Genomic DNA, 142,715 nt, shown 5'->3' on the forward strand with positions numbered 1-142,715 from the left:
TGTTTGAAATTAAAACTAAGATAAGTACAAATTTAATACTTCAAATATTTTGAAATACTTTAATTACTATAGAAAACAACTGTTTAAATTTTTATTTACCTTTTGAAAACATGATCTCTGAACTTTTTGTTAGATAAAAAAAAAGAAGATGTTTATTGACTAATATTAATTTTTTAAACTGCAACATTTTACTAACCCTAAAAGTTGTTCAATAAACAAATGCTTTAACCCCCCCCCCCCAACCAAAAAAAGGGCTGGAGTTTGTATTTTTTCTATATTTCATGCCAATATTTTCACTTTTAGTGAAAATTAATATTGACTACTAATAATTGGTATCGGTATCGGCCCTGAAAAACCCATATCAGTCTATCTCTACCAAAAGCTTTGCGGAATGTACGCAGGCACTCTGCATCACCTACGCATGGAAAGTGGTCAGTCGAGGCAAGCTCTCAGGTTGATATTACATGTATAACACCAGATAGTGAACAACAAGGGGGGATTTAACTCAAGACTGGCCAAGTCAAGTCACCGGACCGTAACCCAATAGAACCTGCATTTTACCACCTGAAGAGGAGACTGAAGGGAGAAACAAACAAGAACTGAAAGAGGCTGCAGTAAAGGTCTGTAAAGCATTTCAAATGAAGAATGCAGAACAGTCTGATAAAGTCACTGGGTGGCTGGCTTGATGCAGTTATTGCAAGTAGGGGTGAGGCCACCAAATATTAAGTGTAATTCACTTAATGATAATTAGATGAGGTCCGTCCAATACTTTTGCTCACATGAAAAGTGGGTGACTTCAAACAAAAGTGACCTGTCCTGAATCCTGAGTTGTTTTATACATCCAGCTAAATACATTAAAATAAAATTTGGTATTCTGAAATTTGGTCTGAAATTAATATTTTCATGGCGGCACGGTGGCTGACTGGTTAGCACGTCTGCCTCCCAGTGCTGAGGGCATGAGATTGAGTCCGGGCTTTGGCCTTCCTGGGTGGAGTTTGCATGTTCTCCCCGTGCTTGCGTGGGTTTTCTCCAGGTGCTCCGGTTTCCTCCCACATTCCAAAGACATGCATGGCAGGCTAATTGAACACTCCAAATTGTCCATAGGTGTGATTGTGAGTGTGTATGGTTGTTCGTCTCTGTGTGCCCTGCGATTGGCTGGCAACCAATTCAGGGTGTACCCTGCCTACCGCCTGCATCCAGCTGGGATAGGCTCCAGCGCCCCCCGTGACCCTTGTGAGTACAAGCGGTTAAGAACATAGATGGATGGGATTCATCTTTTCATCTGAAACTAAAATGTCTTCAGTATACAACAATAACAAAAATAATTGTCCTTGGCGTTCCAATACTTTTAGAGGGGACTGCACTTTGAACTGTCCGCATAGCAGTGAAAGGAAATATCATGCTTTTTTAAAAATGGAACCCACAACAAAAAAAGCAGGGGGCCCCAAAATGTAACCTTGTGGAACACCATAGGACAGTGGGGAAGAGTGGGACCAGAGCTAACACAAAAGGTCCTGCCTGCCAAGTAGGATCTAAACCACTCTAGAGCACTATAACTAACGCCCACCTGGTGCTGCAAACAAGCCAACAGAATAAAATACATAGTCTCCAGTGTCATTAGCCAGTATGTTGTCATTAAAAATTCGTAACAGTGTTGACTGTGCTATGCTACATCTTGAAATCTGACTGGAAAACCTCCATAACGTTATGTTGATCCCAAAAAAACATTTCAACTCATCAACACCACTTTCAACTACTAGCAGCTCTGATGGGTTTTTAACCCTTTCGTGCAAATTATAATCACCTACATCTGGATTTTTTTCTCAACTCTTTAGGCATGAAAAATAATAATAAACACCTTAATTTTTTTTAACATACATTTTTCAAGGAGTTGGTGACTTGTCCACTAATGTGGATAACGTGCATTTGAGCAATTAATGAAATGTTTGTAAGGAAAGAATAAAAAAATAAAAAATCTAAACACTATAGAAAATGTCTGTTTGATTTTTAACATTGTGTTCACATATTTTTAACATATTTCAAAACTATTACATGTATTGCAAAAACATTTACCCAAAGAAAAATGAATTTTTTATGAAGTACAGATAGTAATTTTCTTTTTTCTGGCAACCATTCATCATCACTGCCGCTGACATCATCCCCACTTGAATCAGATGGTATATGGTCAACTATCCTGTAGGTTTTGCTAGCATGTTCTGCACCTGACCACTACAAAACATACGGACCAGGATCCTTCCTCTCATATGAGGAATAAAATCCATTAACTTTTGCTATAATAAACAAAATGATTGATGCTTAAAACAAAATAAATAAATAATAATACTGCAGATGAAGTATTTTCAAAAGCAACAAAGTTGCAGCAGAACTAAGTTGTAGTCACAATACAGCTAATGATGTAGTAATTTAGTGGACTCATGGACAATCGTCATTTCTTCAAATTACTAAATTAATACTTGGATATTTTTAACAATTATATTACTCCTTAGTTGTTGCTTGATGTCCCAATATATTTTTTTTACTTGCAAGGGCCTCCTGGAATAGACACTTATATTCCTAACTTGCACGTCACATCTGAACTTCAGTCGGCCATTTTGTTGTCTGTCTTTTTTTTTGCACTTAGAAACGTTGACCACTGGATGGCAGTGTATGTCAAAACTACAATAGTGTGGTTTGGTATGCAAATATAGGTTGATGAAAACAGATATTGTGGAAATGGTTTATCATTATTGAGTCAACATTAACCCTGAATTTGCTTATGGAAAGCCTTAAGGACAGTTTTATGTTTAAAATTGACACAAATCTTAACTGCCATGTTCTGTTCAGCACCAGTGATTTATACTCAAATAATCAATTGTCCGTCACCTCTACAGTGACCACTTCCTACCCAAAAGTGTAAGGTTGGTCTCCAATCTCTCAGCAGACTCAAAGAGCAGCTCTTCTCGGTTCTCAATGCTGCTCTCTGCCAGCAAATGTCTTTTCAGCCACACTTCATACTCCTCTTCCCCTAGTACCTGGTCCACAGAGGGTGTAAGAGTCCAAAAAAAATGGTTATGATGAACCACATAATTGTTTCCAAAATCCTAAAAAAAATCGCTAAATTAAACCAAGTGCGCATTACAAATAATTATAATACAGTGGATATAAAAAGTCTACACACACACACACACCTGTTACATTGTTATTTTTGTGATATAAAAAACCCACAACCATAATAATTTGTTCCCAAACATTTTCCACCATCAACAATCAATTATTACCTGTACAAATGTATTTGATTTTTTAAATCATTTTGAGAGGAGACGTAAAAATGAACAACAGAGATAATGTAATTGCAAAAATGTGCACACCCTCTTACAATGGGATGTGGCTATGTTCACAATTAATCATTCACATTTGAACTTTTCAACCTTATTAAAATATTTTCATAACTCTTCTGATGAAACATCAACTTAAAACTAGTTGAATTGTACCTTTGCCATGGCCTGAGGGTGTCTGTATCATTTTTACTGGCATTAAGCAACTTTAAGGAGGATGGTAGAAACACTGCCACACAAAAACAAATCTGCTGACTGCTTTATGGCATATGACACTTCCCCCTTTCCCCATTTGTTACAAAGACGGAAGTCAATTTGAATGTTGGCGCATGATTACTGCCTTCCTGGCAGAAGCTGCAAAACAACTGAAATTTTTTTTCTGAGGAGACCCGGATAAAAGGACAGTCAAGGATCAACATTGGCCTGGATTTAATTCGCTGACATGAGCTAAAAAAACGACACAATGCGCTTGTCCTCATAGGAAATGTGGTATTCCTTCAGACATAACAATACCACTTTTGTTCATATGGCACCGCCATAATCAACGTAAACTGAAAGTTCCTAAGTGTTGCTTTAAATGGGAATCAGATTTTCTGTCATTAATAATGAACACGTTCATTATTTAAGATTGTCGGCCCCCTGGACAAATACACTCAACACAGCTCACACATAAGGACAATCTTATAAGACATACAGTAAGATAGTCTGGTCTTTAACATCCTTATTTGGGAAAAGGCAAAATCATGGCAAAAACAGCCCGATTGTCTTCACGTAAGTGTGTACCCCGCCTTAAGCTCCGCAAGACCAGTATTTTGGATCTGTTGCTGCAGCTCATTTACAATTGACTGGGCATCAAATTATTTAATATCTGCAAATATTAGGAAATGTTGCTTCACTGTTCCCTCTGACACATACCTGACACAAACGGCTCTGTCTTTCCATCTCATGCCTCATCAGCTATGATTGCATATAATTTGGCCTAACAAAATGACACAAGTCACTTCCTGGGCACAGCAGTCAGTCATCAGTGGTTTATTATGACTGTTACTGTTGTTATCTTCAGTATTATTTTTACCATGGATGGAAAATAGATAATGTATGCAATATAAGAAAACATGGAGAAAAGGTAGGATTTAATAAGTTTTGTGACTTCTTCCCACTCCCTTTTGAAGATGGAAAATCAATGTTAGGGGCGCTTTGTCAAATTTTGCTTGTTTTGTAGTTATTTTTGGTTGTATTTTTATGATTGTTATTGTTAATTTTTCAAAATTATTTCATTCTTTTAACTCATTCACTTCCAGCCATTTTCACAAAAGCACTCCCAGCTGTTTTACTGGATTTTGACTGATTTTGCAAGGCCCACAAAATATTGCGTACTATTGCTATAAAAACATGGAAAGATTAGACTCTCTTCTTTCATCAGGAAAAAAAGTATACTATGCTGCCACCTGCTGGTCGTTTTTGTAATAACTACCATTTCTTTAATCGACCTCTTCAGGTCAGAGGCTGCATCAAAGCCTTTTGGATGATCTAGCATTAAAAAAAAACATAAATTTATAAATACATTTTTGGGACCATGCCAATATTTAAAATAGAACGTTTTATATGTTTTTGGGAGCAAATTAGTTAATGATAGAAATAAACTGAAACTCAATCTCATTCTGAGAGGTTGGTGAGGCATACTGAGAATTTGATGGAATGTTATGTTTTTGAAGAAAATTATCAAATTCCTATAAAATAATAATAATAATAATAATAATAATAAATCAGATTAATATGGTGCTTTTTTAGACACTCAAAGAGGCTTTACAATGGAATGGATACATTATTCATGCACTCACACTGTGGTGGCGGTGAACTACTTAAGTAGCCACAGCTGCCCTGGGGCAGGTTGACGGAAGCGTGGCTGCCAGTATGCGCCTCCGACCACCACCAAACATTCGCACCTTACAGACACCAGTGTGAGTAGCACTGGAGGCAATGTGTGTGTGAATTCCATTGCCCAAGTACACGACACATGACTTGGAGAGAGCGGGAATCGAACAGTAAACCTTCTGGTTATTTATTTTTTATTTAATTTTTTTTCCCTTTTTTTTCTAAAGAGCTCAGTATTGTTCATTCGGTAATGTCATCTTCATTGCTCTTTTTTATTTTTATTTTTGTTATTTTTTATTTTATTTTTTTTGTATGTGGGTGAGTATGTGTATGTGCGTGCGTGCGTGCGTGCGTGTATTTGTTAGCTCACCAAAAACCTATTAGAAAAAATCCCATACCGTTCACCTAAACCGAACACCGCCGTCAGGAGACCCGAGGGGACCAAAGAAAACAAAGGAAAGTGAAATCCAGCACCGACCAGACACCACCCACCGGGCCACCCACCAGAATTCTTCCCCAACCCCAGAAACATCTAAATTCCAACAAATCCAAAAAAATCAGGGAGACCTCAAGAGACCGAAGGAGAGACTGAGGAAAGGAAGGAAGGACAGATGAAGCCAAGTGAGAGTAAACCCAGGAGCAGGAGCGCCCCCCACCCCAACACGGCCCAACTTTTTGGAGCTTTTAGCCATGTTAAAATGCAAATTCCTCACAAAAACATCACCAAAGTGGTGTTTTCCTCCATTCGCCCCTATGAGAAATTCTAGGTCATTCTGCTCTCCAAGCACCAGTCCCTCTCAACCTAAGAAAACGAGCTGTTGGCACTTTTGGACGACATTAGGAGCGCATCCACCCCTGCACCACCTCTGCGGACTATAAGCACGCCCACTTTTTTTGAGACCTCCATGGGAGAGTGACAAAAGTAGCCTTTATCAGTAAACATTCTGTCCAAATGAATTCAAAGCAATCAATTATCCTTTCACATTTGCAATGCGAAAGTGCAATGACAATTGGCCCTCTTAAAATCCCAGAAAAGCTTCTGGCTGATACTTGTGTAAACTACAAGTAAAACTTTTGCGCTGCTAGAACTAACTGAATAAATGGTGTAGTGGTTAGTGTGTTCGCCCTGAAAACAGGTAGGTGGTTCACGACCCACTCTGGTGGTTTTTTTCCCTCTCTTCCCCTCCTCCATGAATTCTTGCAGCAAGGAGCTGTTTTGTTTCAAATGTTTATTGAACAATTGATGGCTTGCGTTGCGTGGTATTCAGAGGAGTTTTCAAACACAGACTCCAACAGGAGACTGCAGCCAGCTTGCCGGAGGCGCGGCAAGCACACGGGGAGAGGCGGGGTTTTACTGAACAGGGCGTTTTACTTCCGCATTAGAAAACTAACCAGCAAAACACCTAATATTTCATTAAAAATACATTGCGATGGTGTCAAAAGTAAGATTAAATCATTATATGTCTATAATTAACTGTGGAAGGGCTTAAAATACCGTGGTGTAATACCTTTAAAAACAATGCTTTCCCCAATGCCTATCTATGATGAGGTCTTTCAAAAGGTTGTTTTTTTCCCCCTCCAAATTCTTTGTCTTGCACAGTAAGTTTTTTTTTATTTAGAAATTTTAATAATTTCTAAGATTTAAATGTTTATTTCTGTTTTTAAGTGTCTTTAGTTATTTTCTTTTTTTGCTTTTAAATATCGTACTGTTAATCATCTAAAGCAGATTGTGTATGATACATGCCTATATAGCTGCCTTAAAGTAGTCTTAAATATCTTCACTTTGCTTTCATTATACTGTCCTTTTTTGTTGTTGTCAAGTAAGACCTAAATGATGATGCACCTTGATTGACATGTTTCATATTTATAATACAGTATTAAGTCCACATTGCTTTCTAGACTGCCTGCATCACGAACAGAGTTTTTCTTCTTCTTCTGTAAACTGAATTCCTTAAAGCCCTTATCCCACTGAGGGGTCAAACGTTTGCGAAGCTAGCGAATGTAGATTTTTTATTAGGGTTCGTCAGGATTAATTCAAGGTTGCAACGTTTGCTAAGAAAGTTGATTTTTCATGTTGCAGTCCCTTTAAAACTGTATAAAGAACGTTTAGCGAATGTTGTGACCCTGAACAAACCCTGACAACATATGAACATTTGCTACCTTCAATAACAATCGCAAATGTTGTTCACCCCTCAGTGGGATACGGGCATTAGACTCGCGTTTCCAGTAGCTGTTGCTCCCTTCTTGCTCTTTCTACCATCCTACAATTTGACATGGGTGGAGAATTAGTATTATTTGTCAATTAGAATTATTATCATCATCATCAAATGATGATAAGTAGTGATGCAACGAATATTCGGCCACCAAAAAATTTCGGACAAAAATGGCTGTTTTTGTCATTTTCGGCATTTGGCCGAAATAAAATTAAAGCCGAAAGAATATGGCCGAAATAGGATGTTGTAGTGACGCAAGCAAAAAAACGCTAGAAGCAAGAGTCTGTTTGAATTAAACAGCGAACGCGGGGGTTAGTGTCCGCTTCGCTTCTCGCTGGTTTTCACCGTGTGAGTTTGCACCGGTCGGTCGCAGCAGATCCAGGGATCATTGCGCACACCGGAGGAGAGGGGCGTCGCTTGGTGTACAACATTTAAGTGGGTCGAAATAAACAGAACTGCCTTGTACTGCAGTACAGGTGAGCTACTCTTTCTCCTGTAGCGCCTTCCTTTTTTCTTTTTTTTAAGAGCCCCTTGAACGCTTCCACTTTTTCACCGGCATCCCGGTGGGCATGCTAAATACTTAAGCTAATGCTAGCACTATTGCTACCAACAGTTTCAAACAGAAACATTTATCGCTATCTCCGGGTGGCGACAGAGCTGTACATGACGCTGTGTGACTTTGCAGTCCGTTCCCGAAGCCGATTAGCTGGTGCGAACAAATGTATTTATTTTTAAACGTTGGTGAATGTGTGAATTTTAAGTGTGCCGCACCTAGTGTCCTGTGCGAACTACATTGACTCTAAAGTGCAATCACACCGCCAGAAAATGCTCAACCCTCGTTTGGTGTTTAATGTACCATTAGCCAACATGTCTGCGGTGTGGGCACATTTCAATTTATATTGTGCTTTGTTAAAATGCCAGTGCTAAATAAATATTTTAGAATAATATTATAATTTTAATTAATTATAATAAACACATTGGTAGTAAAAATTGGCATAATTTTTTTCCCGCGTTTCGGTTTTCGGCTAAGCATTTTTCATTTTCGGTTTTCGGTTTCGGCCCAAAAAATTAAATTCGGTGCATCCCTAATGATAAGTAAATGAGCTTAACTCCAAGCATAAAGTTCACTTTAACTCTTTGACTGCCAAGCATTTTCAGAAAAGAGGATATGTGGGTGCCAACTGATTTAAGCATTTTGACTGATCTTTCAAGGTCCACAGAAAATTTTGTGTTTGGACTACACAGATACTACCAAATGAAAGATTGAACTCTCATCTTTCATCAGAAAAAAAAAGTTAGTTTCTACCTTATTCCGTTTTTCAGTAATCAACAATAGAAAATAGGTTAGTTTCATTCAAATGCTCTGTTTTGGACCAAAATACGGAGAAACAAGCTTTTTGTGAAACGATATTATTTCATGCACTCTAGTGAATTTGACACCTTTTTTTTTCTCCATAAATGATGCCACAAACACCCGAACAGTGCTTTACTTCTGTAAAACACTACCACCAACAATGAAAAAGTGTTTTTTGATAGCAAAATACGTTTATTTACATTCAACATTGTAACAATTTGACAAAATAATTTGGCAAACTATTTACAAATGTGTGCAACTGTGGTACTATTTACAATTGTGTGGATGTTTCAACTACACAGTTTTTCTTTTTGTGAGGTATATTGTGTAAAACTCCCCTGCGTGCGTGTGTGTTTGGCCATGTTGTCATCAAGTCTACTCTCAGGATCATGATACGGTGACCTGGTGTTACGTCTGGCTTCCTCATGTCCTTCAGTTCCTATACCGGGTGGTAAGAGATGTTCTGATCCATCTTATCCACTCCATTCATGGTGGCATCGTAGTCCAGAACCAGTGTCTTCTCTGTGATCAGACTGTACCCACTCCTCCGATGAATATGCATTGGACTCGGGGTACTCTTCATCGTCCGAATGAACGTCCGCCTGTACAGAAGTGCTCGGTTGTGCACCACGTTTTCCGCCGTTAGCATCGCTAGCCGGTGAGGCTTTACGACGTGATCGAAGCCGCCGCGTCAACGCTTCCAACTTCAGTGTCAACGCTTCCAACTTCGGCGTCAACCTCGGAGTCACCATCATCATCATCATCAATGTGCTCTTTAGCATTGGTCGATGCTTTTCGTTTTTTTGAGAAAAATGCTCAAGCGTGAGCTGCTTGCAACCGGTCGGCATTTTCGCTTCCTCAGCCATTCGCCCAACACTCTCGCTCCACCTCACGTCTTCTACTGACTCCTACCCGATCTTGTCCAAAGAGAGTCATCGCTGCCATCTAGTGCCCAAAAATAGTCATTATACTAACTCGATCTGCTTGATACTTTCAGCACATCTTGCCAAGGCTTTCCTCCACCCGTTTAAAAAAACAAAACAAAAAAAACCCATAGTGAACGTCTTTTAACGTCTTTGGCGGCACTCATTTGGATTTTACTAAACGTTATTAAACGTTTTTGGCGGTCAAAGAGTTAAAATCCGCTTCATCTTTATGTAAACAGCCATGAGCTTTACATGCATTGCAGTTTAATTGACAAGTAATAGCATGGGACTTTCCGCTATGTTAGCAGGGCCGTGGCCACAACTAACTAATTGTTAGTACCAGCAGTGATGGTGGCTTACTTTTTTCTTCAAAAACGTCCTTATATTCATCAATCTTTTCCCCACCCATGTCTGCTTAGCAAGATAACGCATCAAATGTACAGTACAGTAGACGCTAATAGCAGCAGATAGGAACAAGCACACAACCAGGAAAACATGGAATACATATAATAAAGACTGGAATTATACGAAACAAAAATATAAACGCAACACTATTGTTTTTGATGAACTCAAAGATCTAAAACTTCTTTCACATACACAATATCACCATTTCTCCAAGAATATTGTTCACAAACCAGTATAAATCTGTGATCGTGAGCACTTCTCCTTTGCCGAGAATCCATCCCACCTCACAGCTGTGCCATATCAAGATGCTGATTAGTGCACAGGTGTGCCTTAGACTGCCCACGATAAAAGGACACTCTAAAAGGTGCAGTTTTGTTTTATTGGGTCTGGGGGACTCAAAAAACCAATCAGCATTGACTGGTTTTCTGAGTCCCCAGACCCCCACGCCCAATAAAACAAAACTGCACCGGTTACTCGAAACAACTTTACCAATTCACGTAGAATTGAGATGTTCGCACTGACATAAAAAAGTCAGATACAGGTTGCATTTGGGCAAAAAAAATGATTTGGGTCGCATTTGCCAGCAGTGTAAACGTATAAGTTAATTTGGCCAAGTGCAAACTCAATGTCGCTAACGGGAGTAAATTAATTGATAGTAATTGTTTGCCACGTTTGTTGCCACGGTTCCCCCGGAACGCCTGCCCCCGCTGCTGAAAGAAATCCTAGTGGAAACACTGCCTGAAGATTGACTGGCCCCGATTTCCGATCATGTGATCAGATTGGGACATCAATAAGTCCCTCTGATTAACCCCGGATATACAGTATTGCAGATGTCCTAGTAGGCTTTTCCGTACGTTCTTTTTGCTAGAAAGCCAGCATTTTGGAACTGTTCATGATTCCTTTCACCTTGTTTAAGGCCCTAGTTCCATCTGAAGGAAAACGGCCCCAAAGCATGATGCTGCCACAACATCATGGTTCACTGTAGGTATGGCTGATGTGTCGTATTTGGGCCAAATATAGCTTTTGTAATTATGATCAAAAAGCATACTACAGCAACATCCGGTGAAATTCATTCGTTGGAGCAGGCATGTATAGACCTTTTATATCCACTATTTAATCACAGCTTGTTCCAGAGATGCTAAATACAGTTAAATTCATTACTTAAGAGAGAACATTAAATACATTTTCATCTGGAAAAAAGAGCCAAGATTTAAGAAGCGTAGTTACCTTTTTAGCAATGCAAAGAGTACGGAGGCCTTCTCTAGCATAGTTGTCTAAATGCTTCTGGGTTTTCTCCCTGATGCGATTGTAGGTCTTCTGAGTTTCTTCTGCCCCTAAACATGACCCATTAAACAGTACACAAAATCTCTGCTAATCATCAAACTGACTGTTTCTGTCTACACTTCATATTGTTACCTTTAGGTGTCTCCACTAGATCCATGATGACCGAATCTGCGCCCTTGGTTAAGACCATCACTTGTCCTGTGAGAGGGTGGCGGACCACCACAGACATCCTTTTCCTGTTGGAGTCAAAGGGCAGGATATGGAGCAGCTGGACGACCAGGGCACTAATTCCAGGCAGGTCTACAAGGAAGCTATTTGCAGATCGTCCCCGCAGGGTGCAGTGATACACTCGAGCTGCATGGACCAGAGCAGCCTCGTCTGGACTCACTGCCTCATATTGTAGTTCATCATCTGTGTCATTCTCAACAACGCCTCTGTTTGTCATGTCCTCTGCATTGTCACTGGCCCCATCCGAGTATGAATTCCCATTACCCAAAATGTCAACAGTTTTTATACAGCTGCCTCTGCTCCGAGTAGGTGAATGGGTGGAGAAGGCTGAGAACAACGGGGAACTGAAGCGCTGGAATATCTGTTTGATATCATCCAGAGACTTACGAGGTGTTTGTGCCGCAGCCACCTGTGGTAGGGAAGGAGTGGTAGACACCATAAGAGGAAAAACCAAGCTGAAGACCGAAGCAATTTACAAATGAACAAAAATATAAAACGCAACACTTTTGTGTTTGCTCCTATTTTTCGTGAGCTGGACACAAAGGTCTAAAACTTTTTCTACATACACAAAAGGCCATTTTCCTTCAATATATTGTTAGAATATATGTATATAAGTTATCCCATATTTATTCTTATAGTATTGCAAGTCATTTATTCAGCAGTATAACCTTGTTTGAATCCTACTTCTGCAACTACAGAATAGTAACTGTGCCCTTATCAAAAGATAAGGACTGAAACATTTTGTTGTTGGAGCACCAAAGAAAAATACGTCTGTATTATTATCTGCGCAATGACTTATATCCGCGATGGTTTTAATGTTGCAGCTGTGTAACGCCCTCCCCTTTAGAGCAGCAACAGCTGTGTAACTAGGGAACGCCCTGTAAAAAAATAAAAAGAGGCCTCGGGAGAGTGTGCCTCAGCGGTTCGGAAATTGTAATCTGTGCACATCTCTGTCCGTTCTCCTCGCTAGCAAAAATAATCTAAGTCTCTTGTCTTACTTCCTTGTCTGTTGTTTATTAAATGTTCTAGGTAAACTGAACCTAACATGTATTCTCACCAGCGCAGTTCTAGAAAACCTTCAAAAAAAAGGCTCCCTGACCCAATTGGCTGTTCACTCTAACAAAGTGACAGCCGAAACTGTCAGCAAGGTAAGAAAAAAAAAATAAACTCCAAACTCTGACTCACCACATGTTGAGGCTGCATGGGTGATGAAACCATCACACTGTTGCAAATAGCCAATGCCAGGAAAAAGTCTGTAATGTAGGCGAGTTCCAAACTGGATGTCGCTTCAAAAGTGGCATTGCCAGAAGGCGGCATCGGAGAGCAAACTCTGCTCAACTTCTTCACTAGCTCAGGGTCTGGTATCACCTCCTTTGCCTGAATAAAAAGGTGCAGGACAAGGTTATTTGTTTACAATCTTTAAGAACCTTGAGGGAAAGTTCTAGCTCAGGTATGACAAACTGCGGTTCTGCAGGTTTAGAGGTTTCCCTACTCGAAACTGCAGCTGATTCCAATTAACAGGATCGTTATCAGGCTTATGCACAGCTGGCTGATGAGCTGATTATGAATTAGCTGTGTTGAAGAATGGAAGTATACTAGACCGGAAGGACTACGACCTTTGAGGAGCGGATCTCGCCATCCCTGTTCTAGCTTCTCATTTTGCTAAAAGAAGCTCACTCCAGGTACAGGAAGTAAAAATTCTGAAACATATTGGTTCTAGCCACAGGTGGTTCTACTCAACAGGTGGAGACGAACTTGTTTACCTGACAGATGAGTAGGACCTGTGGCTAAAGCTAATCAGTGGCAAGGTTTTGACTTTCTGGACCTGGATTTCCCAACCCTGATTATAAAGTTCTAGAATTCTAAATATCATTGATTAAGTGTTTAAATCTTCAATTAAGGTGCATCCCTTTGAGTGTTTTCAAACAAAAGAGTGCAAAGTGAATTATGAGTAATAGACGTTCTGGACTGACAGAAGGTAATACAGTATATAGACATGTTAGAAATATGATTCATTGAAAGTCGGGCCAAGAAACAGACTTATAATGGGTCCTACAAAGAGGAAGAGGCTTTTCCATTATACTGCAAGTATACAGTATTATAGAGCTAAATCTAATGAACGGGCAAGAGAAAAAAAAAATCTGGAAAAAGGGGGGAAAAAATCATGATAGCAGCCAGGTAATTATCATGTTTGATGGAGCATGAAAGTGGACTACTGCGCAGTGTATTTTTCAGGCTGTCTGTAACTAACCATTCGGCTGCAAAAGGCACTGGTCCCAGGAAGGAAGTGATTCGACAGTTGCTCGTCTTCTTCAGACCTAGCAGTGAGTGTGTGAAGGGATACTGAACTGCAGTTACAGCTGAAGGGACGGCAGCTCAGAGATTTACCAGTACGTCTGCAAGCAGATTTTAGAGTTCCAGAGCAACCAGCAGTTTTATTCTTCTCTGCCTCATACATTTCCAGTCTACGACCTGACAAACATCACACAAAAATAGAATTTCAACAAGTGAGCAAAATAATTTTTTGTGAGATGTTTCATGCAGTTGGAAGATGGACAAATTAAGTCAAATTGTCATAACTTGCATCTAGTAAAAACAATCATTGACATTATTATTCATCTAGCCATCCATCCACATCTTCTACTTATTGGGGGTCAGGTCACAGGGCAGCAGCTTTAGTAGGGAAGCCCAGACTTTTCTCTTGCCAGCCAATTCGTCGAGCTCTTCCAGGAGAATCCCGACGTGTTCCCAGGCTAACTGGAATACATAGTCTCTCCAGCAGGTCCTGGGTCGTCCCCGGGGTCTCTTCCCAGTAGCATGTGCCAGCAACAACTCACCAGGGTGGAGTCCAGAAGGCATCCTGACAAAAGTTGCCTAAGCCCCCTCATCTGACTCCTTTAAACGCAGAGGAGCAATGGCTTTACTCTGAATCCCCCCTTCCAAGAATGACCAAGATTCTCACCCTATGTTTGGGTCTACCAGGTCGGAACGGCATCTTCCCCCACCATCAAAACCAACACACCACCATCTGGTGATGGGTTGACAGCTCTACCCCTTTTCTTTACCCGGGAGTCCAAGACATGCAACCGCAAATTCCTCCCAATCACGCCCTTCCAGGTTGCAACGTCCATCACTAGAACGATGCAGTCTCCACTAGAATGCTCTCCACCCTCTCCAAGGAATCCAAGGAAGGATGGGTAATCTGAACTGCTATATAACAGACAGAATCCCCCCCCCCCCCCCCCCCCCCCATCAAAGGCAGGAGGCGGCTACCCTCTTATCCACCAGGGTAAACCCCAACGTACAGGCACCACGCCGGGGGGCATTAAATATGCCCACAATTACTCGGTGCTTCTCACCACGGGCAATTCCAGACCCCTCAACCCTCTGTGTGTATATGACACATGTACTTCTTCTTCCCTGCCAGAGATGTTACATTGCACGTCCTTTGAGACAGCTTCTGTAGCAGTGGATCAGACCGCCATTGACCACCACCTAGCGCTGTTATGTTTTGCGGGTGTGGTTGAGGTAGGTGGACCCAGATGCAGGGAAGCAGAGTCAGCAGGCAAAGGTGAAGTCCAAACGAATATTTAATAAAACAAAAGCAAGGAAGCAAACAAGGTACTGACTGGGAAACAAAACAACAAAGTCCAAAAACGGCAAGCAAGGCAAAACGTGGGGAGAACTACAGAGCAAAAACACGGAAGCATGACGGTAGGAAACAATAACAAACATCAATGGATCGACGCAGACAGAGGGAAAACACAAGACTAAATACACAAACTAATAGACATAACAAGACACACCTAAGCAAGACACAAGTGGCTAAGGTCACTGATTGGTTGACACACGAGGAAGGGCAGGCAAACACAGGTGGACATGATATTGCTTGAGGAGACAAGGGAGACACAAGAAAAACAAAACACAGATCATAGCTAACTAAAGTAACTTGGGGACAAAAGTCAAACAACCCAAACTAAACCCAACCCATGACAGAAAAACACCAACACTAACCCTAACCCAACCAAAAACCACGACAAGCACACTTTGCATTGACCACCTTACGCTGCTGGTGAGTCCACGGGAAATTATCTTTAGGTTGGACAGTTAATGAGGTATACGGTTTCAAGGTTAAGAGAAAAGCCAGCACTAATACTCGTAATTCCTACTATGCTAGCTTTCTGTTTGCAGATATTGATAGTACTGACCTGTTGGGTGCTGCACACACCTCTCATCGCATTGTTTCAATTGTTAAAGGTTAAAGTACCATTGACTGTCAGCAACACCGAGTGGAATGAAATTTGTACTCCGCATTTGACCCATCCCCTGACAGAGCGGTGAGCAGCAGTGGTGCCTCGCTCGGAAATCATCTGGTGATCTAACACCTAATTCTAACCCTGAATGCTGAGTGTCAAGCAGGAGTCAGTCCTTCTTACTACAGCTTATCTGTGGAATTTTGCTTATCTGGAGGGTATGCTGTGAAGAAAAAAACTTGACATGCTAGAAATTTGGAATCAGCATGCCAATTTTAGGTTTAATCAGCATTAAAATTAAACTCAAAGATTTTCCTCCCAAATAGTTTCCTAGTGTTATCCAGTGTTGTCGGTTATTTTGATTGTGATCATCATCATTATCATTATTATTATTAGCATTGTCTCCTTCAAATGCAACAAAATTATATAGAATAATATACATTTATTTTTTTCTTCTTCAAAGGATTCCACCTACAAAAAAATAACACAAAAGAAGTAGAAAAAAAACTAGGGGTGTAAAATTGCCTACTACCTGGCGATTCGATTCGTATCATGATTCATAGGTCACAATTCGATTCGATACCAATTAATCCCGATAAGAATCCATAAATTAATTATTGCATTTTTTTTAAACTCACATTTAGAAAATACAAATCAGTAAACTTGTACATGTACGCTGTAAGATTTGTACGAAAATATATTTATTTATCTGAAAATTCAGGCTTATAAGTGAGCCACTGCATTTAACAGGTTGCAGTCTGTTTCATGTTTGAACAGCACTGAAATCAAATATTAAGGTTTAATGTTCCATTAATATAACATTCTTCCATGCTAAATGTGTAAATCATAACCCTAAGTAAGACGTTTTGTTGAATATTTCCATAAAAAATTGATGTTTAAAAATCGATTCGGCCGCATATTGAATCGATTCAAGAATTGCGTGCTGTAATATATATATATAGCCGAATCTATTTTTTCGAACACCCCTAAAAAACAAAAAACAAAATATGTCATGAGATTAAAACAGAGCAGCGATTGTGCACTTTAGATTGTTTGCAAATTGGGGAGCACCACCCTTCGTTACTGAAATATAATTTTTGAAGGAGAATTTACCATTTTCCTCATGAGGATATTCAATCCCATATATACTGCAACGGCGAAACACCATGTTGTTTTCTGTTAGGGTTCCTGTCTTATCAGAGAACAAATACTGGATCTGACCCAGGTTCTCAGTGATGTTAAGAGCACGGCATTGGATCCTGCAGTCCGCGTGCTCATTGTAGAGGTCAAGATCGTTTTGAATAAAATAGATCTGACCCAGCTTCACAATCTCAATAGACACATACAGGGAGATGGGAATCAGCACCTGTCAATAATTATAGCATTGTTTAGCGGCATGATACACATCACATAAAGGGGAAAAAGTTAAGGGGAAAAAAGTCAGAGCCTGTTAATTTTGATTAACTCATTCACTACCAGCCATTTTTTCTGAAGCAACTACCTTCACTCCCGGCTGTTTTACTGGATTTTGAAAGATTTTGCAAGGTCTACATAATATTCTGTTCTATTGCTATAAAAACATCGAACTTGCCAAAAGAAAGATTAGTCTCTTCTTTCATCAGGAAAAAAAAGTTTATTTGTATCGGTTTCCGTTTTGCAGCAATTAACATTACAAAATAGTTACGTTTCATCATTATTCACAAACCTGTTGAAAACACTTTCAAAAAGAGCTTGTTTGCAACATGGCCCTGGCTGATCTCTTATACTCTACTGCCACCTGCTGGCCGTTTTTTGTAATACTACCATTGCTTAAAGCGACCTCTTCATATCAAAGCCTTCTGTATGCTCTAGCATTAAAAAATATATACAAAAAAATGTATAAATACATTTTTGGGAGTGAAGGACAATGTATTAAAAAACATATTTTTAAACGTTTTGGGGTTTGAATGAGTTAAGCACAAAGTAGGCGCAGAGGGGGAAAAAAACATTTGACCAACTTACTTGCAGCACAATTATCATGGTCCAAAAAACATAAAAGCCAGCCAGGGCAGGAGGTATCTCTTCATCAACCAAAAAGAATGCATTTTTTAACCGTTTTAGCCAGAGTCCATGCCCTGAAAACACATAACAACCATAGCAAACAAATCCCTGGCACAATCTCATTTTAAATACTGTTTAGAATGTAGTGTTATGTTTACAAATACTTTTTTCCATGAAGACACTGACTGACACCGATTGTCGTAGACAACTTGTCTGACTGTCAACAATGTACTAGTGTTGTTTATTTTACTCAACATTTATAAATTTAGTCTCAGTTTTAGTTCAGTTTCCATCACACTTGTTAGTTTTTATCTTTATCATAGTTAGTCAACCTCATCCCGTTTTTATTTAGTCCATTTTTAGTCGACTATAAATCTAGCATTTTAGCCCAAGAAAACATAATTTTATTACTGTTAACGTTTTAGTCAGGACAATCATTTAGCCCCCTTTTTTAATTTATTTTTTATTTTAAATCTAAAACTATTTCACATTGAAAAAAATTCTCATATTTTTGATGAAAAACAGCAAACACAATCACAGTATATCAACAAGTGGCTCGCTACTATGGCTTCATGCTATGAGCTAGTAAATTAGTCAGCATAAGTTAGCGGTCGGATTAACATATAACTATAATTTACTTTTTTTTTTTTCACTTTTCACCGTGAATCCACCTCCTGTCTGTCCCATGTGTTTATGCATATTGCACTAGCTAGATTTGAAAGGGATTGTGTTATTGTCACATGAGACAAGATTTTACAAAATCATATCATTTTCGTCTCGTTTTTGTTCATGAACTAAAATGTCCATAGATTTTAGTCCAGTTTTTATTAAGTGAAGTACATTTTTGTCTTGTCTTCATTAGTCATCCCAGTTATTGTTTATTAATGAGGGTTTTAGTCTCGTCTCGTATTAGTCCAGTGAAAAATGTGTGTTGACGAAATTATTTTTGTTTAGTTTTCATTGATGAAATTAACACTACAATGTAAAAAAAAAAAAGCAATCTTGTTTTTTTATATCTCATTTTGAGTACACACCTATAGCAGTGGTGAGACACATGATGATCAGCAAGAGCACACACAACAGTATATCAGTGTTTAGGTGATTTTCCAGTTTGCTACGTTTACACCTCGGCCCGCTGTTGTTCATCATGGCTTTGGTCTCTTGTCCTGAGTCACACAATAGCAAAGCATATTTGGTTACAAAGAGAAAAGCCTAAACCCTAAACGTTACCAAACAAGTTGTCACTAAAAATAAGTTAGTCCTGAAATTGATTACATTATGTCCATTTCATAACACTTTAACTGCAACCAAATATTAATAACCTGCTGTCGTCTTACCAGCATAGACCACAATTCCAACGACAGTCTCCGTGTTACGAATAGTGCAACTTCTCAGCAGGAGGTTGTTATTGTCAAGTCCAGCACGTGCCCCGCTAGAGTGTTCCCTGAATTAAAAAAAATAAAATAAACATACTAGTTTTATGCAAAAAACAAAACAAAAAAAAACATCAAAGTCAGCCATTAATGGTCTCTTTGCACAGCTCGACTACTTCCTGAACTTAATACCATGAGTGGGCAAATTGATTAATCCAGGTGTGTCTGGCCATTGTCGTCGTAGTTACTGAGGTCAGGCAAACCTGGATTAATCAGCTTGTCCACTCATGAAAGACTGGAAATGAAGGTGTGGTATTGAGTTAAGGAAGTGGTGGATTTGTGCAAAGAGTCCATATAGACCTCATTATGGTACTTACATAAAACCGCGAAACGTGCCAAGGTCGTTGTTGGGATTCTCACACTCAATACGACTGTGGAAGCTCTCAGGGTTAAACTCCACTCCCTTAGGGAGAAAACCCATAAAAAAGGTTATCCGAAAGTAATACACCATTGATTAAAACTAACTAGCTATTCTGTTAAATGTTTAATTTCAACTCTTGCCTGAAAAAAATAGTGAATGTATGTAATGATGGCAAATGAAACTGATACCTCGAAGCTTTCCTTTAGTCTTAAATTGTTGTACAGCATAACGAAAAACAATTCTTCTTGATTTGATTTAAGGAATCTATTTTTGATAGTATTGTCCTGTTTAAAGTCATTTTAATGCCAAATTTATTGTCATGGTCACTTTTTGCTTGAAAAAGTCCCCAGCTTTCTGAAATGAAATAATACAATTCAGGCCTCTAAACCCTTTACCCTTAAGCAATAATTTTCAACATGTTACCATCATTCTAGTGTGACAAATATTATTTTGCAAAATCCTTTATCATGCATTGGCTATTTCTGATATCATGTCACAAAAGGTGCAGACATTTTTTCAGGGTTCTATAAAATGCTCCAGATGAATGTAGGCCTATTCAATCAGTTTACCCAAGCTTTGCCATCGGATTCAGCTGGTTTTAGTAAAATGTTGTACAGTCCACTGCAAAATGTAAAAAATTCTTCTTCTTTTTTTTTTAAACCAACAACAATGTGCTTTGTCCTGGTTTCACACATTAACCACTGAGCCACTGAGGCACCTTTGGATGTTTCAAGTTTCCCAAGACAAGAAGAATCATATACAAGGTAAGTGTACAGTGATTTTACATATATTCACCATGTTGATTACCGATCTTGCAAGCTAGCTATGCAAATTCCTCTTAATTTGTCCATTGAAATAAAATCAGCAGATTGAACAAACAATATTGGATAACTAAAGAAGTTGTGTCACGTATAGTTTTTTATTTGGTTTGGTGAACCAACTCATTACAGCTGTTTTAAATAATCTAATAATTGGTATTAACACATGAACACTTAATTTAAAGTGATGGAAGCAATCCCTTCAAAACTCCACGGAATCCAGATGCCAGTGGGTGGGTGGGGTTGGGAATGGAATGACAGAACCAAAGTCTGGGTGCCATATTGGGCAGTCCTGGAATATGTCCGCAAGGGATGCTCATTCCCCCTCAACTGTGGCTGTGTGGTTGCAACTGTAAGTGCCACCGAGCTGGATTTCGCTGTGTCACATTGTGCAAGTATGAGGGAGACTGTACTAATAATAAAGGAAAGTGAAATAATTTCAATAAAGACTCCAAGAGGCAAGGGTCTAGAGTAGGGGTCGGCAATCTTAAACACTCAGAGCCATTTGGACTGTCTAACACGGAATAAAAAATTTCACTGGGACCACAAAACCTTTTTGGTATTAAAAAGCGACGATATCGTTGTTGTGGGAATGCTGAAATTCTCGCCTTCTTGGGAATATGTCGTCTGATTTGACATAGAGTATTCGCACAATTTAATGTTAAATATGAACTTTTCCCCATTCATTTTCAATGGGACTGACATTGAACTTTAGTACCACTTTCTACGCCCACTTCCATACATACAATTGCCAGGTGTCTGATACTGCTCGGTGGCGCAATTGGTAAAGTGCATTGTCCAGTAACTAGGAGGTTGCAGGTTCAAATGCCACCTCCGACTGTGCATTGCAAATATATCCATGGTCATTATGCTAAGTGGTATATGTGTATTCCAACTGACTAATAGATTATAAATTTCACTGAAATTATTAAATGCATGTTAGCTTTCAGCATCAGATGACACTTTTCAAAAATATAAGTCAAGTTAGCTCAGTGCTTACAGCAATTGCCTCCCACCACGGAGAACCTGGGTTCAAACCCCACTTGGGCCACATTAGTACAATCGATGGTTCGATACCAATGGACTATCATATCAGGATTTTTTTTTATTTTAAGCACGAACATCTTTACCAGATAAAAAATGCACGAAGCGCGTCTTGCTGTTCAACATTCAACAAGAAAACGGTGAGTAATTCTGCGAGAACAGAATTAATTGCAGCGTCGAATCGCCTATGTTAGTGTAAGATTTATTTTCACCTTGAAATATATATTTGTGGTGATCTATTTTGTTTCTGATTTGGGGGGACGGAACTATTGTAAATTAACGCAATTGGCGGAAGGATACATGGAAAGGAGGGGGGAGCGATTGAGACCGTTTTTGTGTTGTCGTTAAAGTTGCCCTGGAGCTATTCCCTCTCTGAATACTGTTATCTTTCCCATGACCTTTGTTTGGAGTGATCCACGATACACTCTCGTCTTCCCGAACATCTAGTGTTACATTAGGTTTGTTCGTTTCCAGCGGCATCGGTGCTTCCTGGTTTTTGTCACGTAAACAATGAGAAGAGATTGATAGAAATAGTGTTGAAAATTGATATTTATTTATTTCCTAACCTAAACCCTTTTTTTCCCTTTTTTTTTTTACTATGGTCTGGGACTAGATGTTTTCTGTTGGAGCGGGATGGGATGGAAAAATTCACTCCCGTTTCACCCTCTAGTATGCATGTTAAATGCCAATGTGCAGGGAACACAGCTTATATATTTAATTAGAAACAAATACTTTAATTATCACTTTACAGTTATATTTGTTTCATGTACAGTATGTTCGATTATGTACAGCACTAAATTGTTACATCTGTAGTTCTTGTAAAAGTGTTCTACAAATAAAGTTAAATTGAGTTAAAGAGGAATGGATACGAAAATGCTTGGAAATGTGATTCCACCTGTTGTTTTTTTGTCTGTGTGTTAGTTTTTTTTATATACTTAGTTTGTGACAATATTCTTATTAGTGTGTAAAAAATAAAACATCAAATTTAAGATGAAAAAGTGAAATTAAATTGAGTATTCTACAATTGACTTAATCTGATGATTACAAAAAAAAAGTCTGGCATAAGATTACTATCCATTGTAAAGTTTTTATTAGATTTACATTATGGGATTCAAATTTCTTTTTCTTTTTAATTAATTATTAAAATTATTTTTAATGGAACGATATACAATGTAAAAGCAACCAAAAGAGTGTTGGCGCCAATGAAATGAGAAAGTCCTTTTACCTGAACCTGCAGTGGAAGGCCTGCCACAATCTGTCTCTGTTTCAGGTTAGTCTCTCCATCCAGGTTGGCGGTCTCAATGTAACATATGCCATGAGGATCAGAGGAATACAGGAATAAAATGTCAGCTGGGATGACGTCATTGCGAGATAGGCGAACAAAGTCTCCAACTTGAACATCTTTCCAGCATATAACAATGTAGGCTTTCTTCTTGCTGAAGAAAAATAAACAGAGAATAAAGATGCCGTCTGTGTATGTCGACTCAAAAAACGTACACGTACATACAATGTACACAACCATCAAAAGAGAACACCACACATGGATATTAAGAGGTTAATCATTAAACTATCTTCCAACACCATTTAACCCCTTCACACCCGCATTTTTTCTGCTGGGCAATTTATTTATTTATTTATTTTACTGATTTTGACTCTTTTCTCCTACATAAGAACAACTTGGATTTTTTAGGGGGGTGTTATCTCATGTTTTTATTTGTTATAGTGGACGCCAGGATAGTATAGCTGTAACGGGTTGTAAACTTACCAAGCTTATATGTAACATTTTAACTCATTAGTATAAGTACGTTTTTTAATACTTTGTCCTTTCACTCCCAAAAATGTATTTATTATGCTAGCGCATAAAGAAGGCTTTGATGCAGCTTTTGACATGAGTTCGCTTAAAGCAATGGTAGTATTTACAAAAAATGGCCGGCAGGTGGCAGCAGAGTACAAGAGATAAACCAGGGCCATGTTGCAACAAGCTCTTTTTCCCAGTGTTTTCAACAGATTTGTGAATAATAATGAAACTTAGCTACATTCTAATGCTAATAGCTGCAAAATGGAAACCGATACAAATATACTTTTTTCCCAGATGAGAGAAGAGACTCTAATCTTTCTTTTGGCAGGTTCCATATTTTTATAGCAATATAACCGAATATTATGTACACCTTGCAAAATCCAGTAAACCAGCCGGGAGCGAAGGAGTTAACACAGTCAGGCCTGTAATTATTTTTTTGTCAAGGCTATCAGGAAAATCTAAATGCATTTATATGCTTACCATAGTAGTTGTGTTAAACAGCAGTATTTAAATCAATTATAGGAGGAAAGGGAACATTTTCCAAGACCTAATGATCAATATATAGCATAGATGACAGACAAGATTCCTGTACACAATCCATAGTTCAATTTCAGCTCTACTTTTAGGGTTGGATCCTAGTTTTACTTGATCTGATATCAAAATAAAGCACTGTTGTCTTCATTTATTGTTAAGAGTTAGTTTATGAAAAAGAGTATGTTTATGTGGAAGTAAAGTACATGCTATTAACTGTTAAATTATACATACATTTCCATAGAAATTAACAATGGCATAAAAAAACCAACCTGCTGTAAATATGGCAGACAGTTTTGTTAACCAAATTATCTGATCTAAACCTGCGGTAGTCCTCCCAGATATCTTTGATGGCTGTCACAGAGAGAACCAGAAGGATCGGGACGACGGCAATTTCTGGCTGGAAAGCTTCCACTACTGGTACAAAATTGAGAACGGCCAAGAAGATGAAGTAGACATTGGCAAAGCGATGGAGCTGCTCAAAAAGATTCTTGGGCAAGAAAGACAGGAGGGAATATTTTGTAGTCTGGATCTTGTTGTTTTTGTACAACTTCAATAGTTGAGAAAATCTGTCATCCTCCATGATAGAAGAAACGACTATCCTCTTCTTCTGCATAGGTCCCTTTACAGCCCTAATATGAGAGGAAAGCTCCAAGCTATACATGAGTCTATTGCGGTCTACCGGTGGATTGAGAGCAGTTAAAAAATCTCTCTCTTTAGAAGCTGAGGTTTTCTTGAGGCGAGTTTAATTTAAAAAGAAAAAAAACATTATTTATTGTGCAATAAATAAACATTCTGAACCATCCAGGTGGAGATACGAAGTGAATGAGCAAAATCTTTGCCACACCTTTAAAAAGGTACACACTCTGCAAACAAATCCAAGGTTCATGTTTTATAACTCACATGAAGACAGACTGCTTAATCATTACGATTAAAAGGAGGATTAGAAATTCTATGCAATTTCTGCCCCATCCTTTCGTCAAGCCTGTACCACTGTTAAAATCACCCATAACATGATAGTTCATTTGAGGATGTTTTGTGGATGTGCTGCTTTACACTAGTTTCAACAAATCCTGTGTTTACATTGTGGACTACCCAGTTCCACTTCCTTTTAAGATACCTTCAACAATCATTTACGTTACAGTTGATTGACGATGTAAAGATTTTAAAGCAACATCGCAAAAACTTTGCATTTATTAAAAGCTAAAGAACACTTCTAAACCAGGGATGCCAGTAATTATGGTGTGCAGCGTATGTCGGCGGGAAATGCTCCAACCGGCAGTTTGTCAAGCCCGCTTACCAAAGTCGCACAACAACATTTACAGATTTTGGAACTCAATTTACACAAATATTTTAATGTGCACTCCTTGCTTGGAAAGCCTGTACTGGGGGAATTCCAGTTGCAACGCAGCAGGCACGATCGTCCACGTCAAAATTTAGCAGTAATAAATGTAATATTTGTGGAGACTGGGGTCAAGTTGTATTTTACAATTTTAAAAATATGCAGAATTTCACAAGTTACTTTATGTTAAAGATTAGATAGAAAAATGCACTGAGGTGTCACCCATGTCTTACAAATGTAATAATGCCATCTAGTGGCAGGAAAATGACATCAACACAAATCAATTCACTCGTTGTTTACAGTACAGTACATCTTTTTAACTAAATTTCATGAATTATGAAATTACTGTATCACTGACTAAAAGACGCAGCCATAATTCTATAAGTTAATTTTTTTTCCCACGTTTGTTAACAAGAGTATGAAAACTTAGAAAAATATATTTTATTGTACATTTAGAACAGATATAAAATATGCGATTAATCGTGAGTTAACTATTGAAGTCTTGCGATTAATTTTAAACACAATTTAAAAGTTGTAAGTTGTTTGTTCTGCTATTGACAGAAAACAGAAATGTGTATCTGTTTTTATAGATCTGACCAAAGCATTTGATTCTGTAGATCATCAGATATTGAAGCAGCGGTTAAAGGGTATTGGACTTTCAGAGCAAGCAGTTGGTTGGATTTCTAACTATCTTACTGAAAGAACTCAAAGTATTAAATGTGATGACCAATGTTCTGATGTTCTGCCAGTTACTTGAGGTGTACCACACAGATCTATTCTAGGCCTGCTCCTGTTTACAATTTATATAAATGATGTGGGGCAGAATCTGAGCATGACATGAATGACATGATTGTCTATTCTTTCGCAGCTACACTCACTGAAACCATTAACAATTTACAAAATGCATTCACGACTGCTTGTTGTAGTTTTTCTGACTTGAATCTTTCCTTAAATACCAGCAAAACAAAAGTAATGGTGTTTTCTAATAGTAAAGACAAGCAGAAGAATGTTTCCCCTATTGTTGCTCCTGATGGCTCAGTGATTGAGGTCGTTATTGCTTATAAATACTTGGGCATCTTAATTGATGCATCATTGTCTTTTAAGCCTCACATTGATTCTCTTGTAAAAAAACAAAACAAAACTGCGCCTTAAGTTAAGTTTCTATTTTAGAAATAAGTTGTGTTTTTCTTTCCATGCAAGGAAGATACTTGTGGCTGCAACCTTTCTTCCTCTGCTTGATTATGGAGACCTTTTATACTCACATGCCCCAGCCAAATCTCTACATATGTTGGACTCTGTTTTTCATGCCTCCTTGCGCTTCATAACAAACAACGGTCCGCGAACTCATCACTGTATTTCAATTGGATTTTACTGGTTAAATAATGGTTCAATAAAAAAATAAAATAAAGAAAAATTTCAATCGCATGACATCCTTAATACATACGCACATACTTTTCATGGAAATTGAATGCCTAAGAATCACTTACCCACAATACACTTCTACTGCACTGTTGTTAATCTTTTTGTCAAAGTGATAGCGTCTGTAGTCTTCCAAAGCATCTTTAACAGCGATGACAGCGAGTACCACCAGCAAAGGAATCATTGTAATTTCTTTCTGAAAGGCTTCAACCACAGGCACCCAGTTCAGTAAAATCAGGAACAGGAAGTAGAGGTTGGCGACCCTGCATGCAAGAATGGTAAAAGCAAAATTAAATCAAGTCAATTGATAAAAAACAAACAATAAAACTTGTCATCATGACATTTACATCGTACAAACAAAGTTGCTTTAGTTCAAGAATAACTTTTATAAAAGGTCTAACTATCCTTGAGAGATCCTTTTTAGCACTCGCAAATTTGTATATTATTTTTTATACGTTTTCAATCATTTATTTTTTCTTTTGTATTTTTTTTTTCCAGGATTTCGTTTTCCACATTCACCCATTACCATTTTTTTGTATTAAAAAACAAAACAAAATCTATATTGAATGATTATCAGTGTTTTCTGAAGATTTTTCATGGTTTATAAAAACAAAAAAACAATTGTTTTCCATTTGCCAGCGGAATAATCAAGGGGTCACTCAGAGTTCCACCAGTTGCCTATCCCAAGCTTCAATGGTGGCATTTTTTTTGTTAACAGGTAGCTAACAAAGGATTGACTTGATTATTTAATTTCTAACTTGATTGGTGAGCAGGTACTCGAAAAAGCAGTTTCTAGATTATTTCCCCTTTGAGTTTTCTTGGTACCGTGTTTTCATTCCATTCACCAGTTTATTCAAGGCCTTGCATTAGCAAAAATATCATTATTTTATCCGTACTTATTAATGTGAACAACCTCCTTAATTGTCCTGCAAAAAGGCTCACCTGGAAGAGTAACTCTCAAACCTGTCTGCGATTGACATAATGTCAGGAATCGAAATAAACAGGAGTAATATATGCTGAAAATTCCCCAAGAAAAGCTACAATTTAAATGTTTAACTTGAATCCTACATGCATAATAATTTGGAACAATATATCTTGTGATTTTCCATAGGAAAACGATTTCTATTTTTAATCTGCGGCAAGCAATAAATAATTCGAAAGGAATGGGAGTCATTCTTGAAAGGTAGAAAGTTGAAATTTTGATACATGTAAATACTAAACAAATTTGTTACACATTCATGTAAAATCTGACCTGTGAAACTGCTGAAACAGGTTCATAGGGAGGAAGGTCAACAAACTGTACTTGGTAGTGTGGATAATGTTGCCCTTGTAACCTTGGGCAACATTTCTGAATTCCTGCTGGTGGACTCCTTGCCCAACAATTATTGTTCTTCTCTTTGCTCTACATTTCTGTGGGAAGATGTGAGAATCCTCTGAACATTTGGTGGGTAGGTCTCCTCGGTTCCGATCTCGAACTAACAGCCGCCGACATTGGTATCGCATCCATTCGTGCCCTTCCATTTACGCAGTTTGGCAGCCAGGCCTTGATCTTGACTGCCTTGTGTTCCTCTGTAATCTACTTAAGATTTCCATTAGGTCTTCATCCTGCAAAAAAAAAAAAAGTTTTTATGTTCCCAATTACTTTATTAAATGTTGAATTAGTACACTCCACCAAAACTATTGTATTACCTGTGTAAGCCAATCGGTAGTATTTGTGGGAATGCTAAATAGCATTCCCACATATGTTGTTTCTAAACGTGCTTTATTATTCAGGGCACTTATTCCACTCACTTTTTTGCCATGCAATAACTCCCAGATAATACTTCCGTTTTACACCGTTCAAATTTCAACTTGCTTCAAAAATTCATGCCATCCTGGGACTATATCGTCTGATTCCACATTACTTACAGTATTCACACAATTTAACGTTAAATAGCAACTTTCCCCCCATTCATTTTCAATGGGACTGACATTGAACTTCCCACGCCCACTTCCATACATACAACTTATCATCATTACCTCAATAACAACATTATTGTTATAATAAAGCATTCCACATGCATTAAAATATTAGCATTCAGCTATTAGCTTTTCCACGCATTTCTCATATTTACATGGGTTGTCTTTGTGAGATACCTGGTAATCAAATGGGTATATGCCACCCAGGAGGCGGGACTTCCGACTTCCTGGTTTTCACACATCAGCTTTGTTTCCATTTCGTGTTCGTGCCAGTTCTTGCGCTTCTGCCTTTGTGCCCCTCAGTTGCACGTTCCCGTCGACAAGTGCGAGTGAGTAGTTTGTCTGTCTCAGTTGTCCGAAGCATTTCAGAGAGTTGAGATGCCCGGCGGGAGTGCGTGGTTGGGGGGCGCAGGGAGGGGGTTCGAGTGTTAGAACGCAGCCATCAGTGGCCAGAAACGACGCTGATGTGTGAAACCCGGAAGTTGGAAGTCCGTAGCATATACCCCATTGGTTGGATGATCTGAAACAGTGGGATAAATATGCAAAACTAAATCAGAAATCACAAAGGAGGCCAAATACTTTTTCAGTGTGCTGTATACTATATGGAGCTTTAAAGCTCTGACATCATGAAAACTGCAATCATTTGACCTGCCTTGCACTTGGGCAGCATTCTTGGTCCCGTGTTTTTCCCCCACTGTATATGCTTCCTTTAGGCAACATAAGGAGTCAAGATTGTTATGTTTCAGTTCTGTCTTGGTTTGGGTTTACCTTGGGTTTTGTGCTCTTGTTGTCAGTTTTTTGTTGTGTTCCTTGTAGGGGTGTGAATTACCTAGTACCTGGCGATTGGATTCGTATCACGATTCATAGGTCAAGATTCGATTCGATACCGATTAATCCCAATACGAATCTATAAATTGATTATTGTGATTTATTGTGATTTTTTTAAACTCAAATTTGGAAAATACTAATCAGTAAACATGTACACTGTAAGATTTGTATGAAAATTTATTTATTTATCTGAAAATTCAGGCATTTAACTCTTTTACTGCCAAAAACGTTAAATAACGTTTAGTAAAATCCTACGGAGGGGCGCCAAAGACGTTAAAAGACGTTCACTATGTTTTTTTGGGTTTTTTTTGGAAACGGGTGGAGGAAAGCCTTGGCCAGCAGTGCTGAAAGTATCAAGCAGATCTAGTTAGTATAATGACTAGTTTTGGCCCCTAGATGGCAGCGATGACTCTTTGGACAAGATTGGGTGGGCGTCAGTAGAAGACGTGAGGCGGAGCTAGAGTGTTGAGGGGACAATGGCTGATGAAGCAACAATGGCGACCGGTTGCAAGCAGCTCACGCTTGAGCATTTTTCATTCATCGACTAATGCTAAACAGCGCATTGATGACGACAATGATGATGATGGTGACTCCGAGCTTGACGCCAAAGTTGGAAGCGTTGACGCGGCGGCTATGATCACGTCGTAAAGCCTCACCGGCTAGCGATGCTAACGGCGGAAAACGAGCACTTCTGCACAAGCGGACGTTCAATCGGACGATGAAGAGTAGTCGAAAAGCATCGACTAATACTAAAGAGCACATTGATGTCGACGATGATGATGATGGTGGTGACTGGCGAGGTTGACGCCGAAGTTGGAAGCGTTGACGCGGCGGCTATGATCACGTCATAAAACCTCACCGGCTAGCGATGCCAACGGCAGAAAACGCGGAGCACAACCGAGCACAGGCGGACGTTCAATCGGACGATGAAGAGTACCCCGAGTCCAATGCATATTCATCGGTGGAGCGGGTACAGTCTGATCACGGAGAAGACACTGGTTCTGGACTACGATGCCACCATGAATGGAGTAGATAAGATGGATCAGAACATCTACCACCCGGTATAGGAACTTAAGGACATGAGGAAGCCAGACGTAAGACCACCGTAACGTAACCGTATCATGATCCTGATAGTAGACTTGATGGCAACATGGCCAAACACACACTGCAGTATATACTTGCTATTCCCCGGAAAAAAACGGCCGGCAAGAAAGTGTAGCGTCTGCACGCGAAGGGGCAATCACAGTGAAACTAATCTGTTGTGCAAATCCTGTTTAGTGTCCTTGCACGCAGGGGAGTGTTACACAAAAAGAAAAACTGTAGTTGAAACATCCACATAATTATAAATAGTACTACAGTTGCACACATTTGTAAATAGTTTGCCAAATTGTTGTGTCAAATTGTTACACTGTTGAATGTAAATAAACTTATTTTGCTAACAAAAACACTTTTACATTGTTGGTGGTAGTGTTTTACATAAGTAAAGCACTGTTTAGATGTTTGTGGCATTATTCATGGGGGAAAAAAAGGTGTCAAATTCACTCGAGTGCATGAAATAATATCGTTTCACTAAAAGCTTGATTTCTCCGTATTTTGGTCCAAAACAAGAGCTTTTGGGTGAAACTAAACATTTTCTATTGTTGATTACTGAAAAACGGAATAAGGTAGAAACAAACTTTTTTTTTCTGATGAAAGATGAGAGTTCAATCTTTCATTTGGTAGTATGTGTTTCCATAGTCCAAAAACAAAATTTTCTGTGGACCTTGAAAGATCAGTCAAAATGCTTAAATCGGCTGGCACCCACAGCATCCCTTTTCTGAAAACGTCTGGCAGTCAAAGAGTTAATGTGTGAATCCTAACCCTAAGTAAGACGTTTTTTTGAATATTCCCATAAAAACTTGATTTTTAAAAATCGATTCGGCCGCACATCGAATCGATTCAAGAACTGCGCGCTGTAATATTGGCGGATCTATTTTTTTTAACACCCCTAGTTCATTGTGTCTCCCCTTGTCTTGTCATGTCTAACTACGTCCACCTGTGTGTGTCTTCCCTTCCTCTGTGTGTCAACCAATCAATGCCCTCTGCCACTTGTGTCTCGACCAGGTGTCCCTTGATGTGTAATTAGTGTTTTTTGTTGAATCTATGGCCCCGTCCACACGAAAGCCAGTTTCAATGTATCCTCACAAGTTTCTTACCGTTTAGGCCGTTCGACCACACGATGACGCGGTTTCGGAGCTTGAAACCGATCACTTTTGAAACCGGGCTCCAGAGTAGAAAGATTTCAAAACGTATATGCGTCTGTCTGGACACCATTGTCGCAGATTGATGACGTATGCGCCAATTCTCGCGTGACTGCGCGCAAACAAAACAGTGGCAGATAGCCGTGTCATAGTCGTTTTGCGCAGCCTCCTTAGCTTGCTTATGCCTTTACAGCAAAATATTTTGCTTCTTAATTCCCCGTTCAACAAGCGGTGTTGTACTTTAATCACTCGCCATTGTCACTTCTCCTATGTTTGTCTTTTTCATGTTGTTTTGATACATGCAAAGCCATGTTTGTTCTGTCGATTGCAATAAAGTTTTTTAAAAAAGTGTTTGTCTTCTTCGCTGATTCTTCTACGAATCTACGCTTTCCGTTAACTCCCTGTGGCTGCGCTCCAGACTTGGCATATACATTTAGCAGTTAAACGTCCTCAGCATCTTCTTTTAGACACACACAAGTCTTGAAATGCTTCTGTGTGTACGAGATTTGTTTGAGGAACGAAGCCGGCTTTGCTTCCGTCTGGACGGGGCCTATGTCAGTCCTTTAAACCCCAAGTGACAAACCTAGGTGTGATTTTAGACTCCGATCTTAAAAATGCATTGTGCAGTTCAAAAAGGTAATATTTGAGCTTTTTCTACATCATGCATCCTCCAACAATGTCCAGATGAGTACAAAGAGCTTGCTGTTGGGTACATATGCACAAACAACAGTCAGGACCCGTCCCCCCACCCGAAGGCGGAGGGAGGCTACCCTCTCGTCTATCGGGGTGAACACAAATGTACAGGTGCTAAGCCTAGGAGCAATAACTATGCTCACACCTGCTCTGCGCCTCTCACCGTGGGCAACACAAGAGTTTAAGAGAGTGAAACCCCTCTCGAGAGGACTGGTACCAGAGCCCAAGCTGTGTGTGGAGGTGAGTCTGACTATGTTTAGTCTGAAATTCTCTGCCTCACACACTAGCTCGGGCTCCTTCCCCGCCAGAGAGGTGACATTCCATGTCCCAAGAGCCATTTTATGTAGCCGGGGATCGGTCCGCCAAGGCCTGGGTTGCCGCCCAGCTCACTTTGCACCCGACCCCTTTGGCGAGCACATGGGAGGGGGAACTACTTTGCCTCTTCCGGCTGGGCCCCATGTGCAGGCCCGGCCACCAGGCGTTCGCCAAAGAGCCCCACCCTGAGGCCTGGCTCCAGATGGGGGGCCCGTTACCCACGTCCGGGCAAAGGAAACTTTTTTCCAATGATTGTGTTCATCATAAGGAGTCGTGTGAAGCAACATTTCCTAGCTTGTGATTGCCTCTACAGCACGCTATCACATGACGTGTATTTGGCTAGATTAGAACAACCCGAAAATATGAGGGCAATGCGCACCGCCATTACAGAGGATAATTTGAACTTGATAAGAACAACGCTGTAGACTGCCAGTCAACAATATGAAAGAAGGTTCAATCATGTCAGCGAGGAGTGAACCAGCAACATGAGGGAGTGACACTTAACTCTCTCAACTCCACGCAAGGCAAGTCAGAGTCAACTAGCTGATGTATACCCATTTTTGCTCCATTACCTAATATCTTTCAAATTAACGTAGGAGGAAACATTCAGTTAAAATATATTTTACTTCTACGTGTCAAGTACATTTCTGAGCCTTTACTCCCCCCCCCCCCTTTTTTTTTTTTTACACAAGAAATTGGATTTTACTCAAGTAGAAAATGTCAGTATTTTTCCCATCTCTGGTCCAAAGGAAATTTTTCCCAGAATCTTAGTGGCTTTCCCAGAAACTTAGTAGCTTGTTGATATAGATTTAGGCAAATTTCAGTAACTTGAGCCATGCTCATACTATGCACATACAATAGCATACTAGATGACCATTATCAACAGTACCTTCACCTGTGTGTCCAAAGCTGGAAAGTGCTGTGGACTGTATAAGAGGGTAATTACATATGTTGGAATCTCACGAAGTATTGTCAAACAACACAGATATTTGACAAATTCTGAATAGTTTGCTAAAAGTCGTTTTATTGTCGTGTAATAGGAAGACTGCAAATCTTCTTGATTACCTAAATTCAAATTTGAACGTTAGTTAATTTGCATTTACACTATCGACAACTAAGGTTAATCATCTCCAATCCACTACCTATCCCTCACCCCCAAGGAGCGGTTTCCTCCCATATCGACTTACCCTGATTTTAGTGTAAATGATGAAATGGGGTTTGAGTTAAAAGTCCGCTCGTCCGTCCACTTGTTTGCTATCCACAGAACGTTTCTCCCAAACCGAGCAGTAGCCAGTCAGTAACTAGGTCTGTACACACCGGCGGCAATGTATTGTGTCGCAGCCATTCTTATGTACCCTTTCCGCTTCCTCCTGAGGGGGGTGTCACAACATTGGAAATATTATCTTTTAATTTTGTATGATCTTTTGTAGTAGTCTTTGGGGTTTTAAAATGTACTTTCCTGTTAATGATATATGATGTGTGCATGATCACGGCTTACATCGCGTTAACAAAATATTTTTGTGAAACAAACGAGTACTTGATTATGTTAATCCTCTATTCTACGCAATGTGTTTCAATGCCGCATGACGCAATCACGTGACTATCACCGTGCGTCAGCTGACTAGAAAGCGGAAGTTGAAAAAGTATGGTGGCCCAACTAAATAGCTTGCCTGTTACGGAGTGTCTTAAAGTAAGTGCAAATTAGCGTAGTTTTTTTGTGGACAGCGAAACGTTAAACGACAGTGCCCGGTGAATGCTGTCTGTGCGATTAATCCGCTTTAATATGACGTTTGGTCCTCATCGTCGAAATGCGTTTCAAACAAAACGATAGTGATAAAGTTACAAAGAAAATAATTAGGATAAGCGAATGGAGAGTTTTATAAAGCTTATACACGACAGCGCATTAAGCTTTTATTAGGCTGTTTGTGTTTTGTCGGCAGTATTGCGAGTAACGAATTACGAAACTAACACTTTACAGAAACATTAAACGTTTTTCAGCAACTAAGTAATGCAACATATTGCATAAAACTACGGTGCGGTATAAACACATTTCATTACAGTACGTCCTGTCAGCTCGCCTCTAAATATTATGCACCCTGGCAATTCATCACACTCTCATGCTTTAGGTCACACGGGATGCATTACAGCCAGTCATTTAGAAACTATTTCCAGCCTCAATGAAGAAATGTCCTACCTGTCTCTTCCTCTTGACTGGGTTTCGCTTCTTGTAGGCCGGCAGAAAAGGCCTTGACAGCCCTGACTGCATGCCATTTGTGGAAATAGAGCTGTCAAAAGTTCTAGTTTTGTGTAATCTGTCCTAAGAACATTCTCTGCGCAATTTTAGATTTAGAGCTTGTCAATATGCATTTGGACAAATTACAGTTCCACCAACTTTCTAAAAAAGCACAGTATTTTGGGGTTAAACCGTTATTTGTCAATAGGTCAACATTGGAAAGTTTTGTTTTTTTTCCCCCACCTCAAAGAATGAAAATTGATGTATTGGACAAGCCGTAGCTGCTGTTTCACACTTTAAATCATGCCAGAGTTTCACTGTTTGTCTGCAGCTGTGTCACAGAGTAGTGGATGGACTCTGTGGCCGAGAACCTCCTCACAGAGGGGACTACAATGCCACCTGGAGCCTGGAGGAGTGGCTGGAGATGATCAACTCTTTGGCAGCAGTCTTCCGGCTGTCGGTAGGGAACAACAGCTCTGATGAGGAGGTAAGAGTGCATTAAGGGACAATGGGGGTGAGAAGCTTACTTTATTCTCAGGACAAATTTCCATTGTTTCCTGCTGATTATGTATGTTCAGGTGCTGGTTAGCCTGTCAGAGTTGAGTAGCAGCCACTCAGGGGCTGTTCTCAATGTGCTAAAAGCCCGACAGGAAGAGATTTGCCATGCTCTGCTGGTCACAACCAACTCAATCTCCTCTGCTATATTACAGGATTTCGACTGGCATCTTAAGGTGAATTGATGCTTTGCTTCGTTCGACATGTCTTTGAGTCCTGTAGCTTTTAGCACAGATATAGGTTGTTGGCTTTACTAAGAAATGCACTCGAATATCGTCTGTTACACAGTGTTGATCAACTTCCAATTTATGATTTTTAAATAGTGAAAATCACGGGAAATAAATATATTTCCAGCATCAAGGCTGGTTTACAGTACATATTTTAAATTTTACATTTTTTTATTGAATTGTTATGAAATTACTAAAAAAAATGCAACAATATCTAAATTAGTGGGAAAAAAATAAATTTTATTGTAAATTTAGCGCGTGTGTGGTCTTGTTTTTATTACAGAGTGGGGCCAACATTCCGGGATTTCACCGAGTTGTGGGGCCCACCCGTCCATGTGGGGCCATTTTGCTCAGCCCCACAAGTTTAGACCTCTTTTTGTGGGTCAAGACTTGGTTTTAGAGTTTAGGTTTGAATTGGGTTATGATTGAGGTTAGGCTAAGGAATGGGGATAAGCAATCTTTTTTTGATGGTTAGGGGGATGGGCTAGAAAATGCATTATGTCAATGAAATGGCCCCATAAAGATAGTAAAACAAACTTATTTTCTCTCTTTTTAGATTTAATATGACAAAGACATTAATCACGACGTGCTTGAAAATGTATTTCCAAAGATCCGCCATGTTGTCATTTCAATTGCTTTGATGCACAATCTCATCCAAAAGAGATACAATGCTGCCATCTGTTGGCCATAGTTAGTGCCCCCCTCCCACCACCACCACCACCACCTCATTCATGAAAGTAGAGCTGCACTAGATGTTTCGCTCCCCGTTGCAAAAAAAGAAAACTAAAGAAAAAAAAATGTAGTTGATGTCAATTAACGATGTAGGCGGTCCACGTTCGAATTTCCGAATACGTTAATCAAATCGGCAGGAAAAGAGTGAATTAGTCTGCTCATGTGCATTCTGGCCTAACTTTATCGGTCTTTTGCAAAGTAAAAGACTTATCATCAGCAAGTGTCATTATTTCTGTAACACGTGCTGCCTTTGTCAAAATTCAAATGAAACATTTTAATCTAGATTAATTCCAGAATAAGAGTGAGATTAATCTAGATTTTTTTTTTTAAATAGTAATCTATGGGGAGCACAAATTTTTTTTGACACATGTGAGGACCCTTTTGCCAGAGCCGGTCAGATATTACTCCAGTCCTAATTGCTTTACACTGGCTCCCAGTCAGATGTCAAACAGATTTGAAAATTGAATGGTTTGGGTCCTGAATACATTAAATAAATGCTGATTGAACATAAACCCAGTAGAGATTTAGATCTGATGATCAATACTGGTTTTTAGCATAGTCGTGTGTGTCTAACTGTCATCATCTTGAATCAGATGCATGATTTTATTTGCTTCTGTATATACCCTGCCCCCAGCTGGCCCTGTCCAGTGACAAGATCTCAGCTCTTCAGACTCCTCTGTTAAGTCTTTGTCTGGATTTAAGGGAGAATGGCGCCCACAAGCCTGTTACCATGGAGATGAACAGAGAAGAGCTAAATACACTCATCACTTCACTAGAGGCAGCTAACAAGGTAAACATTCCACACTGTCGTCCTTCCCTAGTTGTGGCCCCCACAACAGATGAAACTCCTGTTCAGAGCCCCCCATCACACATCTAATTTTCTCAAGTTTAAGATGAAATAGTACATCTTTTATCCTCTGCGCTACTGTAGTAGGAGATGCATCTTTCCACTTCAAAAGAATTAAGCGGCGACCTAGCAACGTTGAGAAGGGGGATAACTCTTTAATGAGTGGATTTTGATGCTTAACTCATATTCCACAAACACAATATTAATCAGAATACAGTATTTTCACGACCATAAGGTATTACAAAGCGCAGACTCAGTTATGGGTGCTATTTCTGTGTTTAACACACACATAAGGCGCACCGTAGTATTGGGCGCAGGTACTGTTAAACATATGCTATCTTAAAACACATGGTAGGATGCTTTTATGCTAAAACATACGCTAGCATGCATGCTAGCGCAAGTGTATGTTTTTAAAAAGACAGCGGAACAAAACTAAGGTTGGTTGTACTTTGAAGTATTTAACAATGTAAACAGTGAGTTCGGTTGTACTTGAAGTATTTAACAATGTACTCACGTTGTTTTTGATCAATCCTAATTAGGGATAGAGCGAATATCGGCCCGGCCGATTATCGGCGCCGATTTTCAGCATTTTGACAAATATCGGCATCGGCCATTTTGAATAATCATATGACCGATAATAGATCTTTTTTTTTTTTAAGTGTCAACTTCAGGGAGCTAATTTAAATTTAAATTTTTATGGTGAACCCTAACCGTGGCAACTCTCTGCACCTTCTGCTTTTGTTTGAAATTAAAACTAAGATAAGTAAAACATTTATACTTCAGATATTTTGGTATACTTTATTTACTATAGAAAACAATTGTTGAAGTTTTTATTTAACTTTTGAAAACATGATCCCGGAACTTATTGTTAGATTTTTAAAACATAGATGTTTGATTTAAAAAAATAAAATAATTTAAACTCCAACATTTTACTAACCCTAAAAGTTGTTCAATAAACAAATGCTTTAAAATTCCAGAAAAAAACTAAGAGCTGGAGTTTGTATTTTTTCAAATTTTGATGCCAATATTTTCCCTTTTTGTCAAAATGAATATTGGCTCCAAATGTCGGTTATCTGCAACCTTGACTACTAATAATTGATATCGGTATCGGCCCTGAAAACCCCATATCGGTGTATCTCTAATCCTAATCCAAAAATCCCTCAATCCTCATCTTCTGTATCCGAAACGAACAACTGGGTATTTTTTCAAATTTTGATGACAATATTTTCCCTTTTTGTCAAAATGAATATTGGCTCCAAATTTCGGTTATCTGCAACCTTGACTACTAATAATTGGTATCGGTATCGGCCCTGAAAACCACATATCGGTGTATCTCTAATCCTAATCCAAAAATCCCTCAAAGTCCTCATCTTCTGTATCCGAAATGAACAACTGGGCAAATTCTCCATCAAACACGGCATTCTCCGACTCATTGTCAGAGTCAGTCTCGTTGTTGTGCGGCTCCTCGGAAATGATGCCGGCTTTCGTGAAAGCTCGTACAATAGTGCAAGCAGACACGTTCGCCCAAGCATTAACAATCCATTGACAAATTGTGGCGTAACTCGTACGGCGCTGCCTCCCATTCTTAGTAAAGCTGTGTTCGCCATCTGTCATCCAGCGCTCCCACGCCACTCGCAACTGGACTTTGAACGCCCTGTTTACACCGATGTCCAGCGGTTGGAGTTCCTTAGTCAAGCGGAATGATAGCAAGCTCCGCGTTCATTTGCCGCACTTGGCTTGTCTTCTTGACTTGGCAAACCTAGTTTTCCTGCTTACTCCACCTGCGAACCATGGATTTGTTGAACTTGAATTATCTTGCGGCTGCTTGATTTCTGTGTTCTTCCGCGTAACTGACAGCTTGCAGCTTGAACTGTGCTTCGTAAGCGTGTCTCTTCGTAGGTGCCATTTCGGGGGTCTTTAATAACCAAACCGCTGTTATTATGCCCAATGTACATACCGGCACTATATACCGTACCTACTGGGAGTGTGTCTTGAGCGTCCGCATGCTTTCTGTTGACTCTTTCACGTTCTCATCATGCCTGTCCTCAGCCAGGTCCGAATTTCATGTTCAGTATATAAGCAATGTGTTGATGGGAAATCCTCCCACAAGCAGAGCGCGTACCGAAGTCGCACGACAACATTTACAGATTTTGGACCTCAGTCACGGTGACTTTAAAGTGTGCCTTATAAAATACACTACTGTTTTGACTAGTAAAGCTGCATAGAACATATGTGACCCGCTTCGGCAAAATGGTCCGCATGTCGGGGAGATTAGTAAATTGCGTAAATCATAAAAATAGAGCATTTGGACAAAATGTCGATTTTGAGATTTCTAAAAAAAATTGCCTCCTTGAGGTCTCCATTTTCATTTCCCGACAGCACAAATTATAAAATTGTAGTAGAAGAGTATTAAAATACGCAATTATTAGGACAAGTGCATCATTGGCCAACACGTTTTTTAGCCGACTTTAGCTAGCAACACGTCCTCGGAAACCTGCCTCAAATAACCATGGGTTCCTCGCCTTGAACGTCACTTAATAAGTGATTGATATAAATGGACATAGCAACCAAAAGTCAAAATATAACATAATGTGACCATTCGGCACGAAAGTAAACAGAAGACGCATGACATAACACGGCATCCTACCTTGTTGTATAGTAGACGCAAATGCCGTTTGGCACAACAGCGTCATCGGTAAACATCGCGGCGAAGGTTTGTAATATCACCACAAATGTTTATTTTATGCTCTTTTAAGTGGGATGCAATTAAAATCAAATATAAGCTATAAAATATAGACTTTGAAGATGAAAAATGCCAAAGCGAGTCTCCCCACCTCAAAATGTACGCAGCGCATTTTTGGAGTGACTTGTAAATCCAGTATGTATCATGTTGTGCTCTGTTGAACCATCAAAACATTTTCATTTTCTTTATGTGGCCAAATGCATTTGAGACATAACATTCATAAACTTACTTATCACAGGCCACACCAAATGCCAAATCATCTTGGTCATTATTATTAAATCAAATTTCCCACTGCGGTAATATGACCTAATTTAAACAAGAAAATACCACAAGGAGCAACAATAAATATCTAAACTTTGGCTGATGACTCAATGGATGAATTGTAAGCTTAATGTGATCTTCAAAGTTGAGGCTGATTTCATCTGTTGACAGGTCAAACTTTCTAAATTTTAAAGGGTTCAAATCTCGGATAATGGCCGTACCTGCGATTGGAATTGACTTTCCATGTGAGGACACTTTTGCCGGTCACATATTATTGTAAAGAAAACTTTTGGGTAGGCTTCCCCTTTGAGGGTGTTTTTGGAGAAATCTCAAAATGGAAACCCTATCTAATTTATATACCTTTGCAAGATGGCCTCATCTCCTCATCTTGCCAGAGCAAGTCACAAATGTGTTTAAAAATATATATATATATATATATATATTTGCTAATATGAGAAATTGGGAATCTTCGTGTGCGCAGCCGCAAGTGTGTGGGGATTGACTGTATGGGAAGAAAAGGCCTGATTCTACTCTGAAGATATCAAATTCCATTGTTTTTTCCCCTCTTTACGTGCCGCATATCTGAATTGCACCACTGATCAATTGAGAACTGAACTTCTTTTTTTTCTTCTCATTCATACAGGTGCTGCTGCAATTAAAATGATGAAACAATTTGTTTTCTTCACACCTCCAAAGTAGAGGCAGTAAAGAGATGCTCTGGCACACCCATCAGTGGGGTGAACATGTAATGCACTTTTTCACATTATCAGAAAAAGTTCTTCCCTTTTTGTCCAGGTATCTTAGGAAGCTGGCTGCCATTCCATCTGACGTAGTGTGAGTGAGATGTAACCCATAATAGTACCTGCAGAATTAATTCTGAAGTCTACAAAAACATTTTGTCTGGCAATTTACAGAGAAATGCATTTAAACTTATTGGGAGAAGCGTCATCAATCAACAAGACAGTAGCCCAAAACACGCTGCGGGGGTGGGTGTCAGGCTTGAAAGTAAATATTATGCCACCAAATGTTATTCACTTTCAATTCATTTAGTAAAGTCAGTTCCAATACACTTGAATTGTGGGTGGGTTTAAACAGGTACTTTTTTGTTTGTTTTAAATATAACACATCCACATGTCAATACCATGAAATAAAAGTTGTAATTCTGAAATTTTGTTTTTTATTAATTTTTTCATCTGAAACACAAATGTCTTCATTATACAACAGAAGTAAAGAAATTGACCTTGCTGTTCCAATACATGAAATTAAACGATATTTTTGTCATGTACAAAAATATTGCCACAATTATCCGAACACCACACAAAATTTGTATAACTCTTCAGTCACAACATACACACGTATATTAAAAACATGCACATACTTGTAAAAATGAAGTGTGTGTGTGTGGGGGGGTTTGTGTGTGTATATATATATATATATATATATATATAAAATAGCATTTCAATGCGTTATTTTTTTTCTTTTTCTTTTTTTTTTTTATCATAAAAAAATCCCCCAAAGTAGATGTGAAAAACTGATAAGTCACTAAAGAAAGTGTTTGGATGAAGTTCTCATTGCAAAAGGATGTAGGCAAAGTCTGATTAAGTGAGAGGTTCACATACTTTTGCACCCATGAAATCTGAGTTTTTCTTAAATCAACAACTTTTTCTCAATAACGAATGACAATATTATCATTGTTTTTGTTCAAGTCCATTATTTTCAATGTCAGCATTGTAGATTGGGGTACGACCAAACATTTAATAAGGTTATTTTAATATTTTATACAAAAAATCTGACCATGCCTGCAGAGTACCTGGCGATTCGATTCGTATCACGATTCATAGGTCACGATTCGATTCAATATAGGATTAATCCCGATGCGAATCAATAAATTGATTATTGCGATTATTTATTTATTTTACTAAAATTTAGAAAATACTAATCAGTAAACTTGTACATGTACACTGTAAGATTTGTATGAAAATGTATTTATCAGAAAATTCAGGCTTATAGCTGAGCCACTGCATTTAACAAACAGGTTGCAGTCTGTTTTATGTTTGAACAGCACTGAAATAAAATATTAAGGCTTAATGTTCCATTAATATAACATTCTTCCATGCTTAATGTGTGAATCCTAACCATAAGACGTTTTGTTGAATATTCCCATAAAAAATTTATCCGGCCGCATATCAAATCGATTCGACAATTGCGCGCTGTAATATCGCGCTATATTGCCGAATAATTTTTTTCTAACACCCCTGATATATATATATATTTCTATTTATTTTTATTCGGTTTTGTGCTCACGGTTTTCGGTTCAGTTTGGAATGCAGTTTTGGAAAAAATAACTACGTCTTGGAGTAAAAAGTGATAGTGTATATTATTCACAGCTAATTATTATTATTGCATTATCATTTAAATTATTATTATTGTATTTCTGCCAGTGGCATGTAACATATAGTTTAATAGAGCATCCTGGCCTAGTAGGCTGCTCTGCTTGGGAGGGATAGGGCGTGGTACGTGAAGCTCGGGGCTGACCATGGGGCCATCAGCCAGAGGGGCGAACCCCACGGGCGTCCGTGACATGGTCTCGTGTGGGATAACGAGGCCTGTAACACCCCATAGGCCAAAAGGAATGCCCAGTACGTGACAGAGGGGCAGCCGGAAGCGCGGCTCCCCCCACCCAAGTTTGACGGAGCATAGGGTCTGGTAAGGCTAGCAAACTTACGCCTTTGCGTCATTAGCACGCACTGTGCGTTCCAGCCCTCCTGTCGTTGCCAAACCGAAAACTTGACCTGGCACCACAGGGAGGTGACGCAGTTCCTTCCGGGAAGGCTCTCGCAAGGGAGATTGAGCCAACCATACCTAACGGCGCGCCTGGATATGCAAAGACATACTACGGCCATGCTCCCTCAAAAGGAGGGATAAATCCGGCTACGATTCTCTTTTATACATGAGGATCACGTCAGCCGGAACCCTGGAAATGTCCTTTTATAAATTATTTCTCGAGCGACGCATGCACGTGGGGGATTTCCGTGCTGTTTCAGCACCAACACCTGGCGGTCGGGAGGGACGAAATAGAGCGAAAGTTACCTTTGAAAATTGAAATGTAGGCCATTATCGCTGATTTAAAAAAATCTTTAAAAATTCAAATGTTGTTATCCCAGAACCAGACTAGTTCTACAGGACACTACACCACCCCAGGTATCCAACCAAAGTACTTTGACCAAAATCTGATCTTGCATTTCAAAATAAAACTCCTTTGAAAACTGAAATTTAGGCCATTATCGCTGATTACAAAAAAAAAAAAAATCAGTTTGTTATCCCAGGACCAGACCAGTTCCACAGGACATTAGACCACCCCAGGTATCCAACCAAAGTACTTTGACTAAAATCTGATGTTGCATTTCAAAATAAAACTCCTTTGAAAATTTGTATTTAGACCATTATCACAGATTTTTTTAAAAATCATTACAAATTAAAAGTTTGTTATCCCAGAACCAGACTAGTTCTACAGGACAATAAACCACCCCAGGTATCCAACCAAAGTACTTTGACCAAAATCTGATGTTACCTTTCAAAATAAAACTCCTTTGAAATTGAAATTTCGGCCATTATTGCTGATTTAAAAAAATCTTTAAATATTCTTGGTTTGTTATCCCAGGACCAGACCAGTTCTACAGGACACTAGACCACCCCAGGTAACCAACCAAAGTACTTTGACCAAAATCTGATGTTGCCTTTCAAAATAAAACACCTTTGAAATTTAGACCATTGTCGCTGAATTTAAAAAAAAAAATCATAAAAAATTCAAAATTTGTTATCCTAGAACCAGACAAGTTCTACAGGACACTACACCATCCCAGGTAAATCTGATGTTGCATTTTTAAATAAAACTCCTTGTGGAGCCGCGATCCAAGATGGCTGTTTAGTTTTGTGTCTCCGTACAACCCTGCACAAAATGACTTTGTAACCCAATTTATACACTTTTCCCTGATAGTGAAATATGCCTAAAGTAAACCCAGTCAAGGACTGTGAGATATTCACTAGAAAACGCGGTTCTCAGAAGCCGAAAACGACCTCGTCGAACGAGCAAGACGGCGAGGCCAACGCTACAAACATGTCTGACCTAGCAGCTGTGCTAGCTGATCTTAAGTCACTTCGACACCAAGTTCATGCCGAATTTGGAACCAAACTTGACAATGTCAACGAACGTCTGGAGAAAATGACCGGCTCAATAGTCGCTTTAAAAAGCAGTGTGTCGCCGCCAATGCTACACGAATGGAGGAGGCCGAAAACCAGATTGTGTCGACGGAGGAACAGTTGGAAAAGAGTAAGACTGAACTTTCTCAAGCTATAAAACTCATTGCCTTTCTCGAATCGAAGACAGACGACCTGGAAAACCGCAGCAGATGAAATAATCTACGTCTATTTGGGCTTCGAGAGGGCGCTGAGGGAAACCTTCTATGCTAGAATATGTACGGGAGATGCTACCAGGCTGGCTAAAGCTGGATGCTGATCAAATGTTCACGCTTGATAGAGCTCACCGAACTCTGGCTCCCCCTCGGTCAGGTCAGAACAGGCCGGTCATCATCCATTTCCTACGATATCAAGATCGGAAACTGGTTTTCCGTTCAGCCAAACAACATAACATCACTCATGACGGGGATAGACTTTTTTTCACGGAGGACCTATCTGGGGAAACCCTGAGACAACGGTACGGCTTCAACAACATCAAGAAAGTCTTCGTCGAGAAGGGTACATTTTGTGGATTTGCATACAACCCCTGCAAGATGAGAATCCTCTACAAAGTAAAAGTCCATCTTTTCTCGACACCGAAAGCTGCGGAGGACTCCATGGTTCTTCTGAATGACTATAAAGCTACCGGTGAGCGTGAACTTGGAACAAGTTGTGTGTAAAAAAAAAAAAGTGATATATAATTTTGTAATTTGAAAATGGTTCCAAGTGCTGTTTTATTGCTGATATTTTGTTGTTGTTTTGGGTTACTTATATGCTTATTCATTTTAAATGTGCAGGGTTGTCTGACAAGTTTGTCAGTACCTTTAGGGTTAGGTTATCATAGTTTTTGCTGCTCCTCCATTTGGTGCATCCCCCATAGTTAGTTTTGAATAAGGGAGGGTCTTTAAGTGTTAGATTCATGTTCTTTATTTGTGTTTATGTTTTTGTGTATGTGTGTCATACATTTGACAGTATGACAATGTATGAGAGTGTTATCTATATTTTATAGATACTAATAATGGAAACTACAGGTAACTAGTTGGAATGTCAGAGGGTTAAGGCAAATAACTAAATTAAAACAAATTATAAACAGGGTTAAAGTTATTAAATCTAATGTGGTATTTTTTCAGACTTCAGACTTTAAATCTGTCAGGAACCGATGGCCCGGCCAGGTGTTACATGCATCGTACAATAATTTTAGGTGTTATCTTGATCCATAAGGACATACCATTTCAAGCGAGTAAGACAAAACAAGACCGGTATGGTAGATATGTAACCCTAAATTCTTTGAAGATTTTTTCCTGACTTTGTCTACATTACAGGAAAGTTGTATTGTTGGAGGAGACTTCAACTGTAAGTTGGACTCCACATTGGATTGTTCCCCTGGTCTTGATACCACCAAGACTCAGACTAGAAAATTGTTTAAAAGGTAAATAACTGATTTAAACTTGGTTAAGATAGGGAGGGAACGAAATCCTAGTAAAAAATAATATTCATGCAATTCGGTCCCACTTAAGTCTCGTTCCCGCATTGACTATTTTCTTGTATCCAGAGGACTTAATATTAAAGATTGCTGGTATCGTGGAATTGTACTTGGTGACCATGCTGCTATCTCAATAAGTTTTTCACAGCCCACCAAACTGGTGTCTGCAGGTAACTTGGCTGCAAAATTCTGAGTTTGTTAAGTATGTAGGGGATAAGATAACTTTTTTTGAACTGAATACGAATGAAACTTCTGCTGGTATAAGATGGGAGGTGCTTAAAGCCTTTATTAGAGAGGAAACTATCAGCTATACAAGTTTCAAATTGAGGCACAAGAGAATAGTTATGGACAATTTAGAAAAAAAGAATTAAAGAGTTATAAATTAACCTTAATGTAAATGAAGATCCTGCTCAAGAGAAGGACCTGCTGCTCTTTAGAGCTGAGTACAATAAACTATCAGTTGAAAGTGTAGCTAATAGTCTTTTGTGGTTGAAGCGAGACTATTATGATCAAGGCTAGAAGGCGGGGAAACTGTTATCCTGGCAAGTAAGAAAACTGCAATCCGAAAGGGCAATTACATGTATCAGAACTTCGGCAGGCAACTTTTGTACGGATTCAATGGAAATTAATGACAGTTTCAGGGCGTACTATCAATCTGTGTGTAAGTCTAAAATGTTGGAAGAACATGCTGAATTCCTCAATATCAATTTCAAACACTCATGATTTAAAAAAAAAAAAAGAAAAGAAAAAAAGAGATGGACAGTGAAATAAGTATTGAAGAAATTTCAAATGCAATTCAAAGTATTAAAAGTGGCAAAATTGGTGGAAAAGATGGCTTGCCAATTGAGTTCTATAAAAAGCTTAAGGAAAAGTTGCTTACGCCATTATGGAATATGTTTAATGAGTCGTTTTGTAATGGGATACTCCCACCCACCTTACAATTAGCGGTAATAACACAAATTTTGAAGCCAGGGAAGCTTCCTACAGAATGTTCCTCCTTTAGACCAATAAGTTTGATGGGCTGGGATACTAAGATATTGTGCAAACTGTTAGCTAAAAGGATAGAAAAAAACATTCCATATCTAAGTGCATAATGATCAAAATGGGTTTGTACAGAAACGCCAAGAATTTCATAATATAAGGCGAGTCTTGAATATAATTCATGAGAAGTGTAATGCTAAGGATACAGCATTGTTATCGCTGGATGCCAGGCAGGCCTTTGATAGAATAAAATGGTCATTTTTGTTTAACCTTCTATCTCGATATGGACTAGGAGTTAAATTTCTTAGGTGGGTCCAACTTTTATATACTAGTCCGATGGCCAGTATATTAACAAATAATATTGTTTCAAAACGAATCACTTTGGAACGATTGACTAGACAAGGATGTCCCTTATCGCCTATGTTATTCATACTTGCCATAGAACCGTTGGCAATAGCAGTTAGAACACATGCTGGTATAGTAGGAATTAATCTAGGAGGGCCTGAACATAAATTGTCATTGTATGCTGATGATGTGATTGTTTTCTTAACAAATCTGCGCAATAGTATTCCAAACCTCATTGATTGTATAGACTTATTTGAAATTTGTTCTGGCTACGACATTAATTATTCAAAATCATCAATATTGTTTTTAAACAAGGAAGAAAGGTCAAACCCAATTGTGAAAACTCCTTTTATTAATACTAAAGACGGGTTTACTTATCTTGGAGTCCGCATAACGCCCTCAATTAAGTCTATAGTCCCTTCTAATTATGACCCTTTAATTGTGGAGTTAAGCCATTATCGCTGATTAAAAAACAATCATTAAAAATTCAAAATTTGTTATCCTAGAACCAGACAAGTTCTACAAGACATTACACCACCTCAGGTATCCAACCAAAGTACTTTGACCAAAATCTGAAGTTGCATTTCAAAATAAAACTCCTTTGAAAATGGAAATTTAGGCCATTATGTCGGATTTTTTTTTTAATCATTAAAAATTCAAAGATTTCTATACTCAACAAAAATATAAATGCAACAATTTTCTTTTTGATCCAATTTTTATGATATGAACTCAAAGATCTCAAACTTCTTCCATATGCACATTATCACCATTTCTCACAAATATTGTATACCATCAATGTTAACTTAAGGAAACTACAAGTAGGCCTACACATTAACACAGTAAGAAAAGCAATAATTTGTTGAATTTCTTAAATGCTTTTTTTTCTATGAAGCTTCAAATTGCGTAATATCAGAAGATGGTAGACCTGTTTTCCTGTAAAATCCTGGGGACTCAGAAAACTAGTCAGTACGTACTGATTTTCCTTTCAGAGTGACCTTTTATTGCGGGCAGTCTAAGGCACACCTGTGCACTAATCATGGTGTCTAATCGGCATCTTGATATGGCACAACTGTGAGGTGGAATGGATTAGCTGGGGAAAGGAGAAATGCTCACTATCACAGATTTAGACTGGTTTGCGAACAATATTGTCCATTACTATCGTTGGTACACTCTAAAAACAGATTGGTGTCAAACACTGGATATGACACCTCACATGCTGTGGAAACCATAGGAGTATGGTTACCCTCCACAGTAGAGCTCCACGGACAAGGAGCAAAGCTGTTCTTGGAACAACTGAAATGGGACTTGATGATGTGGACCGCCACCGAGGAGGTTTTGGTAAACCTCACACGAACTCTGAACATGACCATTTGTAATCTAAAGACTTTGGACATGCGTCTTCAACGAGAACGTTTCATAAGAGCAGTCACTTCGGTCAACCATCAAGAATGGCGACGCCTATGGAACATCTCCAAGGATCTGTGGCTACAGGTCCATCCTGAGGTCACTCAGTGTAATGAGACTGCATGTACGGGTCGATGGTTGCAAATGAATGTTACAAAACCAATAATTGTATGTCGGTATCATGTATTACCTGTAATCACAAGTACCGGGTATTGTTTTTTAAGACCTCAAGGAGATTGGTTTAGCCCACAAACTAATCATACTTATGACTTGCGCGGATGTGAAAATGCAGATGGAGGAATGGCTTGCCTACAACAGGAAGTATATCAAGAAGCATGCTTAACTCAAGACAAGGCATTATTTGATTGGCATGTAGAACAACCTTCTGATTTGCTGTACCAAGTTGGACCTCACACTCTTTGTATAGCAACCAGTCACAGCCATCCACAATTGCCTGAGATACCGTTTTCAGGATGTTTAAAAGGGGTACATCTCTGGACCTGGAAGAACCAGACCTATAGGTTAACCAATTATACCAGTGTGCATCGCCTGAACAAGGTTCAATGGCAAGTGTTGCAGATGCCCTGGACAGTTTCATTGGAGAGGTTCAAATGCGCATTGAATCAATCCACAGAACTGAGGAAATTGGTAGAACAGTTCCGGTCTAACGTCTCCAGGTTAGGGATTACCACCTTGTTAACCCAAGCAGAGGTATTGCATGCAGCCAGAAAGATTGAGCAAGATTCGGCTCATCACTGGTGGGATATATTCTCGGGAATGTCAGTAACAGGTAGACAATACTTTGTTCCTCCACTGCTGGTGTTGATTGCAATAATTGCTTCGCTGACTATGTGTAATGTGTGTGTGTTCTTGTATGTTCGCCAAGTAAAACGCACCTTGTCTAGGCGTATGACATCACTTGCTTCCTCATGAGAATCACAATCCATGTAAGACAAGGACCATGGGGAGCTGATATGATCGAGGGAGCAATTGGGGAAGTGTTATTAAATCATCATTATTTGGTTTTCTTCGAAGGATATGGGTTGCAGTGGATTGTGGATCTTCTGACAGCACCCGACATCGGTAATGGGTTCGTTAATTGATTTGCCTGGGTCAAAGGGTGGAATGTGAGTGGAATTTTACTGGTGACCCAGTGGTGATACTGGTGACCCAGGGCAAATCAGGACACTTATGAAAGTTGTTATGTTCAACTGTTGTATAACTGTGATCATATGTTCCCTTGAAAACTGCAAATAAAAGAACCATAGGATAGGAGCGGCGAGGGACGTGGTGCGCTTTGACGCACAAAGGGATCAAAACAAGAAGGGAATGACCCATCGTCTGGAAGCAGGGACTGGCCCTCCTTGCTCTCAGGTGATGGGATAGTATAAGAGCTGGGGTTTTCCCACACTCTGGCAAAGTCTGCTGAGGGTTGTGCACGACGCCCAGCCTGCTGACGCTGATCTGCCGGGGTGTTTGGCTCTCCGCCCATGTCAACGGTAAGAGAAACTGAATGTTATCTACGCGTCGGCATCATGTGTTAGGGTAGTTTATCGTAGGGATTTGCATATTGACACTGTGATCTAGCAATATCTACTGCTTGCTGTGGGTTCATATTAATAAAAGCAAATCATTGTAATTAAAGAAACCTTGTTCGCCTATCCTTCCGAACCTGAGAATTTCATAAAACAATTGGTCAAATTGACCAAAAAAAGGTTAAATTTGACCAATTTAGCTGGTAGTTATGTGTCCGACAGATCCTTTGGTCAAAACAACCATTCTAGAATGGTTGGTGTTTTTAACCAATATATATTGGTGATTGGGCCAACCGATACAAATTGGTCATTCTGACCAAGTTATTGGTTAATCTGTGTTAGAGGCTGACATTTTTTTCGGGATTCCCGCAGGTTATGGGATTCCCGAAAAAAAAGTGCCACTAATTATTACACCCACCTAAGTGGGGCAAAATTTGTTCTCCGCATTTGACCCATCCCCTGAGAGAGCGTTGAGCAGCAGTGGGGGCCATGCTCAAGGAATCATTTGGGGATCTAACCCCACCAATTCCAACCCTTCCAGATTCCAACCACTAGACACACATTTCCATTTTTAAACACTATATTATTTACATCATAATATATTGTAATCACTTATAATAATTGATAAATACATTTAGAATACAATAAATTGATACAATAAATATCTTTCCAAGTGTTCTATCAAGACTTACTTTCTATTGTAACCAATTGCATTGGTTGTTTGGCTAACCCCAAAAATTGGTATACCTGTAGCCACCCGGAATGGTCAATGTCTGACCAATCTATTGGTTCATCAGGCCAATCTATTGGTTCATCAGGCCAATATGAGCTTAACCAACTAGATTGGTAGTTTTTTTAAATTTTTAAACCAATACATTTTTAGAGTGTATATTTGTGGCATGCTATTCTGTTACGTACTGCTTTGTGCTTTTAATTTGGTTCCGTTTTCTTTCTTAAGAAAGTTTGGTATTGTTACTTTTTGTTAACATTACTACCATTAGCTTTTGATGTTGTTACAGATAACACATTGCTTTTATTAATTAAAAAATATATTGTTGTTCTATGTTTAATGCAAAATTGATGCTTGCTACAGAGAAGCCTGCAGGAAATAGCCAATTATTTATTCTCAGCTTAATATTAATGTGAATGGGGGTTGTACAAAATATTTATTTTTTTGCGTTCCCACTGCGTGCCTAGGTTTTAATTGAGTATTGATTGGAAAATTACGTTTTAGTTTTAGTATTGTTTATATTGACCACTGCCTGAAATTAATCATCCGTCCGTCCGTCCGTCCATCCAGCCAGCCAGCCAGCCAGCCAGCCAATCAGCCACCTGGTTGAATTTTATTTTTAATTCTCAGTAAATTTATATAAAGCAATTACTCTTGAGCATAAAACAATGCATTTGATAACACTAACCTATACAAAGACAAATGTTGGCAAAATAATTAACCACTGGTGAAATTTGAAACCTTTGTTGGAGACCCAGCCACACCCCCATGTTGAGGTAAGTAAAACTCTGCAACTGTATCTGAGAACGTCAGTCATTAGTTTGCCTCTAAACAGACAGCAGCTAATTGTCTATTCATTATCACTGTCAGGGATTTATTAGCAAAGATGTATCAGAGACAGCAAGGGTAAGCACTGTTCTTTCAAAATGTGTTTTAGAAAAAAAAAGATTCTTTAGTTTTTCCATCCATCCATCCATCTTCTACCGCTTATCCGGGGTCGGGTTGCGGGGGCAGCAGCTTTAGCAGGGAAGCCCAGACTTCCCTCTCCCCAGCCACTTCAGCCAGCTCCTCCGACGGGATCCCAAGGCGTTCCCAGGCCAGCCGAGAGACGTAGCCTCTCCAGCGTGTCCTGGGTCGTCCCCGGGACCTCCCGCCGGTGGGACATGCCCGGAACACCTCCCCAGGGAGGCGTCCAGGAGGCATCCGAACCAGATTCCCGAGCCACCTCAACTGGTTCCTCTCAACGTGGAGGAGTAGCGGCTCGAACACTGAGTCCCTCCCAGATGACCGAGCTTCTCACCCTATCTCTAAGGGAGAGCCCGGCTACCCTGCGGAGGAAACTCATTTCGGCCGCTTGTATCCGGGATCTTGTTCTTTCGGTCTTAAAAAGGGGGACCACCACCCCGGTCTGCCAATCCAGAGGCACTTTTCCCCGATGTCCACGCGATGCTGTAGAGACGTGTCAACCACGACAGCCCCACAACATCCAGAGCCTTTAGGAACTCCGGGCGGATCTCATCCACCCCCGGGGCCCTGCCACCGAGAAGCTTTCCAACCACCTCAGTGACTTCGACCCCAGAGATAGGGGACTCTGCTTCCTCAAAGGAAGGCGTGTCGGTGGAATTGAGGAGGTCTTCGAAGTATTCTCCCCACCGATTCACGACGTCCCGAGTCGAGGTCAACAGCACCCCATCTCCACTATACACAGTGTTAATGGCGCACTGCTTTCCCCTCCTGAGATGCCGGATGTTGGACCAGAATTTCCTCGAAGCCGTACGGAAGTCGTTTTCCGTAGCCTCACGGAACTCTTCCCATGTCCGAGTTTTTGCCTCAGCGACCACCGAAGCCGCATTCCGCTTGGCCAGCCGGTACCTGTCAGCAGCCTCCGAAGTCACAGAGGCCAAAAAGGCCCAATAGGACTGCTTCTTCAGCTTGACGGCATCCCTTACCGCTGGTGGTCGGCCGCACCCTCGTTCTCTCTGGTAATGATCCTTCCGCAGGTTCACCTACGGAAACCTTGTTCCAGTGTCCAGTGTCCACCAGCGGGTTCGAGGATTGCCGCCACGACAGGCACCAACCACCTTACGGCCACAGCTCTGATTGGCCGCCTCAACAATGGAAGCGCGGAACATGGTCCACTCGGACTCAATGTCCCCCGCCTTCTTCGGGACAAGGGAGAAGTTCTGCTGGAGGTGGGTGTTGAAACTCTTTCTGACGGGATTCTGCCAAACATTCCCAGCAGACCCTCACAATACGTTTGGGTCTGCCTGGTCGGACAAGCATCTTACCCCGCCATTGGAGCCAACACACCACAAGGTGGTGATCAGTTGACAGCTCCGCCCCTCTCTTAACCCGAGTGTCCAACACGTACGGCCGCAAATCCGATGACACGACTACAAAGTAGATCATCGAACTGCACTGAGGCCTAGGGTGTCCTGGTGCCAAGTGCACATATGGACACCCTTGTGTTTGAACATGGTGTTCGTTATGGTCAGTCCGTGGCGAGCACAGAAGTCCAATAACAAAACACCGCTCGGGTTTTGATTGGGGGGGGCCGTTCCTCCCAATCACGCCCCTCCAAGTCTCACTGTCAATACCCACGTGAGCGTTGAAGTCCCCCAGCAGAACGAGAGAGTCCCCAGGGGGAGCGCTCTCCAGCACACCCTCCAAGGACTCCAGAAAGGGTGGGTACTCTGAGCTGCTGTTCGGTGCATAAGCACAAACAACAGTCAGGACCCGTCCCCCCACCCGAAGGAGGCTACCCTCTCGTTCACCGGGGTAAACTCCAACGGACAGGAGCCTCTTTTTTTAAACTGTTTGCAAAGCATACATTGCAAAAATACTGACATTTATTAAGAAATTGTAATATTCAAAATAAAATGATTAAATACAGAGGATAAAGGGTTGAGGTTAAAATACCTGTAGCGGCTTAAAGATTCACTCGCAGTAAAGACGTTTTGTTTTCATTTTATTATGATAGTAAGAGTACAGATACTTGAATATAATGTTAGTCAAATACAAGTAGCTGAGAACTGTCCACTTTTGGTTATAGGTTTAGGTCATTTTGTAAAACATTCAATAGGGTTCTGTAGCTCTATAGTAATTTTCACATCTAAGCACTAAGCAGCAGTTTATGAGGTATTTTTAGATTATTATTATTATTATCACAGGTACAAGCTATTTATCGTATGTTTACAGTGGTAGGCTTCAAATCTTGAAATAAAAATCGTGACTTCAATGTGTTCAGTTTTCGTGACAATTAACAAGAGATGAGCTAGCTAGCACCAAGATTACAAGCTATGATCGTACAATAAATCTTACCTTCATACTCAAACTTCTTTCTTTCTGCCCACTTTGAGTGCTCTGCATGTCAACCAACGTTTAAGCTGTTCCACACGGTGTTTGAATATTGAACCATGTTGAAATTTTCACGCCTGGGACGTCCTCTTCTTCCAAAATGACATGTAAACTGGTGTGGCCACTCTGTTTGTTTGGAATTTCGGAATTGTGCATATTAATGATAAAAACGTGGCGTCATTTGAGTTCAACCCACTGTTGTTCGCTCAACCAATGAGGTTGAGCTTTAGCCCACCCAAATCCTCCAGAGCCTGCCCTCTTCTTCTACAAGTACAAATCACGGTGCTCTACGAGTACAAATCAGTTTTGCACCATTTGTAGCGAGATATTTGGTGCAAAACTCACTTGTGACTCCTAGTGGCGACTTCTTTGACTACAAGTTGTCATTTCTACAGGTACAAATCACAACTTTTACAGATACAAATTTACACTTTTTTGTACAGGTACAATTTTTTTTTTTACAGGTACAAACATTTTTTACAAGTTAGTTTTGCACCATATTTACCTCCATCGTCGTGCGCTGTGAATTCGGGCTAAGTCGGCGATTTGATTAACTTGGTAAAAACAGCAGGCAACAGAAGGAAAGGGGCTGTTTTCAAACTAGCAATCTCCAACTTAATATCGCGCTGTATGAGTCCCGACTAAATGTGCAACTTCGACTGACAGGCAAACTTTGGTTGAAGTAGTAGATTCCATGGCTCTATGGGCAATAATAACTTTTAATGTGTAAAATAACACTCACTAAGTCGCTCCGGGTCACGTCCACTTCCATTCAACCATCATTTCCTTCCGCCGTCCATCATAGGGCAGTCACGTGATCACATGACATCGGTGCAAATGGTCAATAAGGGAAAAAAGTAAAGTATACATTCATGCGCGCATTCGTCACGGCGTTATGTCGGCACGGGCCTTTCAAAATAAGAGTTCTCATAGATAGTTTAATCATTTTAAATGAATACAAAAACATCAACATGAATTAGCAAATTTTAATCTTTTAACACGTTTTACACCATGTTAATCTGTTTTTTTTCTTCCAATTAAGGTAATTTCTTAATGACTGCTTTTAATAACAGGCTCTTATTTTATGAGGGTGTAGATCAATCTGACCAGGGTTACACCTTAACTCTTTGACCGCCAAAAACGTTTAATAACGTTTAGTAAAATCCAAATGAGCGCCGCCAAAGACGTTAAAAGACGTTCACTATGTTTTTATTTTTTATTTTTGGAAACGGGTGGAGGAAAGCCTTGGCAAGCTGTGCTGAAAGTATCAAGCAGGTCGAGTTAGTATAATGACTATTTTTGGGCACTAGATGGCAGCGATGACTCTCTTTGGACAAGATCGGGTAGGCGTCAGTAGAAGACGTGAGGCGGAGCTAGAGTATTGAGGGGAGAATGGCTGAGGAAGCGAAAATGGCGACCGGTTGCAAGCAGCTCACGCTTGAGCATTTTTTTCAAAGACGAAAAGCATCGACCAATGCTAAAGAGCACATTGATGATGATGATGGTGACTCCGACCGAGGTTGACGCCGCAGTTGGAACCGTTGACGCCGAAGTTGGAAGCATTGACGCGGCGGCTTCGATCACGTCGTAAAGCCTCACCGGCTAGCGATGCTAACGTCGGAAAACGAGCACTTCTGCACAGGCGGACGTTCAATCGGACGATGAAGAGTACCCCGAGTCCAATGCATAATTCATCGGAGGAGTGGGTACAGTCTGATCACGGAGAAGACACTGGTTCTGGACTGCGATGCCACCATGAATAGAGTGGATAAGATGGATCAGAACATCTCTTACCACCCGGTATAGGAACTGAAGGACATGAGGAAATCAGACGTAACACCAGGTCAGCGTATCATGATCCTGAGAGTAGACTTGATGACAACATGGCCAAACACACATTGCAGTATATACCTGCTACTCCCCGGAAAAAAAGGCCGGCAAGAAAGTGCATGCGAAGGGGCAATCGCAGTGAAACTAATCTGTGGTGCAAATCCTGCTGCGTCCCCTTGCACGCAGGGGAGTTTTACACAATAAACCACACAAAAAGAAAAACTGTAGTTGAAACATCCACACAATTGTAAATAGTACCACAGTTGCACACATTTGTAAATAGTTTGCCAAATAGTTTTGTCAAATTGTTACACTGTTGAATGTAAATAAACATATTTTGCTATCAAAAAACACTTTATCATTGTTGGTGGTAGTGTTTTACAGAAGTAAAGCACTGTTTAGGTGTTTGTGGCATCATTCATGGAAAAAAAGGTGTCAAATTCACTAGAGTGCATGAAATAATATCGTTTCACAAAAAGCTTGATTTCTCCGTATTTTGGTCCAAAACATCGCATTTGAAGGAACTAACCTATTTTCTATTGTTGATTACTAAAAAACGGAATAAGGTAGAAACAAGCTTTTTTTTTCTGATGAAAGATGAGAGTTCAATCTTTCATTTGGTCGTATCTATGTTTCCATAGTCTAAACACAACATTTTCTGTGGACCTTGAAAGATCAGTCAAAATGCTTAAATCGGCTGGCACCCACATATCCTCTTTTCTGAAAATGCTTGGCAGTCAAAGAGTTAACATATATATATATATATATATATATATATATATTAGGACAACTTCGCCAGGTGGTGAAATGCTTGAAGATATCCAATGTGACTTTGAGCCACGTAGCAAAACAGCTCTTGGCTCTCATGGAGCTGGGATAAGTGCGCAGACGAGCGGTGCTTTAATGTCCTGTGGCACGGAGGCAGAGTAAACTCGGCATGGACCTAAAAGTTGTCTCTTACAACAGTAGTGGCCTGAGCTTGGGGTAGAGTGCAGAGGCAATAGCTTGCAGGGTTGTTGTGGAACACCTGTTGAGTCAATGCGACGTGCTGTGTTTGCAAGAGATATTTTTGACTAAGCAGGACTTGGAAGGTTTGAATTTAGTAAATCAGAACTTTCATGGGACTGGAGAGTCTTGTGTGGACATCGGCGATGGTATAATACGAGGGCGTGTTCCTGGAGGGGTTGCCATCCTTTGGAATTCGAAAATTGACTTTTATTAATATAGTAAGGGTTAAAGTGGACTGGTATATTGGAATTCACCTAACACTAAATTGTAAGGAATGCCTTATTTTAAATGTGTACATGCCATATGAGCGCCATAATAATGAAACAGAGTATCTTAATAGGCTTGCATTTATAAATGTGTTTGTTCAGGATAATACATTTTTTAATGTGTTTATTATTATATATATATATATATTATTATTTTTTTAACTCTTTGACCGCCATAAACGTTATAAAACGTTTAGTAAAAACCTACGTAAGGGCGCCGAGGACGTTAAAAGACGTTCACTATGTTTTTGGTTTTTTTTGGAAACTGGTGTAGGAAAGCCTTGGGAAGCTGTGCTGAAAGTATCAAGCAGATCTGGTTAGTATAATGACTCGTTTTGGCCCCTAGATGGCAGCGATGACTCTCTTTGCACAAGGTTGGATGGGCCGCCCACCGTGGGCGTCAGTAGAAGACGTGAGGCGGAGCTAGAGTGTTGAGGAGACAATGGCTGATGAAGCCACAATGGCGACCGGTTGCAAGCAGCTCACGCTTGAGCATTTTTTTCAAAGACGGAAAGCATCGATCAATACTAAAAAGCGCATTGATGTCGACGATGATGATGACTCCGAGCTTGACGCCAAAGTTGGAAGCCTTGACGCGACCGTTATGATCACGTAGTAAGCCTCACCGGCTAAGCGCGGCTAGCGCTGCTGACGCCGGAAAACGCGCACAATAACCGACCGGGTACTTCTACACAATCGGACATTCGATCGGGCGATGGAGAGTTGTCGAAAAGCATCGACCAATGCACATTGATGATGATGATGATGATGATGAATCCCGAGGTTGACGCCACAGTTGGACGCGGCCTTTATTCTCACGTCATAAAGCATCACCGGCTAGCGCTGCTAACGCCAGAGCTGCACATGCGGACATTTTGTAGGACAATGAAGAGTACCCCGAGTCCAATGCATATTCATCGGAGGAGCGGGTACAGTCTGATCACGGAGAAGACACTGTTTCTGGACTACGATGCCACCATGAATGGAGTGGATAAGATGGATCAGAACATCTCTTACCACCCGGTATAGCAACTGAAGGACATGAGGAAGCCAGACGTAACACCACCGTAACGTAACCGTAGCATGATCCTGATATTAGACTTGATGGCAACACACACTGCAGTATATACTTGCTATTCCCCGGAAAAAACGGCCTGCAAAAAAGTGTAGCTTTTGCACGCGAAGAGGCAATCTGTTGTGCAAATGCTGTTGCGTCTCCTTGCACGCAGGGGAGTGTTACACAAAAAGAAAAACTGTCGTTGAAACATCCACATATTTGTAAATAGCACCACAGTTGCACACATTTGTAAATAGTTTGCCAAATTGTTGTCAAATTGTTACACTGTTGAATGTAAATAAACGTATTTTGCTATCAAAAAACACTTTTTCATTCTTGGTGGTAGTGTTTTATAGAAGTAAAGCACTATTTAGGTGTTTGTGGCATCATTCATGGACAAAAAGAAGTGTAAAATTCACTAGAGTGCATGAAATAATATCGTTTCACTAAAAGCTTGATTTATCCGTATTTTAGTCCAAAACAAGCGAAAACGGGTGAAACTAACCATTTTCTATTGTTGATTACTAAAGAACGGAATAAGGTAGAAACAAACTTTTTTTCTAATTAAAAATCAATCTTTCATTTGGTAGTATGTGTGTTTCCATAGTCCAAACAGAACATTTTCTGTGGACCTTGAAAGATCAGTCAAAATGCTTAAATCGGCTGGCACTGACAGCATCCCTTTTCTGAAAACGTCTGGCAGTCAAAGAGTTAATAGCAGGTGATATCCGTGTTCTTTTTATATAATTATGTCTGCTTTTATAGTTTTTAATGTAAAATTTAGTTTTTAGTTGGGTTTTTTTTATTATAAATTTTTTTCTCCCTGATAATTAGGCTCTTAGGCGAGAAAATTATTTAACCTTTGTTTTTCCTGTGTCATTCCAGATCTAATATTCGCTCCCAAAGCAGTTGAGGAGGCCGCGGCTTTTGTTGATCGGGCCCTTACTGATTATACTCTGAAAACAGGACACGCCCCTACGGCCTCCACCTTGAATTCGCAAGTGTTCCGAGCAGCCATTTTGAAGGGCGTTCCCAAGTCTGTGGCACAGGCCATGGAGGCCAATCCGGATTTTCCCGGTGCTGAAGTTGACAGGTGGTTGTCACACCTTAAACATAATTTAAGGAGACATACTAAAGAAAAAGAGTCAGTTGCAAAATTTGAAAAAGCAGGAAGGAAACACTCTTGCTGTGATCTCATCTCCCTCTGTCGATTCCGAGTGCATGATGTATCAAGCAGGTTCATTCATGGGTCAAGGTGCGCCCCCTGGCCTAACATGTGCTTCAATTGTGGACGGCCTGGTCATTGGGCCCGTGATTGCAGACAGCGACCTCAAGCTTCTGGGTGGAGAGGCAGAGGCCAACAAACTGCACGCCGCAGCAACAACATTCCCCAGTGCCAAACCAACAGTATCTGCCTCTATCTGGTGGACAGTTTCCACAATCATGGTGCCCTGAATCCACATGCTCAGTGACTGTTCAATGTTTTTTCACAGACTATTTTGCATTATTTTGTGTTTGCACCTAACTGTCCAGTCAATCTTTTGGGCAGAGATCTCCTCATCGCCACGTGCCCTCTCATCAAATGCAGCCCTGATGGACTTATCCTGGAATTTCCGGATAATAACACCTACTGCTGTTCTGTCTCCAGTGCCACCTCCCAGTTCCTGCTTGTTGAACAATGCCCTGTGGCATGCGCCACTGCCAACATCTACTGGGCAAGAGTGGATATTGACTCCAGTGATTGGCTCGAATCTGAGCACTTCTGGCTCTCTGGTCACCTTGGGTTCGTAACCTCAGATCTTATGATATGCACTCTTAACTATGACAGATCAGGGGATGAGATCTATAGCGAGGCATTTCAGGAAATTGAAAACAACATATGGGAATTGAACATGGGTGGTTTGTTTGCAGGCCACTGATTGGCAAAATTTATTTCACTCTTAATTGCTCTATTTGCCGTCACTTGATGCTTATTGGATTCAGTCTAACACAATTTTCCCACTTCCGTTTTGGAGCACCAGCTTCTGGATTGGCACCATGGACGTGAAACAACCGACAGCGATTTTGCTGGTTATCTTCTTGATTTTTTCCCCCCACATCGCTGTGGTCCATGGATCCCACTGATGTTGGTCTCTGCAACGTCTCACCTGTTGTGTTTCAGATGAAACCAGGACAAATATATGTTCCCCAATACTCTGTAAAAGAGGCTGGAATGATTGGCATTTCGGAAACAATTGACGGTTTGCTCAAAGCAGGAGTGTTGTGTGAAATTTCCGGCTCTGATTATAACACGCCTATTCTACCCGTTGAGAAGAAAGATATTAGAAAGGTTCGTATGATTTATGACCTGCGAGCGGTTAATACGGCTTTTTTTTTTTAAAGAGCTCAGTATTGTTCATTCGGAAATCTCATCATCATTGCTCTTTTTTTTTTAAATACATATTGTTAGATTATTAACATTGTTTTTTAGTTTCAATTTATATTTTAACCGTTTTGGATATTAGTTATAAAGATATAAATATAAGACAACAGTTAATTCATATGTTAAGCCAATCTATAGTCCTTTGTTCTCTTGCCTGGGAAAGAGAAAAGTAACAGGTTTATTTTCCATATTATCTAAAGGGAGTATAGTTGGTACCAGTCTCTGTCCGGTCGAAGAGAGTCCAAGGACAGGCTGATTTACTATTGTTCAAGTCTAATCTGATTCGTACTCATGGGAACTTGCTTATGGGAGGGGAGAGGGAACTTTCGTATTCACTGACTTTCAATAAATAACTGTGTGCAAGAGGAGAGACACACACAATTTGAACGGAACACGGCTTGAGTGTCTTCATTTTGTGTGATCAGAAGCTTCTGAATAATTATACCTTTGCAAAAGGACTTCTTCACCAGAATCTCACCATTCATTTATTGAACACGCAAAGAGTACAATAATAATATTGTCAACTCTATCAAATGGTGACCTCCGACGCTGAATTCTAACGAATGGTGACGCAGATATTTTGACGATTTGCGAGCTGGGGCGTTCACGGACGGGCGGAACTTCTAGGCCTAAATAAATAATTACGGTAAGTGGAGACTTTTATCCACGTAGGGAAGTTCTGTCTGTTTGGGACCGCTACAACTGGTTTTTCGTCTTCTAAATTGTCTAAATTCTTACATGAGGTCTGTGTGAACAAGTTGTAGTTTGATGTCGTTCTATTGAGAGTTGGGATTTTTCCTACGACATTGAACTGTACACGTACGTGGGGTGGTGCATTTAAAGTGACGTAAGTGCAGACCTAGGAAGCGCATTTTTGAGACAGGAAGAAGTAGCGGCTTGATTTTTGTTGTTGTTTTGTTTTGTTTTCATCTCGCTATGAAGAATCCTTAGACTATGATATATATTGAATAAAAGGGTTGCCGGATGACGTGAGAAGTCTTTCTTCCACTAAGGATTCCGAAGGTCATAGTAGCGCACTGCTTTTTTGCAGTTTGGCCGATTGGGACTAATCGATAAGTACTCATGATACTTATTTGAAAACGTCCATTTACACGTAATAAGTTATTTTGAAATTGAACAGTATTGTGGGGTCCAGGTTGATTATAGCGATAATTGGATTTGTATCGCTGTATTTTCAATCGAGAGATTACGTGATTTTTTATTTTATTTTTGGCGCTTCTACTTTTGTAGTTTTGAGGTCAGGATTAACGTATGAATTACTTTTGTTCTACGGTTTAATTCGATAGCGCGTGACAGTTATTTTGAAAATAAGCGCCTTGCAAAAATTTTGCAATATATTGAGGACAGTTTAGCTCAGCGGGATTGGATGGAACCGCTGTGTATAAGCGAGAGGTCACGTGATTCTTATGTGTGTATGTTCTATGGCCATCTGTGTTATTCCTGTTAAATTTTTTAAACGTTGTCGAAATTGTTTAAACGTTGTCGAATAAATTTAACCTATTGAACTATTATACTAAAAGTGAGACGTCACTGTATTGATAAATATTAATATTATTTGCGTATAATATAAACTGAAGTGGTAAAAAAACTACAAATGGAGGGCGATTTCGAACGTGACACTGTATGGTTTGTCCTGAATGTGCTTCCGGTTCATAGTCGGAACTTGTGCTTGGAGTCGCAGCCATGCGGAAATAAAAAAACGTCGATGAAAAATGAAAAAACAAACTATGGATCGATTGTATGAAAAGCTGTCGCTGGACAAAATGGTATGAGGGACTTTTGTATTTTCTTTGATACATGCTGGTAATGATACAGTGTCTGATTTTGATGTTAAAATAACTTCCCCTCCGAAATAAGCTGAGCCGTTTTGTTTCGGGTGTTTTGTTTAAAGTTATTAACCCGTTTACTGAATTACCGTATAAAACTGCGGTTCAAATGCTGCAAGATTTGCAGACAACGAATTGATAGAATAAAACCGTTTATTATTTTATAATGAATAAAGAGTTTGTGCGTATGTATTTGAGTGTGTGACCTAGCTTCTAAAGGTGGGGGACCTAGTGAGTGAGAAATGTGCGTATGGTGATTTTGTTTGTTTTCCTTCAATATCTTTAACTAAGTTTGGTGTTGTTTTTGTGTGAGATGAGACTGGTGTGATAATGGCGTTTGTTTTTTGAATGGGAATGTGGTAAAATAGGTTTTGCGATGTATAATGCTGCGACCCCCCCCCCCCCCCCCCTGTTTCTAGGTTAGAAGAAAAAAGGGGGGCTGTGGGTTAGAATATAATGTGTCCTCGTAATGGGACTTTTTCTCTTTTCTAGGTAAGAGAGGAATGATAAACAATAAAAAATAAGTAATAGTATTTGAAAGATATTGTTGAGTTTTTGTAGAAGAATATTAAATTAGTGTTTTATTTTTTATTTTTTTTAGTGACTGAATTGATACTCTTTTACACTATATTATTTTTGATGTAGATGGTTAATTTGTTAACTTTCCCTTTTCGGGGCAAATGAATAAAGAATAATGATAAAATAATAGTATTTTGTATTGAGCTATATTGAGTTAACATAATTATATCTACATCTGTATAGCTGTGGCTAGAAGTAAGATAGTTGAATAAGAAGTTATAAATGTTTTTGAAGTCGATTTTTAATATTTGTTTTTTCTCTGAGTGTGTCATTTCAGAAACTGATGCTTAAGTTCCAAAGCAGATGAGGGTTTGATGGCCTTCACTGATTACAAACTGCGAACGGGATGCGCCCCAGCTGCTGATACGTTGTATTTGCAAGTATTGCTAGTAGCTATTTTGAAGGGTATTCCCATAAAACAAGCTGTTTTTTACAAAACATTTTTGAGAAAGCAGGAAGTGAACTATCTTGCTATGATCCCATTTCCTCAGTCTGGCGTTGTAGTGCATTGGATCAGCCGGGTGCATTCGTTGGTCGAGGTGAGCGCCTGGAAGGACCGAAAATGTGTCATCGGGTCCACATTGCAGACAGCGTCTGAATGGACGTGACAGCTTCACGCCGCAGCACAGTCATTCTCCTCCTGTGCCTACAGACAATCATAATGCTCAAATTCCACAATGCCCAGTGACTGTGTACAAGCCTCATTACAGAGATGTCTCCTCTCATCGCTGATGCCTGCTGAACATTGTCTGACACAGCCGCCGCCCTGAACATTGACTTTTAAAAAAAGCTGGTGGTCTGACTAGGATGCGACCCTTCAATCAGTAAAATGCTGCACGGTGGTATGCAAGGCATTCTTAATGTGTTGGATGGGGAACTGTGATCTATAGCAAGGTATTTCAGGAAATTGAAAACGACATATGTGAATTTGAAATGAGGGATTGAGAAAATTTATTTCAATCTATAGCCTACTAAATTTTTGCCTATTTTCTTGGGAGAATCAGTTTCTGAATTGGTACAATGGGAATTTAATTAATACGATATGATATGATATATTTTGATTTTTTTCCCGTGAGGAACTTTTTCCTGGACTCCGTCCAGCTGCAGCTACAGTATAGAAAAAAAAATAGAATAAAATGAGTAGTAATAAGTAAAAGTCTTCCCAGAAGTTTTCACAGTAGTATATATTATTAATATATATATATTATCTACGTATATGTTTCATATACATACTATTGAACCATGCATCTTATCGTATTGAGTTGATGCTATTTAATAAATAATAGCGAGTTTGATGGTTAATTTTAGATTTTTTTTTATTTTTTTTACAGCACTGTGATTTATGAATCCCAGAAATATTTTTTGTGCTGTGTTTTTTACGAGCCCCACTAATCTGTAAAAGAGGTGAGGTTGATTAGCAGTTTGAGAATAATTTTTAGTTTGTTTAAATCTAGGAGTATTGTTTTTAATTTTTATTTTTGTTTTTGATTATAGACCTTTGTTTTATTTGTTGAAAAGGTAGATATTTGTAAGTTTTGTGTAATTCGTATCCTGAATTAGATTAATATGGTTACCTCTATTTTTTATGGCCCCAAAGTCATAAATTGTATCTGCTTGTGCTAATTTTTATTGTAGTGTCCTGTAGCTCTCTCGTTTACCTCATAGCCTGATTTAGAGGGTTGTGTTATTTACGACGTCTTTTGTGGAAAGCTATGGTCTGATATTCCTTATTTATGAGTTATGAGGTCTCTATTTTATCCTCCCTTTATCTTGACGTGTTTGAAAAAATCAGTGGATCTTTGTCAAACATGAGGGAGTTTATGTTTAAGAAATTAACCAATGTAGACGAATTAGTAGATTAAAAAATGAAAAGGTTTTGAAGTGATAATCCACAGTTTGAATATGAAGAAATCTATCAGAGGGAATCGAGCGGAGCAAAGTAAGTCTGAAGCAAGCGAAGACAATAATGCATATCGCCAATGAAGGTAATTATATTATATTATATATTTTATTTTAACAATTGAAAAATGTAATGTTTGGAGCCCAGTGTTTGCAAAATATTATATGATATGCTAGTAAAATGATTCCTTTCGGGATGGTGAAAGGCACATTTATGCAAATTTAGAACAGTAAATGTCGTGGTAAAAAATTACCTACTATTGAACAAAACCTATTTGAAAAATAAATATTTACAAGCTCTGTCTGTTATATTAATGAATGAGCGAATGTCATTCAACTCAATCAAAGGCTGGGCTCTATTTTCAATGTCACAAAAATAGATATTTTCCTGTTCCAACAGCGCAGGACCTACGGATCTTAACCAAATAACATTTACTAATCCCAACTAACAAAAACTATCAGGGTTTTTTATCCAAATAAAATTTATGTGGGTTTATGAGAAGACTAAATGAACATATTTCACTCTCAGGTTGATGACGGAAAGGAGGAGGAGACAACATTCCACAACTGGTCTACAAGGCTGCCAACTATCTCATCAACTGATGATCATCAATCTTATCACCTCCGACCTGGGAGCCACGTCAGCTGACCCAGTGTTCGGTTCTGGAGCGGCCGTTTTGACATCATTTGACATCATTCAACGGATCAAGTCAAGTGCCTTTTCCTGGGCAATCATCACGAGAATCACATTTGCAGGCAATCTATTCTGGGGTTCTGCAAAAAGCTGACAACGTCATCTTCTCATTCAACAAAGAACTTTATCACGAGATGGCTTCAAAGAACACATATCCGTCTGCCGATACATTGCGACACTTTTTAATGAACAACATTTTGTGTTAAGCCTCACATATGCTATGCTTATTCCACTAAAAATCTTTTAATGTATCAAATTGTTTTTTTAATGCCATATGTTTGCTAAACTACCTCCTCTCCTGCTAAAGGGATGTTTTAATGATAATTATTTCCACCACACAACCATTTGAATTTTTTTTTTTTTAATGTGTTGAGCTCTCACGAGCTCAAATGAGGGAATGTTAGATTATTAACATTGTTTTTTAGTTTCAATTTATATTTTAACCGTTTTGGATATTAGTTATAAAGATATAAATATAAGACAACAGTTAATTCATATGTTAAGCCAATCTATAGTACTTTGTTCTCTTGCCTGGGAAAGAGAAAAGTAACAGGTTTCTTTTCCATATTATCTAAAGGGAGTATAGTTGGTACCAGTCTCTGTCCGGTCGAAGAGAGTCCAAGGACAGGCTGATTTACTATTGTTCAAGTCTAATCTGATTTGTACTCATGGGAACTTGCTAATGGGAGGGGAGAGGGAACTTTCGTATTCACTGACTTTCAATAAATAACTGTGTGCAAGAGGAGAGACACACACAATTTGAACGGAACACGGCTTGAGTGTCTTCATTTTGTGTGATCAGAAGCTTCTGAATAATTATACCTTTGCAAAGGGACTTCTTCACCAGAATCTCACCATTCATTTATTGAACACGCAAAGAGTACAATAATATTGTCAACTATATATATATTTTCTTTTTCTTTTTTTGTATGTGGATGTGCGTGCGTGCGTGTATTTGTTAGCTCACCAAAAACCTATTAGAAAAAATCCCATACCGTTCACCTAAACCAAACACCGCCGTCAGGAGACCCGAGGAGACCAAAGAAAACAAAGGAAAGTGAAATCCAGCACCGACCAGACACCACCCACCGGGCCACCCACCAGAATTCTTCCCCAACCCCAGAAACATCTAAATTCCAACAAATCCAAAAAAATAAAATCAGGGAGACCGAAGGAGAGACTGAGGAAAGGAAGGAAGGACAGACGAAGCCGAGTGAGATCCACAGACACCAGCCTCCACCGATTCAATGACCTGAGGAGGAAGCAGATTGTGTTTGAGTTTCGATAGATGCTGGTGTGGTGGATCTGGCATGCATGAAAATCTCCACCAAAGAGGGGAGCCGTCGACCCCTGCCAGGACAGAGCAAGCGCAACACCTGAGGGCCCCCCAGGCCGCGGCAGAGCCAAAGGACGACCCCCGGGCCCCGCCAGGGCCACCGGCCGGAGAGCAAACCCAGGAGCAGGAGCGCCCCCCCACCCAATACGGCCGTCTTAACTCCTACTTTTTCTGTCTCAAATTGCATCAACCCACACTCATTTCACTTCACACTTCACACCTGACTAATGCTTTCTTTTGCATTCCACTTTACCCTTCAATGAAGCAATTTTTTGCTTTCACTTGGAATGGTGTTTGCTACTCCTACAATCGCCTGCCTCAAGGCTTTGTCTTTTCACCTGGACTCTTCAACGACTGTCTTTGCCAGTTGCTGTCTCCACTTGAACTGCCCCCTGTTGTTCTCCTGGTGCAGTATGTGGATGATCTCTTGCTGACAGCTCCATCTGAAACTTCTTGTCTTGAAGCCACCAGGTCTCTGCTCTTCATCTCCTTGAACCAGCATCTTTCCACTGCTGCAGCTCTTGTGATTCCTGATTACAGTCGCATGTTCTATCTGGATGTTTCTGAAAAGACCAGCAGTGTTTCTGCTGCCCTTTATCAGAAGGGGGAAGGAGGAAGTCGACAAGTTTGTCTGTATGCATCAACTCCACTGGAAAAATATGCACACATGACAGTTCATGTTGCATTAAAAGAATGGTAGCGAAACGATTTCCAAACTGTAACCGGTACACCCATTAAACATCAGGATGATATTCTTAAATTGCGGGATGCTTTAATGCTCCCAACAGCGGTGGCAGTAAAAAAATTAAAAATAAATATATATATATATATATATTTTTTTTAAAGCAAAGGTAACTCTTGAACTAATGATTTTGTATCAGCAGGAAACAAATTAGCAGATCGAGCAGCAAAAAAGGTTGGGGGGTACCGACCTACACTCCAACTAACTGTAAGTGAGTCTGAATGTGACAATCCATAGGAGGTGATAACAGAAACAGTTAAGCTGTGGCAGGAAAAAGTAAGTCCAGAAGAAAAAAAGTGTGTGAATGTCCAAAGGGGGACAAAAAATATGAAGCAGGTATATGGCGGAAAGAAGGTAAATGTATTACATCTCAGAAACAATTGAAAAATCACATTTCTGAAGCCCATAGAAAAATGCCATGTAAGGTGTGGATGAAACACTGAGACGACTACACACCTGATGGCATCCTTTCATGAGACAAATTGTTAAAAGTAAACTGCAGGACTGCAGTGTTTGCAACAGGTATAACAGTATGCCTACATCTAAACCTCCCCAGGGCACTCACGATCCGGACGTGACTGCTCCGGGTCAGGTAGTTTCGATGGATTTCACTGACATGATAAAACCAGTCAGGATACAGATATTTGCTGGTAATAGTGGATTCCTTTTCAGGATGGCCAGAGGCATATCCCTACAAAACTGAAGCAGCAAATATCGTGGTAAAACATTTGAGTAATCATTACATACCATCACATGGGTTTCCTAGAAAAATCACACCAACAGACCATTTCCGGCTCCAACAGCTCCATTGGAAGAGACGCACGTTCCAGGACCTCCAGAACTCAAACAACTAACATTTACTAACCCCCACCTAACAAAAAACAACAACCAGATGCTCCTTCAGAAATAAATGATTGTGAATATGTATGGTTGAAAGTGATAAACAAAAGTGGTCTGAGCCAAGGTCACGTTATACGGGCAGAATAATCCCGGTGACTCATCCTGGGACCAGGTAGTCTACCCTAAGGTCCTGAAGAAGCTGACAACGCCTTCTATTCTTCAACCCAAGAACATCATCTCGAGATGGCTTAAAAGTGGGAACGCATCTCCATCTGCTCCTACATCACGACACTCTTTCTCATATTGACTTTTATGCCAATCTGGTATCTCTGGAAGCACCTCAGTACAACCTTGAACGTAACGGCAACACATCGCATAAAGCGAAGTATTGATTCTCCACACACTCAGTGGGTCATATCCTGGACTTATAATAACTCAATAACAGTGACGGTGGCCCCAAACACGAACACCTCTGTTAAAATTCCCATTAGGTCTTTGAAGGGATTTAGGAACACTGTGCAGACTAAAGAGGAAGACTGGGTAGAATACTGGTGGTATTTGACAGGACATGTTTTACGGCTAGACTGGAGTACTTTTATAACTACCCAGGACGGAAGTCACTGGCCACCGGGAACTAGTGAGGAAGCTATTTTCTTTAGCAAAAGGGTAACACTGAGTAACCTGGGAGGTCAACTCGAATTGACCTTTGCTCTTCCCGATGGCAAAATACGACCGCCTAATGCAACTCTATTTAACACCTCCTGTTGGGGATTACTGCTATGGGCATGGTTCACCGGAGCCGACCCCTATGTTCCCATTGTGGTTTGTGTCAATAAGACTATGGGTAACTTAGAACAACCAAAAATGACTAATTACATGAAGGTGACCGGGGTGAGAGCCGTGAGCGTACCGCTCGATGGTGTAGATGAGTGGTTCCGTGTTACGACAGGGTTGTCTGGCAGCAGTAACAATTGGCTACTGCTGGCTAAAGAATCGGCCCATGCCATTAACGAATAAAATAATATGAATAAAACTGTCCCCAATGCCAATTGCTCTAAATGGGATAAGGTGTATCCCCTAGTAAAATGGCAGAAAAACAAACCAGTATTTTCAAACAAAGTTGCAGATGGTAATTTCTCATGTATTAAAATGTCAGGAACAGGAGAACAATTGGGAGAACTAAACCACACCACTCACTGCATTTCGACAATAGACATGGGACAGAGGTTCCAACCTCAATCTAAAGGGGACATATGGTGGTGGTGTGGCGATAACAGAATATTTGATAAGCTGCCTTTGAATAGAACAGGATATTGTGCTCTCATCACCCTCCTACTGCCAGTACAAATCTACCCCACCTCTGTTGATAACCTTCTAAAAATAATTGATAATTGGGAACCATTATCCCCTCCTTCTTTCCGAAGAGCCAAACGGTCCTCTTGGCAAGAGCAGAATGTTCCCACCTACATTGATGCAATTGTTGTACCAAGAGGTGTGCCTGATGAGTACAAATTAGTTGATCAAGTACTCTCAGGGTTTGAATCTACAATTTGCTGGTGGTGCACCATTAACAAAAACGTAGACAGAATTAATTATGTACATTATAACGTACAGAGGCTGGGAAATTGGACTCAAAGTGGTTTTGAGGCTGTACACGGCCAGCTGGCTGCCACATCTTTGATTGCATTCCAAAACCGAATTGCACTAGATATGTTGCTGGCAGAGAAGGGCGGAGTCTGCTCAATGTTTGGAGATCAGTGTTGCACCTTCATTCCTAACAACACTGCGCCCGATGGAAGTTTGACTATTGCAATTGAAGGGCTGCGTACACTCAATATGAAAATGAAAGAACATTCAGGAGTGGATACTTCTGTATGGGATAATTGGATGGATGTGTTCGGGCGCTATAAAACCTTAGTTTCCTCTATTTTGATATCTATCGCTGTATTTGCTGCTTTGCTAACCACATGCGGGTGTTGCTGTATTCCATGTATTCGTTCCCTTTGCCAGAGAATTATTACCACTGCTATTGAAAAACAGGACATACGAAATGAGTCTTCTTATATGATGGTTGAGTCTATCTTTCCCCCAAAGGAGCCCACTGTTGAGGCATCCGACGAAGAGGATGAAGATCCCGCTGGAATTTTTCTCTGAAATGTTTATCTGCTTATGTCGGACTCTTTTGAGTCCGAAATGGGGATTGTTGAGGGTCTTCTGCCCAGATTTATTTATAACTTTATAATTGTGAATAAAAACTGAATGCAATTATGTGGAAGTACAATTTTTTTATATTTTATTCAGAAGACAACATAGAGAACAGGTCAAAAGTTTAAACTGAGAAAATGTATAATTTTAAGGGAAAACTATGTTGATTTTAAATTCCATGGTGTCAACAAATCCCCCAAAAATTGCATTCAGTTTTTATTCACAATTTGTATAGTGTCCTAACTTTTTTGGAATTGGGTTTGTAAATTGTAAATGGAGTGCACTTAAATAGCGCTTTATCTTCATCATATGTTTACTAAGCCTGACGTATTTGCTTATCTCATTCAAACATATTAAGTTGTTGAAGCCAACAATGGCCATTGATGCAGTATACTAACCGCACAGAAAGGTTTTTCAAATAACTTACTTTATGCTCCAGGATCCCGCGCCGTCACTCTGGTGTTTTTCTTTGGTTCCATCCCATTTTAAATTCATAAACGTCATATTCGCTGTTGTAGCTTCGTACTTGATAATACTACTAGCGAATGCTAACCTAGCCAATGGTATTGCAAAGAGAGTTCGTTTCCAAGGTCCGCCAGCGTCCGTGTTTGCAAACTCCCTTGAGTCTGCTGTTAAGTGCATTGTGGCCAACTGGGTCAATTTGGCTCGGTTATTGCACATTTGGTGGCGTAAAACTGTAGTAATAGTCCTTATAGCAAACGATGGATGGCTTAGCCTGCACGCTACTTGGAGGAGTGGGAAAAAACAAAAAAGTTGCCGCTGTATCGGGAGGAGTGAATCATACTCTCCATAGGTGTCTCAAGGGCCGGAGTCCTGCAGGTTTTGGATCTTTCCCTTCTCCAACACAGCCGATATATGATCAGCGCATAAGCAAGCTCTGCATAAGCCTGATAACGATCCTGCTGATTGTAATCAGCTTGTGTTGGAAGAGGGAAACCTTTGCATGTTCTCCCCGTGCTTGCGTGGGTTTTCTCCAGGTACTCCGGTTTCTTCCCACATTCCAAAGACATGCATGGCAGGTTAATTGAACACTCCAAATTGTCCAGGTGTGATTGTGAGTGTGGATGGTTGTTCGTCTCTGTGTGCCCTGCGATTGGCTGGCAACCAGTTCAGGGTGTACCCCGCCTACTGCCCAAAGCCAGCTGGGATAGGCTCCAGCGCCCCCCCGCGACCCTTGTGAGGACAAGCGGTTAAGAAGATGGATGTATATATATGCTCTGTGTTGCGGTGTTTCATGAATTGCGGGAATAAAGCCTGATTCACTTAAATCTTATCTAATCTACTGCTTTGGCCTGAATTGGTAAGAAACATGGCGGCTACGGTGATGGATTTTTTGCTGAATACGTTTAAATAAATAAATATACGTTTTTGGGAGTGAAGGACAAAGTATTTAAAAACATACGAGTTTGGGGTTTGAATGAGCTAATAAATACGGACATTAAAATGGACCACTCGCTCCTTCCGTCCATCGACACACTTTGTTTCCAATTTACAAGCAAAGCACGCGTTAGGATACTCACATTTCAAGAATTGAAAAAGTGATCTTCTGATTATTCTTTTTTGTCCTTGTTTATTGACCGATGGACGATTTATTTTGTCTGCCCGGTAAGATCAGCACTGAATTGTTCTTTTTTCTAGTTGTATTGAGTTCTACAGTATCGTATTTTGAATTTATGCTCCGCCTTCTTGGCCAAATTGGCCACCTCCGTCTGTCTCAATCCGTTTTATTTGATTTGACTTCTCAGCTCATGGTCACTGGCGGATGACCTCCAATATTCCAACCCCTGTCTTCACAGACAGCCAAATACAGTATTGCTACTATCCTGCTGAGCAAGGTGAAAGGTCACCTGTCATCATTAGCCTGAAAAAAATTGTGACAAGGTGTGGAAGGTCATGTCAACCATAGTTGTTTTTCTCAATTTAAGCTTTGAGAATGGAGAAAAGTGATTTGAACAAGCCTTTTATCATAAACTGCACCAGACTGTTGTGGAACGCTGACATAAACTTTTTTTTTTTTAAATTGCAAAAACTGATGTACACTCTCACCTTGTTGTTTTAGCATCACTTACATTGAGCCAATGTGCTGTATATGACATTTGGCATAATTGGATGTGTGAGATTTTTGCAGGATAATATCATATAAAGATCATATAATGTAGCGGTCTTGAGTTATATAATCCATCCATCCATTTTCTTACGCCATGCAGTTTTTTTTCAATTAATTAATGACTGGGAAATTCCAACACATCCCTTTAAATGTATTTTTGGAATCTCTGTTTCCAAGCTGACAACGAATAAAGATACCACACCACAGTTTAACTTCTTTAAAAAAAAAGTCTGGCTAAATAAAACTCAATATGCAACAATTTTATTCAGTCCTGATTGTATTACATGATTATTGAATTTTATTTATTTCTTAAAAAAAATACATTTTATTTTTTATTTTGTATATGCGTGAGTAGGTGCATGTGCGGGTGAGGGTGTGCATATGTTCGTGCATGTGAGTGTGTGCTCATTAATTCACCTAAAACCTATTAAAAATCCCATTCACCTAAACCAAATACTTCAGAATCCCACTAGAGTTGTGAAGTTGTCAGGAGATCCGAGGAAGGATCAAAGAAAAGTGAAATCCAGCACCTACCAGACATCACCTACTACCCACCGGATTACCAACCAGAATCTTTCACTAACCCCAGAAACATCTAAATTCCAACCAATTATGAAGACCTCAAGAGACCAAAGGAAAGACTGAGGAAAGGAAGGAAGGATTGGAAGGAATTTCATTTATTTCTGAGAATAGAAGAGTTGAACATTCAATGCATAAGTTGCGAAAAGATAGTAAAAGTTAAAGACCCTGTAAAACTAAAGTAAATATATTGTAAATTTGACACACCATAGAGAAGAGTGTTGTTCACAAACCTACCAAATAAAAATGATTTTTAAAAAGTGTATACGAGGCTTAAAAAACCTTGAAAATCAAGCAATTGTCTCCACTTTCAAACACTGTTGTCCGCTGAAAGTGCTGAATCCACACCCTGCTCAAGTGTTAATTGTTAATCAAATACCACTACTGTTGATACATTTGTATACCTGCAGAATAAAAATGATGGTAGCTTACACAACATAAAACTGCGTTGAGAGATTCATCTTCAAAATTGAATAGTTACTAGGGACTATAGTATTAACTTATTAGGGACTATAGTATAAATTTAGCACACAGATTAACGGGAAAGAGGGGAGATGACCAAGAGACATTAGGGTAGAAGCTGAAGAGAGGTAGCTGAGGGAGCTAGCTAACTAGCTGGCACAAAACGGGGACGTGGTCCCAGCCAGTGAGAGTTTACCGCACCAAGACAGGTGAAAGCCTGCCCAGGTACCATCTTCAGTCACGATTAGCAATTAACATAACACGACTGCTGACTCGTTGGCCAACGTGTCACTGGGCAGTTCAAGTTCTTATATAGTGGGGGAGGAGCCCAAATGCATCAGGTGAAGCCACGCTCAGTTTAACACATTAAATCGCCACAATTCAGTACTACATCATTCTCAGTCTACACGTTTTCAGCAATTATCATCAAACGTGTATCTAGTATTTCCAAAAAAAGTCTGTGATTTCACTTTAAATATAAATGTGGATTGTATATAGATTGAAATGCAAGGTCAATATATTAGTGATCCTCAAGCACAAGAGCATTACTACACACTATAAGCAAAAAAGTGATCAAATTGTTTTAACAAGGGACAGATGCATGTGAATTCAACATCATCCTGTATATTCTAAATGGGCTGAAGTCATTTGGATTTTACTGAGGATGTTAACTTTCACACTCTGAAAATATGTTGACTGAAATGTGTTACTGAGTTAGGAGATATTGCTCTCTAGCCATAGTGTGATCTCTTCCTCATTCATCCGAACCCATTGGATGTTATTTCTGACAGTCTCCAGTGCCTGCTGCCTTGGCATCTCCCCAGCACCAGCATTGGGATTCAGACTGAAGAAATGCTCCATCTGCAAGATACAACACACATCACATTACCCAACACGAGCTCAAATCTGGATTAAAGGCAGGATTGGATTTCCAAATCTGGATTAGAATTTTCAAAATTATATGTGGTTTGGAATACTCAATTTTGGATTAGCGAGGAAATGAGCATATGTCAGCATTGCTGCATGCGCCGGCTAATAAAATAGAACCCTCAGTCTCAAGTGTCCACTTCTGGGTCCACTCCGGGGTGGCATGGCTCAGTGGTAGAGTGGTCGTCTCCCATCCGTGAGGTTGACTGATGTTCAGTCACGATGACCAATCCAGTCACGACGACCATCCCAGTCCTGTCCAGTCAAGCTCCATCAGGGTCCAGTCAAGTCAAGCCCCATCAGGGTCCAGTCAAGTCAAGCCCAGTCCTCTTGCGTCCAGTCTAGTTATGTCCTGTCCACGTTCGTCAAATCCAGCCACGTCAAGTCATGGTTGTCTGCTCACCTCTTCATCTGTGTTTCATTAAAGTTTCACGTATTACCCTTGATTCCAGTCTTACTGCCGTACTTCCCTGTATTTGGGTCCACCATCCCTCAACCTCTCACGCCACCCATGACTATGACTATGAACAACTGACATGCATGTACTAGTCTGACCTTGGACCCTGCGTACCTGCTACATATTAAATCACATATCTTTAAAGGTTCTGACTATTAATGTGGCAAACGTAACAAGAACATGTTGACATGAGTGTTAATTTCATCGAACTAAACCCTACGAAAACTAAACAAAAGTAATTTCGTCAACACACATTTTTCACCGGATTAAAACTAGACTAGACAAGACTAAAACCCTCATTAATAAACAATAACTGGGACTAAATCAGTATGCATTTTTGTCGACTAATGAAGACAAGACGAAAATAATAATAACAACTGGACTAAAATCTATTGAGATTTTAGTTCATGAATAAAAAACAAGACGAAAATGATACGATTTTGTAGAATCTTGTCTCATTTGTCACTAAATGGGTTTCCAATTCATCCATCCATTTTTATTTGAATTTTCAAAAAATGTGAAAAATAAAACTGAATGGAAACGCGAGAAATTCGAAAAAGGGCCCAAAATTCTCCCAAAAGTTTTGATCTTTTACTTTTTATTTTATTTTCAACGTCACTCATTCTGAGGAAATTTGAATTACATTGTTCCTGTAACAGTGATAATGAAGTTTTATAAGCACTTTTACATTCTCAGAGTTACATAAGGATTACTCCAAAATATTCAATGGAATATTAGTCATGAGTGGAAACTAACCCACCACCAATAGCAATTGGGGGCTTAGTGTCTTGCTCAAAGATATTCTGACATAGTCACGAGGAAGCTCTGGATAAAACCTTACAACGTTTGGGTTTAGATACGATGCTGCCGCATATGCAAAATACGTCTTTGAAATCAGTGTGGTTTTCACTTTTGTACAGGGCAATGTTTAACAAACTTTTTTTTTTAATTTGGTAAAAAACTTCAATATTGTCTAGTCAAATGCAACATAGCTTTGTTTACTACGCTTACAGTTCTCAACAATTAAAAACACTGTGCATTAGGTAGCACACAGACTATTCCTTACTTTCCACAGCTGTAGCTCTGTGTTGAAGCTGATTGAGAGTCGATTCAAAAGACGGCCCAGGTTCCTATCATTGATAGTATATCTGTAAGAGAAAATTCATTCATCAATAATCAACAGAATACAGGAAGATAAAAGCATTGGCCATGTGGGCACTGGTCTGGTAAAAGGGTTGTGCCTGAAGTGATTTGTATTGTGTGCAGTGCAGGGTAATTATAGTTTTGAAATTTTCATTTTAGTTAGTTATTTATTTAGTTTTTTTATTTTAAATTTAATTAGTTTTCAGGGTAGTTCTGATAGTTTTTAATTAGTTTTATTTATTTTTCAAATGCTTAGTTTTAGGTTAGTTTTATTTTAGTTAGTTTCAGTATTAGTTTTTTTTAATGTGTATTACTTGTGTGGAATATTTAATTAACACCATGGAAAAATGAAAAAAGTGACACATTTCTTACCTAGCGTTGCATTTGGGCTGAGTTAAATGAAAAAGCAGGCGAGGCGAGCCATTAGAGCCAAAAGTCAAGCAGGCAAACTTGCCTAGGAGTGATGTCATCTGAAGGTGCTTTTTTATTGGCTGCTGCTAGATGAGATCACTTCTGTGTGACACACTTTCAAACGTCCTTATTCCGGTTAATGTCGAAATAAAAATATTTAAAATCATCCACAAAGGCTCATGTATTAAATTAATTACCAAAGACTAAAACTAAACGACATTTTCGCTATAATTATTATGTAAACATAAAATGTAGTTTCAGTTAGTTTTCGTTTAAAAAAAAAAGAAGCATTTTTGTTTTTATTTTATTTCATTAACGAAATTGTTAAAAAAAAAGTTTCAGTTTTTTCGTTTGTTTTCCTTAACTAAAATAACAATAAACTTGGTGCTGTGCTATGAAATGTAAGAGGTCACATGATACTTGTTTGGAACAGCACCTTTCAATGGAAAAGAATGGCACTGCAAATGAGTATATAGGCTTTAACTGTTTTTATGTGATCAACACTGACTTAACTGTGCCGAATAGACATACATTTTATCTCATTAACAGCTTTAATCTTTATGAGCTAAGACGATGTCATATTGTAGTGGTATCGTGGACTGTTTCTCTTTAATAGTCTTTGATTGTTATCCTTAAAGTTTTACAGCATCACACTCATATGACTGCCAAATTGTTGTCATATCACGTTAGCAGTCCTTTAAAAAAAAAATATATATATATATAAAAAAAAATATATAATATATATATATATATATATATATTATTATTCAACACATCTCAAACGTTAGCAGTCCTATCCAATGTGGTTTTTAACATTGTCTAAATTATTATTATTTAAAATGTAAAATATAAAGATGACATTCCTAATAGATACATATCTTCTATGCATGTCGAGTACCTTCCGAGTGAGACTGAGTAATGGTTCATCTACTGTACATTTAAAAGGATGTTGTTATTTTATTGTTGTTGTTGTTATTGTAACGCAGTGGTGCATTTGCCTGTCTTTGATGCAGGCAACACGGGTTGAGTTTTGTGATGGTTTTCCAGAGATTTTGGTCTCTCCACTTCGCTGTATTTATTGTATTGCTCATGACTTTACACGTGTTTGCATTTGTGAAGTTAAAAGGCTAAATTAGTGATATTTTTTGGGGGCATGTTAAATCTTGTAGCATATTAAATATTTTTGAGAGGTGTGTGCTTCTGCCATGTAACATGAGTTTCAATATGATTGTTTTCCTAAACACAGCCACAACCCAATTTATGGTGGTGTTGAGGGTATTGGACTTCATTCATGCTCCAAAAGCAGATCGCTGTTGGTATTTATTTTGTAGGTTAAAACACATTTATGTTTAAGTATTAAAACTAATGTACAAACATTTTTTAATATATTCATCAAAACACATAACCTCCAAGTATTATTGGCATCTACAATTAATAACACAGTATTTTGTATAGTACATTCACTCTATCAGCAAGCAATCCATACAAAGATTAGATAATAAAATACCACTTAATAATAACAGCAATTTACTTTTTATTGCTTGTTCATTTTTTTCCCATAGTCAATCAAGGAAGTTTAATTAAATTAGCCTCAGCTCACTCATGTCCCTGATAAGCAGTCTAAAATGGATGGATGGATGGACGAATGGATTTTGATACATGCCAGTAGTGTAGCACTGACCTGTTAACCAGGTATTTCCAGTTGAGTGTGGTCCAGTCCCAGGCCATGCTCTGACCCAGTGGATTGTAGGACACGTATCTCACCAGAGTGAACAGATCCTGGCTCCTCACCACATTTGTATCTCTGGAGGCTTCGAGGAGCCTGTTTATCAAAAGAGTTGTTGTTTTTTAACATCTGTTTTTATGTACACATTACTCATAAACGATTTTTAGTCTAATCTTAGTTTACGCTATCTCCAGTATTTGTAGATTGAGTACTTCCTTCCATCTTTGGAAAATAAAAACAAAGATCATGAGATATTCATTTTATTTAGGGATCGATCAATTAATTATCTGTGCTATCTGTGATATTGGGCATTTTTACAAATATCTGTATCGGCTTTTTTTTTTCTCGACGGCCGATATAAGGTAAATCCCCAAAAAAATAATCTCAGGGAACTATTTATTGAGAGATGCTACTGACCCTGGGAACCTTCTGAACCAAATAAATGTGAAAGTTTAAGATTTCAGGTATTTTTTAATTTTGGGGATAAAATATTTACTGTAGAAAACTATAGAGAGCTGTGGCATTTACTTGCTCCAAGTTTCCAATTAACTTTTCAAGACATACTCATTACCTTGGAAGCTCCCTTAATGTTTTGTTAGAAATTTAAAAGGATGTCAATTGCCTAAGATAAAAAAGACAAGAAAAATTGTTCAATAAGATTGGCATTTGGATTTTAAAAAAGGTTGACGCCAATACCCCCCCCCCCCCCACACATTTTTTTTTGTACTGAAAATGAATATCGCCTTTAAATATTGGTTATCAGCCTCCTTGACTACTAATAATCGGCATCAGTATCGACCCTGAAAAAAATCCATATCAGTCTATCTCTAATTTTATCCAACACAAATATCTACATCTGATCGTTTGCCATGAAGCCAATCATGAAGTAATTTATTCAAATATACTGCCACGAACCACACACAAGATTTAGTTGAGAATGTTTCTAAATTTGATGAGTCAAACATTTTGACAATGATATTTTAATTACCTCCAAAGAAGTGCTACATTCTGTACGGATGCCAGCCCATACAGCAACTTGTCCTTCTCCTGAGCCAAGAAGGTTTTTTGGTACCTCTCAAACATGATGTTCCACTTTGCTTCATTGCCTGAGTTCTTCATGCCATAACGATAAACTAGCAACCTCAGGTTCACTGCTACATCGCTGGAAAATACAATTATTTTGTTATTGGCTCATTGGCAGAGGGTTGCTCTAAAAAGATAAAGACATATTGCTACAACTTTTTTTAGTTTATAAACCCTCGTAACGTAATTTTTTTTATCACACAAGTAAAATTAGTAAAAATTTGGCTCACTATTGGAAGTCATTTCAGAATATTTTTTCTACTTGCGACCACTCAAAATGTTCAGTGGAATCAGACCTATGCATAAATATATAGTTTTTATTTATTTGTTTGTTTTTGATGCCCTCTATTGACAATAAAAGCAATATTGTCCTAAGAGCACAACTAAATCTATCTATCTATCTATCTATCTATCTATCTATCTATCTATCTATCTATCCATCTATCCATCCATCCATCCATCCATCCATCCATCCATCCATCCATCCATCCATCCATCCACCCACCTACCTACAAATAATAAAAAATAATAATAATAATAATAATAAAAAAATTATATATATATATATATATATATATATATATATATATATATATATATATTGTTTTGGTATAAGAATGGGGACATAGGAAGCACATAAGTCAGCTCAATCAAAAATTATAATCAGTTCTCTACCGCCATCTAGTGCATTATGGCTGTTATGACTAAAGTTTTTTTTAAAAATCTACGTTTAGTTGATGCCCCAGTGAAGGGATAAATTGGGTAATTGCGGGAAATGCACTATAACACATCAGATGTACAGTGCATCAAAAAACATGAAAAATTATGATTTATAATGGGAGTTGATGGGCCAAAATTTGGACATTTTTACTTGTGCTATATGTACTATAAAATTTGTTTCCCACATATAATAATGGCAATAATCAATTTTGAAATTTTGGACGGTGCCATTTTGAACTTCAACATGTTTTGGACAATTGGGTGCAATTTCAGCTCATTCAATGATTTTTTATTTGATAATAATATTATTAAAAAGCACTAAAGCAACAATTGGACCTTTTTCTTACGAGCGTAAATCAGGCTTTTACAATGTTACAAACCTCAGATTTTCATTAATCCACTGGTCAAAAATGTCTGACGCTGCATTCAATGTATCTTGATCTCCCATTTGACAAGCAATGCCAAGCACAGTCTCCCGCAATAACCTGACAGAAATATCCAACAATAACTTGACACCATCATACACTATAGATGGTAATGTTACTAATGATTTATTGACTTTTTACATCATATTCATTTGTTGAGCTTGACAAACCTCTGTATCTGTGTTCCAGTATCATTCCATCCGAGTTCAGATGAAATTGCTTTTACATGATCGCGAAACCGTTTCTGGGGGAAGGAAAAGATAAAAACAGACGGACAATTAAGGACGGTATTGTTACACCTTCTGTACAGTATTTGCCCACTGCCAATGAAACATTTGATTTGTTGATGCTGTAATATACATATATATTAGGGGTGTCAAGCGATTACATTTTTTTTGTCATAATTAATCGTATGACTTCAATTCACGATTAATCACAAATTTTATATCTGTTCCAAATGTACAATACGTTTGCATACTCTTGTTAACATAAAAGTGGAAAAACATGTTAAATAGAAATATGGCTGCATCTTTTAGTCATTAATACATTCATAATAATTCATAAAATTTAGTTAAAATTTAAAAAACACGTATTGTACTATAAAAAGAGTGTGATATTAATTTGTGTTGAGGTCATTTACTGCCACTAGATGGCATAATTGCATTTGTAAGACATTGGTGACAGCTCAGTGACAGTGCATTTTTCTTTTCATATTAAGAACTATCTAATCTTTAACATGAAGTAACTTGTGAAATTCTGTACATTTTTAAAATTGTAAAATACAACTTGACCCCAGTCTCCACATTATTATTAAACTTACATTTTTTTGACATGAACGTATCTGCTGAATTGGGACTGGAGTTCCCCCAGTTCAAGCTTCCCAAGTAAGGGGCGGTCATTAATCGCCTGTTAAATTTTTTTTTGTGGCATTAAGAAACTTTAAATTAACTCATAATTAACACACACACACACACACACACACACACACACACACACACACACACACACACACACACACACACACACACACACACACACACACACACACACACACGATTCAAGGATGATACATTTAAAATGGAATTGGTTTTATTCAGTTTCATTTGATGCACTCATCTGTTCACTCAAAACCAATGTTCCTACTTGAAGGGAAAATAACCATGGTTTGATATGTCCTCATGTAACCTCTTATATAAGGATATGTTGTTGTCCTGAACTGTTGTACAAATCCAGGTGCCCAACAATTTGTAAATAAAGGGCGGAATCAGCCTGGGAACTCTTCGTTGTTTATACTACAGCCTTCCCTGCTTCGCAAAACATGTTTTCGAAAGTGTCTGAGAGAGGGCTTGGCTAGCCCGGTTTCTCACGCTAACGAATAAAAGACGGAGCGGCACACGGTCCGGTCAGAGTCAGCTGTGGAATACGTACGATTGCCCAGCCGTTTTGCAGCTCGTTCTACCCGGACCGTGGGCTCTCCGGTCTAGTGTCAAGGTAAGCGCTGATGATGATCATATTGTGCTGCTTAACGTTGTAGTGTATTGATTGCTGTTTGCGGGGAATAAAAGGCACCATTATTCTAGCAAAGTGAGTTCTATTTATTGCTGTTTGCGGGGAATAAAAGGTACATTTATTCTAGCACAGCACAGGTGTTGATTACTGTTTGCGGGGAATAAAACGTATGATTATTCTAGCAAAGTTCAGGTGTTGATTACTGTTTGCGGGGAATAAAAGGCACAATTATTCTAGCACAGTAAATCAGTCTCTGTGTATTCATTGTTACCGCTGATCACTCACGATCCTGCATAAAAATATAAAGGTGAAGTAGCGTTTTCCACAAAACACTATTTAAATATGTTTAACCATAGAAGTACATATTAAAAATGCACCAAATGTCATTGTAAGTTGTATGTATAGGACACCAAAAAAAACACAAATAATGTGTGGTGATTTTAACATGGGCATCAGAAAACAACTGATTTTATAAATACAATGTATAGTAATAATCTATCCCCTGTAATTATGAAACGTAGCAGAAAACAATTGATACAGCTACACTAATAGATAACATATTCATAAATAAAATTGACAATAAAATAGAAAGTGGACTTCTTATTAATAATAAACGTGATCATCTTCTGGTCTTTGCAATCTTCCAAGACTATTTTGATAAAATAAAAACAAAAACCAACAATAGCTTACACATCAAAAAACATGGCTGCCTTTAAGTTGGATTTAGAAAAACATAATTGGTCTGAGGTCTACTCAAATGATGATCCCAATATCGCATACAGTGCATTTCAGTCTACTATTATTTCTCTATACAATAAACATTGTCCATTAACAAAAGTCACCAGAAAATATAAAGGTCTAAAATAAGGCATGTATGACGAAGGGGATAGAGAATGCTTGTAAAAATAAAAACATTTCATACAAAAGATTTATTAAATTAACCATAACCATAAGAATTATAAATAGATCAAAATATACAGAACCAACTCATTCTCTATTTATTAAATCAAATACAATGACATTTTACGACTTAGTTGAATTTAAAATAGCACAAATAATGTATAAAGTACACAACAATCTACTCTGCCACAGTACTCAGAAGCTGTTTGAAGTCCCTTATAACAAGTGGTATAAGTGTCTACAAAAAAATTAAAACAAGAACAAATATTAAGCAAAGGTGTGTTTCTCTGTAAAATGTGTTAATTTGTGGAATGGTTTTGGAACTGACCTGAAAAGATATCAGTCACTTGCTGAATTTAAAAAATTGTTTAAAAGCAAGTTCCCAAAAATTACTTACATCAGACATGAGCTATTCAAATTATATATATGCTGTAATTTCTTTGGATGTATTTGTATGAGTGTAATGAAAATTGTATATGTGAGTATGAGGATAAATATATATATATATATATATATATGTTATAAATGTATTATGGTTTATGCCTATGAATTTCATGTACATATGTCGCTGGCGAATGTGCGTATGTTAAAGTGCACTTGTATATATGACTAGGTTTATACATTTCCTTTTGTTGAAATACATTAACCTTATCATTTTATCAACATAAAAAAAATAAGGGGTAGGACTAGATACGTTTTTCACTTCCTCCTACCCCTTTTGATCATATAAACTCTTTTCTTTCTACCTATTCTTGTTTTTCTTTTTTTACTTCAACTTATATTTTAAATATGTAATGTATATTCTTTATGTTTATATGTTCAATAAAACCATAAACCAAACCAAATCATTTATTATTACACCGCTACTATATATACAAAAAAAGTTAATCTTAAGAAAGCATTACAAATCATGAAACTTTGACACACATAATGATAAAGACATTTGGCAATGAAAAGTTTTAAAGCTATTACTTTTTATGTTTTTCTTTCTTACAAAAATTACATTTGAATGATAACAACTGCTGACCATTCAATACTCATATCAGTAAAATGAATTGATTTTCAAAAGAAATTCAGCGAGACATGTCTTTACTGTATTATTATTATTATTTTAATTATTATTATTTATTATTATTATTATTATTATTATTATCATTGATATATGAAAATGGTCTATATGCAATGTATAGAAAAAAATGTAATCTGAAAAAAGCATGTTACAAATCATGAAACTTTGACACACAATGATAAAGATATTTGGCCATTAAAAGTTTTAAAACTATTACTTTAGATGTTTTTCTTTCTTACAAAGATTGCATTTGAATCATAACTGCTGACTATTCAAATACTCATACTAGTAAAAATTGATTTTCAAAAGGAAATTCTGTGGGACATGTCTTTACTGTATTATTATTATTATTATTATTATATGAAAATGGCCTATATGTATATTACGGGAATTTTTTTTTTACCCACCTGAAACCTTGGATAAAGAACAGTATTGCCTGACAGCATGTCCCGAACATAGGCAATAGAGGCGGCGACACGTTCCCATACAATGTACTGGTCCTCATTTTTTAGATACATGGTAAGGTTGAAGGCGTGGCCATAATTTATTATGTCTGCCCTGTACAACGAGTTCAAAATCAGATTTTACTATACATAAATCATTAATATGTTGTTTGCTCTGCAATTTTGTCACATACTTTACCTTGCTAGAGCAAACACATCGTCAATGTAGCTTGTACGATCAGCTGCATCAAACTCCTGTTATAGGAAAGAAAATATGTCATTAACTTTGTTTTTACTGACTTTTATCTCATGCATTTCTTGTTTTATTGTGTTCTGTGATCTTGTCTTGCTTGTTAGGTTTTTGTTTCCCTTGTGTTTCCCAATCAGCTCAGTGCCTGTATGCAAATAATTGGATTTTGAGCGTGCCTGCCCATCCATAAATTGTGAAATATTAAACAACCAAGTAAATCTTTTGTTATCTTCCAATTAAAGAAAATGTGTCTGTGTGTGAGCTTGTTCGGGGTTTCCGCCACACTATACACACATACTGTAACAATGGGGCTCATTTAAAGGGATTACATCACGGTATTTTAAGCCCTTCCACAGTTAACTATAGGCATATGTTGATTAAATTTTACCTTTGACACCATGGCGATATCATTTTTTATGAAATATTAGGTGTTTTGCTGGTTACTTTTCTAATGCGGAAGCAAAACGCCCGGTTCAGTAAAACCCCGCCTCTCCACGTTGGGTTGCCGCGCCCACTTTCGTCTGACATGCTGCTGGAGCGCTGCGTTTGAGCACTTCTCTAAATGGCCACATAGGTCATCAATTCTTCAATAAAAAATATAAACAAAATGTTAGATAAATGTATCTTAATTGAATAAACCTGACACAAAACGGCCCCTTGCTGCAAGAAATCGTAGTGGAGGAGGAGGGGAGGAGTGGGAGAGAGGAGGAAGAAAAAAAAACACTCAGTGGATCACGAACCGGGGACCTGCTGCTTTCAGGGCGAGCGAGCTAACCACTACACTCTTCGTTCAGTTAGGTTGAAGAGCATTTACACAAGTGTCAGCCAGAACCTTTCTGGGATTGTAAGACGACCAATTGTCATTGCACTCTGGCATTCCAAATGTGAAGGATAATTGATTGCTTTTAATTAATTTGGACAGGATGTTTACTAACAAAGGCTGCTACTTTTATCACTATCCTGCGAGCATGGAGGGCTCAGAGAAAGTTGCCGTGCGTTTAGTCCGCGGTGCAGGGGTGGGTCCACACCTAATGACGTCATACAGTGAGCACCCGCTTGTTTTCTCAGATTGGGAGGGGCTGGTGCTTGGAGAGCAGAATGACCTATAATTTCTCATAGAGGAGTGAATGGAAGAAAGCACCACTTCGGTGATGTTTTTGGTGGGGAATTAGCATTTTAACATGTCTAAAAGAACAATAAAGTTGTTTTTTCACGTCACTGTCCCTTTAAAAATCTGAATTGGCATCACGCCCTGCAGTGTGAATGTTGCCTTAGTCTTTGTACTGTACCCGTGACAATACCTTAATGCAGCTTTTTAACTATAACATATAACAGCAATATACGTACAGTTGGCATTGGGCCACCCCTCATGAGTCAAAATTTAGTCAAAAGTGTTAAAATGACACTTTTTGATGATGTAATGTTAATGGTTGAACAAACATGCCATTTTTGGGGTTCTCCTGAAATGTGACTACTGTATTTTCCAAACTATAAATTGCTCTGGAGTAGAAGTCGCACAAGGCCAAAAATGCATAATTAGGTAGAAAAAAACATATGTAAGTAGCACAGGAGTAAAAGTCGCATTAAGTATATATAGTCTTTTATATTATAAATCTAGACTGCCCTCTTGTGGCTGTCTGTGGAATTATATTCTTCCTGGTACACTTTTTTCACGTGTCATACGGAGTATACATCGCAGGAATGGCCAACCTATAACAAAAAGTGTGACTTACAGTCCAGAAAATACGGTATTTTGGAGGTACAAAGTTTCGGCCCAATGCCAGCGATATATAGTACATGTACAGTTGTGGAAATATGTATGAAGTTTACCAAGTGGTTGTTTTGAAGCTGTTGGCTAATCTCATTCCACATCTGATCTTCATGGTTGACTCGGTAGAATCCTATATGATCATTGTTGATCTTCAGCAGGCCGTCCACTGAAGGTGAGTAGTCACTTAGAATGTGCTCTGAAATGTGGAATGAGTGAAAACAAAAATGTTACTTTAGATTGACCAAGTGAGTTAAGTTTAAAGTTTGCTGCCCAAAATGTATTGAGTACACTGATACTATTAACGCTGCATCAAACACTGATTTCTAGTCACTTAATTGTGTCTAGTGAAGATCGCAAAAAACTGGAACTCTCCTCTAAACAACCTTTGACCAGGTACAATCTGGTCTCTATGACAATGGCCTGACCTTTCGCTGTAACCCTGGCAAATGGCTGACCCCCCACAAAAAAATGTTATACTAAAAGCAAGAGTATTAAAAAAAAATCTGTTTTGTTTTAACTCATTTCTTGACACTAAAGAGACCCTTAACTCATTCACTTGCAGCCATTTTCACTGAAGCAACCTCCTTTGCTCCCGGCTATTTTACTGGATTTTGACTAAATTTGCCAGGCCAACAGAATATTGTGTTCTATTGCTATAAAAACATGGACACCTACCAAAGGAAAGATTAGAATCTCTTCTTTCATCAGAAAAAAAGTATATTTGTATCTATTTCCGTTTTGTAGCAATTAGCATTAGAATATAGCTAAATTTCATCATTATTCACAAACCTGTTGAAAACACTGGCAAAAAGAGCTTGTTGCAACATGGCCCTGGCTGATCTCTTATACTCTGCTGCCATTTTTTAAAACTATAATTGCTTTCAGCGGCCTCTTCAGCGGCCTTCTGTATGCTCTAGCATAAACAAATAGAGAAAAACGTATAAATACGTTTTTGGGAGCAAATGAGTTAACTCATTCACTCCGAGCCATTTTCACTGAAACAACCCCCTTTGCTCCCGGCTGACTGGATTTTGACTGATTTTGCAAAGCCCACAGAATATGAATGAGTATATATGTGTTGTATTGCTATAAAAACATACCTACCAAAAGAAAGATTAGAGTCTCTTTCTTTTTGCAGAAATTAGCATTAGAATATAGCTAAGTTTAATCAATATTCACAAATATGTTTAAAACTGTGGGGAAAAGAGCCCTGGCCCTGCTTGATCTCTTATACTCTGCTGCTACCTGCTGGCTTTTTTGTAATTACTACCATTGCTTCAAGCATTCTCTTCAGTTCAGAGGCTGCATCAAATGCTCTAGCATAAAAAACATTTTAAAAAGTATAAATAGGTCTTTAGGAGCATAGTAATATTTAAAATAGAACGTATTTATACTTTTTGCGAGCAAATGAGTTAATTACTTTGACCTCAAGGAATTAGGATGATCTCAAAATCTTCAATTGAAGATGGGACCAAAGTTTAATCTTAATATTTTTCACAAAATTCTCTGTTTTAAAGAGGTGCAAGATGGTAATCTTCCATGATATATGAGACGTAGGTAGTGGCCCTGCTGTTGGTGGATGCTACAGATAAACTCGAGGGGGTTACCCCCTCTCTTGCTCTCTCTTTCTGGTATCTCTTCCAAGATGGAAGTAAGTAGCATACCAGCGTCTTCCCACCATTTTCTTTATCCCTTGTTTTGGGTGGTGGGAATCATAAGAACGTTGCTTCTCTTTTTCTCTCTTTTTCCTGTTTTTTCTTGGTTGGACCCTATATGCTCCCTTTTTTTCTTTTATTGTTCATTCGGTAATGTCATCATCATTGCTCTTTTTAAAAAAATGTATTTATTTATTTTTATTTATTTTTTTGAATGTGGGTGAGTATGTGTATGTGCGTGTGTGCGTGCATGTGTGCGTGGTGCGAGTGTGTGTGTATTCGTTAGTTCAACAAAAACCTATTTAAAAAATCCCATACCGTTCACCTAAACCGAACACCGCCGTCAGGAGACCCGAGGAAGGACCAAAGAAAACAAAGGAAAGTGAAATCCAGCACCGACCAGACACCACCCACCGGGCCACCAACCAGAGTTCTTCACCAACCCCAGAAACATCTAAATTCCAACAAATCAGGGAGACCTCAAGAGACCAAAGGAGAGACTGAGGAAAGGAAGAAAGGACAAATGAAGCCACCAGCCTCCACCGATTCAATGACCAGAGGAAGAAGCAGATTGTGTCTGAGTTTCGATAGATGCTGGTGTGGTGGATCTGGCATGCATGAAAATCTCCACCAAAGAGGGGAGCCGTCGACCCCTGCCAGGACAGAGCAAGCGCAACACCTCAGGGCCCCCCAGGCCGCGGCAGCGCCAAAGGACGACCCCCGGGCCCCGCCAGGGCCACCGGCCGGAGAGCAAACCCAGGAGCAGGAGCGCCCCCCACCCCAACACGGCCCGCGCCCCCAACCCAACGCAGCAGGATGAGGCACTGCAGGCCCGCCAGGCACCCCACCGGTCCACAGCCCCCGCTCCCCCCACCCCCGCCCCCCATCCACCCCCGCCATCCACCCCAACCCAGCCCCAGCCGCCCCCAGTAAATAAATAGGGGGGGTGGGGGTGGGGGGCGGTTGGCGCGGCGGGGACACGGGGACAACGCATGGGATACTGTATGTACAGTATAGAATTTTGAAATAAAAACGGCAAATATGTCATCATGAACTCACATCTTATGAAAGGGTGTCGAGTTTAATATATCTCAGTTCAAGTATACAAGTTATTTTTGAAGACATGAAAGAAGTGCAGGGACAAGCTATTGATCGTATGTTTACACTGGTAGGCTTCAACTCTTTAAATGAAAATCGTGACTTTAATGCGTTCAGTTTTCGTGACAATTAACAACATGAGATGAGCTAGCTAGCACCGGATTATGAGCTATGATCGTACAATAAATCTTACCTTCATACTAAAACTTCTTTATTTCTGCCCACTTTCAGTGCTCTTCATGTCAACCAACGTTTAAGCTGTTCCACACGGTATTTGTATATTGAACCATGTTGAAATTTTCTCGCCTGGGATGTCCTCTTCTTCCAAAATGACGCGTAAACTGCTGTGGCTCTTCTGTTTGTTTGGAATTTCGGACTTGTGCATATTAATGATAAAAACGTGGCGTCATTTGAGATCAACCCACTGTTGTTCGCTGAACCAATGAGGTTGAGCTTTAGGCCGCCCAAATCCTCCAGAGCCCGCCCTCTTCTTTACGAGTACAAATCACTTTTTTTTCATTTGTTTTTGTTTTACAGGTACACATTTTTTACAGGTACAAATCACGACTTTTACAGATACAAATGTATACTTTTTTCTACAGGTAAAATTGATTTTTAATACAACAAAAACATTTTTTTTAGAGGTACAAGTTACTTTTGCACCATATTTATCTCCATACGGCAGCGCTCTCTTTTTTTCGACCCGCTGAAATGCTGGACAATAGTTTACCAAGCGACCCTCTCCTTCTCCGGTGTGCACAATGAAGCTGCCGGTACTCACAAACGCCAGCGAGCAGCAAGGCGGACACTCACTCCCGTGTTTGGTGTTTATTTCAAACACAAACAGACACTTGCTTGCTGCGTGTGTGTGTGATTTATTTTATTTTTTTTGCGTCAGCACAACATCCTCTTTTGGCCATATGCATATTTTTGCCATGTTCGGCCGAAAATTTTCTGTGACCAGCTAAAAATGCATTAAGTGCCTCTCGCTGTTCTTCTTCAAAAAGGAAACTTTGAGTGATTCAGCGAGAACAGAATTAATTGCAGTGTCCATGCATTCGTCCACCAGTGTCGCCATGTTTGGTTCATTGTTTGTTTCCAAGTAATGGCTTCAGGCTTCCTGATTTAGTCACAGCTTAATGAACAAAAAACAACGTCTGATTGTTCCAACCTAAAAAAGGTCAGTTGCCAACGGATTAGTGGGAGCAGTACAAGATGGATTCTCGTGGTGTTTGTGAACAAATACTGCGCAAATTCAGCATGCTGGCAAGGTTGTAATCTGCTACTGAAGCAACTCTAAAGCCAGCAGATCAGACTCTGGGCTGCGAGGACAAATTTTGTTTGATGAACTCTCTCACTGCTACTCTAAACGATGTGTAAATGGAACTTTGAAGACATTAACCAGATTGTGAAAATTGGTGATTCAAATGGTTGAGTAATCAGGTTAACTTTAACTTTCCCATTTTTGCCTAATTAGAGAACTTCCATCACCTCATTTAAGACCGTTCCTCTTTAGCTGATTTTTCTTATCTTTGTTTATTTTAACCTTTTTCATTCTTACTTGTATTGATTTCTTATCACAGTAGTTAGAGTTTTGCCTTTTTAAGTTCCCAAGTAGATTAGAAAATAAACAACTGTGCGCATGGGTGGAGTTGTCTCTTTTATTTTTGGAGACTTTGCACTGGTAGAATTTGGCTTATGGTTTAAACCAATGGTTTGCACCTTTGTGGGATGGAAAAAAGCATTTTCCTAGCCAATCATAGCGGCATCCCTCATTTGCATTAAAATCAGGGTGGTCGTAGTGCATGACGTGGTTGACATTGAACAGAACAGAGAATAGACCCTCTGGGGTCCGTGCATGACGGGGGCAGGTAAACTGCAAGCTCTCCTCTTGTGGATGATGTAGTTGGCCGCGAATGTGATGTGGGAATATGGAGACTGCCTTCCACCCACGAATAAATTGATTTCCACAATAATTCAGAGTGATTGTCCCACGCTGTTGTCATATTCATGAATTAAATCCACCAGACACTTCTGCCTGCACCTCGATCAAATCCACCTAAATTGTGTTACACCACCTGCATTATTAGTTAGACCTGGTTTTACCAAGTCAAAAATCTCATCGACTTTTAATGACCAAATTGGCGACGCACCAAGGCCTTGGCAATTTAGCGCACCAGAACACCCAGGGAACGTGTCTATCAAATTCAAAAACACGCTAGACTTGACTTTCCCCCGTACTGAGCACAATCTGTTACTAAATTGCCCGTTGTACTGGGGGCGGCAGCTGTGTCCGCTGGAACGCCCAGAGACACGCAGCACGACCCCAAACAGCATAGACTAGACTTGCCCTGGCACAGAAATTGAGATGTCCAATGTTGAAACCCCACTTGAAGATGAAGCAAAGCAGCACAGTGGGAGCATGGTTCCCCCAAAGTAATCTTGTTCTGGAATTGGATCTGTTTCAGCTATGTCTTTTTGAAGTGCGTGGTTCTGCTTGTCCCGTTTTGGGTTTTAGTACATGTACTGCAAGTTGTTCTCACAGTCCAAAACCATATTTCAGTTTGTTTAAGTGGAGACTCAAATTGCCCATAGGTCATCGTCTGTCTCTATCAGCCCTTCAAATGGGTGTACACTCACTTACACTCAGTCCAGGATATACAGTGCAAGCCCTGTCCTATGGAGGACCAAAACTGCCAAAATTCAAAATAAATAAATGACAAAATAAATAAATAAATGACTAAAAGTGAAAATCAAAACAGATGTAACAAATATAATTTGAAAATTAAATCCCCCAAAAATATATAAATGGAAATAAAAACTATATATATATACATTTGTAATTAATTTATTTAATTTTTTTTAATATTCGTTTATTTATTTATTTATTTTTTATTATTATTATTATTATTTTTTTTTTAGTCATTTTTTAATTTATTTGGTCATTTATTTATTTTTAATTTTGGCTGTTTTGGTCCATACTGCCAGGATGAAATGTTATTCAAATGAGGGGGCGGTCCTAAGCGTGTCTTGGGTTGGACTCCACCGTTGCAAACTGCCTTTCATTGGTCGAGTGAGCAGTTCAGTGAAGAAGTAAGTCTCGCCGGCTTGCATGGAGAACTTGAGTTGCTCGACAACAAGTCGAGGTGACTGTGGACAAGATAGTCGTCCATTGCTGGAGCTCTCCAATGCAAGCTGGTGAGACTCCCTTGTTCGCCGACCCGCTCACTCAACCAATGAAAGGTAGCTTGCAACGGCGGAGTCCAATCCAAAAGACGCTTAGGACCAAGCCCTCATTTGAATAACATTTCGACCTGGGAGTATGGACCAAAACAGCCAAAATTAAAAATAAATAAATGACCAAATAAATTAAAAAATGACTAAATAAAAAAAAAAATTAAAAACAAATAAATAACTAAATAAATGACTAATTAAATAAATGAATGAATAAAAGTTAAAATCAAAACGAATATTATATATATATATATATATATATATATATATATATATATATATATATATATATATATATATATATATATATATATATATATATATATATATATATATATATATATATATATATATATATATATATATATATATATATATATATTTAGTCATTTATTTATTCTCAATTTTGGCAGTTTTGGTCCTCCATACTGTCCCCACACACAGCAATGATGATAACTGAAGCAGAGTACCCTACCTGTGATACTCTTGTCAAACACGTCTGAAATGTTTTTATTGCTCTTCACAGAGTGCCACTTGATTGGTATAGTCCACTTGTATCTGTGGGGAATATATGAGCAAAAATGTACAAGTTGAAGTCATTTAATGGTAATACTGATTGATTCTTCCTTAATCTTCAAATGGAACTTATCATTCAGAATTAGAGACATTTTATGTAGGGTGTATTCGGACCTACACTGTTTGGTCTGCTTTAAACGGACCAAAGTTTGTTTCCCACGCTGATCTGGACCTTTAGTGCAGGTCTGAATACACAGAAACGAATCTTGGTGCGGAACCAAACAAGCGGACCGAGACCACCTCAAAAAGTGGGTCTCCAAATGCATTCGGTGCGGTTCGCTTCGTAGTCTGAATAACAAACAAACCACGGCTGATCCACTCCAACTGCATGACATATGCGTCTTTTTGGGCTTAACTAGCCACCGTAGCCAATAGGAATGAGCGAGTACACCACTATCTGTATCTGTTCAACCATCTAAATGATCTACAACTATATTCGGAGGGAGCGTGGCACAAACCGGAAGTGGGCATGGCATAAACTGCAAGGAAATGGGTGTGGTCTAAAATTAGTGGGGCTTACATCGATAGTAAGTTTGTTTTTTTTTCACTTAAAATAAATGGCAAACTAAAGTGTGAAATTGATATAGATTGATCAAAAGCTAAAAATATATATATTTGAAAACTAAAAACAGCCTAATTGAGATTCAAATCAGTGCTTTTGGTCACAAAAGTAAGAACTATTTTTTAAACAAGTTTTTTTATCAACTCAGAAAATGTAGAGAGAGAGATAGAGAGAGATAGAGAGAGAGAGAGAGAGAGAGAGAGAGAGAGAGAGAGAGAGAGAGAGAGAGAGAGAGAGAGAGTTAATTTGCACCGCGTTATTAAAAGCACAGCCTATTTATTGCCCGGTAGTGAATATTGTACTAAACGGAGAACAACGGCTCCTTCGGGTTACTGCACGCAATCGAACAGCGTTGCGGAACCTCCATTGAATAAGCTGCTCTTGACGAATATCTTGCATCTAATAACGCCACAAATATGCACAGCAGTAATGCAGCATGTCGGAATTTCACGTTTTCCTCCATTTCCGGGTTTCGTTATGCGTTCAGCCCTCGTCATTTTTGTCCAATGGGAGCACAGATCATCACGCTGTTTGATGTGATTACACAATATATACTCCACTTGCAAAAAGCACAGTCTGAATATATGAACCGCACCAAATGAAAAAAATAAAGTCCGCTTTTGAGTCCGGACCAAACAAGCGGACGAAAGGACTTTTCTGGTCTGAATAGACCCTTAGTCAATTTGCAGGGACTCGGGTATTAGGATATGTGTTATGAATGTGAATTAAACTATACCTTTTAATAATTGGATGAAAAGCCTTTGCAGCAGCCACTTGATGTCAGGATGTCATAGATATCACTAATTTCGGAGTTTCCTTGAATATTATTTGCCAGGGATTTCGTAGAATCTTTTGTGTCATTTTATCTGTACTATCAAGCTGTGCTTTTTGTATTTTCTTTCTTCCTCTCCCCTGTCAGAGTCTGATACAAGTTTACCCTGGTTTCATCTGGAGGGTTTTGGTATGTTTTGTGGCAAAGTTAAATCTGACTTTCTTTCTGTGTATGAATCTATATGTTGTCGAGAAATTGGTCAATCAAAGTTTTTGTCTTGAATTTTTTACCCAAAGGGTGAAGGAGGTTTGTTGGCATCAGCATTAGGATCCAGGAGGAAACGATGTTGGTTCAGTTTGGCATTTGAGTCTGTGACAGTCAAGCCCACTACTGGATAACCCATCTGCTTGGTCCATGTGTCCATTACCTCTCCAACCGGCAACCCACTAACCTATCCAGAGGAAAATGTATATTGTTTAATGGTCAGAACACAGAGTCCATGTAATCTTAATTAAGTAACAGATATAGACTAAATGCACATCTGCCAAAGAAGCCCAAAAGTTGCTTGTTTTTGCGTTCTTGAAGTAGTAGTCCTTTAAATATTTCTGCAAAACATAAGGAAGAAAGCTTTAATCAGTCAGATTAAACATTGGAAAACAATGAATTACACAGGTGGCAAATCCAGGTCCAGAAAGTAAAAACCCTGCCACAGTTTGGTTTTAGCCCCAGGTGCTAGCACATGAGCTCCCTAGTTAGATCCTGCTAGGGAGCTCCCTAGTTAGCACAAGGGGCTAAAGCCAAACTGTGGCATGGTCTTTACTTTCTGGACCTGGATTTGCCACCTCTGATGAATTGTACTTAAATACAATTTGAGAAAAGTTTTGTAACTCCCCAAAAGTCTTTGAATTATAATTGCAGACAAAAGTTTATGTACCTGACAGCCATCTCTGAACATGTCTTTACCCATCCAGTCTTCAAGCATCCTGAGAATTGATGCTCCCTGGAAAAAAGATATTAATTGTTCCTCAACTGGATTCAAAATTCTAAATCAATTGCCACTGATGTAAGGGAATATTTTTGCCACGTTCAAACCTTGCTGTATGAAATGGAATCGAACACAGAGGTGATTTCTGCAGGGGATGAGACATTCACGATAATTGGGTGGGACGAGAGCAAGGCGTCATCCACCATGACAGGAAGCACATCACTGATGATCATTATGTCCCGCTGTACACCCAATGAAGGAGACAGGAGTCAGTGCATTGAGGTCATCACAGTGGCCTATTTTTCTGTGCAAAATTAATTACCATGCCCCAGCTGGGCTCTGCTTTCGTCACACCGATGTACTCAAAGAAGCTGGCAAAGCCTTCATTGAGCCAGAGATCGTCCCACCAATCCATAGTCACAATATTCCCAAACCACTGCAATAAGACATATCTCCAAATTTGAGTTATTTGAGAAGGCACAAATTTGACTGAAATAGTTTGTCCCACAAGTACTTGGACAGTGTTTTTTTTTCCCCCACAATGAATTTGAGATAAAACATTCAAAATGTGACTGCATTTAAGAGGTTTAACAAACAAACATCATATAACCTTCATGAATTACAGTCATTTTGCACAGTGCACCTTAATTTCCAGGGAATCAAAAGTATTTGCACAAACTATACCAATACACATTAAAACCTCAGAGGTCTGTAACCCAACAAACACAGAAAAGGGCGGCCATAGACTTGGAACGATGCCTCGCCGTGGGACTTAATTCTGACCCTGGGTATTACTAAAAGGAAAGGACCTGAGGGGTTGAGATGTGGTAAAATAAGATAAATTAAAAGGTTCCAAGACCATAAAGGGCTTTATAATCAAAAATAACTTTATAATGATTGTTGAAACACATAAATGAAAGATTTCTAAAACTTGTGAAATATGCTCTCATTTTCTGGTCCTCATCACCTGATGAGCAGCTGAATTATGCAGTAATTGTAAGTAACCGATATATATATAATTTTGAAAACCAGAAAGGCATCAACTTTGTCTGATGCAATAAAATAATGTTGTAATTTTGCCATAAGTTTCTCTCTTCGAACTCCAGGAAGAATAACTTTTAAAACTTCAGTTGAGGTTGAGCAGTAGGAAATTTAACCAGGACTTCTTTTCTAAAATATATATTCTAAAATACGTTTGAAAAGAGTCTCAATTGGGCCGTGGTCATCAGGAGTACAAAAATATTACAGAGAAGTATTTTTTTTCTGAATTCTGTCCTTTATTACTTTTCCTTGGCGAAAGCTCAATCTTAGTTCTAAATACTATTGAGTCCCTAAAAATGTACAGTTGGTATTCTGCAAGAGGGGATCATTTCTGAATGTAACCTCTTACCTCTTGTTGAATGTTGAATAGACCCTTCCCGTGTAACGTTTGCATGCCATGTGCAAAGGCTTCCATGTTAAGTGGTGCAGTTGTGTGTTGTGTGAGTTAGATAACAGAGGCAAAATAGTCGCTAAGTCTGTTTTGTGTTCACAACAATGGTGAATACCTATGCTGTTTACAATTGCTCTAATCTAATCTAAAAGTCATTCTTTCTGATACGACTATGACTGTAAACCAATTGTGTCTTTCACGTGACCACTACACCATCAAACCAACCAAGGACATGCTTTGATCACTTTATATCAGGTATTTTTTTCTTTTTCATGTGCGGAGGGTCATAAGATTAACCTTTGATTGTGAATTTGAGGCAGATTTATCTGTTTGCATACCAATGCAAATTTTAGTTGATTTGCTGTTAAACATGTTCATTATGTGGGAATAGATCCTTCCCACTGACTATTTTCACACCACAACACTTTATACTCTCACTTGATGTCCCGGTCCGGAGACCCCTATCCAGCCTGTTTTCCATGGCTCCCTCAGCACACACAGGTGAGGATCGTTATCAGGCTTCTCTAGAGCTCGCTGATTAGCTGATCATCTGAATCACCTGTGTTGGCTGAAGGAGACATGGAAAACAGGCTGGATAGGGATCCCCGAGGACCGGGGATGAGAACCACTGGTTTCTAAGCAATGTGTTGCAAACAAGTGCGTCTCTTTTTGTTGTCTCTTTGTAAGCTAGCTTGAAAGGCCTCGATGTACAGCAAGACAAGTTTATCCGGACATAAACTATCAGGCTTCTCTAGAGCTCGCTGATTAGCTGATCATCTGAATCACCTGTGTTGGCTGAAGGAGACATGAAAAACAGGCTGGATAGGGATCCCCGAGGACCGGGGATGAGAACCACTGGCTTCTAAGCAATGTGTTGCAAACAAGTGCGTCTCTTTTTGTTGTCTCGTTGTAAGCTAGCTTGAAAGGCCTCGATGTACAGCAAGACAAGTTTATCCGGACATAAACTATTTAATGAACGACTTTTTACAGCATTAAAGTAGTGTTTGACATACTGTGTCAACCAAAATCAACAAATTTTTTCACGGAACCAGATATAAATAGGCCGATGACGGGTAACGCTAATGCTAGGTTCACACCAAAAGCGAAGGAAGCGTTCCGCCTTGTATTCTTCGCTAGCTTTTCGCCGCGGGAGTTTTTTCGGACGCATGCCGCTTCATTCGTGCATTCGCGCACACCGGAGAGGGGCAAGCGTTTGGTGAACAACGACTGTACAGCACACAGCGAGTCGACAAGAGAGAGCACCGCCGATTCATACTTCTTTCCTGAGACTATAGAGCCGAGGCACTATTTTCTCCAGCACCGCCTTTTTTTGAGGCACGTGTCCCTCAAGCACTTTTTAGTGCTTTTCAGTGCTAAATAGCTTTGGCTAATGTATGCTAAACACAATTTTCGGTGCACCGCACTGCATCCCACTGCTCCAAACGCGTCCTCCGCACCCACCCGCGCGAAATACATTGAGTACAATGCAAAGGCGCCGCCTGAAACGCTTCCCCTGTTTTTGGTGTGAACGTTGCATAATGCTCTTTGTGTTTTCCTTTTGCATGCGCACCCTCAAAAATGGTGGACCAGAAACTAAGCATTGTGGTTAAATTGCCGTCAGCGGGAAGGGTCTGTAAGTAAATTTCATTAAATTTTTAATTTGTGGTGCAACGCATCACAAAAGTCACGGTTCGAATCGGATCACAAATTTGAGTCACGGATCGGATTGGTTTTTGGATCAGCACAAAAAAAAAAGAAGATAAATAGTACTTTGTCTTCATTTATTTTGTAAAACGCTTTTGCCCATGAAAAAAAATCAACTCAAAATGTCTAATATGGCCGTTTGGGATTTAGGAACACAACTTTAAGTGCAATATGAGGCAAACATTCTGATTTTATACATGGTCTATGTGTAAAATAACAAGGTATTAATGGCTTAAAGTTGTGTTCCTAAAATCGTCTATATTTGACATTTCAAGTTGAATGTTTTTTTTCAATTGGCAAAAGTGTTTTATAAAATAAATGAAGACAATGTTCTATTTATCTTCCTTCCTTTCTTTTCTTTTCTTTTTTTTTTTTTTAATAATGAAAATACCTGAAAGTGCAATTTAAGGCACATTCCCTTCCTTTAAACATGGAGAGCGAATTACAAAAGAGCTAGTTGGTTCAGAATATTGAAAAGAAGGAAAGAAAGAAAGCTAGGTAACAGTTGTCACTCATTACTGTTGCCAGCCCTTTTTTGCGTATTGCGCTTCAGGGCCAACGTACCAGCAAGGCAATCATTGTTCATGCTAACAGCTAGCTGCTAGCCACTAACGTCGGAGATTTTTGTCGTACCAAATAATGACTGCATAATAACTAGCACTTTTTTAGCGTCCTAAGTTAGCGATTAAATATACTTTCAGGATGACAATATGATACTGGTAGAAAATATGTAATTGTAATCAAAATTTCGGTAATGTAAGACGTAACGTCAAAAAGGGAAGACAAGCTAGCAGTCACGCCGCCACAAAGGCCGACTTAAAAGTAAAAGCCCACCAAGGGTATTTGCAATTTTGCATTGGCGTCAATGTATTATTTGGAACGCTTTATTTTGAATTTAGTCTTAGTGTCGGTGGCGTGTTGAGTAAGTGTCCAGCTTCTTTGACATATCTAAAATGCCGGTTTCTGGACAAGAGGCAGAAGAAAAAAAATCATTAATTTGAGGACTAATTTCACCCCAAAATGGCCAAAATACTCCCATACATGCGACTTACGTGATTCACAAGGGTTTTCAACTTCCTCTGCTGCTATTATAGTGAATGTGGACTGATCATGTCGTTTATTCGAGTGAATGTGCACTTTTCCCCCCACCAACCAATCCGCGGATTGTGCGCGATCCGAACCTTGGGGCCTGATCCGAACCGACCATGGATCAATGATGATCCGTTTCACCACTACTTTAAATCCATTGTAGTCGATGATATGTAATCAATAGCACTAACAAATTTAGGTAATAAAAGCTTGTGCATGAACAACTGACTCATCAGCCTTCAGACTTGATTTTATAACATAGCACTGCACAGGGTGAAGGTTTATTGTTTGTCTTTAAAAGGGCTGTGTTGTGTCATAAAAGACAATCATTTGTATGTTTTATTACAAATGACACGACCCACCATGATGCCTCCTTCACTTAACTTTTGAGCAGTTCAAAAAAATTTACTGACTGCTTCAATGCTTCTTAAGTTCAACCTTATACAGCAGTAGTTGTTATCTGGGAAATAGAGTATGAGCTTTATAGCGCTTTTCTAGGTACTCAAAGCGCTTTATCACAGTTTTGTCATTTTACCTACTGATGACACAGCATCAGGAGCATTCACTATCTTGCTCAGTAAATATTCAATGACAATTAAGAATTTGTACTGCAATTGCCTGTCACAAATCTGTTCAATCTTGTGTAACTATAATGATAAGTGGTGTATTATGTATCCTAACATAACAAACCTATATAAAACAATACATTTCCTTGCCTTAGTAATGAAATGTATTGATTTTGTTTTAGTTGATCAGTGCTTCTTACTTTTCTATCATTCAAATGTGTTTAAAAACCAAAAAACAAAAAGAATGAATGAGAACCATTACCTGGTGAACCAGCTCATGAGCAATAACACTGGCAACTCTTTGCTTATTATAGGAGGATGATTGTTCCTTATCATACAGCAAGTTGGTCTCCCTATAGGTGATCAGTCCCCAGTTTTCCATTGCACCAGTGCCAAAGTCAGGGATGGCTATCTTGTCTATAAATCACATACACCACACACATACCACATGTAATTATTGCTTGTGTTTGTTTAACTGTTTAAAAGCAGAGACTGATGAATAAACAAGGAGTAAAAGATAGTACCCAGTTTGGGGATGGAGTAGGTCATGTTGAAATATTCCTCGAAGTAATCAAATATGACCTTGGTTGTGTTTGCTGCATATTCTGCAGTTGATAACTGGCTTGGCTGGGTGTAGATTCTCAACTAGAAAGAAAACGAAAAAATATTTTGATGCCTGGTTGTTGTAAACTCAGTAAACAGTAAAGGGGTAACAACAGCAGGAAGTAGTGTTGCTAAACTCACAGGGATTCCTCGGGCAGATATTCTTTCCACATGATCGAACTGGTGCACAGCAAAACATACCAAATAGGTACTCATTGGTACAGACTTCTGGAATGAGCTCCTAGTTTTTACGCCAGGCAGAACTTCAGTGACACTCTGAACAGACAGTGGAAACGACTAATGAGGCTAATGTGCATGTCATTCATTCTGCAAAGCTAAGTACATCCCCCTGCCCCACAAAAGAGAGGCAAAAGGTTTATTCCTCTCTGCTAGTATTCACAGTGTTCACCATTGTCATTCTGGTCTTTTTTTTCCCAGCAAACCGTGACATAGTTGAACTATTTCTCTTCTTACTATTTATTATCATTGGCATGCTCGAGTAATAGCAGTATATGCAAGCAATATGGAACTGGTATACGTGACTGGAGAGATGCCAGTTGGTTTCCCAAGCACTGTCCAAAGGCACTGAAACCCCAAATGCTCTTTGTAAGACCCTGTTGTGTACCCCATCACCTTGACATCAGCTCTCTCCAGAGTATGTGGGGGGAAGAAGATTATGAGGGTTGAATTAATGAGCTGTGGACACTTAATGCTATTAAAGTGTCTTATAACTAGGGGTGTCAGGCGATTAATATTCTTAATCGTAATTAACTCATTCACTGCCAGCCATTTTCACAGAAGCAATCCCCTTCAATCCCGGCTGTTTTACGGGATTTTAACTGATTTTGCAAGGTCCACAGAATATGTGTTCTATTGCTATAAAAACTAAACCAAAACCAAAAGAAAGATTAAAGTCTCTTCTTTCATCAGGAAATAAGTATATTTCTATCTGTTTCCATTTTGCAGCAATTAGCATTAAGCACTAAGTTTCCTCACTATTCACAAATCGTTTTAGAATTGTGTTATTTTTTTCAATATGGCCTTGGTTAATATATTTTGTTCTGCTGCCACCTGCTGGCCGTTTGTGTAATATATACCATTTCTTCAACCGTTCTTTGCAGTTTAGAGGCTGCAACAAAGCCTTCTGTAAGCTCTAGCATAAAAAAAACATTTGAAACCCCCCCATATAAATACGTCTTTGGGACACTTAAAACATTAAAAATGGAACGTATTTACAAGTTTTGGGGAGAAAATGAGTTAATTGCATGACTTGCATGACTCACGATTAATCGCAAATGTTATTTTTATTCTGAATGTACAATAAAATTTACAATAAAATATTTGTCTAAGTTTTCATACTCTTGTTAACATAAAAGTGGATTTTTTTTTTTATTAACAGAAATATGGCTGCATATTTTAGTCATTGATACAGTAATTTCATAATAATGTGATAAAGTGTGATATTGATTTATATGCATTATTATTACATTTATTACTGCTAAATTTTGACATGGACGTGTCTGCTGCTTTGTGACTGGAATTACCCCAGTAGGCTTTCCAAGTATGGGGCGGTCAATAATCGCGTTAAAAAAATGTGTGCCATCAAAGGAACTTTAAATTAACTCAAAATTAACACACTCATTTTGACACCCCTACTTATAACATAAGCATGTACAAAACAAACCGTGATATTTTACTGTACACTTTTTGTTCCCATATTTGGGTATTATACATCAATATAGAATATATTTTTTAGATGTTGCAACTCTAATACATACCTCATGTGGCATGTTGGACAAAGCACGATAGTTTATGTGATGAATGATGGAGATTTTATAGGTGGCCTTTTTGTTAGGTTCATCAAAACAAGGAAACGATTTCCGGGCATCTGTTGGCTCATGATCAGTCGCAGCAATCTTCCTGATAGAATCAAGACAAAAGTAGTTAAGATACAGCAACTTCCCCAGAACCCATCTTACAATATGTGTAGCTGAACGTAACTTATTTTTTGTGTTTTTTATTTCATTTGATATATGAACTTTAAACTACTGTTTTTTGTTTGTTTTTTGTTTTTTAAACAGTCATTATATATATATATATATATATATATATATATATATATATATATATATATATATATATATATATATATATATATAACACCAAGTTCTTCAGTTAAAAAAAAAGTATTTTAGAAATGGTAACATGCAATATATCAAATTGAAGCTCAGATATTTAAAGATGTATGTCTTGCATTTCTCACGTTGAAGGCTAACAAAATAAGCAGGGGTCAAAAGAAAAATTTGCAAAATAAATGAATCCAGGTTCTGTTTACATCATTCAGTCGACCAGAAAATCGACTAAACGATGCCCAAAATGATGCACAAGTCTTGAAATGTTGCTAAGCATAGCATACTGTTCCAGTATGGAATGAGAGCTGGACAAGTCGGATGGTTGGCGTTTTTGCAAATTTTGATTTTGACCTTGTTTGTAAGCCGTCAACACGAGAAATGTAAGGCATATGTCTTTGTTACTTAGCTCTGTAAATGTCCAACCGTCAATTTCTTATATGGCATGTTACCATTTCTAAAATACTATTTTTTTTTAACTGAAGAACTTGGTGTTCAATGACTATTTTTTATATAAATATTTTTTGATAATTGTTTAGATACCTTTTTAAATCGAAAATTCTCTAAATCCTTCACAATAAATATTTCCGATTTCCTCTATGATAGCAAACTGATTACACTGGTCTGGAAGGAAGTATTTGGACTTACTTAGTGATTCCTTCTTCTGTGTAAATGACTCTGTAAAATCCCACCAGCGAGCCATTAAGCCACCCTTGGAAATCCAAACTGAGCACATACACTTCCCCAGGACCGGTGACAGGCAGCTCCTCTGTAGCCTCCACCACCACATACTCCTGTGGTTTATATTCAAAGCAATTCTTCACAGACACGTTCTTCTGCTCTCTGTGCCTGTTCAGCAACTTCAGTCTGGGCATGTCACTGACAAATGTCTCTCTGAGATGGAGCCACAGATGGCGGGTGGGCTTGCTGACTTCCACTTGGATATCCACAGTGCCCGTGTAGGTATCATCGTCAAGGTCTGGTTCCAGCAGCAAGTCATAATGGACCGGTTTTACATAGTCGGGCAGACGAAAATTCTTCCAATCGCCACTGCTGTCACTGGTAGGCTTGCAGGGACCCCAACCAGGTTGAGGGGTCTGTGTAGGTTCTGCTGTGGGGGCTGGGGGCTGTGTAGGTTCTGCAGTGGAGGCTGGTGGAGATTGTGTAGTCGTGGTCGTGTCAGACCTAGAGAGGCCCACCCCAAGACCCACTGCCAAAGAGCAGACTACTACTGTAGCACAAATGATGAGCACATGTTTGCCACGGACGCAGTAATGCTGCTTCTCTTCCTCCAAGTCCATGCTGCTGACCATCACTACCATCCAATGCTCAAATGCCAAAATAGGATAGAATTTGTTCAGCTACCAAACTGTGGTTTAGCTGAAGGTAGGTACAGAGTAGGTACGTTAGTGTAAATTGATCTTGGGCTGGCCTGTGTGGTGCTGAGGGGTGGAGAAAAGGGAACTGAGGGAGGGGGGGAGGGCAAAATCTCATGGTGGCAAGACACTCTCCCCGCAGCAGTAAGAAACGCCTCCTTTTGTAAATCAGCAATCTGCCACTCGGTCAAAAGCTTGATGTGTGTAGCTTTGCAGAAAGAATGTTGACCCCATAAAACATCAACTTAACTATTAAAGTTTTATTACAGTTGTGATATGCTTCACATAATCATCAACAGAGGGAATATCGGTAAATTAGAAAACATTACATTGTGGTGGTAGAGTAACAGAACTTGGAATACATTTTTGAAAACAAACTTGTTTACTGCAGTTTTAAGTTGTGGAACATTGGTTCACCAGCAGTGTTGTCACGCGTTACTAAGTAACAGTCACTTTAGGAGGGAAGCCCAGACTTCCCTCTCCCCAGCCACTTTAACCAGCTCCTCAGGCAAGATCCCAAGGCGTTCCCAGGCCAGCCGAGAGACGTATGCCGCTTTTCTATTAGCGCCGCACGACACACTTTCACACAACACCACACCACACAGAATGACACTACACGGCCTCCATTGCATTTCCATTGCAGCAGGCGTGTGGCGGGAAGGGGGCGGGATCATTTGAACTGTCCAAGTCAAGCTTGCACTTTTGGCAAGTCGCGCCAACATTGAACCATATTTACAATTTCATATGGACCACCATGGATGAAATATTGCGATCTTGAGTTCGACCGGCTCGCGAAGCTATTTCTGAATGGAAAGCTCAGCCTCATTTATTTAACTGCAGCGTGAGCTGTCATTCAAGTGAATAGGAACACACGACCAGGCGAGCGGTGTGCACTCATGATTTTTTTTAAACCACAATCATTACAAATCCATCCACAAGTACCTTTTAAATTGTAAATATAGTTCAGCGTTGTTGTAAAACATTATTATATTTATTGTTTAAACTGTATTTTTATGACTTTGGCAAAGACTAGCGGGCGCCTCTTGCCTAGCTTGCATAAAATAAGGAAATGGGCGTGCTCCACGGCGTTGCTTGCTGCGTTGCTGTCGGCCAATCAGAGGACAGTGACGACACGGCCCCACTCAGCCCAAGACGAACGGCAATGCAGAACCACCTCCGAGATGGTTCTAAAAAGTGGTTCCGTTGTAACCGCTCAGCCCCGAAAAAGTTCCATGGAGACGCGAACATCCGGGGACAAAAAATGCCGCTTCGGTGTGGAACCGGTCTGGTGGAAAAGCATCAATAGTCTCTCCAGCGTGTCCTGGGTAATCCCCGGGGTCTGCCGCCAGTGGGACACCTCTCCAGGGAGGCATCCAAACCAGATGCCCGAGCCACCTCAACTGGCTCCTCTCGACGCGGAGGAGTAGCGGCTTGACACTGAGTCCATCCCGGATGACCGAGCTTCTCACCACTCTAATGGAGAGCCCGGACACCCTGCGGAGGAAACTGTTTTCGGCTGCTTGTATCCGGGATCTTGTTCTTTCGGTCATGACCCACAGCTCGTGACTATAGGTGAGGGTAGAGGCCTTTTGGCTCAGCTCCTTCTTCACCACAATGGACCGATACAGAGTCCACATCACTGCAGACGCTGCACCGGTCCGCCTGTCGATCCCACTCCATCCTGCCCTCACTCGTGAACAAGACCCCAAGATACTTTAACTCCTCCACTTGGGGCAGGAACTCAATCCCGATCCAGAGAGGGCACGCCACCCTTTTCCGACTGAGGACCATGGTCTCGGATTTGGAGGTGCTGATCTTCATTCCAACCGTTTTACACTCGGCTCCGCACCCCTCCAGCGAGAGTTGGAGATCACGGCTTGATGAAGTCAACAGCACTACATCATCTGCAAAAAGCAGATGCAATGCTGAGGCCACTAAACCGGACCCCCTCAACGCTTCGGCTGCGCACATTAGTTCTGTCAATAAAAGTTATGAACAGAATCTGTGACAAAGGGCAGCCCTGGTGGAGTCCAACCCTCACTGGGAACAAATCCAACTTACTGCCGGCAATGCGGACCAAACTCTGACACCATTTGAACAGGGACCGGACTGCCCATATCATGGGGCTCGGTACCCCGTACTCCTGAAGAACCCCCCACAGGACTCCCCAAGGGACACGGTCGAACGCCTTCTCCAAATTCACAAAACACATGTAGACTGGTTGGGTGAAATCCCATGCACCCTCGAGGACCCTGCCGAGGGTGTAGAGCTGGTACACTGTTCCACAGCCAGGACAAAAACAACACAGAAATCATTAAACTTAAAATGTCAAACATATGGGGAAAAGCGTTTTACAAAATAAATGAAGACAAAGTAGTTTTTTAATTTATTTTTTATTTTTATTTTGCTGATCCGAAAAACGATCTGTGACCCAAATTTATGATCCGATCCGAACCGTGACTTTTGTGATTTATTGCACCACTAGTAGTCATTAGGGATAGTACATCTGTATCTGATCGACCATCACACACACACGGCACACTCGGTCTTCGAGGGCCGTAGTCCTGCAGGTTTTGGAAGTTTCCCTTCTCCAACACAGCTGATATATGATCAGCTCATCAGCAAGCTCTGCATAAGCTTGGTAATGATCCTGTTGATTGGAATCAGCTACGTTGCAGCAGGGAAACCCCCAAAACCTGCAGGACGCCGGCCTGTACAGGGACCGAACTGCCCATATCAGGGGGACCTTGAGCACTTGAGTTTGCCCACCACTGATCTAAATGATCTGTATCTGTATTCGGAGTGGGCGTGGCATACACAAGAAATGGGCGTGGTTTACCTGGAGGTGGGTGTGTCATAAGCCAGAAATGGGTGCGGCTTGCATCAATACATTACTGTATTTTTTTGTATGAAATTGAAAAAAAAAAACAATTATTAATTGATATGGATTGATCAAAAGTTTCTGTATATTTTGTTCATTTTAAAATTATTGACAAAACAGCCTAATTAAGATTCGAATCAATGCTTTTGATCACAGAAGAACTATTCAAAAAGTTTTCATAAAGTCAGAAAATGTATATGTATGAATAAATATTATATTATCACAATAGTAAGGGAACTATTTAGAACATGTTTGTTTTTTTATGACTCAGAATGTCATGTAAAGGTGTGCATAGGAGAGAGTGGACCCAAAGGCGAGAAGACACATCAGTAAGACAGGAATTGTGAACAAAAGGAGAAACTTTATTGGAACAAGTGGGGACTGGGTGAGAGGAGGCTGATAACCGTGACGGGAATGGGCGAGAGGAGGCTGATAACCGTGACGGGAATGGGCGAGAGGAGGCTGGTAGCCGTGACGGGAATGGGCGAGAGGAGGCTGGTAGCCGTGACGGGAATGGGCGAGAGGAGGCTGGTAGCCGTGACGGGAATGGGCGAGAGGAGGCTGGTAGCCGTGACGGGAATGGGCGAGAGGAGGCTGGTAGCCGTGACGGGACTGGGCGAGAGAAGGCTGGTAGCCGTGACGGGACTGGCTTGAACAGGGCTGACTTGACAGAACTTAGGAAGCTTGGCTGGACGTGGAGAACTTAGCAGGAACGTGGAGAGTTTAAATGTGAAGAGGACAACTAGACTGAGCCGTAGACAACTGGACTGAGACGTAGAAAACTGCACTGAGACGTAGAAAACTAGACTGAAAAAAAGACGATTTAACTGTGATGAGGCTTAGCTTGACGCGACGGGAAACAGACTCCCACACAGGACTTTGACAACAACACGGGACTTTGACAACAACACGGGACTTTGACAACAACACGGTACTTTGACAACAACACGGTACTTTGACAACAACACGGTACTTTGACAACAACACGGTACTTTGACAACAACACGGTACTTCGACACCTGACACAGACAATGACCCCCCACCGACTGGACAAACATAACAGACTAAATACACCAACACTAATGAGACACACAATAGGAAGAGGGCACCGATTGGTCAAACACACTGGGAAGGGAACAGGCACTCAGGTGGACGTAATCAGACATAACGAGACAGGGGAAACACTCAGAAACACAAGACAAACACCAATCATAGAAAGACACAACAAACACACCAAAATAAAAAAAATTCGAACCCATACAAAACCAAAACGTGACACAGAACAGGAATCTTTTTAAGTGTATGAATAAATATTTACAGAACAGTCTGAAAATGAATATTCACTGTTTTTGATCGCAATTGTAAAGAAACTACTGTATTTAAAGAACAAGTTTTTATAAACTCGGGAAAATACTGCTGAATACAGCACATACAGTAGGAAATAATGAACTATTATAAAAAAGCTAAATTTGCCATATTTATATTTGTATGGACTGCAGAGGGGGGGAATCTAATATATATTTCTTCGTAGTGTGTTCAGCTGTGCATGTGTAGTGCTTTTACAAGCTAAATAAAAATGAACTTTTGCAGCCAGTGGGAGAGACTGACGCAATACGAACCAAGCTCTGCCTTGTCACGAGTGCTGTGGCTGCAGAAAATTAAGGACCAATTAAGAGATAATTAATTACTGCTCGTGTGCCAGAAGGCGACTCGTGTTGTACGAATATCTGGCTCACCCCTAGTAGTTATTCTTTAGCCTACTTTGTGCTGTACTTCTCCTTAAACTTTTAGGCAAATATCTGTTCTGACTACTTTCTACTCCTTACACACACAAAAAAAGGTCTTATTACAATTTCACTTTAGACCAGGGGTGTGCAACTCCGCGGTCCTTGAGGGTCACTGCAGGTTTTAGATGTTTCCCTCCTCCATCACACCTGATTCAAATGATCAGTTTCGTTTTCAGACTTCTGCAGAATAATCTAAAACATGCAAGATAGTGGCCCTCGAGGATCGCAGTTGCACACCCATTTTAGACTGAGCTCAAGTTTATCATTGTTCCACATAACAATCCGGATAAATAGCGCCGGGATAAATCGAATGATTTTGATTGTGGTTGGATGACAAGTATAAACAAGTACCATTCCGACACTCTATTGGTTTGTAAGCGATGCGTTGCTCCTGCACATGACACAAATCAACAAATCAAGGACAACCCGCCACATTCAAACTAGTGCAGACGTATAGTACCAGCAGTGAGGAGGTTGGTAGCTAGAAAAGCTAGCAAACCATTGCACATCTCTGGTCATGTCAACAGTGAATGGCTTTCACAAACTCGCCATCAAGCTTGTAAAAGTATACTGAGGTAAGTTGAAAGTTTATCATTAGGGATGTCCTGATCACATTATATTGCACCCGAATCTGAGTCAGAGTCACTTGATGTTGAGGATCTGTCTATACTGAGTTCTGATCCGATACATCAGCTTTTTCAACAAGTGTTTTGTTGATTTGGTTTTAGTTAGATTTTAGATGTAATGTTTTCCTTGTGTCTCTGTTGTCATTTTCTCTCACGTGTCTACCTGTACTTGTCAACCCTGGTGCCTTGTGTCATACAACCAGCTGCCTCAGCCACTTTTGTCTTGTCCAGGGGTCCATTTCACAAAGTAGGTTTAGCGAGAACCCTGAGTATGTCAACCCTGAAATACAGGAAACTCAACGTTTTCAGTTTCAGAAAGCGAGGTAGCTGAAATCAGAGAAAAAGAGGTAACTTAAGCTGTCGGTCAGTTACCATACTAACAGACTCTATGAACCTAACCTAATCGGTAACCAGGTTTATCACAATGAACCTCGAGTTTTTCTCTGTCTCTGCCTCCCTTCGGCCACACACGACATTTGATTTCCTCTTTCATTCAGTCAGCTGGCAAGTTTTGGAGTAACACAGTTCTGCCGTCTGTTATTTAAATAACAAAACAAACAAACAACAAGAATCAATAGGTCTATTGTTGAACCAAATTAAGATTACAAATTGAATTGCTGACCAACTTAATAACAATGCTTCAATTTGTAACACACGATTGAATTAAATTATTCCAAAGAATATATTCAATTTAATTAATTATGAGTTCATTAAACTAAAAATATTTACTTTAATTTTGAATTAACTTTATTCAAGTGAATTAATATGTTATGTATTTGGAGCAGACATTCCAGTCCTCCTTCTTGGAAAGAGGGACCACCAATCAAATGCTGTAGAGACCTGTCAACCAGAACAGCGTGTAGCACAGCGCAGCGCCTTTAGAAGCTCCAGGTGGATCTCATCCACCCCCGAGACCTTGCAACCGAGGAGCTTTTTAAACCACCTCCGTGACTTAAATCCCAGAGATAAGGGAGCCCACCTCTGAGTCCCCAGACTCTGCTTCCTCAAAGAAAGTCATGTCGGTGGAATTTAGGTCATCAAAATATTTCCCCCATCGACTCACAACGTCCCGAGCCAAGGTCAGCAGTGCCCCTTCTCCACTATACAGTGTTCATGGTGCACTGCTTCCCCTTTTGATATACCGGCTGCTGGACCACACTTTTTTACCCACTAGGATGGGAAGGGTGTTTTCAGACAGTGGAGCGTTTGTCTCTCTTTGACTTTCCAACAAGTCACGCTTCATCACATTCTGTCCAGTACCCGGGTGGCTGTCCCAGAGGTATCACTTTCCTTGCAGTTGGTTGATCCGGTGAACAACTCCCCACCTCCCCATTTGCAGTACCATCTATGTCCATGCTTTAATCTAAGTTTCAAATATACCTACATTTAACTGTATATTCATATGCAGCTGTATAGTCATAGAAGTTGAAAATTAAAATGTCACAGAAATGTGTATGACAGGGCACTGCATCAGAGGTGGCAAATCCAGGTCCAGAAAGTAAAAACCTTGCCACAGTTTGGCTTTAGCCCCAGGTGCTAGCTAGTTAGCTCTCTAGCTAGCTCCCATGGTGCTTGCTTACCTTTTAGGGAGTTAGCTAGCTAGCATCAGGGGCCAAACTGTGGCAGGGTTTTTACTTTGTGGACCTGGATTTGCCACCTCTGCACTGCATACTGTATTATGAGTCAAGCGTTTTTGTTTAGTCACCATACCACACATTTTTACGCTCCACTGTGCAGGCTATTTTCTTGTGCTTATATTAAGTGGCATGGTAGGTATGTATTCTCCAAACACTTGTTTCACTTGGTGTTTTGTTTTGACGTAGCATACATTAAGTTACTGTATAGTAGTGATGGGATTTTCGGCTCTTTTGGGTGATCCGGTTCGGATCGGCTATTTTAGGTTCTCAAACGGCTCTTTTAACTTGAGCTTTTCTTCTAAATATTTACGACAAATTTACGACAAAAAAGCATACATTTTAATGAATGACTTGGTGAACTAAGTAATGCACTCTACTGACTGCAAATAGCAACAATTATCAAGCAAAGAAAAATATATTTTTTAATTATATTGAAAGTTAAAAAGGCAACAAAAAAAAGTAATAAATAAATAATATTAAAACTTCAACCAACAAAAATCTAAAATAACAATCAAATAACACAAATAGTGAGTAGTAATTTAAGTGCAACAGCAGCAGCAAACAAAACAAACATAAGCTACTCACCAGGTCCAGGATAAACGACCTTGTTTTATTTCAAATTGGCATTCAGAAAAAACTAAATACTTAAATTTTTCACTTGACTGGCAGAGACGTACACTGACATTTTTGTCCTAGCCAAACGTTTTAGACACATGAAAAAGAGAGAGCGACATAAGAAGAGAGAGAGAGAGAGAGAAAGAGAGAGAGAGAGAGAAAGAGAGAGAGAGAAAGAGAGAGAGAGAGAGAGAGCTAGAGAGAGAGAGAGAGAGAGGGAAAATGACGGAGCCTTGAGGGAGGGAACCAACTCCCATCGTTCACTTCAAAGAGTGGCTCTTTGTACCGGCGCGTTCGCGAACGACCCATCACTACTGCATAGAGGCCGCCATGGAGAGGAAATTGGCATTGCAGCATACCCTTTGAAGCAGATAATGATGCAGTCCATGACAAAAATAAAAAAACAAATTCTTTATTTTACAAGCTTACATTCATGAAAATATACATGAATGCAAAAGTCAAAACATTGATTCTGATTGCTGGAACTTTGACCAGCTAAGCTGCCTGAGGTGCGAGGGTATTTATACGTTAATTTGCGTCAGAAGTGCAGAACGGGTGGCCAACAGACATTTTTAGAAACAGTCAGATTTAGTTCAGATTCATGTATATAAACAATAACAATAAGTCAAGTTTTCATGTTTCTGCAGGGGGGCAGGATAAACCAGAACAGCTTTACTGAAAATATCATTTCAGTATTAACTAATTACCTCATGTCATACTTTTATGTTTGATGTAGGAATGGTTGAATTGTCAGATTGTTCTACTATAGGCTTGATGAGGGTTGTGTTTGTAATTTTCTTTGGACCTTTCAAGTTTGTTTTGCTGCGTTTATAAATGGAGAACACTTTGGATACAATGACAGGAAATGTCTGTGTGTTGTTCTTTTGAGTAGGTGGTGTTTGGGGTATCTGGTTGTCTTTCAGTGAGGGGGAGACAGACGTAGTTCGATTCTGTTTAGACTTTTTGCTGTTGGATAATGACTTAGGTGGAATCTTTTGGGACTTCTTCTTTGGGGGTCGGGAGAGCCGTGTAACTCCCACCACCTTTAGCTTGACGGGAGCTTCAGATATTCCTGCCATGTTTCGAGCTTGGCAGCGATACTCACCAGCATCCTTGAATTCTAAGTCATCCAAGCTGATTATTGACCAGCGAACACCAACTCGAGGAGATCCCTGCATGGCTAGAACAATAATTCATTGTCAGCAATCTATGATTAAGCCTGCACGTTCTTCCAGCTCAACAACAGTAAACAATATGGGTGTGCCCAAAAATAAATCTATTCTCATAAGAATCGTAATTCTTATTTAGTACAATTCAGAATTGATTTTAAATATCCCAAAATCAATTTCATTTAAATGATTTTATACTGTTTTGCGCTTGTTTATGTGCGCCTTTATTGAGAGCGGTGTTCATGTTGTTCACGATTTGGCCACTTAAGGGCAGTGTGGTTCTGATACTAGGGATGAGTGAGTACAGCACTATTTGTATCTGTATTCGGAGAGGGCGTGGCATAAACCGGGAGTAGGCGTGGTTTAACCAGCGATAGGCGTGGCTTAACAAAAATGGGTGGGGCTTACATCAATTCATTACTGTATTTTTTTTGTATGAAATTGACCCCCTCCTCAAATATTTTGTTTGAAATTGATATGGATTGATCAAAATTTTCTATATTTTTTGTTTATTGGAAAACTATTGACAAAATAGCCTAATAAAGATTCAAATTAATGTTTTTGATCACAAAATAATTATTCTTCCAAAAGGTTTTTATAAATGCAGCAAATGTACAGTATGTGTATGAATAAATATTTATGGAACTTGAGATTCACTTTTTTTTTTAATCACAAATAGTAAGGGAACTATTTAGAACATGTTTATTTTTTAATGACCCAGAACAGGAATCTTTTGAATTTTATGAATATTTACAGAACAGTCTGAAAATCAATATTCACTGTTTTTGTATCACAATAGTAAAGAAACTATTATGTGAATAAACACTGCGATTGGCTGGCAACCAGTTCAGGGTGTACCCCGCCTACTGCCCAAAGCCAGCTGGGATAGGCTCCAGCGCCCCCCGCGACCCTTGTGACAAGCGGTTAAGAAAATGGATGGATGGATGTGAACAAGAGTTGTCATAGCAACACAGATCGGTTTTTTTCAATGTTTTATCTAATTTTCACTACCTGACGGGTGTTAAGTTGATTAATTTGCAATATTTATATTTTTATGGACTGCAGTGGGGGGGGGGGGGGGGCTTTGGCACATCTATAAATTGAAGCAGAAAACGTTGTCTATCAAATCATTTTTAATCAAAAATAGATTCTGATTCGAATCGCAGACACAAAAATCGGAATCGAACCAAATTATGAGACAGTCAAAGATTCCCACCCCTAGTAAACATCATCAGTAAAAAAAAAAGGATCTTGTATATTCATACAAGTATGAATTGCTAAAATGAAGCCTCGATTAAATGAATAAATAACCAGAGGTGGACATTCTGTCAATACTGATAGAAGGTCTGCCAATCCGCCTGTTTTGTTCTTTCCTATCAGTTATAATTAAAGAAAGCATATAGTACAGTATATGGAAGAACAATCATCTTACAACTTTCCAAAGTCCTGGGCAGTTGTTCTTTGTCACCAATGATATCCTGTCGACAGCAATCTGAGAGAGATCAAAGAAAAGAAAATGCATTACTATGGACTAGCACCTCAAATACTAGAAATGTTGTCTCAAGATTACTGTAAACTCTTCAAGCCTTACCAGCATAGTTTGAAGTTTTGACCCATGTCAAAGTTGGTGTGGGGTACCCAGTGGCATCACAGCGGAGAATGACATTGCTGCCCAGCAGAGATATGACTCTAGTGGCTGCAGGCTGGACCGAGGGTCTCATACAGTGGGGCAGCTCAGCTTTGGTCAGCGCCATCCCAGACTGACCGAGAAACTTGCTGCATGTAAGCAGCTGGTCCATGAGAATCACGGGGCTCCCCAGAGACATTGACAGTGACACCACCAAGGAAATCTGGCAGTCACACAACCATGGGTTGTCATGGAGACCTGGGTATCCAGTACAATTTGTTATATTAAAGATTATATTGTACTTTTACTATATGATTTCATCGTATTAACTCTCCCAGCCATTTTCACTGAAGCAACCCCCTTCACTCCCGGCTGTTTTACTGGATTTTAACTGATTTTGCAAGGCCCACAGAATATTGTATTCTATTGCTATAAAAAAGACATGGTACTACCAAAATAAAGATTAGGGTCTCATCTTTCATCAGGAAAAAAACAACTATATTAGTATCTGTTTTCGTTTTGCTGCAATTAGCGTTAGAATATAGCTAAGTTTAATCATTATTCACAAACCTGTTGAAAACACTGGGGAAAAGAGCTTGTTGCAACATGGCCCTGGTTGATCTGTTATACTCTGCTGCCACCTGCTGGCCGTTTTTTGTAAAAACTTTCTGACGGAGTAGCTCCGTCGGGTGCTGTAGGAAGGCCACTGCTGTCAACCATGTTAACTCCAAACACACATTTGCACGCAAGCACACCACACACCTGCTTTCCACATACGCTGTCTCCCGGTTACGTTTCTCTGCACGTTTGGTCACGCTAGTCCAGCCATTAAACCACCGTCTACGCCATTGTCCTTGTGTTGCATAAACTTTTTCTTAGTATCCGCCCTACGTTTGTGTGCCTGAACTGTCAAACAGAGGACTGTCGGTAACTTCCGGATTTTGTCGCGTCATGCGCAGGACGCCTGTAGTGACGTCGTTGTGACATCATGGCGAAATACCAGGTTTTACAACACTATAATTTTATTTTTGTTCCTGAGCGGTCTGGGGGTGCAGGGATACGCTAGGTTAAACAATCTTATTTTTCTCTAATTATTGATATTACTGTTAATTATTGGAATGTAGTGTTAATGGATAAAACGGCTATTTTATGAATTAATTGGCTTAGGGGAGGAGCCTGGGTGGTTAAAAGGGGCCAGCATCGGTGTCATGGGCAGTGTGAGTTGGGATCTGGTAGGGAGAGGAACACAGTTTTTTGGTGGAGGACCATTTTGTGAACAACTTTGTGAATTTTGTGACTTCTTTTCAAATAAATTGGGACATTGCATTGGACTTTTCGGCCACGCCATCTTTATTTGTGAGTACCAACCAGAACCTCGCGACAAACTACCATTTCTTTAAGCAACCTTTTCAGGTCAGAAGCTGCATCAAAGCCTTCTGTATGTATAAACACATTTTTGGGACCATGGCAATATTTAAAATAGAACGTGTTCATACGTTTTAGGGAGCAAATTAGTTAATAATGATCGATATATGTAAGAAAATGTGACATTTTTTTAATGGTAAAACTGAATCTGGAGCAAAATACACATGCTCAGTGCCAAAACACAAAAAACGCAACAGGATAATCACAGCAAATTACACAGCTAAATAACCAAGAATGGATACGAATAAACTACAGGTATACTCAAGTACCCTTCACTCATCTAAATCCTGTTAAACATCTGCGGAAGAGGTCATCTGGCAATGGTACTGCTAGAACTTACTGCTTATAGTAAGCCAAAATACCTGTACTGAATACCTGGGATCCATTTCACAAAGCATGTTCAATAAACACTGAGACTAACCCTGAACAGCAAGTTGACATGCTCTGAGATAGGAAACCCTGCGTTTTCGGTTCTAGGACAGCTGATTTGAGGTAGTTATATCAATGCAGGGTAGTTTGACCTGGCGTTGCCACTACAATAAAAAGTCCAAATCAATGGATCCCCGATTTGTCGAGTCACCATGGCAACAGCGCAGTGCACGGCGCCGCCCCCCGCTTCCGCGTTTTTTTCTTCTTCATTCCTCTCAACTGAAAATCTTAATGCGATCATATGGCAAATTTGTCTTTAGTATGTCTTTAGAAAAAAAGTGCAACATTGCAGCGGCTCCCCATAGAGGAAAAGGCGGCGCTGCTGCTCGGTTGTCGGGTCTAATGCGTACATTTAAATGTAGTCCTTTTCAATAACAATAATAGTACAAGGGAAACCTGTTGAATGGCAACTCATTAATTCATTTCATTTAGGTGCAATCTTGCGGCGGAGAAACGCACTTGACTTAAGATGAAATATAAAAACATTATTCAAACAGTTATAAGAAAAAAACGTCTTTGATTGAGTATGCATCAGTATGTCAAATTTAAAGCATGCAAAGGCAAGGTTGTGCATATGCCACACAAGAGCAGCTTGCTATCAACTCCTCAACAAAGTGCACTTCGACCAGCAGAGATGCATACCTCAAATTCTCATTGTAAATAGACACAGAGTACTTTTGAATAAGACAGCAAGGACAACATTTGGCGCGCATTCAATTTCAGTCTGTTTTAATTATGTCCAAGGTGTCGAGGACTGCTGAAAAAAATGGCAATTAAACAAAGTTTGTGGTCAGCCTTTTGCAGCCAAATGCTGACGAATGAAGGATTACAGTTTGGTTCGCCTTGAAATATTGACGACTGACAATGACCGAATGGTGCCCCGACTGTTGACGAATGACAAATTATGGACGCTCATTCATTGACACGCCCACCTCTAGTATCAGACATATTAGGGCTGTGCACAAATTGGTGGTGACTTGAATTGAGATGCAAATTTGCCATTAAAAAACGAATGCCAAATCCAAATTTTCGAATTTTAGTGAATCATAGCATATTGTCGTGTGTACTAGTGTCACAGGAATGATGAACGGCAACGCTCGTTACGTATATATATATATGTGGGGAGTGGGGAGAGCCGACACTCCAAGTGTTTGCACATGTATGGGAATGATTATCTGGCTAATGATCATTAATATTAAACTGTTAAGCAATCAGTCAACAGGGCCCATCTAGGAAGGATATCATGGCCTTTGTTGTTAATTCGCTGTTAGCCTCTGACGCCATCCTAGCACAGGAGGAGTTTGCCAACTTGAACGCTGGATCGGTGAGACGAACCCTCTCCCTAGTTGGTACGGATAAACTTGAAACTTTACCGAAAGCAAAGCCTTTGGCCAGTGTTCAGTGACGAATCCTAGGGGGTTAAAATAAATTATTTTAAACTAAAGTAGAAGGAGAACCTTGCTGTGTTAGCGCGTCGGCCACATATATACACTGATGTTTTCTAAAAAGTTAATATGGCCTTGTTTAGACTGGCAGCCCGAATCTGATTTTTAGCCTATCCTGATTGAATGTGGATGGCTCTTTTGTAATCTGAACAGTCACAAAGCACATGAAATCCGATTTTTGCGGGACGGATTGAAACCACATGTGGGAGGTAGTTTCATATTTGGACAGGATGCGTCTAGTCTGATCAGCTTGAAACACTCAGAACAAATTTGACTGTCCTGACGTCACTCTACGCATGCAAAACCAATGCGCCTGCGCTGTCAATATCCAATCGGTTCGCTGCCCGGCTGTTTCCTCGCATGTTCGGCAGTCAATCCACTGCCCCGTTGGCTCCTGTCATGCTCAACCGGAAATACAGTGACAGTTTACGTTACTTGCGCTGAAGCCCCATCAGATCTTCACATTCGCAACCGGAAAAAGCGAAATAGTACCCGGTCATAGCCATAGATATATGGTCTTTAAAAAAATGAGCGCCAGCTCCATTCAACGCCGTTGCTACAGTAACCTGTCAGATGGGTCAATAATGTGGCTCAATCTGAACAGGGCCAGATCGGATTTGGACACTTGCTAAAAACATAAAATTATTAAAAATAAAAATTTGATTTGAGAAAAATCAGATTTGCCTACAGTCTGAACGCAGTCTATAAAGCTTGGTGAAGCACGTAAAAGCGTTATATAAGTGCACTCCATTTTACCATTATGATAAAATTGTATTTTCAATTTTGTGGACTATGACATTTTTGTTTTTTTGTTTTTTTGCAAAACGACAATTAGTAACCCATTCGAATGGAAGTATGATTCGGTGGTTAAATGGTAAATGAATATATGAATACATATTTAGTGTCCAGACACCAACACATTAACTCATTCAAACCCCAAAACATATAAATACGTCTTTTTATATACTTTTTCATTCACTTTAAAAAATGTATTTATATGTATTTTTTATGTTAGAGCAGAGAGAAAGCTTTGATGCAGCTTCTGACCTGAAGAGGTCGCTTAAAGCAATGGTAGTTATTACAAAAAACGTCTAGCTGGTGGCAGCAGAGGTATAAGAGATCAGCCAGGGCTTTTTTCCTGATGAAAGAAGAGACTCTAATCTTTCTTTTGGTAGGTTCCATGTCTTTTTTATAGCAATAGAAGACAATATTCTGTGGGCCTTGCAAAATTTGTCAAAATCAAATAAAACAGCCAGGAGCAAAGGGGGTTGCTTCAGTGAAAATGGCTGGGAGTGAATGAGTTAATAGAAACAATACGAATACAGTATTATGCTGCATGTTTTAGTATGATCATTGTTAGATCTGCAAATATTTGTAGATTTTACATAAATATCGCATTTACCATTTAAGACTACATTTTTTAGGGGCTAAAAAACATATGGACAAAGTGAAATCATCATTCCTGTACAGAGGGAGATTATATATATATAAAAAAATAAAATAAAATAAAAAAACCTCTTCTGGGTCAACTGTAAACATTACGTTCAGTAGCTAAAAAACAAGAGATTTACATTTATACATTACAATACATTTAGTATGTAAATTCATACCTAAAATTCTTCTTTGTACCGATTTCCCGTGTTTGCCTTGAAGAGGGAACCAAAGATCCAACAGATCGGCTGATAACATAGTCAACCTGAGAAGAGGAGAAAAATTAAGCAAATCTATCGGAGAGAACCAGTTAGTGGAGTCATTTTCCAACTGGTCAAACCTGTTACTAGATAGATCAAGGTAGGTGATATTGGAGAGAAAGAGTACAGCATGTGATGGAAGGCTGGATAGTCGGTTGTTGTGAAGACCCAGAGTCTGAAGGCGAGGCATGTCTCGAAGCCCTTCCCAAGGGAAGGCAGTGAGTAGATTTCCATCCAGACGTAGCTCTCTCAGGGATCTCAGGTTAACAAAGCTGCTGGGGTGGATGCTTGTGATGGAGTTGTAGGTAAGCCACAAAAAGAGCAGTTCTGACAAGTTGAAGAAGGCTGCTCTGGGCACCCTGCTTATCAGGGTCTTTTCAAGACGAAGTTTAACTGTGTCAGCAGGGACATTGATAGGAACAGTTGATATTCTAGGGTCACTGCATTGCACCAACCTAATGTTAAAACACAAACGTGTTAGAAGTGCCATTTGCATTGACAAATAAACAATACAAACGGGAACAATACAATAAATTTATATTCTTGTGCTGCTGCAGCTTTCACTGCACACAAACATTAAATTAAATGTTGCAGTCCATCACACAGGGACACACAGGGGGTTCGTCTGACTTGTTGATCCCACAGGAGACAGAGGTACGACCCAGCGCTGATGTTATGACTCGACCAAATTGTTCATACTTCCTATTTGTTGTATTAAACAATCAAGGACATTTTTAGTGTATTACGAACGACAAGAACCGGGGTGTACGAATTCCACTGTGGATTATTTTCCCTGGCTGCAGGGCTAATTAGGGGTGTCAGTCAATTACAATTTTTTAAATCGTAATTAATCGCAGGACTTTTATAACTAGACAAAGTGCAATTTCTGCAGAAATTGCGTGGGAATGCTGAAAGCTGAATGCTAACAGCTGAATGCTAAGCTTAATGCTTATGAAGGAAATTGAAGATAAATTATGTGAAAATTACAAATTACTTGTAGTTGAATGATAAATGAATTAAAAGAAAACTTTAATTGCAATCTGCACTTCTTTGCACTTTACCAAATGTGCCACTGAACAGTATCAGAGAGCCGGTAATGATAAGAAGTTGTATTTATGGAAGTGGGTGTGGAAAGTGGGACTTCAATGTCAGTCCCATTGAAAATAAATGGTGAAAAGTCTACATTTCAAGTCTATTTATTATTTATTTAACGTTAAATTGTGTGAATACTGTAAGTAATGTGGAATCAGACAATAAATACCAGGAGGCATGAATTTTTGATGCAAGTTGAAATTTGAACGGTGTAAATCGGAAGTATTATGTGGGAGTTATTTCATTGCAAAAAAAGTGAGAATAAAATGCTATAATAAAAATAAAAGGTTCGGTTTCAGCATTCCCACAATAAACTCACAATTAACCGCAAATAATCGCTCATTTTATATCTGTTCTAAATGTACAGTAAAATTAAATGTACAATATTGTTTTCCCCAGTTTTTCATACTCTTGTTAACAGAGAAGTGGAAAAATATTAGCCTAATACAAATATGGTTGTATCTTTTAGTTAATTGATACAGAAGTACTATAATTTATAAAGTTATTTGAAGTTAAAATGTAAAAGATGTACCGTTAAAAAAAACAGTGTGAAACATTGACTTGTGTGGAGGTCATTTGTCTTTGTCAGTAGATGGCAGAAACGTTTAACATTAGGCATTGGTAACAGAACTGTGCAATTTTCTTTTCTTAACAAGAGCTACTTAATTTTAAAACATGAAGCAACTTGTGAACTTCTGTACATTTCTTAAAATTGTAAATTAAATTGACCCCATTTCCCACAAATATATGCATTATTATTATTATAGCTATTACACTAAATTGTGCAAAGTGACTCTTTTGCACAAAATGGAATGCATTTATTTTGTTTTACAGGATGTGCATTGTAAAGTGACACAGTTTTACTGCATTGCAAAGGAACCAAAACATCGATGTGCTACACTTGCTTACACAGGCTATCTTCTGGAGTTGCTGAATAAAATACACTTCAGATCACATCTATGGAGTCACTCCAAGTAACCAGATGGCTTTTGACTCTCAAAGGGGTCTGAGAGAGCCCATGGGGACCTTGAGAGCTGTAGCAACCTAGCTCGATGCTAACTGCTAACTGAACACTACCGAGTGTGTTCTTTTGAAGTAGGGAAACTGTGGTGGTGCTACACAGTTGGAATGGCTCTTCCGCTCCATCTTTCTGCTCTTTAAACATTGTGTATTTTAGCTGCAGTGCATTACAGTGCATTTCTAAAGGGTGATTTTGACGTGGACGTGTCTACTGCGTCGCAACTGGAATTTCCCCAGTACAGGCTTTCCAAATAAGGGGCTTAATCGATGGTTAAAAAAATTAGTGACGTTAAAGGAATTTTAAATTAATGCAATATTAACGCAATAATTTTGGCACCCCTAGGTTCTTATTTGAAACACAAAAGGAAGGGGAGATTACAAAATTAGCATAAAAAGTGTGTGTGGGGGGGAAGGGTGGGGGTGGGTAGTTTAAGTCTCACTCAACCTGAGGTCTGCTGTTCCTGTGGTTCCATAGGCGCAGGTACATAAAGATGGGCAGGAGCGGACTGCTAAGAAATGATATAGCAGGATGTGAAGGAAAACCAGCAAAAACATCCTTCATTCAGAAAGTATTGTCCTTACACAAGCCCTTTGTATCTCCATATTCTCTTTCCTGTCCACTCTCAGTTTGCCATCTACAGTTCTGAGTGAAATTGAATCCCAGATTAGCTGGGATTACACTTCTTACAAGTAGCATGTAATCCCACACTGTACAGTCAGAATAACAAATCACAACACCAGGGGTGGGCCCAAGTCTTTAAGGACAACCCACAATAAACACCAGACTAAAACAAGTATTTTTAATTTTTTTTGCAATCCCCAAAAAGCTCTTTCAAATTGAGTATCGCTATCATAAATAGATGAAAATTAATAAATGAAATAAAAATATTAAATAAATAAAAATATGACGAGTTTGCTTGTTTGAACAAGTTCTCACTTAAAAAATAAACATACTGCTTGTCATCAGTGTGGTATATGAGTTAAAAACTCCCTGCGTAAAAAACCGAACATTGCTCTGTAAGCTGGGGATGAAGGGTCGGGAAACTTATGCAAAGAGGAAATGATGTCAAACCGTCCTTGCATCGTTTATCAGGGGGAAAGCAGGGGTATCTAAACTTGATTTAAAAAAAAATGATGTAAACTAAATGTGAATTTACCTATTCTATTCTATTATTTTAGTACTGCTTTTAGATCACCATTTAATAGCGTCATGCCTGCTGATTTAGTACAAACCATACTTAAAAATAAAATGTTATCAGCTTTTAAGATTTTTCAATAAAATTAACCTTAAAGAGCAAATCAATATTAAAATGGGAGCTTTAAAAGGTGCTAAACCAGGGGTGTTCAAGTTCGGTCCTCGAGACCTGGATAGGCCAGCCTGTTTTCCATGTTTCCCTCCTGCAGCACAGCTGAATCTAATGATCAGCTAATAAGCAAGCTTTGCAGAAGTCTGATAACGATCCTGATCATTAATCAAGTGTGTTAGTGGAGAGAAACAGGCTGGATAGGGGCTCTCGAGGACCGAATTTGAGCACCCATGTGCTAAATACTAGTTAACATGACTCTCTCCGGCATTATACTGCTATTAGTAAATAAATAGACTAATAGTAACCAAACAGACCAAGGGCATGAGAATGAATAAGAATGACTGTTGTCATTACAAGAAGGCAAAAGTTTTTTTTTCAAAGTCAATTGACAATTTCTAACATCAAGGCATTTCTGATATTTCCACAATGCAACTCGGTGCAAATGCTTCGACCACCGACGATGTATTGGATTGCTTTTGCCTGTGACTACTAGCATAGAGACCACAGAGAGCTTCCTTTGTAGTGTGATTTCCTGTGCTGGTTATCACATTATCATTATTGATTTAGCGTATAGCGTTAAACTAGCTAATTAGGTGACCATTCGGCTAATTTATGCTCAGTTCCTTATGCTGTATGAGACAGCTACTTCACAACAAAATTATTGGAAGAGAGGGAAAACAAACAATACAATTTCACTGGATTCATAAAAGTTTCCTGGCTGGGGTGGAGCAGGAGACGAGATGCGTGTGATGTGTGTGTGTATGGCTAATAACGTTCACGTGGCTCAAGCGGCACATAACGCCCGCCCCCCACGCGTTAAGATCATGCATCTTCTCTAAAAGATTGTGTCAACATTGACCTGTCCTCAGTAAACTGTTAAAAAAAATTTCCAAAGGGCACTTTTTGCGAGAGGGCAGAGGGGCAAGGGTGTCAGCATCACTAGGGGTCTGCCTGTGCACCGCCAGTGGTTCTTAAAATTTAAGAAAAATTGATGTTCCATAATTAATCAATATCGGACTCATTTGAGGTGAATCAAATTGAATCGAAAAAATTGAAATCAAACTAAACTCTAGTGAATCGAAATCAAATCGATTGATGAAATTAGAATCAATACTAAGCCTGAGTGTTCACCACTAGATGGCAGACATCACTTACCTGCGCCTTTGACCCCAAGACTGTACTTGTGCATAGGAGGAGAAAGCGAGTCCTTGCGAAAAGCAGCGCTAAAACCAAATTTTGTCACGAAAATTGTGTTTTTCAGGTAAAATACGAAGCATACCATGTTCATTTAATTTAAACGCAAACCTATCAGCTTAATTTACGTCGAGATGCTTCAGACCCAAAATATTTCCACCTACTTTGGCACTAGAATACTGATCAAAAGTACACAACACCCGAGAACCGTTGCCCGGTGGTTTGAAGTGCATGAGTAAATGTTGTCTTCCAAAAATGTCTATATATAGTCAACATTGTGTTAACTATATGCACACCATATGGACAAGACGCTGTTAGTAATGGCGTACCACAGATGCAGAGGGGATGCACCTGCTTTGCCGATCTCCTAAAACAAAGCAGAGTGGACTACACTGCACTGTACTGCACTGTGTTATACAGGTGAAGTTAATATAAAAAAAGGACTCTTACATCTACACCCTTGTACTGAATGTGAAATTTATGTTTTTATTTATGAAAATCAGACGTACAGAAATGTGGCTTTTCAAAATAGTGTGAAATCACAACACAGTACTTTAATCTATGCCTATAAATGTAGAAATGTAAATGCCAGACTTGGCATTCTTCTTAGACCTCTGTCTTAAAATTTTACACTTTTTAACGTGTATGATGGAGTTGACAAAAATCGAGTTCTTAAGCGAAACATGGTTATTTAAAAAATATATATAATATTTAGAACATGTTACTTTAACCCATTAAATCGGGAAGCACATGACTGCGTTTCTACCATCAGAGCCGAGAGCGCTCCAGCGCTCTTCTCCCTTTAAAGCCGGGAGAGCGGATATGTTATTGTTTTGTTTTGACCAATTCTTGGTCCCTTAGCCGTCGACGTCGTTAGACCTATTTTACGGGGCTCAAGCCTACCTAAAATGTAATATTATTTTTATATACATATATATATATATATATATATATATATATATATATATATATATATATATATATATATATATATATATATATATATATATTTTTTATTATTATTATTATTATTATTATTTTTTTTAATTTATATTGTTTGTTTGTTTTTACAAAAAAATAAATCAAAAACCTTAAATATATAGTATACAGAAAGCTAAATGAACTAAATATTCAGGCACATAACCTCATTATTTATGTAAATATATTAATCAATCTGTTGGTTTCCTTTTACTTGCAAGTGTAAGGTCGTCCACGCTTCTCGTGTGTCATTATCCAATCCATTCCACTTCATCTTGTCGAAAACGTCCTTATTAGTAATAATCCAGTTCATGTTTTCACTGCGTCGTCGACTGCGACCATGCATGCAACTACCAGCAGCATTGAGGAAAATAACATGACGGATGGACTGTAATTAATTACTTACATGATCAGAAATCAATTGATTTCCTTTACTCCAATACTACTGTAGATAGCAAGAGCCCTTGTCACTGGCGTGCGCAGGTAAACCCCTAGTGGTGCTCACAAACTTGCCCCTCTGCCCTCTCCAAAAAAAAGTGCCCTTTGGAAAGTTTGTTTATTTATTTATTTTATCTCTATATTTTTTTTAAATAAACATTTTACTGAGGACAGGTCAATGTTGACACAATATTTTTGAAAAAATGCATGATTAATCGCGTGTGAAAAACAACAACAATATGTCCCCTGCTCGTGCGGACACGACCTAGCTATCTTGCTCGATTCCTTTGTCATGTGAACACTAATTACCCACAGCGTGGGACAGACACACACACACACACACACCCACGCACCCCCACACGCATCTCCTTCCCCTGCTGCTCCACCCTAGTCAGGTAGCTGTGTTATGAATCCAGTGAAATTGTATTGTTTGTTTGCCCTCTATTCCCTACCTATAATCATTTTTGTTGTGATCTCATACAGCACAAACAACTGAGCATAAATTAGGCGATATTAGCCACCAAGTTTAAAATGCTATATGCTAATTCAATAATAGATAACGTGATAACCACGACATTGTAAGACTAATGACGGTGAAAGAATGCTCTCTGTGATCCATGCATTGAAAAGCATTGGACTTTGGATCATTGTAATTTCATTTGTGGGGATTATTTTGACTTCAAAATGTGATGAACTTTTGTTTGTGTCTGGTTTGTAATATGCTAGTAGTCAATCCAATACGTCATTGGTGATTGAAGCATTTCCATTGAGTTGCATTGTGGAAATATCAGAAATTCCCGGATGTTTGGAATTGTCAATTGCCTGTGAAAAATACCCCTTTGCCTTCTTGTAATGACAACAGTCAGCCTTATTCATTCACATGCCATTGGTCTGTTTGGTTACAATTGGTATATTTATTTAGTAAATGTAGCATAATGCATAGAAAGTATAGGCTGAAAAGAGGAAAAGAAAAGAAGCTACAGCAAGCAGTCAAGGAAAGTATCTCTCTGCTCTGTTGGATGAAATCAAAGACGCATGAAGATGAAAGGTCAGACTCAGAGTCAAGGTCAGAGAGAGTCATGTTAACTAGAGTTTAGCACCTTTTAAATATCCCATTTTAATATTGATTTGCTCCTTAAGGTTAATTGTATTTAAAAAAAAAAATTTAAGTAGTTTGTACTAAATTAGCAGGCATGAAGCTATTATTAGCTAAATGATTAGCTATTATTTAGTACAAACCATAACTGTAAGTTACTTCTATGCTACAAGTCTTGCAGTCATGTTGCCCTAATAGGCTGTTATTAAAACTATCTGTGGGGTATTATTAATTATTATTATGTGTGTGTAATGTTTAATTAAACTTCTATTGACATTTCTGAACATCCGGGCATTTCTGATATGTCCCCAATGCAACACAATGCAAATGCTTCCTTTATACGGTGAAAAAAAATGGCAGATTGTAATGCTTTGTCTTGTGACTATCATACAAACAACACATTTTGAAATCAAAATAATCCTCACAAATCAAATTACAACAATCCAGAGTCCAACGCTTTTCAATGAGCAAAGAGATTTCGTTCGTTGACGGACATCTTGACTTGTGACGTCATCTTGGACTTGTCAGTAAGGTATATTCCTTGTGCACAAAAGTGCTCCCACCCACCCACACACACTTTAATATTACTTTCATATTTAATTTAGAAATCATTGAGTTATATTTTCCTTCTAGTCACATATGCACCGAAATGTAACATGTGAGCAAACAGCTACTGTGCTTTGAGCCAAATTCATGTAATTTGCCTCTCTGTTGATCAGTTAATATTTAATTCAATGTATCTTAAATAAAAATTATAGACTCACTTTATGACAACACAGTTACCTTTTTTTGCATAGTTTTTCGTACACTGTAGACAATGTGTACATATATATATATATATTGGGTTAATTTGAAAAAAAGGTTCATGTGTTTGTGTATCATATTAAAATACTGACGGAAATAACACTTCAAGTCTAATAATGACTTTAACTTTTACACAGTATTGTATTCCTTTTGTATCTGTCCATTTGTGCATCTCCCAGGGCAGGGGCAGGCGAACTCGGTCCTCGAGGGCCGCAGTCCTGCAGGTTTTCAAGGTTTCCCTCCTCCAACACAAGCTGATTCCAATCAACAGGATCGTTATCAGGCTTATGCAGAGCTTGCTGATGAGCTGATCATATATCATCTGTGTTCCCAGACGTAAGAACTTCTTGACATTCTTACCTCTGGAGTGGGAACTCCTTAAAGACTATTGGAAAACCCTTAAGCTTTTGAAGCTCATCGAGAGAATGACAAGAATGTGCAAAAAAGTAATCAGAGAAAAGGGTGGGAATGGATTTTAGTTTCTTATAGATTATCTTATTAATATTTTATGTATTCATGTATGTATTTAAAAAAAAAAAAATAATAATCACACAATTTCCCATAATTAATCGCGATTAATCACATTTTTCTTCTCCTACTTTTTTCTTCAAAGCTTGAAACAGATATTTACTTGGAGTACAATCTTGGATTTAATGTCAAATCATCAAATAAAAAGGGTATTTAGAATCAAACACTGTTCTAATAGTTTTTTTTTAAATCCTTGAATCGAATATTTCTCCTGTAAAAAACAAGTGTTAAACAAAACGATCAAAATTGACTCAAACAATTGTCAGAACCAGTGTTGTCACTAACGTGTTACTAAGTAACGCGTTATTGTAATCAGATTACTTTCTTTAATTTTTCCAAACCAGTAATCTGATTAAAGTTACTTTCTTAAGTGGCAGTACATTACTATTTTATTTATTACCTCATAATGTATGTAGAATGCAAAATTTTGTTGTCCACTTTGAAGAGAATTTTGAGGAGAAAATGTTTCTCTTGCATTTGGGAGTGACGTCACATCGCATGTCACGTTTTCTCAGCAGAAGACGCAACGCCGGGTCACGTGTATCAACATGTGTGAGCCAAAACAATACACACGACCGTCACGAAGTAAACAATGGAAGAAGCAGGAGGAGCTCCACAAACGGGTGCATTTGCTGATTGGAAATAGTGATGGGAATTCCGGCTCTTTTTAGGGAACCGGCTCTTTTGGTTCGGCTCACTAAAAAGATCCGGCTCTTTCGGCTCCCAAATGGCTCTTTAGATTTTTTGTCGCTTAAATAAATATATTACCACACCATATTAACAATTTAAAACTATGCGCAATATGAATTACTAATGTGAAAAAATTGCACTATATCAAATGTTTGTTGTATAAAATACACTTTTATTTATAAACTCGACAGTTATAAAAAAAGAAAATAGAAAGTGCAAACAAATTAGATAGTGCAAAACAAACATTTAACTATTTACAAATGAACTTAAATAATTGCTTTGGTTATGTTAGCTGCATTGTCACTAACACAGCAAACCACTTTGTTGTCCACGCCCCACTCTTTTGCCACTTTGAGCAGCTCCTCAGCTAAGTTGTCAGAAGTGTGTCTCTCACTGAACTCAAAACAATCCAGACAGGACACCATTTTGAAACTTTCAACAAAGTGACATGTAACTGACAAGTAGGATGTGGTGGTTCTGGAAGTTGTTAGATAATTAACATTGTTTTTCTGTTTCAATTTATATTTTAATTGTTTTTCATATTAGTTAGAGCTGTGTAATAATAAGACAACAGTTAATTCATATGTTAGTCAATCTATAGTCTTTGTTCTCTTCCCTGGGGAAGTAAGGTTTCTGATTCAATCTAAATGAGGGGATGTTTGTAAATGCAATCAGAGGTCTGTCCATAAAAATTCCTGGTGCGAGGAGGCGCCGGGGGCCAATTGTTTACCCACATCTGGAGTGGACTAAGATAGGAACTGAAGTAAGATAATCAAGTTGTGTATTTCACTCTGCTGACAGGACAAGATGAAAGGGGGGAGTAAACTGTTTTTGTATAAGTAAGGGAGAAAGGAAAGATGGGGCACACTTCTGGACCAGATGCTGTTTGAGCAAGGTTCTAAAGTGACTTCAGAATTCTGAATAAAAGCTGGCAAGACTTGTCACAGATCTCAACTTTGAGTTTTATTTTGAACACGCAGAAATCAAAGAAACGATTTCCAACAATTGGTGAACCCGACGCTGAATTCTTGAAGGAATGGTGACGTTCTAGATGTTTGCGAGCTGCAGCGTTCACGGACGGGTGGAACTTCTAGGCCTAGATAAATAAGTACGGTAAGTGGAGACTTTTATCCACGTAGGGAAGTTCTGTCTGTTTGGGACCGCTGCAACTGGTTTTCGTCTTCTAAATGTTCTAAATTTTTACATGAGGTCTGTGTGAACAAGTTGTGGTTTGATGTCGTTCTATTAAGAAAGGGACGAGGAGTCCTTGATTTGGGATTTTTCCTACAACATTGAACTGTACACGTACGTGGGGTGGAGCATGAAAGTGACGAATATGCTGACCTGAAATGTTGTGCGCAGTTTGAAACAGGATGAAGTAGCGGTTTATAAATTTGTTTTGTTTTATTTCGTCCCGCTGCGAAAAATTCGCTAGACCATAATAGTTGTTTTTATGAAGATTAAGAGGATGACGGGGTGACGTGGAGATTTTTTCTTCCACTAAGAATTCTGGAGATTATGGTAGCGCGACTGCCTCGGCAGTTTTGTTGGTGAGGACCGCTTTGTGGGTAGTTCATGATGCCTCTAATAAGCGTCCATTTAGCACGTGATAAGTTATTTTAAAGAAGCGCGCCCTGCTACAAGAGCAGTATTGAGGGTATGTTCAGGTTGACGCAGTGGAAATTGGCTTGTAACCGCTGTTTGTTCGATCGAGAGATCACATGATTTATTATTTATGTATGTTCAAGACATCTGTTATGTGTGTATGTTTTTGTGGGCGCCTGTGTTGTTCTTGTAACGTTGTCAAATCAATTTAACCTATTGAACTACAAGTGAGACGTCACTGCATTGATAAATATTAATACGACTTGAGTAGAATATAAACTGAAGTGGTGAATAATTAAAACTACAAATGGAGGGCGATTTTGAACGCAACACCGAACGGTTTGACCTAAAAGTGCTTCCGGTTCATAGTCGGAACTTATTCTTGGATGTATAAGTTAAGAATGCTTCCGAGGTTGTAGTCGGAGCCATGCGGAAAAACATCGACGAAAAATGAAAAAAACTATTGATTGATTGAATGAAAGGCTGTCGCTGGACAAAATGGTACGAGGGACTTTTGTATTTTCTTTGAATGGGAGGAGAGTCGAACGAAATTGTAAAAAAAGTGCATCAAATTTTGTGAAATGCTAGTATGTTGGCTTTGGCCAGTTCCGCTAAAATAGCTCGGAGGGGCTTTGATAGAAGCTGGTAATGATACAGTGGCTGATTTTGATGCTATAATAACTTCTCCTCCGAAATATGCTGAGCCGTTGTTTAAAGCTATTAACCCGTTTACTGAATTACCGTACAAAACTGCGGTTTGAATGCTGCAAAATTTGCAGATAACGAATTGATAGAACAAAACCGTTTATTATTTTAAAATGAATAAAGAGTGTGTGCGTATGTACTTGCAAAAGTTTGAGAAATTGGGAGACTTGTTGAGTAATCGTGTGTGACCGAGCTTCCAAAGGTGGGGGCGACCCTGGTGGGTTGTGATGGTGAGTGAGAAATGTGCGTATGGGGATTTTGTTTGTTTTTCTTCAATATCTTTAACTGTAAGTTTGGTGTTGTTTTTGTGTGAGATGAGACTGGTGTGATAATGGCGTTTGTTTTTCAAATGGGAATGTGGTAAAATAGGTTTTGCGTTGTGATAATGCTAAGATTTTTTTTTCCGCTTCCCCCTGTCTCTAAAAAACAGAGAAAAAAAGGGGGGGGGCTGTGTGTGTGTGAGTTGGGGGTTAGAGTATAATGTGTCCTCGTGATGGGAGTTTTTCTCTTTTCTGGGTAAGAGAAGAATGATAACAAATAAAATAAGTAACAGTATTTGAAGGATATTGCTGAGTTCTTGTAGAAGAATATTAGATTAGTGTTTTTAGTTTTTTTTAGTGACTGAATTGACAGTCTTTTACACTATACTACTTTTGATGCAGACAATTAACTTGTTACCTTTCTCTTTTCGAGGCAAATGAATCAAGAATAATGAAAATATAATGGTATTTTGTATTGAGCTATGTTGAGTTAACATAATTATACCTACATCTGTACAGCTGTGGCTAGATTTAAGATAGTTGAATAAGAAGTTATAAATGTTTTTGAAGTCGACATAATAATAATGATTTTTAATATTTGTTTTTTCTCTGAGTGTGTCATTTCAGAAACTGATGCTTGAGTTCCAAAGCAGATGGGGGTTTGATGACTATCTGCGAACGGGATGCGCTCAGCTGCTGATACGTTGTATTTGCAAGTATTTCTAGTGGCTATTTTGACGGGCATTCCCAAAAAACAAGCTATGGTATAGTTGAAACATTTTTGAGAAAGCAGGAAGTGAACTATCTTGCTATGATACCACCATCCTCAGTCTGGCATTTGAAGTGCATTGGATCAGGCGGGTGCATTCATTGGTCAGGTGAGCGCCTGGGAGGGCCGAAATGTGTCATCGGGTCCACGATTGCAGACAGCAACCTCCAGCGTCTGGGTGGACGTGGCAGAGATCAAAGAGCTTCACGCCGCAGCAAAGTCATTCCTCTGTGACCAACAAACATGGTGCTCAAATTCCACAATGCCCAGTGACTGTGTGCACGCCTCATTCCAGAGACTTCTCCCCTATGGCTGTTTTGGCTCCAGTGAATATCCAAATGCCTGCTTTGAACATTGCCTGACACATCCGCCGCCCTGCCATCTGCTGGCCAGGACTGAACATTGACTACTAAAAGCTGGAGGTCCGACTGGAATGCGACCCTTCAATCATTGATATGCTACACGGGTTGTATGCAAGGCATTTTTAATGTGTTGGATGGGGAAATGTGATCTATAGCAAGGTATTTCAGGAAATTGAAAACGACATATGTGAATTTGAAATGAGGGATTGGGAAAATGTATTTCAATCTTAATTACTCAATTTTATTATTGGGTTTAGCCTACTAAATTTTTGCCTATTTTCTTGGGAGAATCAGTTTCTGAATTGGTACAATGGGAATTTAACTGATACGATACGATATACTTTTATTTTCCCCGTGGGGAACTTTTTCCTGGACTCTGTCCAGCTGCAGCTACAGTATAGAAAAAATAATAGAATAAAAAGAGCAGCATTAAGTAGAAGACTTCCCAGAAGTCTTCACAGTAGTATATATTATAAATATATATATATTATCTGAGTATATGTTCTATATACATAATATTGAACCATACATCTTATCGTACTGAGTTAATGTTATTTAACAAATAACAGCGAGTTTGATGGTTAATTTTAGATTTTTTTGCACAGCACTGTGATTTATGAATCCCAGAGATATATTTTTTTTCCTGTGTTTTTTCAAGCCCCACTACTCTGTAGAAGAGGTGAGGTTGATTAGCAGTTTGAGAATAATTTTTAGTTTGCTTAAATCTAGGAGTATTGTTTTTAATTGTAATTTTTGCTTTTGATTATAAACCTTTGTTTTACTCGTTGAGAGGGTAGATATTTGTAGGTTTTGTGTAATTCGTATCCTGAATTAGATTAATGTGGTTACCTCTATTTTTTCATGTCCCCAAGGTCCTCATATTCTAGTGTCTTAAATTGTATCTGCTTGTGCTCATTTTTATTGCAGTGTCCTGCAGCTCTCTCGTTTACCTCACAATCTGATTTAGAGGGTTGTGTTATTTACGACGTCTTTTGCGGAAAGCTATAGTCTGCTATTCCTTATTTATGGGCCACAGGCTGTGTGTCTGGTGATCTTATCTTTGTGATTTGAAAAGATCAGTGGATCTTTGTCAAAAAGAGGGAGAGTGAACAAAGGACAGTTCATGTTTAAGAAATTAACCAATGTAGACGAATTAGTAGATTAAAAACAAAATTAAAAACAAAATTAAAAGGTTGTGGGGTATCGGCCTATACTCCAATTGACAGGGTGAGTCTGAATGTGATAATCCACAGTCTGAATATGAAGAAATCTACCAGAGGAAATCAAGCGGAAACAAAGTAAGTTTGAAGCAAGCAAAGACAATAATGAAGCATATCGCCAAATGAAGGTAATTATATTATATTATATCTTTTATCTCAGAAACAATTGAAAAATGTAATGTTTGGAGCCCAGTGTTTGCAAAAGATTATATGATATGCTAGTAAAATGATTCCTTTCAGGATGGTGAAAGGCACATTCATGCAAATTTAGAACAGTAAATGTCGTGGTAAATAATTACCTACTATTATATGAAACCTATTTGAAAAATAAATATTTACAAGCTCTGTCTGTTGTATTAATGAATGAGTGAATGTCATTCAACTCAATCAAAGGCTGGGCTCTATTTTCACTGTCACAAAAATAGATATTTTCCTGTTCCAACAGCGCAGGACCTACGGATCTTAATCAAATAACATTTACTAATCCCAACTAACAAAAACTATCAGGGTTTTTTTCTCCAAATCAAATTTATGTGAGTTTATGAGAAGACTAAATGTGAACATTTTTCGCTCTCAGGTTGATGAGGGAGAGGCTATCCGGAGTTCAAAGGAGAAGGAGACGACATTCCACAACTGGTCTACAAGGCTGCCGGAAACGTACCAGGCTCAGCTATCTCATCAACTGATGATCATCAATCTTATCACCTCCGACCTGGGAGCCACGTCAGCTGATGACCCAGTGTCCGGTTCTGGAGCGGCCGTTTGAGGACATCAGTCAACAGAGATCAAATCAAGTGCCTTTTCTTGGGCAATCATTCCACGAAGAGTCACATTTTCGGGCAGAATAATCCCGGTGACAAATCGAAGAATTTAGGGAAGTCTACCCCGAAATTTGAAAGAAGAGAAAAACTACGGTGACACTCTTTTCATTCAACAAAGAACAAATAGTTTTTTAATGCCATATGACTGCTAAACTACCTCCTCTCCTGCTAAAGGGATGTTTTAATGATAATTACTTCCCCCACACAACCATTGTTTAATGTTGCGTGCCGTTTGCAATTATGAAGATCCGGCTGGTATTTTCCTTTAAAAAAAAATGTTTAAAGGTGTGTTGAGCTCGTGAGAGCTCAAATGAGGGACTGTTAGATTATTAACATTGTTTTTCTGTTTCAATTTATATTTGAATTGTTTTTCATATTAGTTAGAGCTGTGTAATAATAAGACAACAGTTAATTCATATGTTAGTCAATCTATAGTCTTTGTTCTCTTCCCTGGGGAAGTAAGGTTTCTAATTCAATCTAAATGAGGGGATGTTTGTAAATGCAATCAGAGGTATGTCCATAAAAATTCCTGGTGCGAGGAGGCGCCGGGGGCCAATTGTTTACCCACATCTGGAGTGGACTAAGATAGGAACTGAAGTAAGATAATCAAGTTGTGTATTTCACTCTGCTGACAGGACAAGATGAAAGGGGGGAGTAAACTGTTTTTGTATAAGTAAGGGAGAAAGGAAAGAGGGGGCACACTTCTGGACCAGATACTGTTTGAGCAAGGTTCTAAAGTGACTTCAGAATTCTGAATAAAAGCTGGCAAGACTTGTCACAGATCTCAACTTTGAGTTTTATTTTGAACACGCAGAAATCAAAGAAACTATTTCCAACAAAGTCCAGCTGTCCGTTGTTAGACAAACTGCTGTGGCTTTTTTTAACCCTCTCTTGCAGTGAAGCACGTTCTCTGTCATTCAGGCCTGGGATGATTTTTTGGGAGAGTGTTTTCCTACTTGGAAGTGCATACATTGGATTGAGTGAATGAATAAACCTTCTGAATCCTTTGTCCTCCACAACTGAAAATGGTTGGAAATCACATGCAATCATTTTAGCCAGTTCTTCATCAATTGCCTTCTGTCTTGCTGGAGTCATTGACTTTTGCAAAAATTGGCCCAGAGAGCTCTGGGTTGTAATTTTCCGTTGTTGTGGTGGTGCACTGGATGATGCTGATGACACTGCAGCCGCAGCAGCAACAGTTGCAGTAGCACCTTCATTATCAGGTTCATTTATTTGCCTTTTTTCCTCCAATTGAACTAAAGGATGAGTAGTTCTCATGTGCCGGTGTAAATTGTTTGTAGACCCTCCCCGACATGAAATTTTAGTCTTGCAGACTTTACACTCTGCCTTAGTTTTGTCAGTTGTTGTATTGAAATGTGTCCATATATTGCTGCTTTTTCTCTTGTCACTCATTTTTTAACAGTTTTTTTGAACCTTTCCGTTTATACAAGCGCTCTCCTCCTCTCTCTCTCTCGTCTCCTCCCTCCCGTTCGCGTTCGAGTGTGTGTGACTGCTTGCAGCGTGCTGTCGTGTGCCCCTCCCCCCTTTGCTGCTCAGCGCTGAGCGCAGACACAGAGACGTCACACACACATACTCACTAATCAAATGCGGCTTTAGAGAGAGAGAAAAAAAGCGTCTCCCAGTCAGAAGCCGGCTCCCGTCGTTCACGTCAAAGATCCGGCTCTCAGAACCGGTTCGTTCGCGACCGACACATCACTAATTGGAAATACAGCCATTACTTCGCATTTTTGTCCAGTAAGGATGACAAAAACCTCTCAGTGCGTTGCAAACTTGCTGGCTCAAAAACACTGTCGACCGCTAAAAACTCCACATCCAATTTGAGGAAAAACTTGTTATCACAGCACAGCGCGATACAACTCGAAGCAAAGCCAACAGGTAAGGAGACAGTCACCAGTTCTACAGTTACAGCCCCCCCGGCACGCAAACAGATTAAGCTGGATTTTAGTAAAAGAGCACCAGTAAGTGGGAGTGAGCTGAAACAAAGTTGGTCAGGGGATATGTTACAAAGGAAATGTGTCCATTGAGTACTGTTGACTCGCTCTCTTTCCTTGCAATAATAGTGTAACATCTTGCAAGAATGCCATCAGCAAACGTTGATTGGGATGTCACCCTTTTATTTAAATTAACAAACGCTACTGTTGGCCGTAGCCGACGCCAGCAAATAGAAATACAACTCACGAGGGCTAGCAGAAAAGCCAAGAACAAACACAAGCAACAAACCCGCATGTAACGTCCCTCCTCTCCCGCAAGACCTGTGTTGCGTTTACTAACAGTCGGACATAAGATTGCTAAACAGAAATGGCAACACCAGAACACACAACACACTTAATTTGTTACACTAGAAAACATCCCTACTAGCAATAATGCTGAGCTGCTCCACAGTGTCTTTCTCATCATACCTCGAGAAAGAGTATCATTATCATCGGGTGCCTTGCCGACTGCTATAGGCGATCACGTCGCAGCGATGGTGTCTGTCGTTCTTGCTGTTCCCAACCATGTTGTCAACCTGTCCAGGATCTTTTCCCTCTGTCTGCCTCTACTTCTCTTTCCATCAAACTTGCCTGTTGTTACAATATGTTCCAATGCTCCTTTCTGCATTATGTGTCCGATGAACTCTGCCTGTCGTTTTCGTATGTTCGTCGATTGTAATTTGCTTCACCAAGGACTTCATTTGTTTTTCGAGCTATCCATTGGGATACACAGCAATCTTCTTATGAACCACATCTCTGTTGCCTTAATTGTTCTTTCCAATTGTCTATTGATTGCCCATGCTTAGCACCCGTACAATAGGATGAGCTTGATGTAACTTTCCAGTACTCTCTTTCTTGTTTCTAGTGACATATTAATGTTTGTAAGTATCCGTTTCATTTTTTGGAAGGTTTTTTTTGCTTGCAAATGCGGCTTTTGACTTCGGTGTGACATCTCCCGTCTGATGACATAAAGGTCCTGTTAACATTATTAACATTGTTTTACTGTTTCGATTTATATTTTAACCGTTTTGATTTTAGTTAGAGCTGTGTAATAATAAGACAACAGTTAATTCAAATGTTATTCAATCTATAGTCCATTGTTCTCTTCTCTGGGAAAGAGATGTCTAAGTAAGGTTTTTGAGTTATCTAAATGAGTAATGTTTGGAAGTTCACGCAGAGTTCTGTCCATAAATTATCTGGTTCAGGAGGTGCCGGGACCAATTATTTACCCACATCTGTAGTGGACTAAGATACGAGCTGAAGATTTATTTGTTTTGTATTTCACTCTTCCCACAAGGAAAGGATGAAGCAGGGGCAGAGTATTTTTTTGTAAACACTGCTTTTGTATAAGTTAGGATGAGCCCAGAGCCAAGGGCACATTTGGGGACTCCTTCTGATTCAGCAAGGGTCCAAAATGGCTTTAGAAATTTCTAAATAAAATACTTGCAAGTAAGCCTCTTCACTAGATCTCAACTTTGAGTATTATTTCAACACGCAAGAAAACTTTTGGTGGCTGTTTTCAACAAATGGTGACCCCGAACGAACGTTTATTTTGACGGTTGCGGGCTGCGGCGTTCACGGACGGGCGGAACTTCTAGGCGCCTAAATAATTACTTACGGTAAGTGGAGACGTTTATCCACGTAGGGAAGTTCTGTCTGTTTAGGACCGCTGCAACCGGTTTTCGTCTTCTAAATTGTCTAAATTTTTACATGAGGTCTGAGTGAACAGGTTGTAGTAGAGTTTGAAGTCGTTCAATTAACGGAGGGACGCGAAGTCCTTGATTTGGGATTTTACTACGACATTGAACTATGCACGTACGTGGTGACGAGCATTGTTTACGGAAGTGCTGTCATGTTGGTTTATGCACAGCTAAAGAAGCATTTTTAGACATACAGGTTGAAGCAAGCGGTTTTATTTTATTTTGTTTTTGGGACGGGAGTCTCTCCGCTGCGAAGGAATCGTTAGATCATGATGGTTATTTTATGAATTTTGAGAGGGATACGGATAGACGCGGGGATTTTCTGCCGCTAAGCAATCTAGAGATCATGATAACTGCGCGCCTGCTACAAAACAATATAATTCCTAAACAAAACCATACTGTGGCTATACAAAAATACAAAACAAAGTTATGACTAGATACAGGACAACAAGGCTGAGGACTATGACTGGCTTGAGTGGCTCTGACAAAAACACTTAGGCACAAGACAGGGGAGACACAGACCATTTAACACATGAGGGTAATGGGAAACAGGTGGACACAATCAGGAATCAGGGTTGACACTGACACCACACGAGGAAGGGCAAGTGACCTGAAACAAAAGTCAGAATTTTCCAAATAAAACAGGAAATGACAAGACAACCTCACCGCGGTATGACAGATTTTTAGAACAAAGATGTTGATTGACTAAGATTTTTTTTTTCAATATTTCACAAACCCTAAACTAAAAATAAGAGTTGGAGTTTGTATTTATATAATTTTTAATGCCAATATTTTGACTTTTAGTGAAAATGAATATCAGCGTCCTTGACTACTAATAACTGGTATCAGCCCTGAAAAAAACATATCGGTCTATCTCTAATAACAATAATAATAATAATTAAAAACTAATTAAAATTAACCAATGAATTTGAGACATTCCTTATGTGGTTCAACAGAAAAATTAATAATTTGAGAATCGCAGCCTATTTACTGTGTAGGCTCTATACAGTGACTACTTGTCACTCTAGCTGTCATGATTGGGGTCAGCTGTTTCTGTTTTCCCTTGCAGTTGCTGGGGAAACAGCTGGAGGGCGGATCCCGCCAAACACACCTGCTGCCCATTAGCTCGTCAGGCCAAGATAAAAGCCTGACAGAAGCAGCAAGGAGTGTCGGGTTATTACTCCGTGATGCTACTCTGTATCCCACACTACTCGCTGTTCTATCCGCCCTCGGGCGTGATTTTGTGTTTCCTTGTTTTTGATTAAAACTAAGTTATCAGCATCACTGCCGTGGCTCTCCTACCTTCCTGCATTTGGGTCCTCCACTCCGTTTCGTGACAGCCAACTTCAACCGTGACAGATCGTGACAGAATAACCCGACCTCCGCTCCACCTTCAAGGTGAGTCGCCCGATCTGGGCGGTTAGCGTCGACATTGCCTCCTCCAGCTCGCTGAAGTATTGCTCGTGCTGTCTGAGTAAACGCCCATGGCTGGCCATGGCCTGGCACAGGCTGTTGGGGTCTGCGGGGTCCATTGTGGTCGGGTTATTCTGTCACGGACAAGTCGGCCTGCTGGAGGTCCAGCAAGCGGCTGCCCGCTTCCTTCCCTTTTACTGGGTGGTCGAAAACGTTTCTAAATTCTGCCAGGAAGGCAGGAAATGAAGCTCGGAGCTCTGGATTGGCTTTACTGACTGCCATCGCCCATAATGCCGCCTGGCCGGAAAGTAGGCTCATTACAACGGCGACCTTGGCGCCATCGTTCGGGAAAATGTCCGGTGATTAGACTCGAGAAAACCAAGGAGATGTATGACCTCAACGGGCGCCTCTTGGGGGTGATTACACATAGAACAGAGAGTCTACATATGCGTTTATCGGGAAATCATGTGGAGACTAGACAGTTTTTCATTATGCCCTCCAGGTCAGCCCCAGTGGTCCTGGGTCTGACTTGGCTGGCCAGGCACAACCCTGACATAAACTGGGGCATGCCTAGGTTAGAGAGATGGAGCTTGTTTTGTCACTCACATTGCCTGCAGTCAGCCGTAAACCACCACCGTAGTCCAGCTAAAGCAATAATGGAATCTATTAACCTAGAAAATGTGCCAGTAGAATACCACGACTTATGGGAAGTTTTTAGTAAAGACCGGGCCTTATCTCTCCCTCCGCATCGACCTTATGATTGCGCGATAGAATTGGTTCCTGGCGCACCACTGCCTAGTACACGCCCGTACCGAATAGCCAAGCCGGAACTCCAAGCCCTTAATGAATATGTCACAACGTCGCTGGCTGCCGGGCTTATTCGGCCTTCCAAGTCGCCGCTAGGGGCAGGATTTTTCTTCGTTGAGAAAAAAGACAAGACTCTACGCCCTTGCATCGATTTCCGTGGTCTGAATAACATAACAATTAAAAACAAATACCCATTACCGCTAATGGAGTCAGCATTTGCTCCATTACATTCTGCTGCGGTGTTTACCAAATTAGACCTTCGCAGTGCCTACCATCTGGTTAGGATAAGGGAGGGTGACGAATGGAAAACATCGTTTAGAACACCCATCGGGCATTTTGAGCATTTGGTTATGCCTTTTGGCCTCTCAAACGCTCCCGCAGTGTTTCAATGTTTCATTAATGATGTCTTGCGTGACATGCTTAATCACTTTTGTTTTGTTTATCTTGACGACATTTTGATTTTCTCTAGAAATCTAGCAGAACATCGACAACACGTTCGGCTGGTTTTGGAGCGACTGCTGGAAAACCGGCTATACGTGAAGGCAGAAAAGTGTGCGTTTCACACCAGTTCGGTCCAGTTCCTCGGCTATATTGTGGAGAGGGGTCAATTGAGAGCCGACCCGGCCAAGATCCAGGCCGTGGTCGAGTGGCCAACACCCACGTCAAGAAAGCACTTGCAGAGGTTCCTGGGGTTCGCTAATTTCTACCGTCGGTTCATCCGCGACTATAGCATGAAAGCGGAACCTCTGACGAGGCTGACGTCTACCAAGATTCCGTTTATTTGGACTCAGCAGGCTGAGGCCGCTTTTGTTAAATTAAAATTATTATTTTCACGTTCACCGGTTTTGACACACCCTAACGAGGCTCTTCCATTTGTGGTCGAGGTGGATGCTTCAGAGACGGGAGTGGGGGCGGTGTTGTCCCAACGGTTCCCGGTTGACCAGAGGCTGCATCCCTGTGCCTTCTTCTCACGCCGGCTCAACCAAGCGGAGCGCAACTACGATGTGGGCAACCGTGAGCTGCTGGCCATTATTTTTGCGTTGCAGGAGTGGCGGCACTGGCTGGAGGGCGCGGCGGAACCCTTCCAGATCTTCACGGACCACAAGAACTTGTCGTACCTCCGGTCCGCTCAGAGACTAAATCCCCGTCAAGCACGTTGGGCCCTGTTCCTGACACGTTTTAATTATATCATCACTTACCGACCAGGAGCCCGGAATACCAAGCCGGATGCCTTGTCCCGCATGTACGGTCCAGCCGCCGAGGGGTCTCCACCCGAAACGATCGTGCCGGAGAACAGAGTGTTGGGAGCCCTCCAGTGGGAGGTAGAGCGAAAGGTGGTGGAAGCAACTGGCGACACGCAGACCCCGGTAGCATGCCCTGGGAATAAGTTGTTTGTACCCACACACCTTCGTCAAGAGGTGCTGAAGTGGGGGCATGTGTCAAAAGTGGCATGTCATCCTGGGGTGGGTCGAACGCTGTCCCTAATAGCACAGAGGTTTTGGTGGCCAGGGCTACGCAAGGACATAAAAGAGTGTCACGTCCTGTACGGTGTGTGCTCGTAATAAGTCCTCTCGCCATATGCCAGCCGGTCAGCTCCGCCCCCTGCCCATTCCCCATCGTCCTTGGTCGCACTTGGCGCTGGATTTCGTTACCGGGCTACCACATTCCAACGGGCAGTCGGTGATCCTTACGGTGGTGGACCGGTTTTCCA

General features: G+C 39.5%; 5 protein-coding genes and 1 pseudogene across 8 annotated transcripts in view; 3 read left to right on the forward strand and 3 right to left on the reverse strand.

Annotated features, from left to right (window-relative positions):
* The window catches only part of atp10d (ATPase phospholipid transporting 10D), a 45,621-nt gene extending 11,367 nt beyond the window's left edge, over positions 1–34,254 (reverse strand). The window contains exons 1-14 of the mRNA XM_086095200.1: positions 33,882–34,254; positions 27,912–28,264; positions 26,728–26,922; positions 22,795–23,005; positions 19,664–19,749; positions 19,251–19,357; positions 18,948–19,079; positions 17,875–17,987; positions 16,987–17,239; positions 13,872–14,092; positions 12,806–12,997; positions 11,525–12,029; positions 11,336–11,442; positions 2,890–3,032 (exon numbers count right to left, since the gene is read on the reverse strand). Of these exons, the coding sequence (XP_085951326.1) occupies positions 2,890–3,032; positions 11,336–11,442; positions 11,525–12,029; positions 12,806–12,997; positions 13,872–14,092; positions 16,987–17,239; positions 17,875–17,987; positions 18,948–19,079; positions 19,251–19,357; positions 19,664–19,749; positions 22,795–23,005; positions 26,728–26,922; positions 27,912–28,180 (2,534 nt within the window). The 5' untranslated portion in view covers positions 28,181–28,264; positions 33,882–34,254. The remainder of the gene's footprint in view (positions 1–2,889; positions 3,033–11,335; positions 11,443–11,524; positions 12,030–12,805; positions 12,998–13,871; positions 14,093–16,986; positions 17,240–17,874; positions 17,988–18,947; positions 19,080–19,250; positions 19,358–19,663; positions 19,750–22,794; positions 23,006–26,727; positions 26,923–27,911; positions 28,265–33,881) is intronic.
* A 27-nt stretch (positions 34,255–34,281) lies between these two features.
* commd8 (COMM domain containing 8) lies at positions 34,282–41,460 on the forward strand. Of its 2 annotated transcripts, XM_086094607.1 has the most exons (5): positions 34,282–34,384; positions 35,259–35,414; positions 35,506–35,658; positions 37,076–37,231; positions 40,936–41,460. In XM_086094607.1, exons 1-5 carry the CDS (start codon positions 34,340–34,342, stop codon positions 40,954–40,956), a joined length of 531 nt encoding a protein of 176 aa, XP_085950733.1. In that variant the 5' UTR covers positions 34,282–34,339; the 3' UTR covers positions 40,957–41,460. The 2 variants fall into 2 exon arrangements, with proteins under 2 accessions (XP_085950733.1, XP_085950734.1); XM_086094608.1 differs by lacking the exons at positions 37,076–37,231; positions 40,936–41,460 and adding an exon at positions 35,993–37,062.
* Positions 41,461–44,776: 3,316 nt separating this feature from the next.
* Positions 44,777–66,734, forward strand: LOC147163277 (uncharacterized). The gene is made up of 3 exons (XM_086095201.1): positions 44,777–45,176; positions 48,395–50,240; positions 59,410–66,734. The coding sequence occupies exons 1-2, from the start codon at positions 44,777–44,779 to the stop codon at positions 49,672–49,674; spliced, it is 1,680 nt and encodes a 559-aa protein (XP_085951327.1). The 3' UTR covers positions 49,675–50,240; positions 59,410–66,734.
* A 2,392-nt stretch (positions 66,735–69,126) lies between these two features.
* On the forward strand, positions 69,127–71,037 carry LOC147163278 (uncharacterized; annotated as a pseudogene).
* Positions 71,038–74,971: 3,934 nt separating this feature from the next.
* enpep (glutamyl aminopeptidase) lies at positions 74,972–104,818 on the reverse strand. The gene is made up of 20 exons (XM_086095086.1): positions 104,145–104,818; positions 103,146–103,287; positions 101,509–101,643; positions 101,289–101,409; positions 101,027–101,181; positions 96,296–96,409; positions 96,081–96,215; positions 95,923–95,988; positions 95,528–95,593; positions 95,279–95,439; positions 93,554–93,636; positions 87,151–87,287; positions 85,270–85,325; positions 85,035–85,185; positions 81,320–81,393; positions 81,105–81,209; positions 79,910–80,083; positions 78,877–79,017; positions 76,708–76,789; positions 74,972–75,118 (listed from the first exon to the last, which is right to left on the reverse strand). The coding sequence occupies exons 1-20, from the start codon at positions 104,816–104,818 to the stop codon at positions 74,972–74,974; spliced, it is 2,919 nt and encodes a 972-aa protein (XP_085951212.1).
* A 7,576-nt stretch (positions 104,819–112,394) lies between these two features.
* lrit3b (leucine-rich repeat, immunoglobulin-like and transmembrane domains 3b) lies at positions 112,395–123,031 on the reverse strand. Of its 3 annotated transcripts, XM_086094983.1 has the most exons (8): positions 122,899–123,031; positions 122,762–122,822; positions 120,285–120,659; positions 120,124–120,209; positions 115,179–115,472; positions 115,020–115,079; positions 113,524–113,598; positions 112,395–112,778 (listed from the first exon to the last, which is right to left on the reverse strand). In XM_086094983.1, the coding sequence occupies exons 1-8, from the start codon at positions 123,011–123,013 to the stop codon at positions 112,684–112,686; spliced, it is 1,161 nt and encodes a 386-aa protein (XP_085951109.1). In that variant the 5' UTR covers positions 123,014–123,031; the 3' UTR covers positions 112,395–112,683. The 3 variants fall into 3 exon arrangements, with proteins under 3 accessions (XP_085951109.1, XP_085951107.1, XP_085951108.1); XM_086094981.1 differs by lacking the exon at positions 112,395–112,778 and having other exon boundaries at positions 112,815–113,598; XM_086094982.1 differs by lacking the exon at positions 112,395–112,778 and having other exon boundaries at positions 112,815–113,598; positions 122,762–122,957.
* Positions 123,032–142,715: the final 19,684 nt, after the last annotated feature.

Source organism: Leptonotus elevatus, chromosome 14 (assembly GCF_054856555.1).
Source record: "Leptonotus elevatus isolate MCC_2025b chromosome 14, RoL_Lele_1.0, whole genome shotgun sequence".
Lineage (NCBI taxonomy): Eukaryota > Metazoa > Chordata > Actinopteri > Syngnathiformes > Syngnathidae > Leptonotus > Leptonotus elevatus.

What these genes read in the sequence shown, in the direction of transcription:
- commd8 (XM_086094607.1), top strand. Translation starts at nt 34,340, where the DNA reads ATGGTGGCCCAACTAAATAGCTTGCCTGTTACGGAGTGTCTTAAA. An exon ending in ATTTCGACTGGCATCTTAAG is followed by an intron (nt 35,659 to 37,075) that starts GTGAATTGATGC and finishes CCCTGCCCCCAG; the next exon opens with CTGGCCCTGTCCAGTGACAA. An exon ending in CACTAGAGGCAGCTAACAAG is followed by an intron (nt 37,232 to 40,935) that starts GTAAACATTCCA and finishes TCATTCATACAG; the next exon opens with GTGCTGCTGCAATTAAAATG.
- lrit3b (XM_086094981.1), bottom strand. Translation starts at nt 123,013, where the DNA reads ATGCTACTTGTAAGAAGTGTAATCCCAGCTAATCTGGGATTCAATTTC. An exon ending in TGGAGATACAAAGGGCTTGT is followed by an intron (nt 122,823 to 122,898) that starts GTAAGGACAATA and finishes ATTTCTTAGCAG; the next exon opens with TCCGCTCCTGCCCATCTTTA. An exon ending in CAAAACTTCAAACTATGCTG is followed by an intron (nt 115,080 to 115,178) that starts GTAAGGCTTGAA and finishes GATCTCTCTCAG; the next exon opens with ATTGCTGTCGACAGGATATC.
- LOC147163277 (XM_086095201.1), top strand. Translation starts at nt 44,777, where the DNA reads ATGCTACCAGGCTGGCTAAAGCTGGATGCTGATCAAATGTTCACGCTT. An exon ending in GAATGACTATAAAGCTACCG is followed by an intron (nt 45,177 to 48,394) that starts GTGAGCGTGAAC and finishes AATCGGCATCTT; the next exon opens with GATATGGCACAACTGTGAGG.
- enpep (XM_086095086.1), bottom strand. Translation starts at nt 104,818, where the DNA reads ATGGTAGTGATGGTCAGCAGCATGGACTTGGAGGAAGAGAAGCAGCAT. An exon ending in TGTTCAGAGATGGCTGTCAG is followed by an intron (nt 95,594 to 95,922) that starts GTACATAAACTT and finishes TATGTTTTGCAG; the next exon opens with AAATATTTAAAGGACTACTA. An exon ending in GATGTGTTTGCTCTAGCAAG is followed by an intron (nt 85,186 to 85,269) that starts GTAAAGTATGTG and finishes CTCGTTGTACAG; the next exon opens with GGCAGACATAATAAATTATG.